The sequence below is a fragment of the Rana temporaria genome, chromosome 13 (assembly GCF_905171775.1).
Source record: "Rana temporaria chromosome 13, aRanTem1.1, whole genome shotgun sequence".
NCBI lineage: Eukaryota > Metazoa > Chordata > Amphibia > Anura > Ranidae > Rana > Rana temporaria.
The window spans coordinates 109829827-109974005 of record NC_053501.1 but is presented as its reverse complement, the minus strand read 5'-3'; the positions used below and the strand labels follow the sequence as shown (position 1 = coordinate 109974005).

General features: G+C 46.2%; 2 protein-coding genes across 2 annotated transcripts in view; both read left to right on the top strand.

The window, feature by feature from the left end:
- Positions 1 to 48022: 48022 nt before the first annotated feature.
- Positions 48023 to 102127, top strand: LOC120920119. Its single transcript, XM_040332031.1, has 12 exons — positions 48023 to 48118; positions 62423 to 62719; positions 63930 to 64187; positions 72187 to 72315; positions 80057 to 80097; positions 82724 to 82808; positions 89113 to 89424; positions 95625 to 95879; positions 97647 to 97743; positions 98041 to 98137; positions 99175 to 99258; positions 101903 to 102127. The coding sequence occupies exons 1-12, from the start codon at positions 48070 to 48072 to the stop codon at positions 101984 to 101986; spliced, it is 1788 nt and encodes a 595-aa protein (XP_040187965.1). The 5' UTR covers positions 48023 to 48069; the 3' UTR covers positions 101987 to 102127.
- A 36938-nt stretch (positions 102128 to 139065) lies between these two features.
- Positions 139066 to 144179, top strand: part of CA14 (carbonic anhydrase 14) — a 96002-nt gene continuing 90888 nt past the window's right edge. The window contains exon 1 of the mRNA XM_040333752.1: positions 139066 to 139248. Within this exon, the coding sequence (XP_040189686.1) occupies positions 139161 to 139248 (88 nt within the window). The 5' untranslated portion in view covers positions 139066 to 139160. The remainder of the gene's footprint in view (positions 139249 to 144179) is intronic.

The following is a 144179-nucleotide window of genomic DNA, read 5'->3' as shown; positions in this document are numbered from 1 at the left end:
CGCTTGACCATACCTTGTCTATAGGCCTAGTCTAGAAAATGTAGTCTTTTCAATATTTGGCTCCATTGACTTCAGCAGGTTTCGGATTCAGTGCCCAAGCCTTTCATTAAGTTTGCAGACTTGTCCGTAATCCAAAACCCAATGGGCATTCCTAGTCACCAAGACAAATAGAGAGGATGAATCCTCCAAACAGGGGCCCAGGCAGCCAAACAAACCTGCCAGAGGGTTGAGCTCTCCATCCAAAGCATGGATTTTCTCCTTCCTTGTAACGTCCTCAATGAGCTCCGGAAACCTCTCTTTTCTCCCCCCTTTGCTTTCATGTGTTTGGAACGAGTAGTGCACATTAGTTTTAGTGAAGTGCACTGCTCTATGCACTCTACAAATCCCATAGTCCACAGTCCATCTCAGGAAAGAGCAAGATAGTGTGGTTAGGTGCCTACAAACACTGGGACCAAGACATGGTGGCTACATTCCTATACAATGGGATCAAGACAGGGTGGCTACATTCCTATATACAATGGGACCAAGACAGGGTGGCTATTTTCCTATACAATGGGATCAAGACAGGGTGGCTATTTTCCTACATACAGTAGGAACAAGACAAAGTGGCTATGTGCCAACATACAGTGGGACCAAGACAGGGTGGCTACCTTCCTACATACAGGGGGCTTATGACAAGGTGGCTACGTTCCTACATACAGTGAATCAAAGACAGGGTGGCTACATTCTATATAGAGTGGGACCAAGACAGGGTGGCTATGTTCTTACGTAGTCCAGTTCAGGAAAGAGCAAGCTAGTGTGGTTAGGTGCCTACATACAGTGGGACTAAGACATGGTGGCTACCTTCCTACATACAGTGGGACTAAGACATGGTGGCTACCTTCCTACATACAGTGGGAACAAGACAGGGTGGCTACCTTCCTACATACAGTGGGAACAAGACATGGTGGCTACCTTCCTACATACAGTGGGACTAAGACATGGTGGCTACCTTCCTACATACAGTGGGAACAAGACAGGGTGGCTACCTTCCTACATACAGTGGGACCAAGACAGGGTGGCTACCTTCCTACATACAGTGGGAACAAGACAGGCTGGCTACGTTCCTACACACAGTGGGACCGAAACAGCGTGACTACGTTCCTACATATAGTGGGACTAAGACAGGGTGACTACGTTCCTGCACACAGTGGGACCAAGAAAGGCTGGCTACATTCCTATATACAATGGGACAAAGACAGGGTGGCTACATTCATGCATACAGTGAATCAAAGACAGGGTGGCTACATTCCTAGACAGAGTAGGACCAAGACAGGGTGACTACGTTCCTGCATAGTCCATTTCAGGAAAAAGCAAGATAGTGTGGTTAGGTGTCTACATACAGTGGGACTAAGACATGGTGGCTACGTTCCTACATACAGTGGGACCAAGAGAGGGTGGCTACATTCCTACATACAGTGAATCAAGGATAGGGTGGCTACATTCCTATATAGAGTGGGACCAAGACAGGGTGGCTATGTTCCTGCATAGTCCATTTCAGGAAAAAGCAAGATAGTGTGGTTAGGTGCCTACATACAGTGGGACTAAGACAGGGTGACTACGTTCCTACAAAAAGTGGGACTGAAACAGGGTGGCTACATTCCTACATACAGTGGGACTAAGATATGGTGGCTATGTTCCTACAAACAGTGGGATCGAAACAGGGTGGCTACGCTCCTACATACAGTGGGACCAAGACAGGGTGGCTACGTTCCCAAAAAAAATTGTGACCACAGAGCATGAACGTTGCCACACTAACAGGGGGTCAGTTAACAACACCAAAAAAAAGGAATTTGGAGATTTGGAGGAGACTGAGAGCAATAGAAGGAATTTTTTCGAGTTAAGATTCAAACTGGAATATCATTTTTTAAACCACATTAAGCCCTGGAGGTGCTGCACAAGATATGAGTTGTCACAATGGACATCAATCCCAATGGTTCCCCCGGACCAATAGAAGAGTCAATACTTTGGCCCAGATTCTCAAAGGCGTTACGACGGCGCAACACCATTTGCGCCGTCGTAACTTCTCATCTGGCCCCGGGTATCTATGTGACTGATTCTTAGAATCAGTTACGCATAGATACCCATTAGATCTGACAGGCGTAAGGCTCTTACGCTGTCAGATCTAAAATTAAATTTTGTTTCCCGCTGCTAGGTGTCGCGGACGTCGTTTTCCCTGTCGCTTATGTAAATTAGCAAATTACGGCGATTCCCGAACGTACGCGCGTTCGACGCAGAGAATTTACGTTGTTTCTGTAGCCTTTCCGATGCGTAAAGTTGCCCCTGCTATTAGGAGGGGCAACCAATGTTAAGTATGGCCGTCGTTTCCGCGTCGAAATTCTAAAAAATTACGTTGTTTGCGTAAGACGTCCGTGAATGGCGCTGGACGCCATTTACGTTAACGTCTAAGCAAATGACGTCGGTGCGACGTCATTTAGCGCAATGCACGTCGGGTAATTTACCCGACGGAGCATGCGCAGTATGCTTGGCGCGGGAGCGCGCCTAATTTAAATGGTGCCCCCCCCATTTGAATTGGGCGGGCTTGCGCCGAGCGATTTAACGATACACCGCCGCAAGTAAGTGTTCTGAGAATCAGGCTGTAAACCTGTAAACCTGCGGCGGTGTAACGTAAATCACATACGTTACGCTGCTCAGGAGCAAAGTAAATGTATGAGAATCTGGGCCTTTGTGAGCAGCTCACAGCATGGTCAGCGTTGTTCAAAACGGTGAAACCGGCAATGGCACCAACCAGCAAAGAAAATTAAAAAATTACAAAAACTGCAACATGCTTTCATTAGTCAATCTCAGATGAATATAAAACACCAGATATAAAAATAAGAACTGATTGACATCTTAATCAGCTTCCACAATTCTTACTTATTACCGGTTGTCGTTGTTGTGAGATATCACACACCATCAGGGGTCAAGTCCTGGGGAAAAAAAAGTGTGGGAACTCCCACCCAAGATCCACTCCCCCACCAAAAAAAAAAAAATATGATACGCTCATATGCATAATTACTAAACCGCATGGTTTTTTTTTTCGATCCACTGTATCTCAGTAATCCTTTATGTTACTGGCCGCTTCCTGTATATGGATTCATCGGGTTTTGTGCAGGTATTCCGTCACTTCCTTGAAAAAGAAGCAAGTTCTTTCTAAATCCCGCGATAACTCGCGGCAGACCTCCGCAATGTCTCCTGGGAACAATGACGAAAGCTCCCAGAAAACATTGCGGCATCGAGGAAGTGACGGAATACCCGCACACTACCCGATGAATCCATATACAGGAAGCGGCCAGTAAGTGAGCGAGTGAGAAACTTGTATAGCGCAACAAATGCGAACTTAATCGCCTCAAGGCGCTGGCATCCAGAGTTGTACCGGTCTTTCAGAAGAGATGGGTCTTCAGTTTTTTCCTAAAAACCTGATGGTTTTCTTCCAAGCGGATGGTCGTGGGTAGAGCATTCCAGAGCCGAGGTCTTTGGACCGAGAATCTACGTTCTCCCTTAGATTTGTAGCGAGATTTGGGGATTTGAAGAAGGTTTTGGTTGGTTGACCGGAGCACGCGCTTGGTGACGTAGGGTTTTATTTTCTCGCTTAAAGCGGGGGTTCACCCTAAAAAAAAAAATAATAATTCTACCATGTCATCCAGCATACTAGCGCGAGCTACAGTATGCCTTTATTTTATTTTTTTGCGCCGTACTCACAGTTTAATCCCGTAGTGAAGTTTCCGACTCCCCGCGAGGAGTAGGCGTTCCTATGCAGAGGGGAACATGATTGACGGCCGGCTATGGCGCGTCACGCTTCCCGAAAAATAGCCGAAATAGGACTTGGCTCTTCACGGCGCCTGCGCAGTCAGCTCATAGTCTGTGCGCAGGCGCCGTATAGCGCCGTGAGGAGCCGAGTCCTACTCCGGCTATTTTCGGGAAGCGTGACGCGCCATAGCCGGCCGTCAATCATGTTCCCCTCTGCATAGGAACGCCCATTTCCCGCGGGGAGTCTGAAACTTAACTACGGGATTAAACTGTGAGTACGGCGCAAAAAAATAAATAAAGGCATACTGTAGCTCACGCTAGTATGCTGGATTTTATGGTAGAAACTTGTTATTTAGGGTGAACCACCGCAGTATTGAGGAGCTTTACCCTGTGTACATTTGTGGGTGAGGCAGAGAGTCTTGAATGTCGCCCCGTCCTTTACGGGCAGCCAGTGGAGGGACCTCAAGTCCGGGGAGAAACATAAAGGATTACTAAGGTTCGCCTGGCCCTGACAGTGACTCGAGCTGGGCATCGGCGCTTAGTGAAGGATTGGCTCGCCTGCTCACGGCTGTTCTAGTCCTGCAAAGGGAACTGCGTTCCTGCTGTGAAAAAAGTGCAGGAACTCCGTTCCCACGCGTTCCCACATGAGCACACCATCATAGAAGATCACACAATACAAGGATGGGGCAAAAGACGTAACTTACCTTTGCACACGCATAGGAACATCAGGCCACCCAACAGAAGGACAGCCATGATCTTTCACCTCGGTGATGTTTCCTGAATGACACCAAAACATTCTAATGTGAAGATGTGACACAGATATTTACTTTAGCGCACATCTGTCTCACCTCCTCCTTCCTGAACCTTCCTGACCACTGACATTCAGAAGAGTACGGCTTGTTCTCAAAATTAGGTTAAAGCTATATAAAAACCTCAAAAACCAAAATGTTTTATATATTGTAGCATAACAATACTTAAATGAGGTTGTTGAATTTGTTCACTATTCTTATGCCGCGTACACGCGACCGTTGTTTCCTCAGTTTAGGCTGATACGTATTCTTCAACCTGTTTTTGGTAAAAAAAAATTGCAATAAGCGTTTATCGATTGGTTTGCGCAAAATTTATAGCGTTTACAAAATAGGGGATAGTTTTATTGCATTTTTTTTTACTACTAATGGCGGCGACCTGAGATTTTTATCGTGACTGCGACTTTATGGCGGACACATCAGAGACTTTTGACACAATTTTGGGACCATTGTCATTTTTACAGCGAACAGTGCTATAAAAATGCACTGATTGCTGTAAAAATAACACTGTCAGTGAAGGGGTTAACCACTAGGTGGCGCTGAAGGGGTTAAGTGTGTCCTAGGGAGTGATTCTAACTGTTAGGGGGAGGAGCTACCAGTGACATGTCACTGATCACTGTTCCCAATCACAGGGAACAGTAGATCAGTGACATGTCACTAGGCAGAACAGTAGAATGCCTTGTTTATAAAGGCATCCCCCCTGTTCTGCCTTTCCTGACTGCAATCGCGGGCCACCCGGGAACATCGAGTTTCCGGGACTCGCAAGCGCACTCACGAGGCACGCGGCAAATTTAAAGGGACGTACAGGTACGCCCATTTGTCAGCCCGTGCCATTGTGTCGATGTATGTGCGTGTGCGGCGGTCAGCAAGTGGTTAAACTCCCTTCCGCAAAAAAGTTTTCTCCCTATTGTGAGGTCACCAGTACGGGATTTGTACATTGAAATCCTCTCCCCTCTCAGGCGTCTCTTCTCCTGAGAGAATAAGTTCAGTGCTCGCAACCTTTCCTCATAACTAATATCTTCCGGACCCTTTTTTAGCTTTGTTGCCCTTCTCCGGACTCGCTCCATTTCCAGTACATCCTTCCCGAGGACTGGTGCCCAGAACTGGACGGCATACTCCAGTTGCGGCCGGACCAGAGTCTTGTAGAGCGGGAGAATTGTCGTTTTATCTCTGGAGTTGATCCCCTTTTTAATTCTGCTTGCTTTGTCAGCAGCAGCTTGGCATTGCTGAGCCCATAATCTACTAGGACCCCAGGTCCTTTTCCATCCTAGATCCCCCCAGAGGTTCTCCCCCCCCCCCCAGTCTATAGATTGCATTTATATTTTTGCCACCCAAATGCATTATTTAGCATTTTTCTACAATGAACCTCATTTGCCATGTAGTTGCCCCCACCCCATTAATTTGTTCAGATCTTTTTGCATGGTTTCCACATCTTACGGAGAAGTTCTTGCCCTGCTTAGCTTAGTTTCGCCCGCAAATACAGAGATTTGCGCTACTTACTCCATCCTCCAGGTCGTTTATGAATAAATTAAATAGGATTGGTCCCAGCACAGAACCCTGGGGACCCCACTTCCCACCCCTGACCATTCTGAGTATTCCCCATTTATCACCACCCAGTGTTGCCAACCTACCAGACTGAAATTTACTGGCACGACACCCGAAATTTACTGGCGCAGGTGCAAATAGCAATGTGATTTAAGGTAGATATTAAGGTAAAAAAACATATTTTTGTTATTTTCGATATAATAAGGGCAAATTATTTAGTCACATCACCCCCTGGCTCCATCCCCCTCTGCCACCAACACCCCTTGTCTCCACCCCCCTCTGCCACCAACACCCCCTGCCTTCACCCCCCTCTGTGGTGCCACAATCTCCCCCTGCCTCCAATCTCCCTCTGCCTCCAATCTCCTCCTGCCTAAAATCTCCCCCAGGCCCCCTGCCTCCAATCACCCCCTGCTTCCATCGTCCCCTGCCTCCATCCCCCTCTGCGGTGCCACCAACAACCCCTGTCTCCATCCCCACCCTCTGCGATGCCACCACCCCCCTCTGCGGTGCCACCAACACCCCCTGCCTCCAATCACCCCCTGCCACTAACACCCCCTGCCTCCAATCACCCCCTGCCTCCATCGTCCCCTGCCTCCATCCCCCTCTGCGGTGCCACCAACAACCCCAGTCTCCATTCCCACCCTCTGCGATGCCACCATCCCCCTCTGCGGTACCACCAACACCCCCTGCCTCCAATCACCCCCTGCCTCCAATCTCCCCCAGGCCCCTGCCTCCAATCACCCCCTGCCTCCATCGTCCCTTGCCTCCATCCCCCTCTGCGGTGCCACCAACAACCCCTGTCTCCATCCCACACCCTCCAGGTTGCCACCATCCCCCTGTGCGGTGCCACCATCACCCCCTGCCACTAACACCCCCTGCCTCCATCCCCCTCTGCGGTATCACCAACAACCCCTGTCTCACTCCCCCACCCTCTGCGGTGCCACCATCCCCCTCTGCGGTGCCACTAACATCCCCCGCCTCCAATCTCCCCTTGCCCCCTGCCTCCATCCCCCTCTGTGGTGCCACCACGGCCACCATCACCCCCTGCCTCCAATCACCCCCTGCCTCCAATCTCCATGCGCAGTTTCAAGACAAACCGATCTCGGCTATTTTTACTGCCACATTTCCGCAACCACAGACATTTACGAACGGGGGAAAAAGTGCCCGTTTTTACGAACTGTACATAAAAATACGGACGGTTGGCAACACTGTAACCACCCTCTGAACTTGCCCTTGTAGCCAGTTTTTAATCCATGTACTCACCCTATGGTCCATATCAACGAACCTTACTTTGTACAGTAAACATTTATGGGGAACTGTCAAATGCTTTTGCAAAATCCAGATACACCACGTCTACGGGCCTTCCTTTATCCAGATACACCACGTCTACGGGCCTTTCTTTATCCAGATACACCACGTCTACGGGCCTTTCTTTATCCAGATACACCACGTCTACGGGCCTTTCTTTATCCAGATACACCACGTCTACGGGCCTTTCTTTATCCAGATACACCACGTCTACGGGCCTTTCTTTATCCAGATACACCACGTCTACGGGCCTTTCTTTATCTAGATGGCAGCTCACCTCCTCATAAAAGGTTAATAGATTGGTTTGGCAAGAACGGTTCTTCATGAATCCATGTCGATTACTGCTAATCATACCGTTCTCATGACTAAAATCTTGTATATAGTCCCTTATCATCCCCTCCAAGAGCTTGCATACTATTGATGTTAGGCTGACTGGTCTGTAATTCCCAGGGATGTATTTTGGGCCCTTTTTAAATATTGGTGCTGCATTTGTTGTCACCTTCAAGCCAGTAACATGCTCCGTGTCCTAGGGTGGCTCCACTCTGGATGGAGGAGCAATGGATCAACCAATGGACAGCAGCATTGTCTAGGGAGAGCGGCTGAAAAGGACTCAGAAAACATATGAAAAATTGAATATTAAAAATTCTCAGTCAATTTCAGAAGCCGGTATGTATTGCCAAAGGCCAAAGGCAACGCAGGACAGTTGCTGAAGGGGATCAAGATCTTTTGACTATATCAATGATGGGACGCTATTCCTGTCACTGATACCAATGATGGGGCACTATTTCTCCCACTGATACCAATGATGGGACACTATTCCTCCCACTGATACCAATGATGGGACACTATTCCTCCCACTGACACCAATGATGGGACACTATTCCTCCCACTGATACCAATGATGGGGCACTATTCCTCCCACTGATACCAATGATGGGGCACTATTCCTCCCACAGACACCAATGATGGGGCACTATTCCTCCCACTAATACCAATGATGGGACACTATTCCTCCCACTGACACCAATGATAGAACACTACTCCTCCCACTGATACCACTGATATTCCTTCCACGACTCGACTACGCAAATTCCCTCTACTTAGGACTACCAAAATACCAGATTTCACATCTACAAGTCGTCCAGAACACGGCAGCCAGACTGGTAACAGGTAAAAAGCCGTGGTAACCAATCTCCCCGGTCTTGAGGTCCCTCCACTGGCTGCCCCGTACAGGATCGGGTGACATTCAAGACACTCTGCCTCACCCACAAATGTATACACGGGAACGCTCCCCAATACTTAACCGAGAAAATAAAACCCTACGTCACCAAGCGCGTTCTCCGGTCAACCAACCAAAACCTTCTCCAAATCCCCAAATTCCGCTACAGATCGAAGGGAGAAAGTAGATTTTTGGTCCAAGGACCACGGCTCTGGAATGCTCTACCCACCACCATCCGCTTGGAGGAAACCCATCAGGCCTTTAGGAAAAAACAAAAGACCCACCTCTTCTGAATGACCGGCACGACTCTGGAGAAAAAGCGCCTTGAGGCGATTAAGTTCGCATTTGTTGCGCTATACAAGTTACTCACTCACACTCACACTCACTCTGTAGCAGATTGGTGATCTTGTATCTTCCTATACACAGTGGCCTGGATTCAAGAAGCAATTGCGCCTGTGTATCCATAAGTTACACAGCGCCATTGCTTACTTGCCCCGGCGTAACGAATGCTCCTGATTCAGGAACCTCGTTACGCCGACTGCAGCCTAAGATATACGCGGCATAAGGCTCTTATGCCCGCATATCTTAGGCTGCATTCTTGCGATGGCCGCTAGGTGGCGTTCCCGTTGTGCTCAGCGTATAGTATGCAAATTGCATACTAACGCCGATTCGCAATGTTGCGCGAGCCCTGCGTACGCAATTTACGTTGTTTCCGTACGGCGGTTTTCGCGTAAGGCAGCCAATGTTACGTATACCCGTCGTTCCCGCGTCGCGAAATTTGAAATTTACATAGTTTGCGTAAGTGAATCGTGAATGCCGCTGGACGCCATTCACGTTCACTTTGAAGCAAATGACGTCCTTGCGACGTCATTTGCCGCAATGCACGTCGGGAAAGTTTCCCGACGGAGCATGCGCTCTACGCTCGACGCGGGAACGCGCCTAATTTAAATGATTCCCGCCCCCTACGGGATCATTTAAATTGCGCGCGCTTACGCCGGGCATTTTGCCGGCGCGCCCACGCAATTTACGGAGCTATTCCTCTGTGAATCAAGGGCAGCGCAGTAAATTTGCGGGGGCGCAGGGCAAAAACGTTTTTGCCCTGCGCCTCCATAAAAAATGCGCAAATCTACTTTAAACCGGGCAGTATAATTTTTCAGCACTTTTCTAGCGTCCAATCATCTCAGAGCTTTTTCTCATCAGCCGCTCCTCATTGGCCGCAGTCAGTGCTAGTGGAACGTCGTTGACCTCTGGTGATTGGTCATATCATTGTAGTACAGAGCTCTTACCAGGCTTTACCATTGTTTTTTTTCTTTTTAAAGGTATCGTGACTGAATTTCCTGACACTATTCCCCTCCCTGTACAGACTGCCTCTCTCCATATACAGACTGTCCTCCTCAAATTAAAGACTTTCTAAGGCTTCCTTTACACTGCTGCTGTCAGTTCTGACCGCCCTCTGAAAAGCGATCTGGGGTGGATTACTTTTCAGAGGGCGGTATAGCAGCAGTCGGCCGATGTTCAGGAGGTAATTCTGCCACCCATTTTTTTCTAGTTCATTCTGATTTTATTATTTTATGACATTACATTATAAGATATGGTACCGACATTGGTGTAGATTCAGGAAAGAATTACGCCGGCGTATCCATAGATACACCGCGTAATTCAAAAGCTGCGCCGGCGTATCTATCTTCTGTATTCAGAAAGCTAGATACGCCGACTGTAGCCTAAGATACCACTGGCATAAGTCTCTTACGCCGTCGTATCTTAGGGTGCATTCTGACGCTGGACGCTAGGTGGCGTTCCCGTAGTTGTCAGCGTAGAGTATGCAAATTGCATACTTACGCCGATTCACAAACGTACGTGCGCCCGGCGGTCGTTTTTTTACGTCGTTTGCGTACGTCGGTTTCGCCGTAAGGCTGCTCCTGCTATTAGGAGGCGCAGCCAATGGTAAAGTATGGACGTCGTTCCCGCGTCGCGATTTTCAAATTTTACGTCGTTTGCGTAAGTCTTTCGTGAATGGCGCTGGACGCCATTTACGTTCACGTCGAAGCCAATGACGTCCTTGCGACGTCATTTACCGCAATGCCCGTCGGGAAAATTTAGGGACGGCGCATGCGCAGTACGTTCGCCTAATTTAAATGATCCACGCCCCCTACGGGATCATTTGAATTACGCGCGCTTACGCCGGCCCCTTTTACGCTACGCCACGCCGCAAATTACGGAGCAAGTGCTTCGTGAATACAGCGTCGCTCCTGTCATTTACGGCGGCGTAGCGTAAAGACGAGACGCTGCGCCGCCGTATCAGTGCGCGCCCCTACCTGAATCTGGGCCATGGATGTGTTCATATAAGTAATACAATTATTTCATCTAATCAAATTCGGATATCATTTTGGTTTCCATATATTATTCAAAGAGACTATGCAAAACAAGACAAAACAAAACAAGACAAGACGTGGTAAAACAAATCGAGACAAAAAGAAAAAACAAGAAGAGGGGGGGATATTGTGGGGGGGGCAATCGTAAATTCAATGGTACAGATAGAGGTTGATACAGAAGGAGAGGGAAATGGGTTGGGATTGAAAAGGTTAACAAAATCCCACCCCGCAATGTTACGTCCTTTCCGGAGGAGGGAGTTCTGCTGAGCCCTCCAAAATGAAGGTTTAAGAGAAGACCCCCCAACAGAAACATGTAAGTCAACCAACAAACACAGGAAGGCCAGATCCTCCTTATATAGAGATCTATATAGAGCCCAAATCTACATGATAGAGGAGGAATGAAGGAGACAAAGGGGGCAGGAGGCGGAGGGGAGGGGACCGCATGACATCTTTCTAGTATATACATTCCAACCAGATCCATGGAGGGAGGGGATTCCACACATTCCATATACTAAAGAGAGTATATATAGATACACATTGTCTGTACAGACTGCCCCCCTCATTGTACAGACTGCCCCCCTCCCTGTACAGACTGCCCCCTCCCTGTACAGACTGCCCCCTCATTGTCTGTACAGGCTGCCCCCCTCATTGTCTGTACAGACTGCCCCCTCCCTGTATAGACTGTCCCCGTCCTGTACAGACTGTCCCCCTCCCTGTACAGACTGTCCCCCTCCCTGTACAGACTGCCCCCCTTCCTGTACAGACTGCCCCCCTTCCTGTACAGACTGCCCCCCTCCCTGTACAAACTGTCCCCTCCCTGTACAGACTGTCCCCTCCCTGTACAGACTGTCCCCCGTCCTGTACAGACTGCCCCCCTCCCTGTACAGACTGCCCCCCTCCCTGTACAGACTGTCCCCCGTCCTGTACAGACTGCCCCCCTCCCTGTACAGACTGTCCCCCCCTCCCTGTACAGAGTGTCCCCCCCTCCCTGTACAGAGTGTCCCCCCCTCCCTGTACAGAGTGTCCCCCCTCCCTGTACAGACTGTCCCCCTCCATATACAGACTGCCCCCCTCCCTGTACAGACTGCCCCCTCCATTTACAGACTGCCCCCCTCCCTGTACAGACTGCCCCCCTCCCTGTACAGACTGCCCCCCTCATTGTCTGTACAGGCTGCCCCCCTCATTGTCTGTACAGACTGCCCCCCTCATTGTCTGTACAGACTGCCCTCCTCCCTGTACAGACTTCCCCCCTCCCTGTACAGACTGCCCCCCTCCCTGTACAGACTGCCCCCTCCCTGTACAGACTGTCCCCGTCCTGTACAGACTGTCCCCCTCCCTGTACAGACTGTCCCCCTCCCTGTACAGACTGCCCCCCTCCCTGTACAGACTGCCCCCCTCCCTGTATAGACTGCCCCCCTCATTGTCTGTACAGACTGCCCCCCTCCCTGTACAGACTGCCCCCCTCCCTGTACAGACTGCCCCCCTCCCTGTACAGACTGCCCCGCTCCCTGTACAGACTGCCCCCCTCATTGTCTGTACAGACTGCCCCCCTCCCTGTACAGACTGCCCCCCTCCCTGTACAGACTGCCCCCCTCCCTGTACAGACTGCCCCCCTCCCTGTACAGACTGCCCCCTCCATATACAGACTGCCCCCCTCCCTGTACAGACTGCCCCCCTCCCTGTACAGACTGCCCCCCTCCCTGTACAGACTGCCCCCCTCCCTGTACAGACTGCCCCCCTCATTGTACAGACTGCCCCCTCCCTGTTCAGACTGCACCCTCCCTGTACAGACTGTCCCCCTCCCTGTACAGACTGCCCCCTCCCTGTACAGACTGCCCCCTCCCTGTACATACTGCCCCCCATCCTGCACAGACTGCCCCTCGTCCTGTACAGACTGCCCCCCTCCAAGTATACATTGCCCCCTCCCTGTATACATTGCCCCATCCCTGTGCAAACTGCCACCTCCCAGTACCCCTCCCTTTGCAAACTGCCCCTCCCTATACAAACAGTCTCCCTCCCTGTACAAAAACTGTTCCCCTCCCTGTGCAAACTGCCCCCTCCCTGTGCAGACAATTTCCCTCCCTGTGCAAACTGCCCCCTCCCTGTGCAGACAATTTCCCTTCCTGTGCAAACTGCCCCTCCCAATACAGTTTCCCTAAGCTAAAATGGAATCTCCTCACCACTACTAAGAGATCCAGATAGAACCTTATACAATTAAAAGTCAGGGGTGCGATCCATAAATGTATATAATGCATTTCGGGGGTCCAAGAGTTTGGACCCCCCCCCCCCGAAAAGCATTGGATACTTTTTTGGATTGTACGCCTGACTTTTAATAGCATAAAGTTGTATCTGTACCTCATAGCGGTGGTGTGGCGCTTCAATTTAAATTCTCAAAACATGAGTTAAAAGCAGTCCAGCCTGTGGACCCGAAAGGCAGTCAAGCCAAGGCTGTACCATGTTTCCCCGAAAATAAGGCCGGGTCTTATATTAATTTTGGCAACCTAAAACACACTAGGGCTTATTTTCGGGGGGTGTCTTATTTAACTATGGTATGTACAATGATCCTAAAGTGGGTACCTTTCTTGCAGCTTCCTTGACTTTCCTGGCTGTCGCATGGTCTGCCTGGGCTCTTCTCTGCTCCAGGATCCCCGCTGCCGTCGGCGTTGGACGGAAGGAGAGCAGAGGAGGGGGAGCCGTTGTCATGCTGGCGTCGGCCTGCTCCGTGCACTGGGCAGGTGGCCGCGGGCGTCGGGTGGGAGGAGAGCAGAGGAGGGGGGAGCCGGCGTACTTCTTGCATCAGCCTGCTCCGTGCCTGGAGCACTGAGGAGGGGGCCGCGGGTGTCGGGCGGAAGGAGAGCAGAGGAGGGGGGAGCCGGTGTCATGCTGGCGTCGGCCTGCTCTGTGCACTGGGGAGGGGGCCGCGGGAGGAGAGCAGAGGAGGGGGGAGCCAGTGTCATGCTGGCGTCGGCCTGCTCCGTGCACTGAGGAGGGGGCCGCGGGCATCGGGCGGAAGGACAGCAGAGGAGGGGGGAGCCGGTGTCATGCTGGCGTCGGCCTGCTCCGTGCACTGGGGAGAGGGCTACGGGCGTCGGGCGGGAGGATAGCAGAGGAGGGGGTAGCCGGTGTCATGCTGGCGTCGGCCTGCTCCGTGCACTGGGGAGGGGGCTGCAGGCGTCGGGCGGGAGGAGAGCAGAGGAGGGGGGAGCCGGCATCCTTCTGGCATCAGCCTGCTCCATGCACTGGGGAGGGGGGCGCGGGCGTCGGGCAGGAGGAGAGCAGAGGAGGGGGGAGCCGGTGTCCTGCTGGCATCTGCCCGCTCTGTACGCTGAGGTAGGGGCATCGGGCGGGAGGAGAGCGGAGGAGGGGGGAGCCAGTGTCCCGCTGGGGTCTGCCCGCTCCATGTGCTGAGGAGGGAGGGGCTGCGGGCATCGGGCGGGAGGAGAAAGGAGAGGGGGAGCCGCTGCAATCATTCTGCAAAATGGATTTAAAAAAATGTTAAACTAATTTTACTAGGGCTTATTTTCGGGGTAGGGCATATGTTGCAGCCCTCCCCAAGAATCATGCTAGGTCTTATTATCAGGGTAGGTCTTATTTTCGGGAAAACACGGTAGTAGTTGAGATGCATGCAGGAACCCAGTGGCAGATGCAAGTCCAGTAGTTGTAGTGCTGCTGCTGTGGTCGCCCCAAGTCCAGCTGACTGCGAGCGTCCTTCTGGGGAATATTACTCTCCAGCATCTATCATACGGTAGGGAGTCCTTTGACTTATCTTACATCTTTTGTTTTTCTTCTTTTTTTTTCCATGGAAGTTGAAAATATATTTGGAAAAACATGAACGACTTTTGCTGCCGCCTGATGGCCCTTGTTCAGCTCAGTAAGTATTTTCAGAGGTCATCACTATAATATCTTTGTATCATGAGTTTGCCGTTTCGTCTTTGTGTTAGTGGCTGTATCACGGGCCATGTTAAGCTGAACATACCAGAAATTTTCAACCCGGGGGTTCCATGGAACTCTAGCGTTCCTCCACACCTCTAGAATTTGGGTTGGGTGAAACGCGTTGGAGCGTGGCTTAGGAGGAGTTACAGGCTGAGGCCGTTCACATCTCTCTTCACAAGATGAGCTGGCGGTATGCCACATCTTTTTGTTTCTATATGTTCCTTCAGAGGTTGCTAGGGGGCCCCTTGAGTTCTGCCTGATTGACCTCCTATCTAAATTTCGTTTTCCATGACCACCAATTCTTCTTCCTGACCACCAATGTAAAAGGCATTCTTCCCACGGACCCTCTGAGGAATCCATTTTATCAAGGGCTCCCTGAGACCTTCCAGGGGCTCCTCTGGGGTATACAAGTCGAGAAAGGCTGCACTATACAATGTGATTGTAGAATCCCCTTTACTATGTAGTGCAATGGTCTCTAAACTGCAGCCCTAGGGCCGGATCCTTTTATTGCCTTTATCCGGTCCCTGAGGCATTATTCCTGCCACTGATGCCAACAATTGGGCATAATTCCTGCCACTGACACCAACACTTGGGCATAATTCCTGCCACGGACACCAACAATTGGGCAGAATTCCTGCCACCGACACCAACAATTGGGCAGAATTCCTGCCACTGACACCAACACTTGGGCATAATTCCTGCCACTGACACCAACAATTGGGCATAATTCCTACCACTGACACCAACAATTGGGCATAATTCCTGCCACTGACACCAACAATTGGGCATAATTCCTGCCACTGACACCAACAATTGGGCATAATTCCTGCCAATGACACCAACACTTGGGCATAATTCCTGCCACTGACACCAACAACGGGGCACTATTACTTCCAGTGACACCAACAATAGGGCACAATTCCTTCCAGTGACACCAATGTTGGGGCACTAGTCTAAGGTGACCAGATTTTTAAAATGAAATCCGGGGACATCTTTTTTTTTTTTACTAGTAATGGCGGCAATCAGCGACTCTCTGCCCGTTGCCACCAGCCTCACAGCCTGTCAAGTCTTACTCTCCGGGCCCTGCGGCTACTACTGCAGGTCTGTCCCGGGCACCTTCATTCAAGGACAATACAGTGTCCCGGAATGAAACTGACACAGCCACCCCCCAAGCCAAACTAATGCCCCCAAAAAAGTACTTGTCCTGGCCCGGGAATGCCTGGAGCACAATCCCGCCCCCTGCTTGGGATTGGAGAAATCATAAATCCCGCCTCTTGTGTCTAATCAGCACAAGCTGATTTTTGGGAAGGGGGGTGTCCCTGACTGGTAGTTTGGAAATGTGGTCACCCTAGTGGGGAGCGGAGGAAGATCACTCCCCCAGGGAAGGCAAGGAGATAAACAGGCAGGCGAATGGCCAAGACAGAAGAACATGTGAGCAGATCCGAATGGGCATGCACTCGAAACGGAAGAAATATTCCCTCCGCTCCGACCAGCATATGATCATCAGAAAGGGGCACAGATAATGGAAAAAAAATACACCCCCCTAAGCTAGTAGGAGCGGGGGTGTGTAATTCTTTTTTTTTTTATTCTGCACTATCTTTAAAATTACTCCAGCCCCTGTTCAAATCCAATCCCGGGACAAAACGGGGACAGACTTGATTTGGGGACGGTGTCCTCAATCCGGGGACTGTCCCCAGAAACCTGCAGATGTCTGGTCACCCTACACTAGTCATCCCACTGATACCAACTATATCTCCCCTATTACCAAAGATCAGGCCTTGTTTATGCCCACTGGGCACAGTCCGGCCCCCCTTAAGTCTGAAGGACAGTAAACTGGCCCTTTCTTCAGAAAGTTTGGAGACCCCTGATGTAGTGCAAGGGTCTGCCAGAATAGAAACAAATTGAATAGATTATTGAGGTTTGTCTTCATATTACATAGTTTTGGTAAATTGGATGTGTTGCTGAGTAGTTCTTTTACAGACTGGCTGGTGATACTTGTAGTTCCACGGATGTGAATCTACTCCTTCACAGGCCTCACTTAAACAGGCGCTTGGGGTCTATTTTTTCCTATTGTGCCTCAAAGTCAGTACTGTAATCATCTCCTTACTACAATTAAAGAGGAACGTACATGTGGTAATACTTCTTCAAACAAAGCATCAATTAGTTCATCTTGCTCTTTTCCTTTTATGTCTTCTCCTTACTTTGGATTACAAATTACACTGCAGTATAGACAACAGGCTAGCTGAAGATATCCGGAATTGAAAGGACATTTATCATTTCCTCTTCTTTATATACCACTGCTTTGCATCCCATTGCTAATTCATTGAACTACAACCTATTGTAGTAAGGAGATGGTTACAGTACTGACTATGAGGCACCATAGGGAAGAATAGGCCTATTGTTTTTCTTTTCTGACGTTTCCAAGGCTCTCTGGCACGGTTCCACTGTACACTGTTGGGTTTATTTACTAAAGCTATAGAGTGCAAATTCAGGCTCACTTCTGCATAGAAACGAATCAACTTTCAGGTTTTATTGCCAAAGATTAACCACTTCGTTACTGAGCCTGTTTTTCAGATTCAGTGTTTACGAGACTAAAACAGTTTTTTTTGCTAGAATATTACTTAAAACCCCCAAACATTATATATATATTTTTTTCTAACACCCTAGAGAATAAAATGGCAGTCATTGCAATACTTTTTGTCACACCGTATTTGCGCAGCGGTCTTACAAGCGCACTTTTTTTTTAAAAAAAAAACACTTTTTTGAATTAAAAAATAAGACAACAATAAATTTTTCCCAATTTTTTTATATATTGTGAAAGATAATGTTACGCCGAGTAAAATGATACCCAACATGTCATGCTTAAAAATTGCGCCCGCTCGTGGCATGGCGTCAAACTTTCACCCTTAAAAATCTCGATAGGCGACGTTTAAAAAATTCTACAGGTTGCATTTTTTGAGCTACAGAGTAGGCCTAGGGCTATAATTATTGCTCTCGCTCTAACGATCGCGGCGATACCTCACTTGTGTGATTTGAACACCGTTTTCATATGCGGGCGCTACTCGCGTAAGCGTTCGCTTCTGCGCGCGAGCTCGTCGTTTTTTTGTTTTCTTATTTATTTTTATTTATTTTATTACTTTTTACACTGAAAAAAAAAAATTATTTGATCACTTTTATTCCTATTATAAGGAGTGTAAACATCCCTTGTAATAGAAAAAAGCATGACAGGTCCTCTTAAATATGAGATCTGGGGTCAAAAAGACCTCAGATCTCATATTTACACAAAAATGCAAGAAAAAAAAAAAAATTTGAAAATGTCATTTTTTCAAATGACAAAAAAAAAAAAAATTTAAGACGCTGGGCGGGACTGACGTTTTGACGTCACTTCCGCCCAGCAGAGCTATGGGGACGGGCAAAGGAGATTTTTCCTTCACTCGTAACCCCGCTCAGCTCCCGAACGGTCGCGATCTCCTCCGCCGCTACCGACGGCTCCGGTAAGCGGCGGAGGGCGCGGGACAGCGGCGGGAGGCCCTCTCCCACCACCGATAACGGCGCTCTCGCGGCGAATTCGCCACGGAGACCGCCGTTATCGTGTACAGGACCGTCGGCACTAAAGATGGATACCTCAGTTGTGGCAGCAGCTGCTGCCGTTACTGAGATATCCATCTTTAAACACAGGACGTATTTTGACTATGGGCTGGAAACCAAGTGGTTAATTGAACAAGCTGAGGTTGGAAGCTGATCGGCTACCATGCACAGCTGCACCAGATTCTGAGTGCTCCAGTTTTAGCAAATCTACCCCTATACGTTTCGTCTAAATGTGCAATAAACAGCTGTAGATACAGTAAATAGGTCTTGTATTTTTTTTAAACTTTAAACTGTATTTTTTGAACTGTTTGTTAGGTATACTCTTTGATGTATCCTATGCTGGGATCACTAATGTCACTGCTACAGAAGGAAGTAATGCGACTCTACAATTGGATGAAAAGGGACAGAAACGGGACATAACATGGGTCACAGCTGGTGGAAATCATTTTGCTACAACTAAACCGAACGAAGCTGTCGTAATACGAGATAACCGATATACAGGAAGACTTCAGGCATTAAAAGATGGCTCCTTGCTCATTATTAAACCAACGATGAAAGACCAAGGCATGTATCGAGCAAATATACGCCTAGTGGATGGAAGCACCGGTGGTCAGAATTTTAATCTCTCTGTTACTGGTGAGTTATTACAGGGCAAAGTCTTAGAAGGGGACGAGTATAACATCTCCATAACAGCTACAATATATGTATATATATATATATATATATATATATATATATATATATATATATATATATATATATATATATATATATATATATATATACATACTGGAGAGTTCAAAATCTGGTTCAGCTCCAATCACCTTCCAGGTTTTATTGCCAAGGCTTAACTGAACAAGCTTAAGTTAGAAGCTGATTGGCTACCATGCACAGCTGAACCAGATTCCGAGTGGTCCAGTTTTTGTAAACCTCACGGTGAGGTTCATGAAAACTTTACCACTCGGAATCTGGTTCGGCTGTGCATGGTAGCCAATCAGCTAGTGGACCAGTTTTCGTGAACCTCACGGTGAGGTTCAACCCTTCCCTGTTCGAAAAACAGAATGAGTGAGGGTTGAACAAGCTGAAGTTTAAAAGCTGATTGGCTACCATGCACAGCTAAACCAGATTCCAAGTGGTCCAGTTTTCATGAACCTCACCCATTCTGTTTTTCGAACAAGGAAGGGTTGAACAAGCTGAAGTTAGAAGCTGATTGGCTACCATGCACAGCTAAACCAGATTCTGAGTGGTCCAGTTTTCATGAACCTCACCCATTCTGTTTTTCGAACAAGGAAGGGTTGAACAAGCTGAAGTTAGAAGCTGATTGGCTACCATGCACAGCTGAACCAGATTCCAAGTGGTCCAGTTTTCATGAACCTCACCCATTCTGTTTTTCAAACAGGGAAGGGTTGAACAAGCTGATTGGCTACCATGCACAGCTAAACCAGATTCCAAGTGGTCCAGTTTTCGTGAACTTCGCCCATTCTGTTTTTCGAACAGGGAAGGGTTAGAACCTCAATCGGTTATTACTCACTGTTGTAGTGCCAGTTGGAAAGAATTATCCAACACTTCATTTGCTAGAGACACAACACTTAGAAGGATATACATCTTAGAAGGGTACAAGTATCACATCTCTATAACAGCTACCAAATGTATATATTGGGGATTATTTACCAAAACTGGAGAGTTCAAAATTCAGCTCTGCATAGAAACCAATTACCTTCCAGATTTTATTGCCAAAGCTTAACTGAACAAGCTTAAGTTAGAAGTTGATTGGCTACCATGCACAGCTGAACCAGATTCCGAGTGGTCCAGTTTTTGTAAACCTCACGGTGAGGTTCATGAAAACTGGACCACTCGGAATCTGGTTCGGCTGTGCATGGTAGACAATCAGCTTCTGCCTTCAGCTTGTTCAACCCTTCCCTGTTCGAAAAACAGAATGGGTGAGGTCTTCAAACACCCCATACTCACTCATCCATGTCTTTATGGACCTTGCTTTGTGTACTGGTCCAAATCATTTGGTGGAGGGGGGATTATGGTGTGGGGTTGTTTTTCAGGGGTTTGGCTTGGCTCCTTAGTTCCAGTGAAGGGAAGTCTTAAGGTGTCAGCATACCAAGACATTTAGGACACTTTCATGCTCCCAACTTTATGGGAACAGTTTGGGAATTCCCCCTTCCTGTTTCAACATAACTGTGCACAGATGCACAAAGCAAGGTCCATAAAGACATGGATGAGCGAGTTTAGGGTGGAAGAACTTGACTGGCCTCAACCTGATAGAACACTTTTGGGACAATTAGAGTGGAGGCTGTGAGCCACGCCTTCAGTGCCTGACCTCACAAATGTGCTTCTGGAAGAATGGTCAAACATTACAATAGACACCCTCCTAAACCTTGTGGACAGCCTTCCCAGAAGAGTTGAAGCTGTTATAGCTGCAAAGGGTGGGCCAACCTAATATTGAACCCTACAGACTAAGACTGGGATGCCAATAAAGTTCATGTGCATGTAAAGGTAGGCGACCCAATACTTTTGGTAATATAGTGTATATTTGAAACCTTGATAGGATGGATCCTTTTAAAGTCCTCATATACAAGGTTTTTTCAAAAGGTTTACACTCTTTTTTTTAACGTAGTTATGTATATAAAAGTGCAGAAACTATTTGAAGACCTCTCGTATGTAATTATATCATATACAAAATTTGCATGACTTAAACATTGAGAATCTGTAGCTATAGATATAAATTGTTATCCTTGCAGAACCTAATCCATCTAATGGAGCATCTTCAAGACACAGTTCCCGATACGTCTTACCATGGATGTTCTTTGGATGGCTAGTGACGGAAGCCGCCACACTTACCATGCTACGGTAACCAAATCGATGTACGTATCATCATACTATAGTTATCGCTTTGGAGAAATTTCAAGTGTCTTGTTGGCTAAATGTAGAGCTAGTATGTCGAACTGGAACTATGTTCCTACCAGAAATAAAACAGGGATTTACCCCTAGCTGATAAACCGGAATCCAACCCTACGAAATGCAGTTACGGCAAAGTAAACTTTGGACACTATGGGTTTCCAGATTTTTGCTTCTTGGATTATTTACCGAGTAAGAGTACTTGCCTTTTTCCCCATAAAAATGGATTGTGGTGTGCAGAGCTTATTTTCCGCAGGAACGCAGTTCTGGAACCTCCAGCACTGAATGTATGTAATGGCCTGGGGTATGCTGGAGGTTCTATTGTTGGCCGCTTACCAGATTTGTTGGATCTCAGATTATAGAGAGCATATAGGCACACAAGAGGGATCACTTGGCCGGTATATCCACGGATTCCTCCAATGGCGGGATCTCTCCTCCTACTGCTGTTCTCCACTGCTACGGTATTCCTTGTGGATTTTTTAACAGGACAGATTTCACTCCCAAGGCGGTTTATGAAGAATAAAGAAGAGGCAGTACTCGATTTAAGGCTTTATTCAAAAAACTATTGATACTGACATCCAGCAGACAATATTTCAAACAGAGCCATGGCTCGAGCCAGCCAGCTGGTGCGTGGTGACGTTAAGGACTGTAGCTCCACCTGACGCGTTTCCCCGTAGAAGGCAACGACTGGGAAAGGAGGCTATGTCTTAAGGACTGTAGCTGCACCCGACACGTTTCCACCGTAGAAGGCATCGACTGATCTATTGTTACTGGGGGTTATTTTGTAGCAAGGGGTCTATTGCATCTGTTACTGGCAGTGTCAGGAGAAGGTCGTGTGGAGCCCAGGATGAACATGCCAAACTGCGACCCCCCCCCCCCAAGATGTATAAGCAGTACTGTATGTGTCAGCAAACCTCCCTCTCTCCACAAAAAACTGAGCACTAATCTGCATGCTTACCCCCTAACCATAAATCCACTCTCCACAGGGTACAAATGCCCCCTCCAAAAAAACAAACCACCCCTCCTAGCATAAATCCTCTACGACTAAAATTTCCCCTCCTAGTACACATCTTTCCCCCCCCCCCCACTTCAAATCTCCCCTCCTAGAACAAATCTTCTTCCCCCTCCCAATACAAATGCCCTTAAAGCACCATTCTTAGCACCTCCCCCCAGATTTCCCCTCCTAGAGCAATACATACACCTTGCCGCCCCCCAAATTCCCCCTTCCAACAGATATACCCTCCAATGTCCTTGTGGATACCCCCCCACCTCACATGATACCACAGTGCCCAGGGCGGCCTCCTCTCCTGTCCATCCCTTTTCCAAGCCCTGGTTGTTGAGGGGGATTATATTGTTGTTCAGGGGATGTATTGTTGCTTGGGGGGTATTTTGTTGCTGGGGGTCTGTCAGAAACCATGAATTAGACCGAGACAGAAGTACAGTTAAATCACACTTGTTTCATGCAATGCATGAATCCATCTATGGTGATTAGAGCGGTGACAGAAGAGGGGGGGGGCGGCGCTCCTGCGCCCTTTATGGATGCACCGCCACTGGCCTGATGACTAAAGCAGAACAATAGGAGAGATTTCCAACAAACTCTACTGTAGGCCTTGGTGCAAAACTGACTGAACAAGCTGCCACCAGGGGGCACTACAAATTATTTGTGTCTACTTTGTATTTTAAATGTTTCCTCTGTTTCTGCTTTTACTTATATATTACATTTTATTATCTGTAGGTCACATTGAAGATTCTAAGCATGCGGGGACAGTGGAAATTTGGACCCTTTGGAACCTTTGACAAGCCACTTGTTATGCTCTTGCCTCTATTGCCAAGTCATATAGGACACAAATGTATCTGTTCTACTGATATGCCTAACTTGACCCTGTCTTGGGAGAAATATGTGGCTGCCATTCCTATTTTCGAAAAATGCTAGTTCTCTGGCTGTTATACTGACCCACTGGCTCAAGTATTTTTAGAGCCATTGGCCTTGGACAAGTAGGAAGCTTGTATAATTGTCATTCCCCATCCAACACCCATTAGCTAACTGTAAAACCATCATTTATTTTTCTCCAGCCAGTTGACTAAACATATTATCTGAGCTGGCCAATGAGGTGATGCAATGGAAATCTTTCTCAGCGCGTTTCTCAGGTGTAACCTTTGCTTCTTCAGGGGCACAAATGAGAACCTTTTCATTGCGGTAAGCTCGGCCAGATTGTAGACACCCGTGGTTAGCTGCAGACTCGTTGTCTCTTGCCGGAAAGCTGTAGGGGTATTAAATCGGCCCACTAAACTTCCAGTTCATATACCATTCGATGTAGGTAATGCTTTATGCTGAAGGTTCTACCAAGAATCAGCAGCTGTATGGTCAGATCTGTGTGGCTAAACAGGAAACATAAGAAATGTGAAGATACAAGTGAAACCATAACCTAACTAGCAACCTAATTAAGTAACAGGAAGCCTAACTAACAAACTATGTACAACAGGGCTAAAAAATTCAAGTCCTGAGCTACTAGCCAGGCATCAAGGGTTAGTCGCAACCAGTTGCCCCACCCAACCCCTACCCTGTCCCACCCCTAATTCTGCCCCTCATCACCACCTCATAAATTATCTCATGAAATGACACTTAAAGACACCTAAAAAAAAAAAATACACCAAAATTCTTTAAAAAAACATTTTTTTTACTCACCAGAAAGGGCGGTTGCTATGAGGAATTTGCTAATCTGCCTCTTCCCCCACCTCGGCAGGTCTTCTTCCTCGTCCTCCTCGCGGTGTCTTCTGGGGAATGTGTGTATCCCAGAAAGCAGCGGCCCATTCACAAAGCGGCGCGAGCCTCGTGCATACACAGTAGGAAACGGGCAGTGAAGGCGCAAGGCTTCACTACCTGTTTCCCTTACTGAGGATGGCAGCGCCGGGACCCTCCACGGACCCTCCACGATCGAGGGATCGACCTTTTGGGGGGGTTGGGGGCGACATCGCGGGCACCTAGGACAGGTAAGTACCCTTATTAAAAGTCAGCAGCTACAGTGTTTGTAGCTGCTGACTTTAAAAACAGCCGCATCAGTGCCCATCAATGCAGGCTCACCAGTGCCCATCAATGCAGGCTCATCTATGCCCATCAATTCAGCGTGACCTGTGCCCATCAATGCAGCGTGACCTGTGCCCAACATTGCAGCCTCACTGTGCCCAACATTGCAGGCTTACTGTGTCAACATTGCAGCCTTACTGTGTCAACATTGCAGCCTCACTGTGCCCAACATTGCAGCCTCACTGTGCCCCCATTGCAGTTTCACTGTGCCCCCATTGCAGCCTCACTGCGCCCCCATTGCAGCCTCACCTTGCCCCTTGCAGCCTCACCATGCCCCTTGCAGCCTCACCATGCCCCTTGCAGTCTCACAGTGCCCCTTGCAGCCTCACCGTGCCCCTTGCAGCCTCACCGTGTCCCTTGCAGCCTGACTGTGCCCCCATTGCAGCCTCACTGTGCTCAGATAGAGATACGACGGTGTATCTCCTGATACGCCGTTGTATCTCCTGATACGCCGTCGTATCTCTAAGTTCCGTCGGTCGTATCTATGCGCCTGATTCATAGAATCAGGTTCCGCATAGATCTCCCTAAGATCCGACAGGTGTAAGTGACTTACACCGTCGGATCTTAGGCTGCAATCTCACGCTGGCCGCTAGGTGGCGCTTCCGTTTGTATACGCGAGGAATATGCAAATGAGGAGTTACGCCGATTCAGAAACGAACGACCGCCCGGCGCTTTTTTTTTACGTCGTTTGCGTTCGGCTTTTTCCGGCGTATAGTTACCCCTGCTATATGCGGCGTATCCTATGTTAAGTATGGCCGTCGTTCCCGGGTCGAATTTTGAATTTTTTACGTTGTTTGCATAAGTCGTTCGCGAATACGGATGGACGTAATTTACGTTCGCGTCGAAACCAATGGCGTCCTAGCGAAGTCATTTAGAGCAATGCAAGCTGGGAAATTTAGCGGACGGCGCATGCGCAGTTCGTTCGGCGCGGGGACGCGCCTGATTTAAATTGTACACGCCCCCTAGCTGCGAAATTTGAATTCCGCCGGGGGATTTTACGATACGCCGCCGCAACTTTACAGGCAAGTGCTTTCTGAATAAAGCACTTGCCTCAAAAACTTGCGGCGGCGGATCGTAAATCAGATAGGTTACGCGGATCTAAAGATCCGCTAACCTATCTGAATGTAGCTCATTGGGCCAGATCCACAGTCGCCGAGCGCAACTTAACTTTTCAGAGTTAAGTTACACTGCCGCAAATCTCCCAAGTTAGGTGCCGATCCACAAAGCACTTACCTGGAAATTTGCGGCGCTGTAACTTAAATCCGTCCGGCGCAAGGCGTTCCTATTCAAATGGGCGAGTCCCATTTAAATTAGGCGCGCTCCCGCGCCGGACGTACTGCGCATGCTCCGTCGGGTAACTTACCCGACGTGCATTGCGCTAACTGACGTCGCTCCGACGTCATTTGCTTAGACGTTAACGTAAATGGCGTCCAGCGCCATTCACGGACGTCTTACGCAAATGACGTAGAATTTAAAATTCGACGCGGGAACGACGGCCATACTTAACATGGCTTAAGAGAACTAGGGCTTAGCCCTAGTTTTACGCGGCGGAACTCGACGTAAACGACGTAGATTTCTAGCGACGGGCCCGTCGGAGCGTTCGTGGATCGCCGTAACTGGTCATTTGCATATTCTACGCCGGCCGCAATGGCCTCGCCACCTAGCGGCCGGCCTAGAATTGCATCCTTAAGATCCGACAGTGTAATTCAATTACACATGCCGGATCTTCGTCCTAACTATGGAAAACTGATTCTGTGGATCAGTTCCATAGTTAGGACCAGGGATACGACGGAGTAACAGCAGTTACTCCGCCGTATCTCTTTTGAGGATCTGGCCCATTGTTTTTAAGCAATGGGAACAGAATGAAAGCCCAACAACTAGCATTTTTAGAAGCAAAGCTCAGCAATGGAAGCCAACATCTTTCTTGCCGAAAGAATGTGCCATTTTTAGCCTCAAGGTAGTGAGGTAAATCCAATGGGCCAAATTCTCAAAAACGCTGCCTAACTTAACTTTCAGCAGTTAAGTTACACAGGCGTTAAATTTCTACCTAAGTGCCCGATCCACAAAGCACTTACCTAGAAATTACACGCCGTGTAACCTAAGTGCCTCCGTCGCGAGGCGGTCGTCTGCTCGAGGGGGCGATTCCTATTCAAATGAGGCGCGCTCCCGCGCCGGACGTACTGCGCATGCGTGTGACGTCATTTTTCCCGACGGGCAGCGCGCAAACGTAATTTACGCCGGGCTTTGTGGATTGCGACGGGACAATAAAGTTGCGACGGGTTGAAAAAAAAATACGCGCCGGGAAAAAAAAATCAAAATTCAAAAAAAAACGCGGCGATCGAAAAAAAGGTCTGGTTTTACATGGTGTACTAACTTTACACATTGTAAAACCAGCCCTAATTTTGCGCAAGCAAATCGTAACTTACGCAGAAAACACAAAGCTTAAAAGCTTTGTGGATCTGCTTAAGTACTCATTTGCATACGCTAGGCGGCATTTCGACTCGAAATGCCCCCAGCGGCGGATGCGGTACTGCATCTTAAGATCTGACAGTGTAAGTGTCTTACACATGTCAGATCTTCTGCCTAACTTTGGAAAAATCCTTTTGAGGATCGTTTCCAAAGTTAGGCACAGAGATACGCAGGCTGAACAGCAGTTCCGCCTGCGTATCTCCTTTGAAGATTTGGCCCAATGTCTCCACCTCCAGACATCAGCCACGAATTCTCAGAAAAACAAGAGCAGACGCTCCACATACCGTTAAACCCAATAGTACCTTTTATCTAAATATAGACATCACTTACAAACATCAACAGGTTAATAGTGCTTTAAAATCTCTGGCTGGTATATAAACAGAATCAAGGGTCACTTACCATTGCGTAATGACGTCCGCATGTTGCTCCGCCCCTATGCGTTTCGTCACATATGACTTTTTCCTTGACATTACCTGCCAATTGAGTTAGATTCAGTTTAGATCAGCCAGGGTGGAGAATTATTGACGTATTGCATCATTAAATTTGTTCGGGTTATGAGAATGCCAAGGTAGAAACAGAGATACAATGGATAGCTTGCAATCCTATCTTCCAACCATTGAATTCCACTCCCCCATGTGTGTCATATCGATCGACTGTGTTATCAATTGATCACTCTTATCAATTGTAAAGTAAATCAATTGTTTATCAAAGCATGTACGGCCGCCATAACTAGGATCGTAGAGAGCAATTTCTACATACGTGTGCAGTGTTAGTTGTCAATGTCTTCTGTGTATTTTTTAAATGTACCTTACACAATATGCCTTTCATATTTATGTTTTAAGTATTATTCTATGTTTGTCTATTTAAATCTACCTATGGTATTTATGTACTGTATGTATGCACAGTATCTCACAAAAGTAAGTACATCCCTCACATTTGTTTAAGTATTTTATTCTATCTTTTCATGTGACAACACTGAAGAAATGACACTTTGCTACAATGTTGTGTAGTGAGTGTACAGCTTGTATAGCAGTGTAAAATTTGCTGTCCCCTCAAAATAACCCAACACACAGTCATTCGTGTCTAAACGACTGGCACCAAAAGTGAGTACACCCCTAAGTGAAAATGTCCAAATTGGGCCCAAAGTGTCAATATTTTGTGTGGCCGCCATTACTTTCCAGCACTGCCTTAACCCTCTTGGGCATGGAGGTCACCAGAGCTTCACAGGTTGCCACTGGAGTCCTCTTCCCCCCCCTCCTCCATGACGACATCACGGAGCTGGTGGATGTTGGAGACCTTGCGCTCCTCCACCTTCCATTTGAGGATGACCCACAGATGCTCAATAGGGTTTTGGTCTGGAGACATGCTTGGCCAGTCCAACACCTTTACCCTCAGCTTCTTTAGCAAGGCAGTGATCGTCTTGGAGGTGTGTTCGGGGTCATTATCATGTAGGAATACTGCCCTGCGGCCCAGTCTCTGAAGGGAGGGGCTCATGCTCTGCTTCAGTAGGTCACAGTACATGTTGGCATTCATGGTCCCCTCAATGATCTGTAGCTCCCCAGTGCCGGCAGCACTCATGCAGCCCCAGACCATGACACTCCCACCACCATGCTTCACTGTAGGCAAGACTTGTCTTTGTCCTCCTCACCTGGTTGCCGCCACACACGCCTGTCACCATCTGACACCAAATACCTTTATCTCGGTCTCATCAGACCACAGGACATGGTTCCAGTAATCCATGTCCTTAGTTTGCTTGTCTTCAGCAAACAGTTTACGGGCTTTTTTGTGCATCATCTTTAGAAGAGGCTTCCTTCTGGGACAACAGCCATGCAGACCAATTTGATGCAGTGTGCGGCGTATGGTCTGAGCACTGACAGGCTGACCCCCCCACCAGGCCTGGACTGGGACAAAAATTTGGCCCTGGACTTCATCCAGACTGGCCCACTTTGACAGGTCTCTCCCATGGCGGCCGGACAACTCCTGCACCACCCCCCCCCCAGCCACCAAAGCCCCCCTCCTCCTTTACTAGCCACTAGCCGTTTTACTTTATTAGAGTAGAAGGGCTGGTACTGGTACTCTTATAGGCAGTACCAGTGGGGAAGCTAGACATTATTTCACCTGGGGCAAAGAATCAGTTCGGTCCCCCCCCCCTTATGGGACAAGATTAGGCAGAAGTGAGAAACCCCCAGGCCATAGCTGTTGAGTCAGCTGTCTGTCGTCCCCCCTGCTCCTCTGGTCCTCCCCCTGCTTCTTTGTTCCCCCCAGGTGAGCGCTGTGGGCAGGGAGAGACAGAGGAGCGGAGGGTGGCAGCGGTCCACTGTCACTGAAGCCGGCCCACTGAGCCATCGGCCCACCGGGAAACTCCCTGTAGTCCCAATGGCCAGTCCATCTCTGATGGACCCAATGGGAGATGTCCACATCTTCTAGCAGTGACTTCACCATCCAAAGGACTCTCCAACTCCGCAGTTCAGAAGGCAGAAGACTTTGGACCCAACCCTTCACTTGACCACAGAATTGGGTAAGTGTTTGGCCCATTTTCGTTTTTATTACAAGGGCAATTAGCTCATCTTTTCTTGTGGTAGGATCAGCCACGCCAAATTATCACAGCTCTGCCTAAAGTTGCGAATGCCAAGCCCTAAGGAAAGACAAATATGGCTAGAGATATAGATAGAGAGATCAAGATAAATAGACATAGGGCCATACCACCACCAGTCATGGTGGCCACCTCAGGCAGCATTCATTGAGGAACAGTGGGGGGCGCCACTGAAGCTGAAGTTGTAAAAAAAACAGAATCAACAGCATGGCCCATAGATAGATAGACATTGTATTATTTGTTAATTTATTATCTGCTCAGGTTATACACCCTGCTGCTTATTAACCATTGCACTGCTTTTAAATATTTTTTTTATTATTATTGTTATTTATGTACAATATTTGTATTAGTATATTAGTGTTTTGAAGTGAATTATCAATAAAGAATGCCCTCCTGGTACAGGATTTGCAGAGACTTTTCTTCATGGTGTTCTATTTTTTCTAAAGAATCAGAGCAGATGCTGTTTACTTTCAGACCGTCTGTCTCTGATTGAAGCCCCTGATGATGAACCCATATGGAGATACGAGGGAGAGAGGGGGAGGAATCACTGCTCTGTCTCATTCACTAGTGTCGGTAAACTCAGCTTGAGCTACAGAGCTCTGTTAGGCCTTGTATACCAGGGCTCGACAAATCCCGGGCAACAGGTCGCCATGGCGACTAGAAATAGGGTCCTGGCGACTTGGCTTGGAAGGGGGGCAAAAAAAAACCATTTTTTTTGTGAGCTGGTGCCATCTGGTGGTGAGCCGTTGGTATTACAAGTTAAGCATTACAAGTTAAACAGCAATTCTAATGTAATTTTTCACTATTTTCACTGCCATCTTCTTCCCTCTAATTAGAACCCCCAAACATTATATATATTTTTTATCCTAACACCCTGGAGAATAAAATGGCGATCATTGCAATACTTTCTGTCATGCTGTATTTGCGCAGCGGTCTTACAAGCGCACTTTTTTGGGGAAAAATTACACTTTTTTAAATTAAAAAATAAGACAACAGTAAAGTTATCCCCATTTTTTTTAATATTATGAAAGATAATGTTACGCCGAATAAATTCATACCCAACATGTCACGCTTCAAAATTGCGTCCGCTCGTGGAATGCCGACAAATCTTCATAGGCAACGTTTAAAAAAATCTACAGGTTGCATGTTTTGAGTTACAGAGGAGGTCTAGGGCTAGAATTATTGCTCTCGCTCTACCAATCGCGGCGATACCTCACATGTGTGGTTTTAACACCGTTTACATATGCGGGCGCTGCTCGCGTATGTGTTCGCTTCTGCGCACAAGCTCGTCGGGACGGGGCGCGTTTTCTGGCTCCTAACTTTTTTAGCTGGCTCCTAGATTCCAAACAAATTTGTCAACCCCTGTTGTATACTCTTGTGGTGCTCTCTAAAGAGCGACCCGCGTCCTGATCACTCCTAAGAGAGCATTTGACTGATGGGGAATGAGGTGATGTATCACTTTGGGGAGTTGCAGCGCTGCCCCACTGCCATGAATGCGTCCCATTTGGCAGTCGGTAGTGTCCGCCAAACGCGACAGGGGGGATACAGTATTTATCGGCGTATAGAACGCACTTTGTTCCCCTTAAAATCAGGGGGAAATCGTGAGTGCATGTTATAGGCCGAACGGCTGCCTCGGAGGGGAAGGAGGGAACGAGCGCCGCCGAAATAGACAGAGCCGAGTATACTGTTTTACTCGGCTCCGCTCGACTCCGCTTGCAGTCACGCCCAGTCCCGCCTCCTAGCATTTACGTGCTGCCATTGGACCGGTGTAACGTCCATTATAGGAGCCGGGCCAAGGGGCGTGACTGCAAGAGGGGCTGAGAGGAGCCGAGTACACGGGACATCCGGCTCTGTCAATCTCGGCGGTGCTCGTTCCCTCCTCAGGAGGCAGATGGACACTGATCATTCTGCAATGGTGGGCAAGGCTACAGATGGGCACTGATAAGGCCGCATTGATGGGCATTTAAAATGTTAGTGTTTTTTTTCCTTAAACTTTCCTTCTAAAAGTTTTTTTCCTTAAACTTCCCTCCTAAACTTGGGGTGCGTGTTATACGCCTGTGCGTGTTATTCGCCAATAAATACGGTAATTTCTTCCACGGCGGGGCAAAACGCGGCCACGTAATGTGTACACTACTGGCCACCGCCTTTCCAGCTAAAGGGAGAGCAGTTGAGGAGTGCTGAATCCGCAGCTCAACCGCATGGTTTTACTGCTCCCAACCGCTAGAGTAAAAGGGGCAGATTCACGTAGAGCCGCGTAAAATTGTGCGGGCGTAACGTATCTGATTTACGTTACGCCTCCGCAACTTACACGGGCAAGTGCTGTATTCTCAAAGCACTTGCTCCGTAAGTTGCGGCGGCGTAGCGTAAATCGTCCGGCGTCAGCCCGCCTAATTCAAATTTGGATCAGGGGGGGCGTGTTTTATGCAAAACTACTGTGACCCGACGTGATTGACGTTTTTTCGGAGCGGCGCATGCGCCGTTCCGTGGAATTTCCCAGTGTGCATTGCTCCAAATGACGTCGCAAGGACGTCATTGGTTTCGACGTGAACGTAAATGACGTCCATCCCCATTCACGGACGACTTTTTCAAATTTTGTACAGAGCTCCCCCCCGTCGCGTAAGCCGCGTCACGATTGGTGAAAGGAGCCGAACGGCGATGCGCATGCGCAGTATAGCGCCGACTCGCCGTTCGGCTCCTTTCGCCAACCGTGACGCGGCTTACGCGACGGGGGGGAGCTCGTTTTTGGTCAAAACGTCAATCACAGACATGTTAGGAACGCCCACTCCTGCGGGACTCGCAACCCGGATGCCACGGGTGAATATGCTGTACAAAGGTATGTACAGCATAAAAAAAAAAATAATAGCCTTAATCGTATTGTAATGTGGGGGGGCCAGTGTAATAAAAAAAAGTAGTTTTTAGGGTGAACCACCCCTTTAACATTGGCTGCGCCTCATATAGCAGGGGCAACTTTACGCCGGGAAAAGCCTAAAGTAAACGTCGTAATTTTACTGCGTCGGCCGCGCGTACGTTCAAGAATTCGCGTATCTAGCTAATTTGCATACTCGACGCGTAATTCGACGGAAGCGCCACCTAGCGGTAAAAAAAAAATGCAGTTTAGATCCGACGGCGTAAGAGACTTACGCCGGTCGGATCTAATGGATATCTATGCGTAACTGATTCTAAGAATCAGTCGCATAGATACGACGGGTCAGATTAGGACTTACGACGACATACATGGCGCAGCGCCGTCGTAAGTCCTTTGAGAATATGGGCCAAAGAGTCCTCAAAAACAAGCTTACCTCAGCAAAGCAAATATGGATGGACAGGAAAATATGTGAAAATAAACCAACAGCACCACCTTGTGGCCTCTAATAAAAATGCAAAATGTATGTATTATTTTATATTTTCCAAACCTTAAAAATAATTTAAAAAAAAAATATAGGGGAAGCGACTTTGCATTTCCTATAAGTGAGACTGGTATATGGTAAGCAGATTATACAATTGCTATCATTGCAAGTGATATTTTAGTTATGGGCAAAGGCCAGTGGGCTTGATCCCTGGTAAAGTCACTCCACTGAATCTAGTGATGTGACCTACACAATATAATTCATAGGGCCTGCGTTCCTTTTTCTTCCTGTAGTCTCCCTCCTCCGGGAACATTTCAAGTATTGTAAAAGCGCATTTTCCAAAATCTCAACAGTGCATGAGAGGTACAACCCCTGGTGATAACAACTCAACACAGCAAAGTAATTCTAATAGATGTGTATTTTTTTTTTTTTTTTAAATGCATAGCAATTTGTCCAGCAAAAGTGCCGATGGGGCAACAGAAAAAAAATGTTATTGTTTTTTTTTCTATTGATTTAAAACAGAAAATACTACAATTGGCAACTAGGTAATACTTAGCACCATCTAGTGGCTAACGCGTGGTATTTTCTGTTTTAAAATAATAAAAAGCCTAATAGCTTTATTACATTTGTTTGTTTATTTTTTGGATCTTTTTATGTTTGTTTAGCGAAGAATAAAAACACCCTGTGGTGATTAAATAGCACCAAAAGAAAGCTATACTTGTGTGAAAAAAAATGATAAAAATGTAATTTGGGTACAGTGCTGACCACGCAATTGTCATTCAAATTGTGACAGCGCTAAAAGATGAAAATTGGCCTGGGCAGGAAGGGGGATATAGGTGCCCTGTAGGCAAATGGTTAAGATTTCATGTAAAAGGTCAAATGTGACATTAATAAAGAAAGTGGACTAGATTCACCAAACACTTACGCTGGCGTATCTACAGATACGCAGCGTAAGTGAACAAATGCGCCGTCGTATCTATGCGCCCTATTCTCATAACTAGATACGCCTGAATTTGGCCTCCATCCGACCGACGTAAGTCTCCTACGCCGTCGGATCTTGGGTGCATATTTACACTGGCCGCAAGGGGTGCTTCCATTGATTTACGCGCCGAATATGTAAATGTCCTAGATACACCAAATTTACGAACGAACTTGCGCCCATCGCTGTAATCTACGCCGTTTACGTAAGTCCGTCGTAAAGTTATCCCTGCTATAGGTGGCGCTACCCATGCAAAGGTATGGACTTCGGAACAGCCGTCGAATTTTACGTCGTTTACGTAAGTCGTACGGGAATGGGGCTGGGCGTAGGCTACGTTCACGTCGAAAGCATTGAGCCGACGTAGCTTAGGGAGTATATGCAACGTGATTGTGAGAATGCGCGCGCATGCGCCGTTCGTACGGCGCTTCATTTACATGGGGTCACGATTCATTTCAATACAACACGCCCACTACCAGCCTACTTTGAATTAGGCGGGCTTACGCCGACCATATTACGCTACGCCGCGGCAACGTATGGGGCGAGTGCTTTGTGAATACTGCTCTGGGCTCTGTGTGCACCGTCGGCGTAGCGTATTTTCGATACGCTACGCCGGCAAAACTATGAGCCGAGCTACCTGAATCTAGCTCAATATGTACAAAACCACAGGCAATTTTTTTAAAAGGGGAATTAAACCCTCCTATCTTCCTATCTTTGGAGGACGGTCCTACCATAGCTTTCTAGTATAAGCTTTAATTTGGGAAACAGGTACATGAGAGTCAGCAGGAAGAAACCACAGAGCCCAGCAGGGGGAAAGCTATTCGGCGCACCAATACCAGTGCCTCCTGAACCCAAAAGCAACAGTTTTAATTTCTCAGGCCTTTTTCACTTTTTTTCACCTTTTTATGTGTTTTTTGGGGGCCCATAGACCCCCCCCCCTTCCCCAGGGAGTAAGTTTCAGCTCCAGCCAATCCCACAGGGAGGTGTGCCCGGATGGTGGCTGGGAGAGTGTATAAATAGTCTGGAACCTGGGAGAGCAGTGTTCTTCCCTAGGAGGAGACGTTCCCAGCCAGAGAAGTGGCACAAATACCTGGGCTTGATTGCTTATCATATGAAAAGCTAGATATGACCAAAATTGGTGAATAAATGAAGCAGCCATTGCTAAAAACCATGTGTGATGTGAGTTTGGTCGGACAAAGGTCCGATCGTGTGTACGGGGCTTTATAGGATTTTACAAGCATTTTAACTCAGTTCCCACTGGGGATTCCTGTCAGGCAGGGAGAGAGGGGGAGAGAAGACAGCACATTACATGGTAAGACCTACCCTGAAAATAAGCCCTACTGTGTCTTTTGTTGCCAAAATGAATATAAGACCCGGCTAATTTTCGGTGAAACACGGTACTAGGTGAAAGTTATGCAAATTTGGAATGAAAATGTTTGTGAGTTAAGCTCTGCACCATTTTGGTTTAGATGTTTGGTATAAGATAAAAGCTTGCAGTTGTTCGAAATAGATAATGGAAGAGATGGGATAATTAATAGACATCAGTAATGATAATATGGTTCCATATATCAAAACATGGATAGGATAGACATTCTTTAAATTAACCGATACACAAAAACAAATCATGAGCTCCAATAGAATTCCGCTCACTCCTAAGTGGGGCACAGACCTAGTCATCCTTTGCCTATCCCATTGTGGTTTAGACTCATGAAATAAACATAAGAAAAATATAAATCGCGCTACCTCAACCACCCTTCTTGCCAGACACAAACGTATGCAAGTGGGTGATCTATAGTGATGTAAGTGAAAGGCTGGCTGCTAAGTCAGAAGCGACCTATAATGGCCACTAGGGTGCAGCATGCAGCCACTTTAAAATCCCTCAACAGTCATGGTGATGGTGATTTGCAAAAAAAATAAACAAAGACCAAAAAAAAAACTTGGATCAAAAGACATCAACTAAATATGGATTTTGGCTCTGAATGAGTTAATACACAGTCCAAAATGTTGACATCAGAAAGTCCATTCGATAGCAGGTAGTATGTCAAACACCTGTGCATCTGTGCCACATTACAGATTAGTTATGAACGTGCCCAAAAGAAAAAAGTGACATCTCCTCCACCAGACTTATAGATTGGCCTCTTACCGAATTCCCACAATCCCTTATGACAGGGGATCAGAAACAGCATATAATAGGTCCCAATCTCGCAGTTTCAGATGTGCAGTCCTGATGGATCTCGTTCTCCAAGAAATTCCAGCAATATCAATGGCCACCATGTAAGAAACAGTGACAGCTCCACATAGTGCATTAAATGTGTAGAAATGTATTTAAAAGGTTAAAATTGCACTTACAGTTATGCAGTTTAAAATTTGCATTGAATCTAATGTGCCGGCCGGTACACAAAACTCTCAGGGACCCGTCCACTGGGGGAACGTGAGGAGCTTCTTGGGTGACGACAGCGTGCCGCTCGCCCTACGTCCGTTTCGTAAAAAACGTACTTCTTCCAGGGGTTCATGCCTGTCCCCCAAGACCCGCAAACGCGTCTCTTACTTAGACCTCCTACTCTGATAACCTCCTCTTCTTTCTTGAGCCGTGGCTCACTGACTTTCCATCTGATGGTGCCTGCATAGTTCCAGGTCAAACACCACTTAGCAGAGCCAGTTGCTTGTATGCAAGGGTGTAATTCTGGCCACCCCTGTAGGGAGGGATGACTTTCTTCCCACTTACCATCACCAATGTAAGGAGCATTGTTCCAATGACCCCCAATGGACTAATCTTACTAGGAGTTCCCTGAGACCTGAAGCTTTCCTTCAAGGATTCTTATTGGAGTCTGTATAGTTCCAGGTCCCACACCACTTGCCAGTCACCGGCTAGAATGCAAGGGTGTCATTCTGGCCACTTCTGTAAGGAGGGGGGGGTTCTTCCTACTTACCAGCCACCACCAATATCCAATATAAGGAGCATTTTCCCTAATGACCCCCCAATGGATTAATCTTACAAAGGGGTTCCCTGAGATCTGAAACTTTCTTTCAAGTGTTCTGATGGTGTCTGTATAGTTCCAGGTCCAACACCACTTAGTAGAGCCATCAGCTTATATGCAAGGGTGTAATTCTGGTCACCCCGTGTAGGGGTGGCTGGCTTTCTTCCCACTTAACATCACCAATATAAGGACCATTTTCCCTAATGACCCCCCAATGGACTAATCTTACTAGGGGTTCCCTGAGACCTGAAACTTTTTTTCAAGTGTTCTGATGGTGTCTGAATAGATCCAGGTCCCACACCTCTTGGCAGAGTCACCAGCTTGAATGCAAGGGTATCATTCTGGCCACCCCTGTAGGGGTGGTGGCTTTCTTCCTACTTACCACCACCAATGTAAGGGCCATTTTCCCAATAAACCCCCAATGGATTAATCTTACTAGGGGTTCCCCGAAACCTGAAACTTTATTTCAAGTGTTCTGATGGTGGCTGTATAGTTCCAAGTCCAACACCCCTTAGCAGAGCGATCAACTTATATGCAAGGGTGTAATTCTGGCCACCCCTGTAGGGGTGCATTACGCCATCGTAGCGCACACACCGTACGGCACGCCAACGTAGCGCGGAGAGGCAAGCATTGCATTCATCAAGCCAGTGCTCCCAACATTGCGCCAGCGTGGCGTGGGTTTCGAAGGCGCATGCCAGGGTAGGTGGAAGTAGGCGTGACCCCATGCAAATGATGCGCCGAGCGCCAGACAGGTACGTATCACGAACTGCGCATGTGCCGTGACGTGGACGCATGCACAGCACCCCCCTGCGCCTGCTCACAACCATGCCGGCACAACTGCCTAAGCTACGCCGGATCACCGCATACGCCGTGAACATAACAAACGCCCAGCCAGACACACGTCCAACACACAATACGCCGGCTTGTGTTCCCTGGTGCAGACCCGTGCCTGTCTGTTGCCGGGTTGCACCTCATTTATGGGGAATAACTTTACGCCGGACGTACAACTTACGCGCATTTCGCGTAGCATGCCCCGGGCACACGCACGTTCGTGAATCGGCGTATTTCCCTTATTTGCATGTTTGAATGGCTAATCAATGGGAGCGGCACCATGCGCCCAGCCCATATGTGCGCCCATCCTACGCCGGCGTGTGTAAGCTACGGCGGCGGGGTGTAGCCTGTTTTTAGGCGCATGTTGGTTCGTGGGTCTGCCGCACACATACATTGGCACGTACGTCAGCGTAACGTGTTATACGTCGGTGTAAGTGCTTTGTGAATCTGGGCCATTGTGTTTTGTATTGCTATGCTTTTCCAAACCCATAGAGATTATTGGAAACTAAAAAGCTTGCCGTTGTTTCCATATAAGGAACCACGACTCCCTTTCCAGGAATGGAAAACGTCATTTCTGAAGGCTCACAATCAGATGCTTTGTCGATTCTTTTTACACAATAGGAGGAAGTCCCCTATACTCTGGAATCTTCTACAATCTAAAATAATAGCATAGACAATATATAATGACTGGACACCATGAAACATCAATACCTAAACTGTTATACAAGTGTGAAGCTTTCTGTTCTGTTTGAAGATGCAAATCTGGGGGTGACTAATCACCCCCAGGGGATCTTTGTACTAAGAAGTATAATCCCTTTGTGATAAGAAATACCCAAAAAGCAAGAAAATTGAGTTTTAAGCGGTGGCAGTGCGTCCATAGAGGGCGCAGGAGCGCCGCCCCCTCTCTCCTGGCACCGCTCTATCACCATAGATAGATTACTGCATTGCATGAATCTATCTATTGTCGCCGCTGCCGCCCCCTATTCAGGTGTCCGGCCCCTTGTCGGGCGCCGGGCATCTGAATTACAGCGGTGGGGGTGTTTTTGGAAGTGCCTGATTAGAGCCAGAGGCTCCAATAGGCTTCCAAATTGGTAAACAGCGGGCGCAATGCTGGGCGTTCGCTGTTTACACAGTGTTGTGATAGAGAAGCGAATAAATTGCACTGACCCGCCTCTCAGGCAATCAGGTGCACCGGGTTTGGTGACCCTGTCATCTGATTAGCTGAATTGACAGGCGCTGTGATTGGATGCCTAGCAGGCGTCCAATCATAGCAAAGGACAGGAAGAGGACAGGAGAAAAAATCAAGGACTCGGAGCGTAGAGGACAGCGCCAAGAGATGGGTAAGTGGCGGGCTGGGGGGGCACACTGGCGGCAATTGATGGGGAACACTGGCGGCAATTGATGGGGAACACTGGCGGCAATTGATGGGGCACACTAGCTGCAATTTATGGGCACACTGGCAGCAATTGATGAGGCACACTGGCGCCAATTGATGGGGCACACTGGCGGCAATGGATGGGGCACACTGGCGGCAATTGATGGGGCACTCTGGCGGCAATTGATGGGGCACTCTGGCGGCAATTGATGGGCACACTGGCAGCATTTGATGGGGCACAATGGCGGCATTTGATGGGGCACACTGGCGGCAATCGATAGGGCACACTGGCAGCAATTGATGGGGCACACTGGCAGCAATTGATGGGGCACACTGGCAGCAATTGATGGGGCACACTGGCAGCAATTGATGGGGCACACCGGTGGCAATTGATAGGCCCACTGGCGGCAATTGATGGGGCACACTGGCAGCAATTGATGGGGCACACTGGCAGCAATTGATGGGGCACACTGGCGCCAATCGGTGGGGCACACTGGCGCCAATCGGTGGGGCACACTGGTGGCCATTGATGGGGCACACTGGCGGCAATTGATGGGGCACACTAGCGGCATTTGATGGGGCACACTGGCGGCATTTGATGGGGCACACTGGTGGCAATTGATGGGGGCACACTGGTGGCAATTTATGGGCACACTGGTGGCAATTGATGGGGTACACTGGCGGCAATTGATGGGGCACACTGGCGGCATTTGATGGGGCACACTGGCGGCATTTGATGGGGCACACTGGCGGCATTTGATGGGGCACACTGGCGGCATTTGATGGGGGCACACTTGTGGCAATTTATGGGCACACTGGTGGCAATTGATGGGGTACACTGGCGGCAATTGATGGGGCACACTGGCGGCATTTGATGGGGCACACTGGCGGCATTTGATGGGGCACACTGGCGGCATTTGATGGGGCACACTGATGGCAATTGATGGGCACACTGGTGGCATTTGATGGGGCACACTGGCAGCATTTGATGGGGCACACTGGCAGCAATTGATGGGGCACACTGGTGGCAATTGATGGGGCACACTGGTGGCAATTGATGGGGCACACTGGTGGCAATTGATGGAGCACACTGGCAGCAATTGATGGGGCACACTGGCAGCAATTGATGGGGCACACTGTCGCCAATCGATGGGGCATACTGGCGGCATTTGATGGGCACGCTGGCGGCATTTGATTAGGCACAGTGGCAGCATTCGATGGGGCACACTGGCAGCAATTGATGGGGCACACTGGCAGCAATTGATGGGGCACACTGGCAGCATTTGATGGGGCACAATGGCGGCATTTGATGGGGCACACTGGCGGCAATCGATAGGGCACACTGGCAGCAATTGATGGGGCACACTGGCAGCAATTGATGGGGCACACTGGCAGCAATTGATGGGGCACACTGGCAGCAATTGATGGGGCACACCGGTGGCAATTGATAGGCCCACTGGCGGCAATTGATGGGGCACACTGGCAGCAATTGATGGGGCACACTGGCAGCAATTGATGGGGCACACTGGCGCCAATCGGTGGGGCACACTGGCGCCAATCGGTGGGGCACACTGGCGCCAATCGGTGGGGCACACTGGTGGCCATTGATGGGGCACACTGGCGGCAATTGATGGGGCACACTAGCGGCATTTGATGGGGCACACTGGCGGCATTTGATGGGGCACACTGGTGGCAATTGATGGGGGCACACTGGTGGCAATTTATGGGCACACTGGTGGCAATTGATGGGGTACACTGGCGGCAATTGATGGGGCACACTGGCGGCATTTGATGGGGCACACTGGCGGCATTTGATGGGGCACACTGGCGGCATTTGATGGGGCACACTGGCGGCATTTGATGGGGGCACACTGGTGGCAATTTATGGGCACACTGGTGGCAATTGATGGGGTACACTGGCGGCAATTGATGGGGCACACTGGCGGCATTTGATGGGGCACACTGGCGGCATTTGATGGGGCACACTGGCGGCATTTGATGGGGCACACTGGCGGCATTTGATGGGGCACACTGATGGCAATTGATGGGCACACTGGTGGCATTTGATGGGGCACACTGGCAGCATTTGATGGGGCACACTGGCAGCAATTGATGGGGCACACTGGTGGCAATTGATGGGGCACACTGGTGGCAATTGATGGGGCACACTGGTGGCAATTGATGGAGCACACTGGCAGCAATTGATGGGGCACACTGGCAGCAATTGATGGGGCACACTGGCGCCAATCGATGGGGCATACTGGCGGCATTTAATGGGCACACTGGCGGCATTTGATTAGGCACAGTGGCAGCATTCGATGGGGCACACTGGCAGCAATTGATGGGGCACACTGGCAGCAATTGATGGGGCACACTGGTGGCAATTGATGGGGCACACTGGTGGCAATTGATGGGGCACACTGGCAGCAATTGATGGGGCACACTGGCGCCAATCGATGGGGCATACTGGCGGCATTTGATGGGCACACTGGTGGCAATTGATGGGCACACTGGCGGCATTTGATGGGGCACACTGGCGGCAATTGATGGGGTTTTTTGTTTGCCCCCCCCCCCCCCCCCCCCCTAGATGGACTAGCAGATTTAAACACACTAAAAAATTGAAGCCAATCTCCAGCTAATACTCTCGGCTGGAGAGCTTGTGCTTCTGAAAAAAACAACAGACTTGCTGGCCGGATCACCCCAATGAAAATAGAAGAAAGGAAACCTAAATGAGAAAACGAAAGCAGCCTTCACATCTAAGAATTGTTAAGCTGCAATATAATGAATGTTTGCTTTTTGGCTTTATTACCGTTCTAATGCTTCACTTATTTCAGTTTGGAGTGGAGCTGTCAGAAGAAAGCTTCAATGAGGCGGCTCAAAGCTCGCAAAGTGTATTGAGGAAGATTATTGCGCACGCGGCTTTCCCATGAAATATGAAACATCTGTGCATGAGAGTCTTAGTCATTCCCCCCCCCCCCCCGGGCTCAGCCTCAGATACGGGTTTTGCACTCAATGATGCATTAAATATACACTATATTACCAAAAGTATTGGGACGCCTGCCTTTACACGCACATGAACCTTAATGGCCTCCCAGTCTTAGTCCGTAGGGTTCAATATTGAGTCGGCCCCGCCCTTTGCAGCTATAACGGCTTCAACTCTTCTGGGAAGGCCGTCCACAAGGTTTAGGAGTGTGTCTATGGGAATGTTTGACCATTCTTCCAGAAGCGCATTTGTGAGGTCAGGCACTGATGTTGGATGAGAAGGCCTGGCTCGCAGTCTCCGCTCTAATTCTAATCGGGTTGAGATCAGGGCCGTCTTTAATATGGTTTGTGCCCTGGGCAAACATTTTTTTTTGGGCCCCCCTGCAGCTTATTTTGGGCCTGGCTGGTTCACATGTATTAGCTAGATTCAGGTAGAGTTAGGTCGGCGTATCAGTAGATACGCCGACCTAACTCGGAATCTGCGTCGTCCTAAGTTTAAGTGTATTCTCAAACAGAGATACACTTAAACCTATCTAAGATACGACGGCTTGCGCCGTCCCATCTTAGGGTGCAATATTTCGGATGGCCGCTAGGTGGCACTTCCATTGCGGTCGGCGTAGAATATGTAAATCACTAGATACGCCTATTCACGAACGTACGCCCGGCCGACGCAGTACAGATACGCCATTTACGTAACGCTTCAAATAGTTGGAATAGTAATGTTAAAGTATGGCCGCCGTTCCAGCCGCAATGCACACTGGGAAATGTAGGCGCATGCGCAGTTCCAAAAAAACGTCAATCACGTCGGGTCAAGCCTAATTATCATAAAACACGCCCCCCCTCAGCCGAATCTGAATTAGGCGCGCTTGCGCCCGCTGCATTTATGCTACGCCGCCGTAAGTTAGGAGGCAAGTACTTTGTGAATCATGTACTTGCCTCGCTAACTTAGGGCGGCGTAGTGTAAAAACGCTAAGCTACGCCGCCGCAAAGTTAGGACACCCTACGTGGATCTAGCTATATGTGTTTTGGCGGCCCTCATTTGTGCAGGTACAGCAGCCCATTGATTTGAATGGGCTACCATGCCTTCATTTCCTGCAGAAAAAAGGTGCATTCAGCATTTTAAAAATACAGTTGTCTTGAAATCCATTCTGCTTTTGCACCATGCTACTTACCTGCAGTTCTTGCACACACAAACGCACTGTGTTTTTAAAAGCGTGACCTAAACGTCTAAAAATGCAGCAAGTTTGACAGTGCGGGAACTGCAGATAAGTCACAGCAGACAGCAGAATGGACAGACAGTGCTGTATTTCAGTGCTTGATGGGCATAGGCGTGCCGTGTGCGCAGCCTATTACATGAGGCATGCGCTTTTCTTTGCAGGAAACGCAGGCATGGCGGCCCATTCAAATGAACGGGCTGCTGTGCCTGCGCAAATGTGGGCCGCCAAAACACATACATGTGAACCAGCCAGGCCCAAAATAAGCCCATCAAGCAGTTAAATACAGACAGTAATGCCATGTGCTCTGAGGCCTTACTCAGCCTGGACTGCAGGTCTGGTCTGTGATTTAAAGAGTTCCTCTATTTTACACATGGCATGGCAGAATGGACAGACAATGCTGTGACCCCCATGCCATGCCATGTGTAAAATAGAGGAACTTTTTAAAACACTGACCAGACCTGCAGTGAATCATCAAATATTATAAAGACTTTGGGCAAACTCTACAGAAAACTTCTATTTACAATATAGATTAGCAAACAGTGACATACTTTGAGGAGCAGGACATGAAGAAGTCAGTCTCGGGAAGAGCAAACTGGGGATGTTATAAAATCACATTCTAATTCACTTTTATATACAAGCAGCACCCAGTGGCAGGAAGGGAGAAGTGCACGTCTAAAGGGAAGCCAGGGGTGCTGTACATTTTAAAACACTGGGAAGGGAAGCAGTACTGGCACTGGCTGTGTGCCGCTGATGATTTTCAGCCTGGTTTGTGGGCAGCACAGGGGCTTAACGGGCGACTCTGCTTTGGGCCCCCAACAGTGACAGGGCACTGGGCAGCTGCCCCTGTTTGCCCTATGGTAAAGACGGCCCTGGTTGAGGTCAGGACTCTGTACAGACCAGTCAAGTTCCTCCACCCCAAGCTCGCTCATCCATGTCTTTATGGACCTTGCTTTGTGCACTGGTGAGCAGTCATGTAGGAACAGGAAGAGACCGTCCTCAAACTGTACCCACAAAGTTGGGAGCATGAAATTGGCACTGAGAAGGTCTGGTTCGCAGTCTCCACTCCAGTTTATCCCAAAGGTGTTCTATTGGGTTGAGGTCAGGACTCTGTACAGACCAGTCAAGTTCTCGCTCATCCGTGTCTTTATGGACCTTGCTTTGTGTACTGGTCCAAATCATTTGGTGGAGGGGGGATTATGGTGTGGGGTTGGTTTTCAGGCATTGTGCTTGGCCCCTTAGTTCCAGTGAAGGAAACCCTTTAGGCGCCACCATACCAAGATATTTTGGACTTTTTTTATGCCCCCAACTTTGTGGGGACAGTTCGGGGACGGCCCCTTCCTTTTCCAACATGACTGCCCACCACAAAGCAAGGTCCATAAAGACATGGATGAGCGAGTTTAAGGTGGAGGAACTTGACTGGCCTGCACAGAGTCCTGACCTCAACCAGATTAGAATTAGAGCAGAGACTGTGAGCCAGACCTTCTCGGCCAACATCAGTGCCTGACCTCACAAATGCTCTTCTGGAAGAACGGTCAAACATTCCCATAGACACTCCTAATCCTTGTGGACGGCCTTCCCAGAAGAGTTGAAGCTGGTATAGCTGCAAAGGGCGGGGCCAACTCAATATTGAATCCTACGGACTAAGACTGGGAGGCCATTAAAGTTTATGTGCGTGTAAAGGCAGGTGTCCCAATACTTTTGGTAATATAGGCCCAGATTCTCAACCGAGATACGACGGCGTATCTCTGCATTGAGCCGTCGTATCTATGCGTCTGATTCTTAGAATCAGTTACGCATAGATATCCATTAGATCCGACAGGCGTAAGTCTCTTACGCCGTCGGATCTTAAGTGCATTTTTTTTTTTTGGCCCGCTAGGTGGCGCTTCCCGTCGAAATCCGCGTTGAGTATGCAAATTAGCTAGATACGCAAATTCCCAAACATACGTGCGGCCGACGCAGTAAAGTTACAACGTTTACGTTAGGCTTTTCCCGGCGTATAGTTACCCCTGCTATATGAGGCGCAGCCAATGTTAAGTATGGCCGTCGTTCCCGCGTCGAAATTTGAAAATTTTACGTCGTTTTCGTAAGTCGTCCGTGAATAGGGCTGGACGTAATTTACGTTCACGTCGAAACCAATACGTCCTTGCGGCGTACTTTGGAGCAATGCACACTGGGATATGTACACGGACGGCGCTTCCTAGCCGGAACTGTCTTAATGAGAGGGCACACCTGGGCACTGCCCAGGGGCCCTAGCTGCGTGGGGGGCCCCTGCACTTTCCCTAAAACAGCTGGTCCTTGAGCCCACACTGCCCTGTAATTGGGGGCCCCATGATGGCACTGAGAGTGAAAGATACACAGGGGAGGCAGTCTGCCTCCTACCTACTTGATGTCTGTCATCATTGTAGGGGCCCCAGAGCATTACTTTGCCCAGGGGCCCATGATGTTATTAAGGCAGCCGTGTTCCTAGCCCCCTAGTTGTTAACCCCTTCACTGCCAGTGTAATTTTTACAGTAATCAGTGCATTTTTATAGCACTGATCGCTGTATCAATGACAATGGTCCCAAAATAGCACCAAAAATATGTAGAAGAATACGTTTTCGACCTAAACTGAGGAAGAAATTTGTTTTCTTATAGATTTTTTGGTGATATTTATTATTATTTATTATAAATATATATATTTTTTTATTATTTTTTTTTAATTGTCACTCTATTTTTGTTTATAGCGCAAAAAATAAAAACCACAGAGGTGATCAAATACCACCAAAAGAAAGCTCCATTTGTGGGAAAAAAAGGATGCCAATTTTGTTTGGGAGCCACGTCACACGACCACGCAATTGTCAGTTAACCACTTAAGCCCCGGAACATTATGCAGGTAAAGGACCAGGCCACTTTTTGCGTTTCGGCACTGTGTCGCTTTAACTGACCATTGCGTGGTCGTGCGACATGGCTCCCAAACAAAATTGGCGTGTTTTTTTCCCACAAATAGAGATTTCTTTTAGTGGTATTTGATCACCTCTGCGGTTTTTATTTTTTGCGCTATAAACAAAAATAGAGCGACAATTTTGAAAAAAAATGCAATATTTTTTTACTTTTTGCTATAATAAATATCCCCCAAAAATATATAAAAAAAATGTTTTCCTCAGTTTAGGCGATACGTATTCTTCTACCTATTTTTGGTAAATAGAAAAAATCGCAATAAGCGTTTATTGATTGGTTTGCGCAAAAGTTATAGCATTTATAAAATAGGGGATAGATTTATGGCATTTTTATTAATATATTTTTTTTTACTAGTAATGGCGCCGATCAGCGACATTATGGCGGACACATCGCACACTTTTGACAAATTTTTGGGACCATTGTTATTTTCACAGCGAAAAGCGCTATAAAAATGCACTGATTACTGTGAAAATGACACTGGCAGTGAAGGGGTTAACCACTAGGGGGTGCTGAAGGGGTTAAGTGTGCCCTAAGGTAGTGATTCTTACTGTAGGGGGGCGTGGCTGTAGGTGTGACGTCACTGATCCTCGTTCCCTATATACAGGGTTAGGGCCTAGGGTTAGGGTTAGGGATAGGGTTAGGGGTAGGACCTAGGGATAGGGATAGGGTTAGGGGTAGGGTTAGGGGTAGGGCCTAGGGTTAGGGTTAGGGGTAGGGTTAGGGGTAGGGCCTAGGGTTAGGGTTAGGGGTAGGGCCTAGGGTTAGGGATAGGGTCTAGGGTTAGGGTTAGAGCCTAGGGTTAGGGCCTAGGGTTAGGGGTAGGACCTAGGGATAGGGTTAGGGGTAGGAGTAGGGGTTAGGGATAGGGTTAGGGTTAGGGGTAGGGCCTAGGGTTAGGGTTAGAGCCTAGAGTTAGGGCCTAGGGTTAGAGTTAGGGTTAGAGGTAGGGTTAGGGGTAGGGCCTAGGGTTAGGGATAGGGTTAGGGGTAGGGTTAGGGGTAGGGCCTAGGGTTAGGGTTAGAGCCTAGGGTTAGGGCCTAGGGTTAGGGGTAGGGTTAGAGCCTAGGATTAGGGTTAGGGATATGGTTAGGGTTAGGGGTAGGGGTAGGGCCTAGGGTTAGATCCTAGGGTTAGGGATAGGGTTAGGGCCTAGGGTTAGGGTTAGGGTTTCCCATTGAAGAACGGGGAAGGTGTGTTTACACACACCTCTCCCCGTTCTTCAGCTCCTGTGACCCGAACGCGGGACACCGGCGGCAATCGGGTCCACGGGTCCCGCGGTCACGGAGCTTTGGACCGGGTCGCGAGCGTGCGCCGGCAGCCGGGCTCTTAAAGGGCAACGTACCTGTACGTGCCGGTGCCCAGCCGTGCCATTCTGCCAACGTATATCGGCGTTAGGCGGCCCTTAAGTGGTTAAAGCGACGCAGTGCCGAATCGCAAAAAGTGCTCTGGTCTTTGGCCAGCCAAATGGTCCGGGGCTGAAGTGTTAACCACTGTTTTGTTTTTTTTACTTTTTACTATATGAAAAAAAAAAGATCGAACTTCTCGTACTTTCCGTTATAAAACCTATCAAATAAAAATGCCAGGACAGTGAGAATACCCCATAATGGTCCCTTTTCGGGATGTAGACCCCCCCCCCCCCCCAAGGTGATCTAATTTCCACCAGACTTTTTTGTGAAAAAAAAGAAGCATGTTGAGGGGGTTAAAGGAAACTTTCTGTAGGTGTTACTATGTAATGTTAAGAGGAAGTCAAGTCACAGATGACTGAATTTGGAACTGCGAAGTTCAGTCAGAGTACAGAGAGCCCCGAGGAGAATGTTACGTCTCTACGGCTTCATTCTATTTTATTATTCCCTCCAAGCAGGTAAGTTCATCCATCGTAAATTACTCTGAAACTTGATTGTTAACCTTTTTACCGCCTACTGTAACTCTGTCACTGTTGGCGAGCCGTCCACTGCAGACTCTTCGTTGGATTTACTGCTTGAGGCAGGGCCGTCTTTAAGGCAGGGCAAAAGGGGCAGCTGCCCTGGCCCCCCCCGTCATTGTTGTGGGGCCCAAAGCAGCTGCCTCATACTTGACAACTATCCCAGTTTAAATTCCCTTGTCCCTTGAAGTTTTAGTCCTGTGATGTGTCCTGATATCTCAGTGTGAAGTGCTGCTACTAATGCTGCCCTATTGTCGTGTGCAGATGACTCACCTGCAGACCCTGGGCCATATTCTCAGTGAAGTTACGATGGAGTAAGTCAGGATACTCCATCGTAACTCCCTTTTTTGGCCAGTGTATCTATGCTCCTGATTCTCAGAATCATTTTTGCATAGATACACTTAAGATCCGCCATCTGTAAGTCACTTACACTGGCGGATCTTAAATGCAATGACGCCGGCCGCCGCTAGATGGCATTTACGTGAAGGAGTCATTTGCATATGCAAATGATCCTTCTACGCCGATTCCCGAACGAGTTCGCGTCGCGTAACCGTCGCTAACGTCGTTTGCGTAAGCGGAAACTTACCCCTGCTATATGAGGGGTAAGTTTCCGCAAGTCTCGCGTAGGCCATGTTACGGATGGCGTCGGGTCCCCGTCGTGTTTTTTCGTCGGATACGTCGTTTACGTAAGTCGTTCTTGAATACGACTTTACGTCAATGACGCACACGTCGGCATCATTGACGTTTTCCGCCGAGAACTGGAGCATGCGCACTGGGCTTTTTGCAGCCCGGCGCATGCCCAGTTCTTTTGTATCGGGGGCGCGCTTCATTTGAATAGAAGCCGCCCCCTTGGAGATCCGCCAGGCTACGCCGGGACACTTACACTCCGCTGTCCCAACTTATGGAGCAAGTGGTTGGGGAATACAACACCTGCTCCAGTAAGTTGGGACAGCGGAGTGTAAGTGCCCTAAGCGAAGCAGGCGGATATTCTTTGAGAATATGGCCCCCTGTGTTTACATGTAAATAACCGTCATTCATATGTAAATAGCTGAGGCCGGCGGCATTCATATGTAAATAAAGGCGGCATTTATATGTATTTCATGCCCCTCTGCAGTGAAGAGATGATGTGCTGAAACCTCTAGCAACCAATCAGTGAGCAGTATTACTGTACAATAATCTCTAGCAACCAATCAACAAGAAGAAATCTTATGTATTTCATGCCCCTCTGCAGTGAAGAAATCATGCGCTGTAACCTCTAGCAACCAATCAGTGAGCAGTATTACTGTACAGTAATCTCTAGCAACCAATCAACAAGAAGAAATCATGCACTGAAACCTCTAGCAACCAATCAGTGAGCAGTATTACTGTACAGTAATCTCTAGCAACCAATCAACAAGAAGAAATCATGCGCTGAAACCTCTAGCAACCAATCAGTGAGCAGAATTACTGTACAGTAATCTCTAGCAACCAACCAACAAGAAGAAATCATGCGCTGTAACCTCTAGAAACCAATCAGTGAGCAGTATTACTGTACAGTAATCTCTAGCAACCAATCAACAAGAATAAATCACGTGCTGTAACCTCTAGCAACCAATCAGTGAGCAGTATTACTGTACAGTAATCTCTAGCAACCAATCAACAAGAAGAAATCATGTGCTGTAATCTCTAGCAACTAATCAGTGAGCCGCAATGTGTGCTGTAACCTCTAGCAACCAGTCAGTAAGTGGTAATGTGTGCTGTAACCTCTAGCAATCAATCGCAATCACTGCCTGATCTGATAAAATCATTTTACTGCAAGTCTAGCTGATATTTATTTAGATTTTTTTTGCCCAGGGTCCAATCAACATTAAAGACGGCCCTGGCTTGAGGACCAATTGATTATTCAGGATCCTCTGGGTGGACTCACTGGAAACTCAGTTTTTTGTCATTCTGGGTTTTTTTTTTTAAGAACATGTGATGAAGATCTTGTAAAAGGCCAAGAGTCGAGTAAGAGCGAAATTGATAGAAAGACAATGCAGAAGATGTCACATTGCATTGCTCGAAAATTATTATTCGGGGCATTCTTCCCACTGATCACCAATGTAAGGGGCATTCTTCCCACTGATCACCAATGTAAGGGACATTCTTCCCACTGATCACCAATGTAAGGGACATTCTTCTCACTGATCACCAATGTAAGGAACATTCTTCCCACTGATCACCAATGTAAGGAACATTCTTCTCACTGATCACCAATGTAAGGAACATTCTTCTCACTGATCACCAATGTAAGGAACATTCTTCCCACTGATCACCAATGTAAGGAACATTCTTCTCACTGATCACCAATGTAAGGAACATTCTTCCCACTGATCACCAATGTAAGGGACATTCTTCCCACTGATCACCAATGTAAGGGACATTCTTCTCACTGATCACCAATGTAAGGGACATTCTTCTCACTGATCACCAATGTAAGGGACATTCTTCTCACTGATCACCAATGTAAGGGACATTCTTCTCACTGATCACCAATGTAAGGAACATTCTTCCCACTGATCACCAATGTAAGGGACATTCTTCCCACTGATCACCAATGTAAGGAACATTCTTCCCACTGATCACCAATGTAAGGAACATTCTTCTCACTGATCACCAATGTAAGAGACATTCTTCCCACTGATCACCAATGTAAGGGACATTCTTCTCACTGATCACCAATGTAAGGAACATTCTTCCCACTGATCACCAATGTAAGGGACATTCTTCTCACTGATCACCAATGTAAGGGACATTCTTCTCACTGATCACCAATGTAAGGGACATTCTTCCCACTGATCACCAATGTAAGGGACATTCTTCTCACTGATCACCAATGTAAGGAACATTCTTCTCACTGATCACCAATGTAAGGGACATTCTTCTCACTGATCACCAATGTAAGGGACATTCTTCTCACTGATCACCAATGTAAGGAACATTCTTCTCACTGATCACCAATGTAAGGAACATTCTTCCCACTGATCACCAATGTAAGGAACATTCTTCCCACTGATCACCAATGTAAGGGACATTCTTCTCACTGATCACCAATGTAAGGGACATTCTTCCCACTGATCACCAATGTAAGGAACATTCTTCCCACTGATCACCAATGTAAGGAACATTCTTCTCACTGATCACCAATGTAAGGGACATTCTTCCCACTGATCACCAATGTAAGGAACATTCTTCCCACTGATCACCAATGTAAGGGACATTCTTCCCACTGATCACCAATGTAAGGGACATTCTTCCCTCTGATCACCAATGTAAGGGACATTCTTCCCACTGATCACCAATGTAAGGAACATTCTTCTCACTGATCACCAATGTAAGAGACATTCTTCTCACTGATCACCAATGTAAGGGACATTCTTCCCACTGATCACCAATGTAAGGGACATTCTTCCCTCTGATCACCAATGTAAGGGACATTCTTCCCACTGATCACCAATGTAAGGAACATTCTTCTCACTGATCACCAATGTAAGAGACATTCTTCTCACTGATCACCAATGTAAGGGACATTCTTCCCACTGATCACCAATGTAAGGGACATTCTTCCCACTGATCACCAATGTAAGGGACATTCTTCCCTCTGATCACCAATGTAAGGGACATTCTTCCCACTGATCACCAATGTAAGGAACATTCTTCTCACTGATCACCAATGTAAGAGACATTCTTCTCACTGATCACCAATGTAAGGGACATTCTTCCCACTGATCACCAATGTAAGGGACATTCTTCCCTCTGATCACCAATGTAAGGGACATTCTTCCCACTGATCACCAATGTAAGGAACATTCTTCTCACTGATCACCAATGTAAGGGACATTCTTCCCACTGATCACCAATGTAAGGGACATTCTTCCCTCTGATCACCAATGTAAGGGACATTCTTCCCTCTGATCACCAATGTAAGGGACATTCTTCCCACTGATCACCAATGTAAGGAACATTCTTCTCACTGATCACCAATGTAAGGAACATTCTTCCCACTGATCACCAATGTAAGGAACATTCTTCTCACTGATCACCAATGTAAGAGACATTCTTCTCACTGATCACCAATGTAAGGGACATTCTTCCCACTGATCACCAATGTAAGGAACATTCTTCCCACTGATCACCAATGTAAGGGACATTCTTCCCTCTGATCACCAATGTAAGGGACATTCTTCCCACTGATCACCAATGTAAGGAACATTCTTCCCACTGATCACCAATGTAAGGGACATTCTTCCCACTGATCACCAATGTAAGGGACATTCTTCTCACTGATCACCAATGTAAGGAACATTCTTCCCACTGATCACCAATGTAAGGGACATTCTTCTCACTGATCACCAATGTAAGGAACATTCTTCTCACTGATCACCAATGTAAGGGACATTCTTCTCACTGATCACCAATGTAAGGGACATTCTTCTCACTGATCACCAATGTAAGGAACATTCTTCTCACTGATCACCAATGTAAGGAACATTCTTCCCACTGATCACCAATGTAAGGAACATTCTTCCCACTGATCACCAATGTAAGGGACATTCTTCTCACTGATCACCAATGTAAGGGACATTCTTCCCACTGATCACCAATGTAAGGAACATTCTTCCCACTGATCACCAATGTAAGGAACATTCTTCTCACTGATCACCAATGTAAGGGACATTCTTCCCACTGATCACCAATGTAAGGAACATTCTTCCCACTGATCACCAATGTAAGGGACATTCTTCCCACTGATCACCAATGTAAGGGACATTCTTCCCTCTGATCACCAATGTAAGGGACATTCTTCCCACTGATCACCAATGTAAGGAACATTCTTCTCACTGATCACCAATGTAAGAGACATTCTTCTCACTGATCACCAATGTAAGGGACATTCTTCCCACTGATCACCAATGTAAGGGACATTCTTCCCTCTGATCACCAATGTAAGGGACATTCTTCCCACTGATCACCAATGTAAGGGACATTCTTCCCACTGATCACCAATGTAAGGGACATTCTTCCCTCTGATCACCAATGTAAGGGACATTCTTCCCACTGATCACCAATGTAAGGAACATTCTTCTCACTGATCACCAATGTAAGAGACATTCTTCTCACTGATCACCAATGTAAGGGACATTCTTCCCACTGATCACCAATGTAAGGGACATTCTTCCCTCTGATCACCAATGTAAGGGACATTCTTCCCACTGATCACCAATGTAAGGAACATTCTTCTCACTGATCACCAATGTAAGGGACATTCTTCCCACTGATCACCAATGTAAGGGACATTCTTCCCTCTGATCACCAATGTAAGGGACATTCTTCCCTCTGATCACCAATGTAAGGGACATTCTTCCCACTGATCACCAATGTAAGGAACATTCTTCTCACTGATCACCAATGTAAGGGACATTCTTCCCACTGATCACCAATGTAAGGAACATTCTTCTCACTGATCACCAATGTAAGAGACATTCTTCTCACTGATCACCAATGTAAGGGACATTCTTCCCACTGATCACCAATGTAAGGAACATTCTTCCCACTGATCACCAATGTAAGGGACATTCTTCCCTCTGATCACCAATGTAAGGGACATTCTTCCCACTGATCACCAATGTAAGGAACATTCTTCCCACTGATCACCAATGTAAGGGACATTCTTCCCACTGATCACCAATGTAAGGGACATTCTTCTCACTGATCACCAATGTAAGGAACATTCTTCCCACTGATCACCAATGTAAGGGACATTCTTCTCACTGATCACCAATGTAAGGGACATTCTTCTCACTGATCACCAATGTAAGGGACATTCTTCCCACTGATCACCAATGTAAGGGACATTCTTCTCACTGATCACCAATGTAAGGAACATTCTTCTCACTGATCACCAATGTAAGGGACATTCTTCTCACTGATCACCAATGTAAGAGACATTCTTCTCACTGATCACCAATGTAAGGGACATTCTTCCCACTGATCACCAATGTAAGGATCATTCTTCTCACTGATCACCAATGTAAGGAACATTCTTCCCACTGATCACCAATGTAAGGGACATTCTTCCCACTGATCACCAATGTAAGGAACATTCTTCCCACTGATCACCAATGTAAGGGACATTCTTCTCACTGATCACCAATGTAAGGGACATTCTTCTCACTGATCACCAATGTAAGGAACATTCTTCTCACTGATCACCAATGTAAGGAACATTCTTCTCACTGATCACCAATGTAAGGGACATTCTTCCCACTGATCACCAATGTAAGGAACATTCTTCTCACTGATCACCAATGTAAGGAACATTCTTCCCACTGATCACCAATGTAAGGAACATTCTTCTCACTGATCACCAATGTAAGAGACATTCTTCTCACTGATCACCAATGTAAGGGACATTCTTCCCACTGATCACCAATGTAAGGAACATTCTTCCCACTGATCACCAATGTAAGGGACATTCTTCTCACTGATCACCAATGTAAGGGACATTCTTCCCACTGATCACCAATGTAAGGGACATTCTTCCCTCTGATCACCAATGTAAGGGACATTCTTCCCACTGATCACCAATGTAAGGAACATTCTTCTCACTGATCACCAATGTAAGGGACATTCTTCCCACTGATCACCAATGTAAGGGACATTCTTCCCTCTGATCACCAATGTAAGGGACATTCTTCCCTCTGATCACCAATGTAAGGGACATTCTTCCCACTGATCACCAATGTAAGGAACATTCTTCTCACTGATCACCAATGTAAGGAACATTCTTCCCACTGATCACCAATGTAAGGAACATTCTTCTCACTGATCACCAATGTAAGAGACATTCTTCTCACTGATCACCAATGTAAGGGACATTCTTCCCACTGATCACCAATGTAAGGAACATTCTTCCCACTGATCACCAATGTAAGGGACATTCTTCCCTCTGATCACCAATGTAAGGGACATTCTTCCCACTGATCACCAATGTAAGGAACATTCTTCCCACTGATCACCAATGTAAGGGACATTCTTCCCACTGATCACCAATGTAAGGGACATTCTTCTCACTGATCACCAATGTAAGGAACATTCTTCCCACTGATCACCAATGTAAGGGACATTCTTCTCACTGATCACCAATGTAAGGGACATTCTTCTCACTGATCACCAATGTAAGGGACATTCTTCCCACTGATCACCAATGTAAGGGACATTCTTCTCACTGATCACCAATGTAAGGAACATTCTTCTCACTGATCACCAATGTAAGGGACATTCTTCTCACTGATCACCAATGTAAGAGACATTCTTCTCACTGATCACCAATGTAAGGGACATTCTTCCCACTGATCACCAATGTAAGGATCATTCTTCTCACTGATCACCAATGTTAGGAACATTCTTCCCACTGATCACCAATGTAAGGGACATTCTTCCCACTGATCACCAATGTAAGGAACATTCTTCCCACTGATCACCAATGTAAGGGACATTCTTCTCACTGATCACCAATGTAAGGGACATTCTTCTCACTGATCACCAATGTAAGGAACATTCTTCTCACTGATCACCAATGTAAGGAACATTCTTCTCACTGATCACCAATGTAAGGGACATTCTTCTCACTGATCACCAATGTAAGGGACATTCTTCTCATTGATCACCAATGTAAGGGACATTCTTCTCACTGATCACCAATGTAAGGGACATTCTTCTCACTGATCACCAATGTAAGGGACATTCTTCTCGCTGATCACCAATGTAAGGAACATTCTTCTCACTGATCACCAATGTAAGGGACATTCTTCTCACTGATCACCAATGTAAGGAACATTCTTCCCACTGATCACCAATGTAAGGGACATTCTTCTCACTGATCACCAATGTAAGGGACATTCTTCTCACTGATCACCAATGTAAGGGACATTCTTCTCACTGATCACCAATGTAAGGAACATTCTTCTCACTGATCATGATCACCAATGTAAGGGACATTCTTCCCACTGATCACCAATGTAAGGAGCATTCTTCTCACTGATCACCAATGTAAGGGACATTCTTCTCACTGATCACCAATGTAAGGGACATTCTTCTCACTGATCACCAATGTAAGGAACATTCTTCCCACTGACCACCAATGTAAGGGATGTTCTTCTCACTGATCACCAATGTAAGGGACATTCTTCTCACTGATCACCAATGTAAGGGACATTCTTCTCACTGATCACCAATGTAAGGGACATTCTTCTCACTGATCACCAATGTAAGGAACATTCTTCCCACTGATCACCAATGTAAGGGACATTCTTCTCACTGATCACCAATGTAAGGGACATTCTTCTCACTGATCACCAATGTAAGGAACATTCTTCTCACTGATCACCAATGTAAGGGACATTCTTCTCACTGATCACCCATGTAAGGAACATTCTTCTCACTGATCACCAATGTAAGGGACATTCTTCTCACTGATCACCAATGTAAGGGACATTCTTCTCACTGATCACCAATGTAAGGAACATTCTTCTCACTAATCACCAATGTAAGGAACATTCTTCCCATTGATCACCAATGTAAGGAACATTCTTCTTACTGATCACCAATGTAAGGAACATTCTTCTCACTAATCACCAATGTAAGGGACATTCTTCTCACTGATCACCAATGTAAGGAACATTCTTCCCACTGATCACCAATGTAAGGGACATTCTTCTCACTGATCACCAATGTAAGGGACATTCTTCTCACTGATCACCAATGTAAGGGACATTCTTCTCACTGATCACCAATGTAAGAGACATTCTTCTCACTGATCACCAATGTAAGGGACATTCTTCTCACTGATCACCAATGTAAGAGACATTCTTCTCACTGATCACCAATGTAAGAGACATTCTTCTCACTGATCACCAATGTAAGGAACATTCTTCCCATTGATCACCAATGTAAGGGACATTCTTCTCACTGATCACCAATGTAAGGGGCATTCTTCTCACTGATCACCAATGTAAGGGACATTCTTCTCACTGATCACCAATGTAAGGGACATTCTTCTCACTGATCACCAATGTAAGGGACATTCTTCTCACTGATCACCAATGTAAGGGACATTCTTCTCACTGATCATCAATGTAAGGGGCATTTTTCCGATTCACCCCCCAATGAATTTTATTAATTATGACATTTCTGTTTCTGAAAAAAAAAAATTGCCAAAATGTTTTGATTTTATTTCTGAATACTTAGAGGAAATTCAAGTACCTGATTTTGAAGGTACCTATTCCTGTTTTGTGGGGATGGTAAATCTAAAATTGAAAAGGATCTTCCGTAACTCTAAAAAACACCAAAACTCCCTTAGATTGACTTCAATATTATTTTAAAAATCACAAGATTTTGCCAAAATGTTCTGATCTTTTTTCAGACACTTTCGGGAAAATTAACACCTAATATTACCTCTCAACAACCCTCAGAGACCATTTAAATCTCACTGCACCCAATAAAAACCACCAACCCCTCCTTAAATTGCTCCTCACTATTGACTTCAGCGCATTTTCCAAAACAAAGAAAAAAAATTGCCAAAATGTTTAGATTTTATTTCTGAATACTTAGGAGAAATTAAAGTACAATAGTACAATACCTGATTTTGAACGTACCTATTCCTGTTTTGTGGGGATGGTGGATCTAAAATGTAAAAGGATCTTCTGTAACTCTAAAAAAACACCAAAACTCCCTTAAATTTTGCCTCAACATATTTTTAAAAAATCACAAGATTTTGGCAAAATTTTCAGATTTGTTTTTGGACAATTTAGGAAAAATTAACGTACCTAATTTTGCAAGTATTTATTCCTGCCTTGTGGGGATGGTGGATCTATAATTTCAATTAGTTAAAAAAAGGTCTTCCACAACCCTCGGTAGCCAATGCCATTGCATCCAATAAAAACAACCAAAACAATACTTGATTTTGAAGGTACCTATTCCTGTTTTATGGATCTAAAATTTAAAAGGATCTTCCGTAACTTTAAAAAAACACCAAAACTCCCCTTAAATTGACTTCAATATATTTTAAAAAATCACAAAATTTTACCAAAATTTTCATTTTTTTGCAGACAATTTAGGGAAGATTAACGTACCTAATTTTGCAAGTATTTATTCCTGCCTTGTGGGGATCTAGAATTTCAATTAGTTGAAAGGCCTCTTAACAACCCTCAGAGACCATTTAAAACTCACTGCACCCAATAAAAACCACCAACCTCTTCTTAAATTGCTCCTCACTATTGACTTCAGTGCATTTTCAAAAAAAAAATAAAAAATTTGCCCAAATTTTTTGATTTTATTTCTGAATATTTAGGGGAAATTAAAGTACAATACCTGATTTTGAAGGTACTTATTCCTGTTTTGTGGGGATGGTGGATCTAAAATTTAAAAGTAACTTCCGCAACTCTAAAAAAACACCAAAACTCCCTTAAATTTACCTCAATATATTTTTTTAAAAATCACAAGATTTTGCCAAAATTATCAGATTTTTTCCCCAGAAAATGTAGGAAAAATGAACGTACCTAATTTTGCAAGTATTTATTCCTGCCTTGTGGGGATGGTGGATCTAAAATGTAAAAGGATCTTCTGTAACTCTAAAAAAACACCAAAACTCCCTTAAATTTTGCCTCAACATATTTTTAAAAAATCACAAGATTTTGGCAAAATTTTCAGATTTGTTTTTGGACAATTTAGGAAAAATTAACGTACCTAATTTTGCAAGTATTTATTCCTGCCTTGTGGGGATGGTGGATCTATAATTTCAATTAGTTAAAAAAAGGTCTTCCACAACCCTCGGTAGCCAATGCCATTGCATCCAATAAAAACAACCAAAACAATACTTGATTTTGAAGGTACCTATTCCTGTTTTATGGATCTAAAATTTAAAAGGATCTTCCGTAACTTTAAAAAAACACCAAAACTCCCCTTAAATTGACTTCAATATATTTTAAAAAATCACAAAATTTTACCAAAATTTTCATTTTTTTGCAGACAATTTAGGGAAGATTAACGTACCTAATTTTGCAAGTATTTATTCCTGCCTTGTGGGGATCTAGAATTTCAATTAGTTGAAAGGCCTCTTAACAACCCTCAGAGACCATTTAAAACTCACTGCACCCAATAAAAACCACCAACCTCTTCTTAAATTGCTCCTCACTATTGACTTCAGTGCATTTTCAAAAAAAAAATAAAAAATTTGCCCAAATTTTTTGATTTTATTTCTGAATATTTAGGGGAAATTAAAGTACAATACCTGATTTTGAAGGTACTTATTCCTGTTTTGTGGGGATGGTGGATCTAAAATTTAAAAGTAACTTCCGCAACTCTAAAAAAACACCAAAACTCCCTTAAATTTACCTCAATATATTTTTTTAAAAATCACAAGATTTTGCCAAAATTATCAGATTTTTTCCCCAGAAAATGTAGGAAAAATGAACGTACCTAATTTTGCAAGTATTTATTCCTGCCTTGTGGGGATGGTGGATCTTTAATTTCAATTAGTTGAAAAGGTCTTCCACAACCCCCGGTAGCCATTGCAGCCATTAAAAACAACCAAAACAATACCTGATTTTGAAGGTACCTATTCCTGTTTTGTGGGGATGGTGGATCTAAAATTTAAAAGGATCTTTCGTAACTCTAAAAAACACCAAAACTCCCTTAAATTGACTTCGATATATTTTTTAAAAATCACAAGATTTTGCCAAAATTTTCAGATTTTTTTTTTAGACAATTTAGGGAAAATTAACGTACCAAATTTTGAAAGTATTTATTCCTGCCTTGTAGGGATGGTGGATCTTTAATTTCAATTAGTTGAAAGGGTCTTCCACAACCATCAGGATCCATTAAAAACAACCAAAACCACCATCACTTCCCAACTGATTTAGTGCGTTTCCCCTCCACTTTTTAAAAGTGGAGGGGAAAGGCCGCGGCTTCGGTCTAGCTCCGGAGCGGTCGGGCATCTTGGTACACCCAGCTTTTATGATGGACGTCCCGGAGATCCAATCCCGGGACGTGTGACGTCCATCATAGGCGCCGCAGACTCCAGAAGGCGGCAATTACAAGCCTCCTCCACAGCATGCACTGTAAATATCCCGGCTCGGGCGGCTGGCTCTCCTCTCCTCCCCTCCTTTCTGGCTGGCTGGCTGCCGTGACACATGATGGGTGTATGTCAGGTAGGTCCATGTTACATGTATGTCAGGTAGGTGAAGTCATTGTATATGTCAGGTAGGTCCATGTATGTCAGGTAGGTGAGGTCAGTGTATGTCAGGTAGGTCTATGTATGTCAGGTAGGTCCATGTATGTCAGGTAGGTGAGGTCAGTGTATGTCAGGTAGGTGAAGTCAGTGTATGTCAGGTAGGTCTATGTATGTCAGGTAGGTCCATGTATGTCAGGTAGGTCCATGTATGTCAGGTAGGTGAGGTCAGTGTATGTCGGGTAGGTGAAGTCATTGTGTATGTCAGGTAGGTCCATGTATGTCAGATAGCCCATCCCATCCTATCCCACCCCACCATACCCCATCCCATCCTACCCCACCCCCATCCCATCCTACCCCATCCCATCCCACTCCACCCCCACCCCATGCCATCCTATACCACCCTATCTCATCCCCATCCCATCCTACGGCACCCCCCACCCCATCCACCCCCATCCCATCCCATCCCATCCTACCCCACTCCACTCCACCCCATCTCATCCCACCCCATCCCATCCTACCCCATCCCAGGGAGGATGGGAGGATGGAAGGAGAGTGGAGGGTGCAGAGGTCAGATATTGCACATGGTCCATAGCATACTCCTGTAGCCCGCATTTCGTACGCAGCAAACTCCTGAACCCTGCGCTCCATAAAACCAGTAATAAACAAATGCAGAGACAATTATTTATGATAATAGTGGACACATAGTCTTACAGATACAACCGGCCCTTTGAGAGCAACCATACTGCTAATGCGGCCCCCGATGAATTTGAGTTTGCCACCCCTGATGTAGGGGAAATTAAAGTACCTAATTTTGCAGGTACCTATTCCTGCCTTGTGGGGATGGTGGATCTATAACTTCAACTAGTTGAAAGGCTTCTCCACAACTCTCAGGCCATTTAAAACTCACTGAACCCGTTAAAAAACAAACAAGACCAGCAAAACCACCTTAATTTTTGCTTCCCCACTGACTGACATTATCCCCCAAAAAATTAAAAATGTTGCCAACATTTTTAGATTTTTTTTCTGAATTCTTAGGGGAAATTAAAGTACAATAGCTAATTTTGAATGCACCTTATTCCTGTTTTGTGGGGATGGTGGATCTAAAATTTAGGAGGATCTTCCGTAACTCCCTTCAATTGACTTCAATATTATTTAAAAAATCACAAGATTTTGCCAAAAATTTCTGATTTGTTTTTCAGACATTGTAAGGAAATGTATCTCAGAGGCCATTTGAAACTCACTGCACCCAATGAAAACCAACAACTCCCCCCCCCTGAAATTGCTCCTCACTATTGACTTCCGTGCAAGTCGCAAAATTTTGCCCAAATTTCATATTTCTCACCGAAAAATTTAGGGAAATCGAAACTGTGATTTTTTTAGCAGGTACCTAGTCATGCCTTGCATGAAAGGTGGAGCTATAATTTAAATGACTTGAGTGGACCCTCAGAAGCTTTTTGAAACTCATTGCACCAATTGTAAAACCACTAAAACCGCAGAATTGTCCCCATTGACTTCAATTCATTTTTTGAAGTAGAAACATTTTGCCCAAATTTTCATATTTCTCCCCCAAAAATTTTAGGGAAATTAAAAGGGTGATTTTTTTTAGCAGGTACCTAGTCATGCCATGCAGGAAAACTGGAGCTATTCATTGAAATAAGGAATAATCTTGGGCTTTGTCACATCAGAGAAAGGGTGGTATAGAAGTGCAATAATTAGTAGCAGGGCCACTGATTCGGGGGGACCAACAGCCCTCCTGTAGGGGGCCCGGGCACACAGAAGGGCCCAGACAGCAGGAGGATCATTTAGTGGGGGGTTGTGCTAGGAGGGGGGATTTTTGTTTGGAAATGTTTGCACGGGGGCCCCATGAGGTAGGCTGTACGAGGGCCCGTGATTTCTAACAGCGACCCTGATTGGTAGTTTTCCACCAACGTACCAGTCTACTGCAGCCAATTAAATAAGAGATTTGCTGTTTTTCTTTTTTTTTTTGCTGACAGTGCGATTTGCCAGAGCTTTTCGACATCCCGTGGAAGTGATCTCCGCCGAGGGGAGGGACGTCATTCTACCCATCAATGAGACAGGAGTGAGTGAAATCTATTGGATCTTTGATAAAACTCACATTGGCACAACGAGGGCCGAAGGGCGGATCGAAGTAAAGAATAACAAGTTCAGGGGGCGACTGCATTGCGTGGATGGGGTGTCCCTGAAAATTTCCAATGTCACCAGGAAAGACCAAGGAACCTACACGGCCAATGTCCTAGAAGTACACCCGCAATTTCACCTCAAAGTCTATCGTAAGTGAAAATGGGTTTTTGTGTTTTTGAAGGACTTTTTATTTTTATTAAAAAAAAATTGCATACTCGTAAATGTTTGGTGCTAACTTTATGCGCACAGTAGTTGTTGAGACCTGGGAACTCAGCACAGGGATGGTGGGAACCCCTCATAATGGGCATAGCAGGTGTATAGACCTGGGAACTCAGCACAGGGATGGTGGAAACCCTCATAATGGGCACAGCAGGTGTACAGACCCGGGAACTCAGCACAGGGATGGTGGGAACACCTCATAATGGGCACAACAGGTGTACAGACCTGGGAACTCAGCACAGGGATGGTGGGAACCCCTCATAAAGGGCACATCAGGTGTACAGACCCGGGAACTCAGCACAGGGATAGTGGGAACCCTTTAGGATAAGCATAAGGGGTGTGCAGACCTGGGAACTTAGTGCAGGGATGGTGGGAACCCCTCATTATGGACCCAGCAGGTACACAGACCCAGGAACTTGGCTCAGGCATAATGGGAGCCCCTCATAATAGGCACAGGAGGTGTCCAGACTAGGGGAACTCAGAAGGTGTGTAGACCTGGGAACTCAGTGCAGACATGGTGGGAACCCATCATAATGGGCACAGCAGGTGTACAGACCTGAGAACTCAGCACAGGGATGGTGGGAACCCCTCATAATGGGCACAGGAGGTGTACAGACCCAGGAACTCAGCACAGGGATGGTGGGAACCCCTCATAATGGGCACAGGAGGTGTGTTGACCCAGGAACTCAACGCTGGGATGCTAGGAATAGGCCCAGGAACTCACCACAGTGATAATGGAAGCCTTTCATAATGGGCACAGCAGGTGTCCAGATCAGGGGAACTCAGCACAGGGATGTTGGAAACCCCTCATAATGGGCACAGCGGGTGGGCAGACCTGGGAACTCAGCCCAGGGATGGTGGGAACCCTTTAGGATCAGCACAAGAGGTGTGCAGACCTGGGAACTTAGTGCAGGAATGGTGGGAACCCCTCATTATGGACCCAGCAGGTGTAGAGACCCGGGAACTCAGCACAGGGATGGTGGGAACCCCTCATAATGGGCACAGCGGGTGTACAGACCCGGGAACTCAGTACAGGAATGGTGAGAACCCCTCATAATGGGCCTTCTTTCCTGTTAAGCCTTTGATGATCCCCAATATTGTCCTTCGTTTAACATTCACATGTACCTTCATCTATTGCAGCCGTCTTGTTGGATAATGACATAAATATTCATGCCAACTTGACCAACAACGAGACCTGCAGCCTGGCCCTGACCTGCCTAACCAATGCTTCAAACGTCACCATTTTCTGGCGTTACCCAAACACCAGTGACTTATATATAAGTGATCGAACGGTTCACATATCCAACGTTTACCCGAACATCACCTGCAAATGTACCGCCAAAAACCCCGTCAGCAACGTCTCCAGAACTGTCACCCCCGGGCAGTACTGTCACCAAGGTAATTATCTCATCTTTTAAATTAAAGAAACAAACAGGATTTTATAAAGCTACCACTGCAATGTAGTATATTGAAAAATCAGTGAATGAAACATTTACCAGAAAGGGCTTATTCAGACCCTAACCACCCTCTAAGAAGTAATCTGCGGTAACCGGTATTTACTCTGGGGTTCATTTACAAAAACATTTGCAGAACGAATGTCACAAGCATTCGCCCAGCCGTAATGAATTATCCTTGTATTTTGTGTAATATGATTATTTCTTATGATCGTTAGCTCCATCTAGTGGCTATAATGTGATATTTTCTAACAGAAATCTCAATCAGCTTGCAACTGCATTATGGCCACTAGATGGAGCCGACGATCATAAAAAAAAAAATATTATACAAAAATAAGAGGATAGTACTTTAAAGATGGGTGAACGATTTTGACATTCGTCCAGTCATATTTTTTTTTATAAATAGACCCTCAAACAATCTAATAGCTGTGTGTTTTGCCATCAGATTTTTGGTTGCTTGTGAAGTCGAAACCGGGCTTGTATCGAGCAAAAGCGCCTTTTGATGCACAAAATGTAATTCTATTAATAACAGTGAAACCTCGGATTGCGAGTAACGCGGTTAACGAGCGTTTCGCAATACGAGCAATTATTTTTTTGAAAATCCTGACTGAGTGTTGTCTCGCAAAATGAGCAGGATTCAAGCCACATCGGGGTGCAGTACCGCATTTGGCCTGAGGTGCAGGGGCGCCATAGCTGAGCAGAGCAAATTGGAAAGAGGTTTTCTGAGTTCAGTCGAGCTGTCCCCAAGCCTTTACGAGCATTTCCGAAGGCTCTCCGGCGCCCCCCCCCCACCTCCGGCCACATGCGGTATTGCATGCCATAGAAGTCAATGCAGAACAAATTATTTTCGTTTCCATTGACTTCTATGGGGAAACTCGCTTTGATATGCGAGTGCTTTGGATTACGAGCATTCTCCTGGAACAGATTATGCTCGTAATCCGAGGTTCCATTGTACCAGTAAGTTTTAATTACCAGTATATACAGTGGAACCTCAGATTATGAGCATAATCCGTTCCAGGAGAATGCTCGTAATCCAAAGCACTCGCATATCAAAGCGAGTTTCCCCATTGAAGTCAATGGAAACAAAAATAATTTGTTCTGTATTGACTTCTATGGCATGCAATACCGCATGTGGCCGGAGGTGGGGGGGGGCGCCGGAGAGCCTCGGAAATGCTCGTAAAGGCTTGGGGACAGCTCGACTGAACTCAGAAAACCTCTTTCCAATTTGCTCTGCTCAGCTATGGCGCCCCTGCACCTCAGGCCAAATGCGGTACTGCACCCCGATGTGGCTTGAATCCTGCTCATTTTGCGAGACAACACTCAGTCAGGATTTTCCAAATATTAATTGCTCGTATTGCGAAACGCTCGTTAACTGCGTTACTCGCAATCCGAGGTTGCACGTACGTTCGTGAATCGGCGTATCTTGCTCATTTGCATATTTGACGCTGCAAACAACGGAAGCGCCACCTAGCGGCCAGCGTAAATATACACCCTAAGATACAACGGCGTAGGAGACCTACGCCGTTCGTATCTTAGCCTAATTTAAGCTTATCTGGTTTCCAGAATACGCTTAATTTTACGACGGCGTAACTCTCTGTGAATCTAGCTTTAAGACTGGGATGCCATTAAAGTTCATGAGTGTGTAAAGGCAGGCGTCCCAATACTTTTGGTAATATAGTGTATGTATATATATATATATATATATATATATATATATATATATATATATACATACATACATACATTTACACACACAGTATACATATTTTCCTTTAAAATTAATATAAAAACAGTTACCTTTCTCTATTTGTTCTTATAAACACCTTTCACACCTACTATATCTACAGTTGGCTAAGGAAGTAAATATAAAATTTGGTGAACCACAGACCTCTTGCAAGTGGGCGACCTCCTTTCTGCAGTGCAAGAGAAGTAAGGCCATTTGTTCTGCAAGATTAAACTGTGCTGATTTGTACTGCTGCAAAGACCACTGTGAAGAATTAGCCCCGTATTACTTATGCCAGGAAGTGAAGTAATATTATTCCCCATTGCAAATCCTCCAAGAATGGAGAGACTTTTCCAGGATAAAGTCAAATGATTGTTGCGTAGCAGACCAGGGCCGATCCTAGGCAGGGTGCGCGGGGTGCTCCGCACCCAGGCGCCGCAGAGGCACCGAAGCTCCAAAGTGCGCCCCTCCCTCCTCCTCATCTGTGTCCAGAGGCGGAGCGCATGTAGCAGGTGCTGTGGTTCCCCAACCTGCTTGCTCTCTCCGCTGGCAACTGACAAGAGCGCATTCCTCCCGATGTCCCCGGAATTCGGGCTGGGTACCGCAGCGGAGCCTAGTACCAGAACACGTTCCGGCACTAGGCTCCACTAATTATTCTGTCCGGTGCGCGTGGAGCAGTCTCCTGTGTGCCCTGCCCCCTCTGCGTGTGTCGGCTCTTCTCCCATAGAGGCTTCCCGTGCACACCCAGAAATGCTCTCCGAGTGCCACCCTCTTAGTAATGTCTGGGGGCTCTTTCTAACAGAAGCCCTCTCTGTGTGCATTAGAGAGACCCTGCTCCAGGTCCCCCATTAGTGTACTAATGTTCTTTATTGTTAAAAGATCATGGGAGGATCCCAGGGTAATGAAGACTTCATAAGGGAGCATCTCTGTGTTTGAGTCGTAGCCATAGAAACACGTGTAAAGGGGAGGAGTTAGTAAGATGACCACGCCCATGTGGGGGCACCAGAAATATTTCTGCACCCAGGCTTCTGTGACCCTAGGATGGGCCCTGTAGCAGACCCGTATTGTCCAAAGGTGTGAACATCTGACCACTACACCTATGTAAGTTTGTTGGACATCGCATTCCAAAACCATAACCATAAATATGGAATTTGCCTTTCTTTGGGGCTTTAAAATTCTCCACTTCTCTGGGAAGTCTTTCCACAAGATTTTGGAGTGTTCCATTGAATTTGTGGCCATTCAGCCAAAAGAACATTTATGAGATCGGGTACTGATACCATACTGATCAGACCATGTCTTTATGAGGGTGGCCACCATTTATGAGGTCTGGTACCGATGCTGGATGACAAGACCGGGCTCACAATTGCCTTTTTAAGTTAAAAAAAAATATAGACATGTCACGCCTACCCCAACACAGGCGCTCAGACACTATGGCTGACTTCTGTGTTCTTCACCTATAGCAGCCCCCTTTCCCAAAAGGCAAGCAGGCCTACCTGTAGTCAGATGCCTCCAGGTCTTATTCACAATGCTACAGCGTCTGGCCACAATGCCACGGCAGGGGCAAATTGAGCAGGACAAACATGTACTTGCGGTTGGCAGCCAGGCAGAGCGGTTCAATGACAGTCCAGGCACGGTTTAGAATAGTCAGGGTCCAATCCGTAGTCGAAAAGCGAAAATAGTTCAGAGAGTAGTCCATGTTCCAATTCGCAGTCATAAACAGGGAATCCAAACAGCAGAGCAGGGCAGACAAACGGGAAGCTTGAGCACGTATAACAAAACTGATCACAAGCATGAGACTGCAGGCTTGGCTGGCTTAAATCGGGTTTGGTCTCCACCCAGCGAGTGGCTACATCAATCACCTTGCAGGTGGACAGACAGACAGGGAGAATGCATAATAGCCAAAACCAGGATACTGGAATGAGACCAGGAGCTATCATGGAAGAGGACCACTTACACGCTTCTGACGTGACATTCATATAGAGTTGGCCTTCCCTTGTGGCTTCACTGGCCTCCACTATTCTTTAGAAGGCTTTCCTCAAGATTTTAGAGGGTGTCTGGGGGAATTTGTGCCCATTCAGTCAAAATAATATTTGTAATGTCTGGCTCTGGCTCTGGCTATTTGTAAGGATCTGGCTTTCGGTCGGTGTCCCAATTCATCCCAAAGGTGATCAGTAGGGTTAAGGTCAGAGCTCTATGTGGGACGCTTAAGTTCCTTCACACCAAACTGTTCAAACCATGTCTTTATGGACCTGGCCACCATTTATGAGGTCAGGTACTGATGTTGAATGAGATGATCTGGCTCACCATCAATGTTCCAACTCACGCCGAAGATGTTCAGTGGGGTTGAGGCCTGGGTTCTGCAGAGGCCAGTTGAGTTCCACCAAAGCAAACTGGTTCAACCATGTCTTTATGGACCTGGCCACCATTTATCAGGTCAGGTACTGATGTTGAATGAGATGATCTGGCTCACCATCAATGTTCCAACTCACGCCGAAGGTGTTCAGTGAGGTTGAGGCCTGGGTTCTGCAGAGGCCAGTTGAGTTCCACCAAAGCAAACTAGTCCAACCATGTCTTTATGGAGCTGGCCACCATTTGTGAGGTCAATGTTGGTTAGGAAGGACTGGGTTGCGGTTGGTGTCCCAATTCATCTCAAAGGTGTTCAGTAAGGTTGAAGTCTAGGCTCTGTGCAGGTGACTCAGCTTCCTCCACACCAAACCATGGCCTGGATTCAGAGAGCAATTGCGCCTGCGTAACCATAGTTACGCAGCGCAATTGCTTACTTGTGCCGGCGTAACGAATGCTCCTGATTCAGGAACCTCGTTACGCCGACTGCAGCCTAAGATATGCGTGGCATAAGGCTCTTATGCCCGCATATCTTAGGCTTCATTCTTGCGATGGCGGCTAGGTGGCGTTCCCGTTGTGCTCAGCGTATAGTATGCAAATTGCATACTAACGCCGATTCACAACGTTACGCGAGCCCTGCGTACGCAGTTTACGTCGTTTGCGTACGGCGGTTTTCGCGTAAGGCTGCCCCTGCTATTAGCAGGGGCAGCCAATGTTACGTATACCCGTCGTTCCCGCGTGGCAAAATTTGAACTTTACGTCGTTTGCGTAAGTGAATCGTGAATGGCGCTGGACGCCATTCACGTTAACTTTGAAGCAAATGACGTCCTTGCAACGTCATTTACCGCAATGCACGTCGGGAAAGTTTCCCAACAGAGCATGCGCTCTACGATTGGCGCGGGAACGCGCCTAATTTAAATGATTCCCGCCCCCTACGGGATCATTTAAATTGCGCGCGCTTACGCCGGGCATTTTGCCGGAGCGCCCACGCAATTTACGGAGCTACTGCTCCGTGAATCGCGGGTAGCGCAGAAAATTTGCGGGGGCGCAGGGCAAAAACTTTGCCCTGCGCCTCCATAAAAAATGCGCAAATGTACCTGAATCTACCCCCATGTCTTTATGGAGCTGCCTTTATACACAGGGGCACAGTCAGGTGGGAACATGAAAAAAAGGATCTTCACAATTGTCACATTGACTGAACCCTTCACTGGAATGCAGTAATTTGTAGGGGTGTCCACCAACTTTTGACCTTATAGTCCCGGCCAGCGCATCCTCTATAGCGCCGTCCCTCTGGCGCCACGGAGTGATTCCTCTCTCTCCGGGTGGGCCACATCAGCGTTATGATTGTCCTCAAAAGGGCCGGTTGTATCTGTAAGATTAGATGTCCAGCGCATCCCCTCCCCTTACATTAGATGTCAAGAGCCACCCCACCATCAGAAGTTGAGTCCCCCCACTCTCCCTTACATCACAGTGCACCCCACTTTCCTTATGCTGCCGCTGGGAAGAAGCTGGATGCATTGCTTGAATTAAGAAAGAAGGGGTCTGGAGGAGGACCAGAAGAGGCCTGGAGGGCCACATAAAATGGCCTGGAGGGCCGGATTCGGCCCGCGGGCCTTGTGTTTGGCACCTGTGCATTATGGCGTTGGCGGCGTGGGTGGCACTGTCTGCAGCACAATATGGCATTGGCGCCATGGTTGGCACTGTCTGCAGGTAGCACATGCGTTATGGCCATAGGCGTGCGCACAGGGTGTGCCGGATGTGCCCAGGCACTCCCTAATCACCCCATGCGCATTAGTGTTATCGCTCGGTGTAGCAGCAGGAGCATGGGAAAGGTCTCCCTCTCCCGGCTCTACCATAAAAGAAGTGTTTATGCTCTTCTCTTTCCCTGCGCCGGCAGGGAGATCAATGTGCCGGGGTCATATACATATATATGTAGACACATACACATGCATGTGTGTGTTTGAGCTTAAGGGTGCACACCCTAGTTAGGGTGACCACATCTCCAAACTGCCATTCAGGGACACCCCCCCCTTCCCAAAAATCAGCTTGTGCTGTAACGAATCACAGCACAGGGATTGGACACAAGAGGCGGGATTTACGATTTCTCCAATCACAAGCAGGGGGCGGGGATTGTGCTTCTTTAGGCATTCCAGGCCAGGACAAGTACTGTCAGTGAGTAAAGCGGTGATGTGGCGCCCTTTTTTGGGGGCATCAGATTGGCCCGGGGGGGGGGGGGGTGGCTGTGTCAGTTTTATTCCGGGACACTGTATTGTCCGGAAATGAAGGTGCCCGCGACAGACCTGCAAAATGCGGGCAATCCGGGACACGTGGTCACCCTAACCCTAATGCAATAGGCTGCGCACACCTATGGTTATGGCCCACCCATGCCGCCAATGCCGTAATGTGCTGCAGACAGTGCCACACATAACGTTAATGTCATAACGCATGTGCTGGCTGCAGATACAGTGCCACCCACGCCGCCAATGGCATAATGGGTGGCACTGTCTGCAGCACAATATGGCACTGGCCATATTGACTTTGTTTCAAGGCAGGGTCTGGGGAGGGGCCAGGGTTGGGCTGAAGGAGGGACCAAGGAGGGACCAGGGGTGGGACCAGGGGTGGAGCTGAATGGTGCCCCCGACAGGTAGGCTGATTTCTATCAGCAGTGCTTTGCAAAAGAGACATCTAACATGGACACTCAAGGACTGACTCTCAGCTGACAATCAGGCCGTTACCCATAGGCGTGCGCACAGGGTGTGCCAGGCGTGCCCAGGCACACCCTAATCACCTGTGCAGAACAGATCCCCCCTACTGACCTGGCTCTCCCTCTTTCCCCCCACAGCACTACCAGCTTCCCTCCTCTCCCACCGGTTGTTACTGTGGATGTTTTAGGATGAGTCGGGGAAGGGGCCAGTAAATATGCCATTTACCTGCCCCTTCCCTTTCTGAATGAACATCGTGAGTGATCGGTAGAGTGTGTTTGAGCTTTGGGGGGCACACCCTAATGCCAAAGGCTGTGCACACCTATGCCGTTGCCAAAGAGGAATAAAGGGCCAGATTCTCAAAGGGCTTACGACGGCGCAACGCCATTTGCGCCGTCGTAAGTCCTAATCTGGCCCGGCGTATCTATGCGACTGATTCTTAGAATCAGTTACGCATAGATATCCCTTAGATCCGACAGGCGTAAGGCTCTTACGCTGTCAGATCTTAGATGCAATTTTTTTTCCCGCCGCTAGGTGTCGCCGACGTCGTTTTCCCCCGTCGTCTATGCAAATTAGCTATTTACGCGAATTCCCGGACGTACGCGCGGTCGACGCAGTGAATTTACGATGTTTCCGTAGCTTTTGCGACGCGTAAAAGTTGCCCCTGCTATATGAGGGGCAACCAATGTTAAGTATGGCCGTCGTTCCCGCGTCGAAATTTTAAAATGTACGTCGTTTGCGTAAGTCGTCCGTGAATGGCGCTGGACGCCATTTACGTTAACGTCAAAACCAATGACGTCCTTGCGACGTCATTTAGCGCAATGCACGTCGGGAAATTTTAGGGACGGCGCATGCGCAGTACGATCGGCGCGGGAACGCGCCTAATTTAAATGGTGCCCGCCCCATTTGAATTAGGCGGGCTTGCGCCGAGCGCATTTACGTTACACCGCCGCAAGTTTACAGGTAAGAGCTTTGTGAATCAGGCACTTACGCTGTAAACTTGCGGTGGTGTAACGTAAATGGGTTACGTTACGCCGCCGCTGCGTAACATAATTCTTTGAGAATCTGGCCCGTAGTTCTTAAAATAAGAAATTTTGGTGAAATGAAATGTTTTAGGAAATGTTATTACTTTAATACGATCTCGAAGAGTTTTAATGCGGTCTTTCAACTCACAGAAGGAGACACCAGTCGTCTACAAATCGATGAATGTCCACCATGGGGGATTGTACTTCCCATCATTGCCTTCATGATTATTATTATCATTATATTTTTACTCTACAAGAAGCGGAAAAGCAAAAATATAGGTAAGTATTAAAAAAATTTGCAATAATTCTAAACTGGTATCCATACTGAAGCTCAAACTACGCAAACAGCTTTGCTAATTCAGTGGCTGCAACCCTCCCGTGACAAATCGCGCCATTCCCATCCCGTGATCTTTAACCGCGTAGCCCCGGGCCATTTGGCTGGCCAAAGACCGGGCCATTTTTTTTGCGATTCGGCACTGCGTCGCTTTAACTGACAATTGCGCGGTCGTGCGACGTGGCTCCCAAACAAAATCGGCGTCCTTTTTTCCCCACAAATAGAGCCTTCTTTTGGTGGTATTTGATCACCTCTGCGGTTTTTATTTTTTGCGCTATAAACAAAAATAAAGCGACAATTTTGAAAAAAAAAGCAATATTTTGTACTGTTTGCTATAATAAATATCCCCATTTTTTTAAAAAAAAAAAGCAGATTTGTTTCCTCAGTTTAGGCCGATATGTATTCTTCTACATATTTTGGTAAAAAAAAATAAAAAAATCGCAATAAGCGTATATTGATTGGTTTGCGCAAAAGTTATAAAGAGCCCGTGGCTGCAGTGGTGTTACTGGGGTTGGTGTCACCCCCCTCCACCATCTATAGTCGCCCCTCAGTACAGACCCCCCTCCACTGATATAGACCCCCCTCCATCAGTGCAGACTCCCCACTAAGTATGAACCCCTCCCTCAGTACAGACCTTTCTCAGTACAGACCCCCCCTCCATTAGTACAGACCCCCCAGGACAAGCCACCCCCCCTCCATTAGGACAGACCCCCCCCCCCACAAACCACCCCCTCCATTAGTACAGACCCCCCACCATCAGTACAGACCCCCCCACAACCCTCCCACCTTCATTAGTACAGACACCCCTAGTACAAACACCCACCTCCATTAGTACAGACCCCCACAAACCACCCCCCCCCCCTCCATTAGTACAGACCACCCCACCCCACCATCAGTACAGACCCCCCCCACAAACCTCCCACCTTCATTAGTACAGACACCCCTAGGACAAACACCCCCCTCCATTAGTACAGAACCCCCACAAACCACCCCCCCCCTCCATTAGTACAGAACACCCCCCACAAACCACCCCCCCCTCCATTAGTACAGAACCCCCACAAACCACCCCCCCTCCATTAGTACAGACCACCCCCCACAAACCCCCCCCCCCTCCATTAGTACAGACCACCCCCCATAAACCTCCCACCTTCATTAGTACAGACACCCCTAGGACAAACACCCCCCTCCATTAGTACAGAACCCCCACAAACCACCCCCCCCCCTCCATTAGTACAGAACACCCCCCACAAACCACCCCCCCCTCCATTAGTACAGAACCCCCACAAACCACCCCCCCCTCCATTAGTACAGACCACCCCCCACAAACCACCCCCCCCTCCATTAGTACAGACCACCCCCCATAAACCTCCCACCTTCATTAGTACAGACACCCCTAGGACAAACACCCCCCTCCATTAGTACAGAACCCCCACAAACCACCCCCCCCCTCCATTAGTACAGAACACCCCCCACAAACCACCCCCCCCCCCTCCATTAGTACAGAACACCCCCCACAAACCACCCCCCCCCTCCATTAGTACAGACCACCCCACCCCACCATCAGTACAGACCCCCCCCACAAACCTCCCACCTTCATTAGTACAGACACCCCTAGGACAAACACCCCCCTCCATTAGTACAGAACCCCCACAAACCACCCCCCCCCTCCATTAGTACAGAACACCCCCCACAAACCATCCCCCCCCTCCATTAGTACAGACCACCCCCCACAAACCACCCCCCTGACAGCCTAAGGAGAAAAAAAAGTTGATCACCGGCTTATGCGTAAGGGACATTGTTCCCGAAGAAGAAGGAGGCACATCCGCCTCATCAGTGCAGTCAGTATCCCCTGCCATTGCCACCTGCAAGTGCCCACCAGTGCCACCTATCAATGCCCACGAGTGCCACCTATCAATGCCCACCAGTGGTGCCAATCAGTGCCACCTAGCAGTGCTGCCTATCAGAGTAACTTACTAGTGCCGATCAGTGCCCATCACTGCCACCTATCAGTGCCCATCACTGCCACCTATCAGTTCCCATCACTGCTACCTATTAGTGCCACTTCTCAGTGCCCACCAGTGCCATCTATCAATGCCCTTCAGTGATACCCATCGGTGCCACCTCTCAGTGTCACCTCTCAGTGCCCACCAGTGCTGCCTATCAGTGCCCACCAGTGCAGCCCATCAGTGCCCATCAGTGCAGCTCATCAGTGCCCATCAGTGCAGCCTCATCAGCGTACATCAATGAAGGAGATCAACTACCACCAAAAGAAAGCTCTATTTGTGGGGAAAAAAATGATAAAAATTACGGGCCAGATTCAGGTAGGAGTGCGGCGGCGTAACGTATCATAGATACGTTACACCGCCGCAAGTTTTCATCGCAAGTGCCTGATTCACAAAGCACTTGCGATGAAAACTACGCCGGCGGCCTCCGGGCGTAAGCCCGCGTAATTTAAATGGGCGTGTGCCATTTAAATTAGGCGCGCTCCCGCGCCGGACCTACCGCGCATGCACCGCTTCGGAAATTCCCGCCGTGCTTTGCGCGCAGTGACGTAATTTTTTCGAACGGTGACGCGCATAGCGTAAATCCGTATTCCCGGACGGCTTACGCAAACGACGTGAATTTTTACATTTCGACGCGGGAACGACGGCCATACTTTAGACAGCACATACGTGTGCTGTGTAAAGTTAGGGCACCCAAAACGACGACTAACTTTGCGACGGGAAACTAGACTAGCGGCGACGTAGCGAACGCGAAAATCTGTCGTGGATCGCCGTAACTCCTAATCTGCATACCCGGCGCTGGTTTATGACGCGAACTCCCCCCAGCGGCGGCCGCGGTACTGCATCCTAAGATCCGACAGTGTAAAACAATTACACCTGATCTTAGGGATATCTATGCGTAACTGATTCTATGAACCAGCCGCATAGATACTCTGAGAGATACTCCGTCGTATCTCCGCTGTGAATCTGGCCCTGCATTTGGGTACAGCGTTGTATAACCGCGCAATTGTCATTCAAAGTGCATCAGCGCTGAAAGCTTAACATTGTCCTGGGCAGGAGGGGGGTTTAAGTGCCGGTAAGCAAGTGGTTAAGGGCCGCAGCAGACAGAAAGTAGGAGCTCCTGACAGTACCTGAAGGTGTTGTGGTAGTGGCTGACAAGGTGTGGATGGGAGTCTTTAGCACGTTGAGGTGTCACATCCTGACCACTGTGCGCTTCATCACCTCCGTCTCCTTCATCCGCCAACAAACATTTTCCAACCACCGCTGTAAATACAATCTCACCAGCCACTTCCTTGACACCCCCACTCAACCTTTATGCTGCACTGTAACAGTATTATACACTTTCACTTTTAGCTGATCTGCTTGATATCTTCGGGGTCTACTCTTCACCAAAACCTGAACCCCAAGGACTTGAGGTTGGCCTCTCCGCCTGAAGGGCTTGTTGCCTGGCTATCATGCTGAGTCTTGAGCAGCCAGTGCCCTTTACATACCTCAAACCATCAAAAAATGTCAAAACAATTCCAACGTTTAGGTTGTGTCCTGGACTTGGGGGCCGGAACACAGCTCATCGCTACTTCTCCTTTCACAGTACAGTCACGGGCTGAAATGGGTCAGAGATGACCTGGGCTCAAAGCAAGTGGGTTAATTAGTGCTGGCCATCAGACTGAGGACATCTAGTGGCAAAAAAAAGTGTTGCAATGAAATTCTCTTGCTTAACCACTTCCCGCCCGGCCAATAGCAGAATGACGGCCGGGGCGGTGGTTCAGTTATCCTGACTGGGCGTCATATGATGTCCAGCAGGATAACAGCCTTTGCGGGCCCGTGGGGGGATGCGCATCACGGCGATCTGTGGTGCGGCGTGTCAGTCTGACACACTGCTACACCGATCTCGGTAAAGATTGGAGGCTCTTTACCACGTGATCAGCCGTATCCAATCACGGCTGATCACGATCAGGGCTGTCTTAATCAGAGGGCACACCTGGGCACTGCCCAGCTGCATGGGGGGCCCCTACCCTTTCTTTAAAGCAGCTGGTCCTTGAGCCCGGGCTGCCCCTCTACATCCCATATATCCAGAGGCGGCTCTGGGCTTTGTGAGGCCTTAGGCAAAACTTGACATGGGGCCCCACTCTCGCCCATGATGGGAAAAATACTTCAAGAACAAGATTCTCTTCCGCACAACCCTGGCCGGATGGTTGAGGGGGTCTGCGGGTAGGGGGGCTTTTCGGAATCTGGAAGCCCCCTTTAACAAGGCAGCCCCCAGATCCTGCTTTTTAACAACTAAGGGGCGGGGTGGCATTACCTGGTGAACCCGCCCCCTTGTGACATAATTGACTGAGGGCATGCTGGGTCATTGACATCACAAGGGGCGGTGTCACTGATATTCACTGGTTGTTAAGGGCGCTGGCGGGCGACGGCCCCTCTTTTGAGTCAGGGCTCTTAACGCTGCCTTAGCACAGCAGCGTTAAGGTCCCCTGTCCCTCAAAACTCGGGTAATGCATTGGGTAAGTTAGGCAGCCATGAGGCCCCTGTGAGTGCGAGGCCTTAGGTGACTGCCTAATTTGCCTAATTAAAGAGCCGCCTCTGCAGATATCCCCCCAGAACTCTGACCCCTCTACACCATGGATATCCCCTACCCCCTACCTATGTGATTTCTGTTTACCTGCACTGTCTCCATTGTAGGGGCCCCAGAGCATTACTTTGCCCAGGGGCCCATGATGCTATTAAGATGGCCCTGATCACGATGTAACCAGGAAGAGCCGTTGATCAGGTTTTCCTCACTCGCGTCTGACAGATGCGAGTAGAGGAGAGCCGATCGGCTGCTTTCCTGACGCGGGGGTCTGTGCTGATTTTTTATAAGCGCAGCCCCCCCTCGGAAGACCACCAGGATGACGCCAGGACTGCCAGGAGTGGCCATCACACTGGACCACCAGGTATGCCACCCTAGACCACCAGGGATATGCCAATCAATGCCCTGGCAGCTGCCAACCTGTGCCCATCCACAATGCCTGCCAGTACCACCAGGGATGCCTATCAGTGCCATCTATCAGTGCCGCATATCAGTGCCCAGCAGTGCCGCCTATCAATGCCCATCTGTGGCCAGCAGTGCTGCCTATCAGTGCCACCCTAAGTACCCACCAGTGCAGCCTTTCAGTGCCCATCAGTGTTGCCTATCAGTGACCATCAGTGCCCACCAGTGCCACCCGTGAGTGCCGCATGACTATGTACGTCCTCTTTTTGAAGAGGGATATCTCGGTAACGGCAGCAGCTGCTACCACAACCGAGGCATCCATCTCTTCAGGCGGTGGTTCTGTAAACGATAATGGTGGTCTCTGCGGTGGATACGCCACAAGATCACCATAATCGGTAGCGGGAGAGGGGCCCCCCGCTCTCCCGCGCCCTCTGCCGCTTACCGGAGCTGTTGGTAGCGGCGGAGGCGATCGGGTCCTGTTCCTTGCTGGCTATGGAGGCGAGTGAGGGGAAGATGGCCCCCACCCGTCTCCATAGCATAGGAGGACGGAAGTGATGTCACAACATCACTTCCCCCCATACGGCTTAAAGGCACATTTTTTTGTTGTAATTTTTTCAAATGACAACATTTTTATTTTTTTCATTGCATTTTAGTCTAAATATGAGATGTGACATCTTTTTGACCCCCAGATCTCATATTTAAGAGGACCTGTCATGCTTTTTTCTATTACAAGGGATGTTTACATTTCTCGTAATAGGAATAAAAGCGACCCATTCATTTATTTATTTTTAAACGGTGTAAAAATTAATAAAATCAAGTAATCCCTACAGGAGCATACCAGGCCCTTGGGTCTGCTATGGATTTTAAGGGGAACCCCTGTACGCCAAAAAAATGGCGTGGGGTTCCCCCCAAAATCCATACCAAACCCGTATCCGAGCAGCAGCCCGACCGCTCAGGAAAGGGGGTGGGGACGAGCGAGTGCCCCCCCCTCCTCCTTAACCGTGCCAGGCCGCATGTCCTCAACATTGGGGGGTAGGTGCTTTGAGGCAGGGGGGGCGCCCTGTGGCCCCCCCCTGCCCCAAAGCACCTGTCCCCATGTTGATGAGGACAGGGCCTCTTCCCGACAACCCTGGCCGTTGGTTGTCAGGGTCTGGGGGAGGGGAGCTTATCGGAATCCAGGAGCCCCCTTTAATAAGGGGGCCCCCAGATACCGGCCCCCCACCCTAGGTGAATGAGTATGGGGTACATCGTACCCCTATTCATTCACCTGGCAGAATTTTTTTTTAAAAACACACTACACAGGGTTTTTAAAGTAATTTACTAGTCAGCTCCGGGGGCCCCCCTTCTCTTCTTTAGCTCTTTTACGAGGGTGGGCCCAGCTTCTTCGAGGTCTTCTGCCAGGGGGTCCCGGTCTTCACTGCCGTCTGGTTCTCTTCCGCCGGGGGGAGGGTGCTTTCTTTTTTAGCTCTTTTACAGCAGCCCCCTCCCGGGCTTCTTCAACGTCTTCTGCGGGGGGGGGGGGGGTCCCGGTCTTCACCGCCGGCTGGTTCTCTTCCGCCGGGGGGCGCTTTCTTCTTTAGCTCTTTTACAGCGGCCCCCTCCAGGTCTTCACCGCTGTAACAAAAAGTATTGCAATGACCGCCATTTTATTCTCTAGGGTGTTAGAAAAAAAAAAAAATATATAATGTTTGGGGGTTCTAAGTTATTTTCTAGCAAAAAAAAACAAACAGTTTTAAACTTGTAAACACCAAGGGCCAGATCCACAAAGAACTTACTGCGGCGTATCTATTGATACGGCGCGTAATTTCTAAGATGCGCCGTCGTATCTTTGTTTTGTATCCACAAAACAAGATACGCCTGAATGTGGGCTAGATCTGACTGACGTACGTCTTAGTATGCCGTCGGATCTTAGGTGCATATTTACGCTGGCCGCTAGGTGGCGCTTCCGTTGATTTCTGCGTAGAGTATGCAAATTAGCTAGATACGCCGATTCTCAAACGTACGTCCGCCCGGCACATTTTTTTACGTCGTTTACGTAAAGGCTTTTTTCGGCGTAACGTTACCCCTGCCTCTATGAGGTGTACGCAATGTTAGGTATGGACGTCGGGACAGCGTTGAATTTTCAGTCGTTTGCGTAAAACGTTCGCGAATAGGGCTTTGCGTAAATTACGTTCACGTCGAAAGCATTGACTATTTGCGACGTGATTTCGAGCATGCGCACTGGGATACCCCCACGGACGGCGCATGCGCCGTTAAAAAAAAATTCATTTACGTGGGGTAAGATGAATTAACATAAAACACGCCCAAATCTTAGTCATTTGAATTTCACGCCCTTACGCCGAAACATTTACACTACGCCGCCGTAACTTACGGCGCAAATTCTTTCTGGGTAAGGAACCTCCGCTTTAAGTTACGGCAGCGTACTGTATCTGAGATACGCTACGCCTGCCTAAAGATAGGCAGTTCTTTGTGGATCTGGCCCCAAATCTCAAAACGAGGCTCGGTCCTTAAGTGGTTAAAATTGGCTTGGGCAGGAAGGGGGTGTAAGTGTCTGGCATTGAAGTGGTGAAAGGTGAACATTGCCGCAAAAGCTGGCTTTTTTATTTTGCAGGCGTCCTGCTTTAAAACATCCAGTTTTGTTTATTGCTGTCCGTGTCCCCACTGGGGAGATACACCCTCCTATTTACGTCAATTTACCATGTGCTCAAATTACAGGTACAGAGAAGGACACGGAAGTCAGTACGATCTGTGATAAGGTAAATGTTATGTATATCACTAGACATGATACACATGAGGCCACATTTTTTTTTAAAGGATACCAAAAGTGGCTTACGCTGATACAGTTGCAAAGTGTCAATTTTGCTTGATCGGCTTCTAAAACATTTACACCCGACCAACCACACCTACATGAGATCGTTGGGCATCCAGTTTCGAAAACCATGGTTATTAATGTGGAGTTGACCTCCCTTTGTGGCTACAATGTGGTACACCCCCACTGATATGCCTAAAAGCTGTGGCCACCTGACCTACACACCTATATGACCTTATTGGACATTCCATTGCGAAAACATGGATAATAATATGGCGTTGGCATGTCTTTGTGGTTATAATGCAGTATTGCCCCATTAATATGCTCATAAGCTGTGGCCACCTGATCATCACACCTATATGAGATTGTTGGACATCCCGTCTTGAAACCACTGACCTGCACAGAGACCTGACCTCAACCCGATAGAACACCTTTGGGATAAATTAGACCAGAGACCTGCCTGACCTACGCACGCTGACCAGAGACCTGCCTGACCTACACACGCTGACCAGTGACCTGCCTGACCTACACACGCTGACCAGAGACCTGCCTGACCTACACACGCTGACCAGTGACCTGCCTGACCTACACAGGCTGACCAGAGACCTGCCTGACCTACACACACTGACCAGAGACCTGCCTGACCTACACACACTGACCAGAGACCTGCCTGACCTACACACGCTGACCAGTGACCTGCCTGACCTACACACGCTGACCAGTGACCTGCCTGACCTACACAGGCTGACCAGTGACCTGCCTGACCTACATACACTGACCAGAGACCTGCCTGACCTACACAAGCTGACCAGAGACCTGCCTGACCTACATACACTGACCAGAGACCTGCCTGACCTACACACACTGACCAGAGACCTGCCTGACCTACACACGCTGACCAGTGACCTGCCTGACCTACACACGCTGACCAGTGACCTGCCTGACCTACACAGGCTGACCAGTGACCTGCCTGACCTACATACACTGACCAGAGACCTGCCTGACCTACACAAGCTGACCAGAGACCTGCCTGACCTACATACACTGACCAGAGACCTGCCTGACCTACACACACTGACCAGAGACCTGCCTGACCTACACACGCTGACCAGTGACCTGCCTGACCTACACACGCTGACCAGTGACCTGCCTGACCTACACAGGCTGACCAGTGACCTGCCTGACCTACATACACTGACCAGAGACCTGCCTGACCTACACAAGCTGACCAGTGACCTGCCTGACCTACACACGCTGACCAGAGACCTGCCTGACCTACACACACTGACCAGAGACCTGCCTGACCTACACAAGCTGACCAGTGACCTGCCTGACCTACACAAGCTGAACAGTGACCTGCCTGACAAACACACACTGACCAGAGACCTGCCTGACCTACACACGCTGACCAGAGACCTGCCTGACCTACACACGCTGACCAGTGACCTGCCTGACAAACACACACTGACCAGAGACCTGCCTGACCTACACACGCTGACAAGTGACCTGCCTGACCTACACACACTGACCAGAGACCTGCCTGACCAACACACGCTGACCAGAGACCTGCCTGACCTACACATGCTGACCAGAGACCTGCCTGACCTACACAAGCTGACCAGTGACCCGCCTGACCTACACACGCTGACCAGAGACCCGCCTGACCTACACACGCTGACCAGAGACCTGCCTGACCTACACAAGCTGACCAGTGACCCGCCTGACCTACACACACTGACCAGAGACCCGCCTGACCTACTCACGCTGACCAGAGACCTGCCTGACCTACACACGCTGACCAGAGACCCGCCTGACCTACACACGCTGACCAGAGACCTGCCTGACCTACACAAGCTGACCAGAGACCCGCCTGACCTACACACGCTGACCAGAGACCCGCCTGACCTACACACGCTGACTAGTGACCTGCCTGACCTACACAAGCTGACCAGTGACCTGCCTGACCTAAACACACTGCGACCTACTGACAATGACATACATGCACACACTGTGTGTCTGACCTACCTCAGTCAGCCGTGGTGTGCAGGCACAGCAGTCAGTCAGTCAATCGTCAGCGTCGGAGAGGAGCCAAGCCGAGGAGGAGAGGAGAGCCACCCGCCCAAGTGGGGATGTAGCGTTCCCACCTTCTGGAGCCTGCAGGCTAAGATAGAGGTCACCGTCGTCAAGTCACACGTCGCCCAGTCCTCACATTGGCACTGCAGGCTCCAGAAGGCCAATTTCAGGCACACTCGGCCACAATGGCACTCGGCAACTTTCGGGCGCACTCGGCCACTTTCGACCACTATGGCACTCGGCCACTTTCGAACGCACACAGACACTTTCGGCCGTACTTGCGACAAGATTGGTCCCAGCTGGCCGGCGCTCGGGGCTAACAATAGAATTCAGCATTCCATAGACTCTGGGCTTTTCGGGGTCACATTAAATGCACGTGACCTGATAACACATAATATTACTAATGCTGGAGGTCCCCTGTATGTCATCCTGTACTCATTAGGTGCTCCTATTTGTCTGCAACTGTTTTAAAATCCCCTTTTCTTCTGATTCTCCGGCAGGTGCCCTTGGCTGAACCCAGTCTGAGACAAAAACAATTGGCCGTCTACACACAGCTGCAACATGTGATACAACTGCAAGGGAAATAAATAATTGATTTCGCAATGTTTTGTGTGATGAGTGTTTTTCTCCAGGCTTGACGGAATAAACATTTATTGTAGTTTTGCTTGTGTTTGATATAAAGCCCAAAAATGGGTTCTCCCCTCCTGCCCCTCCCTCTGGTCTTTTCCCGGGAGTGGGTGGTTCTTCGATGATGTAGAGACTTGATGGCGTCAGGGTCACTCTTTGCATCCTTGTATGTGTGTCCAGGGGTCCTTGGTGATGCCTACCCCCCAATCCCCCATTCCCAGCACAGGGGTCCATGATTCCCCACCACCACTCACAGTATGTCCTCGGTCTTCTTGATTGCATCATTCATCCTGGAAGACCGAGGACACCTAGTGGCAGATTTAGTGAATCACGGATCTAGAACAAGCGTGCAACCAGTAAATTGTTGAAGTATTTAATATGCTTGTACTTGGACTAGTTCAATGATTTACCAAGCATTGAGAACAACAGAAACCCCAAAATAAAATAAAGGGAGAGGTCAACTCAGTCAGCTCCTAAATGACAGTAATCCTACTTCTTCCTCAGGAGTGTACACTACATACAGACAAAGGAAAAAACAGAGACACAGGACTTGCACCCAGCTCCCCTGGCATGCCTCCAGAAATCCACTGTGTCACACTCACCAAACTTCTCCTTCCCTGAGTCCATGATGGAGAACTTTAACTGGACATGTGTTCCAATAGCTTCTCCGGCCCCTCTGTTCCAGAACACCTCCTCCATGACCGTGTAAGGATGAGGCTCCCTCCCAGCTCTCCCGGACCCCTCTGTTCCATGCTCTCAGGACACCTCCTCCATGACCGTGTAAGGATGAGGCTCCCTCCCAGCTCTCCCGGACCCCTCTGTTCCATGTTCTCAGGACACCTCCTCCATGACCGTGTAAGGATGAGGCTCCCTCCCAGCTCTCCCGGACCCCTCTGCTGGGCCCCATACCACCCCCCCCCCAGATGGGGATGGGGCCCCTACTGCTATCTAGCACTATATTCTCCACATCTGCCAGCCGACAACTCCTCCCCAGTGAGCTGTTACCTCAGCTTATATGGGAGGCCTGCCCCCTGCCAATTCCAGTTGGGGATTGGTCAGGGCTCCTCTCATGAGCTGCCTGTCACTCTAATCCTGTGCCCTGCCCCTCTTCCAGAACATTCTCCCTGGAAGCAGGGGAGGCGCCCCAGAACCAAAGCACAGGTGGTCACACCCACTGCTACACCAACCACTCCCTTCCCACAGATCAAAACAAACAGGCCTAGCCTGAAGCAAAGGCCTGCCTAAATTTACCTGCGCTGGCAGCTTTACTTCACAAAAATCCTACACTAGTGTAACGGAACGTCCCACACTCCGCTTGAGTGCTTTCGTCATATACCGCTTCCTATCAGCCTGGATATAGATATCAGATATTCCAGCTGCTCACAAGCACACGACGAGACGAGACTTGGTTGTCTGCTGAACATGGAGTGTTTAATAGAACCAAGAATACAACCTTATATACAGTTTAAAGAGGAGGTAACCAGAACATAAATTAACATGAGCTAATTAACTAATCATTTACCCAGACTAGGCGACTCATAGATATGACCTTTCAGGGTAGACGTCACATCTCTTCGATCACCTGCTATACAATACACATTATCATAAGTGTAAACACAGGACATCTTCACACAATAGCAGGGTCAATTAGCACAGAGAACAGACAGATGGCTGGAGGGGATGGCATTAGCATCTAACAGTATGTGTCCCAACATTATGAAAGAGTCACTCTTACAATTAACCCGTTGAGTTCAGAATCAACAACCAGTAAATAGTTCTTTACAGATATCCTGGAATATATTGTGGGTAATAATTACATAATAATCCCATCTCAGGTAGTCCAAGATATAATTTCTCAGTCATCCTATGCCCCTAGTGGACATAGGATGATTTTAGATATAAGAGGGTCCGGGGATGTCCCGGGTGAGTCTGTCACAACTAGCAACTACCCATATCTCCCAACCATCACGGATTGTGCGAGACCCTCCCATCAGGCTCCACCCCAATGTACCACCCCCACTACAACCCATGGCACCGCCCCAGGTCGGTGGCCATCTTGCTACACCCAACAATAGTGATACACCCAGTCAATCCACAGGAAGACTCCCTATGATGACTTCCTGCGACGGCCATATTGGTACACCCATCCCTCTATGCCCAGTACTAAACCACACCGGAGCATATTATAGGGAAGACGTTAATCCATTAATGGTATTAGAATATGGGGATAAGGCAGAGGCAAGTATTGGCAGTCGCTGCCACTCACCCGAGCTCCAAGAAGTACAAGAAGTGAACCCCCCAGGTGGGCCTCGACTACCCCGTTTTCCCGCATTCCCGCAATAGAGCCAATTTTCCTGCATAATGCTATTGACCTGCAATACGAGCTAGGTGATAAGCGTGGGGGGTTTGCTACCCAGACCCACCCCTCGGTCAAGGGAAGCGGAGAAGGAGGAAGAGCCGAGGTAAGCTGTTATTACACACACCCCCCCCCCCCCCCCGCTCATCAACTACATGTCGTTTGTATCGTCTGTACCCGCGATAGCACCTGCACAACAACTTCTTCAAATCAAAGCTCAACTTCGGTCAACGTGTGCCGCATTATGAAGTTCATAAGTTGGGAGGTATGACTACCTATGGTAAAGGGTGCTACAGGTGTAACTATCAGAGTATGTCCTCCCTCCTAGATTGTAAGCGCTAAGGAGTAGGGCCCCCCAATTCCTCCTGGATTGAATTGTATTGTAACTGTACTGTCTGCCCCCAAGTTCTAAAGAGCTGCGCAAACTGTTGGCGCTATATAAATCCTGTAAAATAATTATTAGGGTTGTCCCGATACCGATACTAGTATAGAGCACTTGTACTCGGGCAAATGCTCCCGATGCTTCACCCGATACTTGTACTGTCGGCGGTGATCAGTGCAGTGAAGTTACAAGCACCGATCACCGCTGATTTTAAAGCAGCTGAAAGCTGCCGTGTATCCCGTGTATGCCACCGTGTATCCCGTGTATGCCGCCGTGTATCCCGTGTATGCCGCCGTGTATCTCGTGTATGCCACTGTGTATCAAGTGTATGCCGCTGTGTATCAAGTGTATGCCGCCGTGTATCCCGTGTATGCCGCCGTGTAAGCCGCCGCGTATCCCGTGCATGCCGCCGTGTATCCCGTGCATCGCGCTGTGTATCCTGTGCATCCCGCCATGTATCTCTCCCCTTCCGTGCTCCTCCTCCACCCCCTGGAATTGTCAGGATGGAGAGCGGGGTAGGAGCCGGTAAATCCGGCTCCTTACTGCTCCGAATGGACAGAGTCAGTGATCACTGACTCTGTCCATTCACATAACTGAAACATTGTAACCTGTGTTTACCATTGTTTCAGTTTATGAAAGAAGAGAAGCCGCTGTCTTCACTCCATTCATTTTCAGCGCAGCTAATGCTGCTGAGAAAGGGACTGGGGAACATGTGTCCCTAGTCCCTTTCTCTGTCTCAAAGGGAAGATGTCAGAGGTCTGTTAAGACCCCTGATATCTCACCAAAGCCCCCCCAACAGGGCTGAAAAAATAAATAAAAAAATAAAGAATAAAAAAACAAAAGAATAAAAAAAATGTTTGTAGAAAATAAAAAAATTTAAGAAAAAACACACTGACACGGTCCACCACCCCCACCCCTTAAAAAAAAGAAAGCATTATAAATAAATAAAAATTTAAAAAAAATTAAAAACACATTGTTAAAGATAAAAAAAAAACATATTGACACATGTGCCGCTGTCACATGAGATTAAAAAAAACGTATCGGTATTCGGTATCGGCAAGTACTTGAAAAAAAGTATCGGTACTTGTACTCGGTCTAAACCCTAATGATTATAATAATAATAATAATAATAATGCTCACCTATGGAAATGGTAAGGTACAAGTACATGTAGCAATATGTTATATTGAACTTCTGCCACTAGGTGTCTCACTGCTTTGAGACAAACATTATACCGAATTTGCCGGCATATAAGACGACCCCCTAATTTTGCAGCTAAAATGTTGGTTTTGGGATATACTCGCCGTATAAGATGACCCCCTTCTTACTAGTCATGCCTTGCCTCACGGTGCAATTACATGCCTCACTGTGCCATTACATAGCCAGACTGTGCCACCATTACATGCCAGACTGTGCCACCATTACATGCCAGACTGTGCCACTACATGCCTCACTGTGCCATTACATGCCAGACTGTGCCACCATTACATGCCAGACTGTGCCACTACATGCCTCACTGTGCCATTACATGCCTCACTGTGCCATTACATGCCAGACTCACTGTGCCCCATTACATGCCTCACTGTGCCACTACATGCCTCACTGTGCCACTACATGCCAGACTCACTGTGCTCCATTACATGCCTCACTGTGTCACTGCATGTCTTGACGATCCCTTACCTTATCCTAAGACATGCAGTATCTGTCAGACCGCGGCCGTCCATTTTTTCAAAAGCCGTGCCTCCTTCTTCTGCTGTTCCGTGATAGGCAGAACACTCAGCTTCCCGGGAGACACTGTGTTCAGTGTTCGCCTATCACGGAGGCCCTCTCGTCCTCGGTCTCGGAGGCAGGGGGTGTTAGTGGCAGGGGGTGATTGGAGGCAGGGGGTGTTGGTGGCACCTCAGAGGGGATGGTGGGACCGCAGAGGGTGGAGGATGGAGACGGGTTGTTGGTGGCACCGCAGAGGGGGATGGAGGCAGGGGATGATGGAGGCAGGGGGTGATTGGAGGCAAGGGGCCTGGGGGAGATTGGAGGCAGGGGGAGATTGGAGGGAGATTAAAGGCAGGGGGAGGTTGTGGCACCGCAGAGGGGGTGAAGGCAGGGGGTGTTGGTGGCAGAGGGGGATGGAGGCAGGGGGTGTTGGTGGCAGAGGGGGGTGAAGGCAGGGGGTGTTGGTGGCAGAGGGGGGTCGAGGCAGGGGATGTTGGTGGCAGAGGGGGTGAAGGCATGGGGTGTTGGTGGCAGAGGGGGGTGAAGGCAGGGGGTGTTGGTGGCAGAGGGGGGTGGAGGCAGGGGGTGTTGGTGGCAGAGGGGGGTGAAGGCATGGGGTGTTGGTGGCAGAGGGGGGTGGAGGCAGGGGGTGTTGGTGGCAGAGGGGGGGAAGGCAGGGGGTGTTGGTGGCAGAGGGGGGTGGAGGCAGGGGGTGTTGGTGGCAGAGGGGGGTGAAGGCATGGGGTGTTGGTGACAGAGGGGGGTGAAGGCAGGGGGTGTTGGTGGCAGAGGGGGGTGGAGGCAGGGGGTGTTGGTGGCAGAGGGGGGTGAAGGCATGGGGTGTTGGTGGCAGAGGGGGTGGAGGCAGGGGGTGTTGGTGGCAGAGGGGGGTGAAGGCAGGGGGTGTTGGTGGCAGAGGGGGGTGAAGGCAGGGGGTGTTGGTGGCAGAGGGGGGTGAAGGCAGGGGGTGTTGGTGGCAGAGGGGGGTGGAGGCAGGGGGTGTTGGTGGCAGAGGGGGGTGAAGGCATGGGGTGTTGGTGGCAGAGGGGGGTGAAGGCAGGGGGTGTTGGTGGCAGAGGGGGGTGAAGGCAGGGGGTGTTGGTGGCAGAGGGGGGTGGAGGCAGGGGGTGTTGGTGGCAGAGGGGGGTGAAGGCATGGGGTGTTGGTGGCAGAGGGGGGTGAAGGCAGGGGGTGTTGGTGGCAGAGGGGGATGGAGGTAGGGGGTGATGTGACTAAATAATTTGCCCTTATTATATTGAAAATAACAAAAATTTGTACTTGTACTTGTTTGTAGCCTTTATACTGAAATTTGCACCTAAAAATGTAATTTAGTAACTTTTGTGAAATGCCAGTAAAAATTTGGCTGCGCCAGTAAATTTCGGGTGTCGTGCCAGTAAATTTAAATCTGGTAGGTTGACAACACTGCTCCGTTTGGAAATGGCTCACACCCTTTCGATGACCGAGCATGTTCCCATCTGGTGATTTCCATTATATTCAGTTGTTTTTCCAAGTTCCCCGTTCTAAAGAGTTAAAGGGAAGCACACAGCCCAGCTGCACAGTTATGAAGAAGTAGGTGCCGCAGACCATCGGAAATGTCTCCGTACTGCTGGCTGCTTCTACTGCCGTCTCTCTACAGATGTAAGTGTGAATTCCTTAAATTCTATCTATCTACTTTATCTATCTACACTATATTACCAAAACTCAATACTGAACCCTACAGACTAAGACTGGGGCACCATTAAAGTTCATGAGTGTGAAGGCAGGCGTCCCGATACTTTTGGTAATATAGGGTATATATTCTTCCACTCCTTCTCAGATGCGTTGGGTTCTGGTTCCTGTGGAGAAATGAAGCACGTGATCAGCCAGGAATCAGGAGACGTTCTTCTACAAGTGGACAAGCCCGGGGTGATCGAAATTTCTTGGGTCTTCTTGAACACCCTCATTGCCATGACCAGGCCCCATGAACCTGTGGAGGTGAAGTCCCGTCAGTTCAAAAACCGGCTCTACAATGGAACAAACGGATCGCTGAACATCACAAAGCTGACCAAGGAAAACCAAGGAGAGTTTGTGGCCAACCTACGATCGGGTGAAGAAGAGTGCAATCAGAACTTTCACCTCACCGTATACAGTAAGTCTCATGATTCCAACAATATACAGATTGCATTGCAGATACCCATGGGCGCTGGTGAGGCTGCATTTGATGGGCGCTGGTGAGGCTGCATTTGATGGGTACTGGTGAGGCTGCATTGATGGGCACTGGTGAGGCTGCATTTGATGGGTACTGGTGAGGCTGCATTGATGGGCACTGGTGAGGCTGCATTTGATGGGTGCTGGTGAGGCTGCCTTTGATGGGCGCTGGTGAGGATACATTTGACGGGCACTGGTGAGACTGCATTTGATGGGCGCTGGTGGGGGTGCATTAGATGGGCGCTGGTGAGGCTGCATTTGATGGGCGCTGGTGAGATTGCATTTGATGGGCGCTGGTGAGGGTGCATTGATGGGCACTGGTGAGGCTGCATTTGATGGGTGCTGGTGAGGCTGCCTTTGATGGGCGCTGGTGAGGATACATTTGACCAGTGGCGGCTGGTGAAGTTTTATGATGGGGGGGCGCAATACCCCGCCCTTCCACATTTGGTCCCTCCCACTTCTCATAAGCCACACCCCTTATAGAATCCACCACTCCGTCCCCTGTATTCCACTCAATGTCAGGAGTATACAGCTCAGCGTCACAGCACAGAGTATATAGCCCCAGCATCACAAATCATGGTATATAGCGTAGCCTTACAGATCGGTGCAAACAAACTAAAATATGACACTGTTAGTAATGAAGGACTCAAAATGGGCAGGAGATTACCAGAGACTGCGGACATACTGCACAAGATTACCAGAGACTGCGGACATACTGCACAGGATTACCAGAGACTGCGGACATACTGCACAGGATTACCAGAGACTGCGGACATACTGCACGAGATTACCAGAGACTGCGGACATACTGCACAAGATTACCAGAGACTGCGGACATACTGCACAAGATTACCAGAGACTGCGGACATACTGCACAAGATTACCAGAGACTGCGGACATACTGCACAAGATTACCAGAGACTGCGGACATACTGCACAGGATTACCAGAGACTGCGGACATACTGCACAGGATTACCAGAGACTGCGGACATACTGCACAAGATTACCAGAGACTGCGGACATACTGCACAGGATTACCAGAGACTGCGGACATACTGCACAAGATTACCAGAGACTGCGGACATACTGCACAGGATTACCAGAGACTGCGGACATACTGCACAGGATTACCAGAGACTGCGGACATACTGCACAAGATTACCAGAGACTGCGGACATACTGCACAAGATTACCAGAGACTGCGGACATACTGCAGGAGATTACCAGAGACTGCGGACATACTGCAGGAGATTACCAGAGACTGCGGACATACTGCAGGAGATTACCAGAGACTGCGGACATACTGCAAAAGATTACCAGAGACTGCGGACATACTACACAAGATTACCAGACTGCGGACATACTACACAAGATTACCAGAGACTGCGGACATACTGCAGGAGATTACCAGAGACTGCGGACATACTGCAGGAGATTACCAGAGACTGCGGACATACTACACAAGATTACCAGAGACTGCGGACATACTACACAAGATTACCAGAGACTGCGGACATACTGCACAAGATTACCAGAGACTGCAGGAATTACTTGTCCTGCGACTTGGGACTTAAATGTTGCATGACAAGTCGTACCCCATGATTTCCAATGAGAACCGTTCATATCTGTGCGACTTCAAAGTAGTCCCTGCTAGGGTTGTCCCGATACCACTTTTTTAGGACCGAGTACAAGTACCGATACTTTTTTTCAAGTAGTCGCCGATACCGAATACCGATACTTTTTTTAAATGTGTCCCCAAATGCAGCCATGTCCCCCCCATATGCAGCCATGTCCCCCACATATGCAGCCATGTCCCTCTAGCCATGTCCCTCACATATGCAGCCATGTCCCTCACATATGCAGCAATGTCCCTCACATATGCAGCAATGTCCCTCTAGCCATGTCCCTCACATATGCAGCAATGTCCCTCTAGCCATGTCCCTCACATATGCAGCAATGTCCCTCTAGCCATGTCCCTCGATGCGGCGGCACGATGCAGCAGGAGCGGCGGGGGGGGGAAAGGGGGGGGGAAGTATTCTATTTAGGTATCGGGGGTATTTGCGCGAGTACGAGTACTCCCGCAAATACTCGGTATCGGTCCCGATACCGATACTGGTATCGGTATCTGGACAACCCTAGTCCCTGCATTACTTTGGTCCCACTTTGATGCAACTTGAGGTCCGTAGACCTTGAGAATACACATGCATTGCTTTAAAGGAGTTCTCTGAGCTAAAACTTTTAACCCCCGCTGTGCCCGGGCTGTAAAACTATACAAAATAAACTTTCACTTACCTGCCTACGATCCCCCGTTGTTCCGATATCGCCGTCCCGTTCTCCGGTCCCGGGCACCTTCCGCTTCCTGGGGGTCGGTGACTCACAGTGCGCTCAGCCTATCAGCGGCCGCGACGGGACATTGCTGCGGCCGCTGATAGGCTGAGCGCACTGTGAGTCACCGACCCCCAGGAAGTGGAAGAGACCGGGACCGGAGAACGGGACGGCGATATCGGAACAACGGGGGATCGTAGGCAGGTAAGTGAAAGTTTATTTTGTATAGTTTTACAGCCCGGGCACAGCGGGGGTTAAAAGTTTTAGCTCAGAGAACTCCTTTAAGTCACATCAGAATTGCAGTAGAATTGTGCAACTTTCAGACTGCATTAGCCTGAAAGTCGCAAGATTCTGCCACAATTTTTTGGTGCGATTTTGCAGCGACTTGAAGCAATGCCTATGTATTCTGGAGGTCTATGGACCTCAAGTCACATCAAGGTGGGACAAAAGTAATGCAGAAACTACTTCAAAGTTGCACAGATATGAACAGTTCTCATTGGAAATCATTGGGTCCAACTTATCCTGCAACTTTCCAGTCCCAAGTCGCAGGACAATTTGCAAGCGGGGGGTGGGGTGGTGTTGACGGCCGATATTTTCCCTGCACATTAAGTATAAAAAAAGGGTTTTTTTTAATAACTGGGGGGGGGGTGGTCTGGTGGGGTAGTGTTACCGGCCGCTATTTGTGCTGTAATGAATTTTTACATAGAAAAGAAATGTTGTTAATAAATGGGTAAATTAATTATAAAAAAAAGATTTTTTTAATAACCGTTATTGAAAAAATCTTTTTTTTTATAATTCATTTACCCATTTATTAACAACATTTCTTTTCTATGTAAAAATTCATTACAGCACAAGTAACACTACAGCGGGCGGTAACACTACCCCACCAGACCAACCCCCCCCCCCCCAGTTATTAAAAAAAAAACTTTTTTATACTTAATGCTAAATTGAATCAAATATAAAAAATAAACTGTTAATAAGCTTAATATATTTAACTAATATTAAATCAAAAAAAACATTGATTGGGGGGGGGGGGGGTTGTTGCCTGGCATTATTTTCGCTGAATGTTAAATATTAAAAAATATTTAAAAGAAATATATAAAAAAAAAAGAAATTGGATTAAGCAGGGGGGGTGGAGTTTGGATGCCAGCCGCCGAATATTAGATGCAAAAAAAGACTTTGAATAAGCGGGGGGGGGGGGGGTTTGGGCCGCCGAATATTAGATGCAAAAAAAGACTTTGAATAAGCAGGGGGGGGGGGCCGCCGAATATTAAATAGAAAAAAAACTTTCAATAAGCGGGGGGGTTGTGCCGCCGAATATTAAACGAAAATTAGACGGGCGGGTGCACACAGACAGTGTATGCACCCGCCCGGCCAAAACAATACACTCCATCGCGCCGGAAGCGAGTGGCACGATGGAGAACGCCACAAAGGCATATTTTGTGCCAATGTAGCGCCTTTTTTTACTGACTGGGGGATGGGGGGCGGCGCCCGGGCGCCCCTATGGACGGGCCGCCACTGCATTTGACGGGCACTGGTGAGGCTGCATTTGATGGGCGCTGGTGAGGCTGCATTTGATGGGTACTGGTGAGGCTGCATTTGATGGGCGCTGGTGAGGCTGCATTTGATGGGTGCTGGTGAGGCTGCATTGATGGGCGCTTCATTAAAAAGGTAGGGTATACATGGGCAGGTCAAAGGGCGTGGAGTCAGGGGTGGAGCCAAGGGGGGCGTCAAAATTTGGTTTGGCCTAGGGTGTCAAAAATCTTTGCACCAACCCTGCAGATACCCCACTTTTTTTTGGGGGGGGGGGGGGGTCACATCCGCCAAAAAAATGTGGGACTACAAGTCCCAACATGAACCCCTGATATCTAAGGATGTGATCCCCCCCAAAGGTGTTGGACTACAAGTCGCAGCATGCATCCCTTAGATCTAAGGATGTGACTCCCCCCCCCCAAAAAACTGAAGGACTACAAGTCCCAGCATGAACACCTGAGATCTAAGGGTGTGACTCCCCACCCCCCCCAAACTGAAGGACTACAAGTCCCAGCATTAACACCTGAGATCTAAGGGTGTGATCCCATAGATTTCACGGGTTCTTGCTGGGACCTTTAGTTCTTCACTAGTTGGGGGAAGGGGGTTCACATATTTAGCTCTGAGGTGTTCATGCTGGGGCCTGTAGTTCTTCACGTTTGGGGGGGGGCGCATCCCCCGGAGTCTCCGCCCGTTTCAGAAACCCCCGTGGAAACAGAGGGATCGGCTGAGCTGCAACGACACACTAGGGTGACCACGTGTCCCGGATTGCCCGGGACGGTCCCGCATTTTGCAGGTCTGTCCCGGGCACCTTCTTTCCAGGACAATACAGTGTCCCAGAATGAAACTGACATAGCTAGCCCCCCCCCAGGCCAATCTGATGCCCCCCAAAAAAGGCTGCCACATCACCGCTTTACTCACTGACAGTACTTGTCCTGGCCGAGAATGCCTGGAGGAGCACAATCCCTGCCCCCTGCTTGTGATTGGAGAAATCATAAATCCCACCTCTTGTGTCCAATCACTGTGCTGTGATTCGTTACAGCACAAGCTGATTTTTGGGAAGGGAGGGTGTCCCTGAATGGTAGTTTGGAACTGTGGTCACCCTACGACACACACACACACTGGGGTGGAGGGCACCGTAGCCTGGCGGGCCGTAGATGAGAGCGGCAGACTGTGAGGTTTCGTACAGCGGGGCGGCGACTCTGCTACGGCCAATAGTGAAAACTAAAGAATAATTCTGGATTTCATATCTGGGACATCTCATTCTTCATTCTTTGGTGGATCTCATTCTTCATTCTTTGGTGGGTCTCATTCTTTGATGAATCTCATTCTTTGGTGGATCTCATTCTTTGGTTGATCTCATTCTTTGGTGGATCTCATTCTTTGGTGGATCTCATTCTTTGGTGGATCTCATTCTTTGGTGGAGCGCATTCTTTGGTGGAGCTCATTCTTTGGTGAAGCTCATTCTTTGGTGGATCTCATTCTTTGGTAGATTTCATTCTTTGGTGGATCTCATTCTTTGGTGGATCTCATTCTTTGGTGAAGCTCATTCTTTGGTGGATCTCATTCTTTGGTGGATCTCATTCTTTGGTGGATCTCATTCTTTGGTGGGTCTCATTCTTTAGTGGGTCTCATTCTTTGGTGGGTCTCATTCTTTGGTGGGTCTCTTTCTTTGGTGGATCTCTTTCTTTGGTGGATCTCATTTTTTGGTGGATCTCATTCTTTGGTGGAGCTCATTCTTTGGTGGATCTCATTCTTTGGTGGAGCTCATTCTTTGGTGGATCTCATTCTTTGGTGGAGCTCATTCTTTGGTGGATCTGTTTCTTTGGTGGATCTCATTCTTTGGTGGAGCTCATTCTTTGGTGGGTCTCTTTCTTTGGTGGATCTCATTCTTTGGTGGATCTCATTTTTTGATTGATCTCATTCTTTGGTGGATCTCATTCTTTGGTGGGTCTCTTTCTTTAGTGGATCTCATTCTTTGGTAGGTCTCATTCTTTGGTGAATCTCATTCTTTGGTGGAGCTCATTCTTTGGTGGGTCTCATTCTTTGGTGGATCTCATTCTTTGGTGGTTCTCATTCTTTGGTGGAGCTCATTCTTTGGTGGAGCTCATTCTTTGGTGGGTCTCATTCTTTGGTGGATCTCATTCTTTGGTGGATCTCATTCTTTGGTGGGTCTCTTTCTTTGGTGGATCTCATTCTTTGGTGGGTCTCTTTCTTTGGTGGAGCTCATTCTTTGGTGAATCTCATTCTTTGGTAGATCTTTTTAATTTCGTTTTTTTTTGCAGGTAAACTATCTGATGGCGACATCAACATTCATCACAACGTCACACGCAGCGGAACCTGCAATGTGACTTTAACATGCGCCATTGATAAAAAAGACGTGTCGATCTCTTGGAAGGATTCCATGACCAATACTGTGATAAGGACGTCAACGATACAGGTTGCCGACCCGTACACCAACTCCAGCTGGACCTGTACGGTCTCACATCCAGTTGCCAGCGTCTCCAGAACCGTCATACCGCTGGACTTCTGTCAGAATGGTGAGCTTAAAAGGATCTCCTGCAGGCTCTTGTAGCCACTTCATGTCTAGATGTTCTTGGCTGCAATTCATTGCTCTGGGCTTGGCTTCCTGATGGTGACAACGGTGGGGCATGCCTGCACAATGTGCGTCAGCAAGACCACTTGTAGTGGCTCATGTGGCAAGGGGACAACCCAAGGGCAGTACCAGGACAAGGTCAACTAGAACCCAGAGCGAGCATGCCAAATTCCACCCCCCCCAGATGTGTGAGCATTATGTGTCAGAAAAAATACCCCCCCATCGAGCACAAATTTACATGTTCACCCCCTAAGCACCCAGCTCAAATCCTCTCTCTCTCTCTCCATATGCCCTTAGCCAAAATCCCCCCTAAAAAATCTTCCCCTCCTAGCACAAATCTGCAATCCCCCATTCTAGCACATATGACCCCCACAAGCTTCCCCCCTAGCACAAATACTCCCAATCATTCCTACTAGCACAACACCAAATCCCCCACTTTAAGCACAAATTCCCCCCCACCAATTCCCTATTTTAACACGTATGACCCCCACAAATTTCCCCAATAGCACAAATACTCCCAACTGTCCCTACTAGCACAAATCCCTCCAACACACACTCCAAATCCCCCCTTCCATCACAAATGGCCTTCCCCCAATCCTAGCACAAATGACCCCCGCAAATTCCCCGCTAGCACAAATACACCTAATCATCCCAACTAGCACAAATCCCCACACACACACTCCAAAACCCCCTTCCAGACAAATTCCCCTCCCCAATCCCCCATCCTAGTACAAATGACCCTCACAAATTTTCCCCTAGCACAAATCCTCCCAATCGTCCCTACTAGCACAAATCCCCCCACACACTCCAAATCCCCCCCCCCCCCCTTCAGCGCAAATTCCCCTCCACCAATATACACAAGGCCTATAGGGTTTGGTATAGATTTTAGAAGGGGACGCCATACAAAAATCAAGAGAAAAGAATGAGACACCCCCCCTTTCCAAAATGCCATGCACAATCCTTATCTGAGAATACAGGCCAGGAAAGGGAGGTGGTTAGCATTCCAATCCTCTTCCTGAACCATGCATGGCCTCATACCCTCAATGGGGGCAACCCTTCTAGCATGTTAATGAGAGCAAAGGCCTCATCCCCCACAACCATGACACAGTGTTTGTGGGGGTTCGTGAGAATCTCTGGCAATAAAAGCAAAGGAGATAGGGACTGTGTTTGGTCCTTCAGGTCTGGTTTAAATTATAATGGGAACATTATGCAAAAAAAAAACTAGAAAGAAAAAGCAGGCATGAGGTTCCTCCTCAAATTCTATACAAGGCCCATAGGGTCTGGTATACATAGAGCAAACCTAATTATACAGTAGATTTTAGAAGGAAACGCCATGCAAAAATCAAGAGAAAATAATGAGTTCCCCCCCTCTGAAATGCCATACAAAACCCTTATCTGAAAATACAGGCCAACAAAGGGACAACCCTCTTCCTGGACTATGTAAGGCCACATACCCTCAACGTGGTGGGGTTCCTTTCCGAGGGGCAACCCTTCTAGCAAAGCATCTGCTCCCCATGTTGATGAGAGCAAAGGCCTCTTCCGCCACAATCATGGTGCCGTGTTTGTGAGGGTCCACGTACGGGGGGGAGCTTATTGGAATCTGTGACAAGCTCACAATGGCAGCCCAAGAATATCAAGAAACACAAAATATTTTTTCTAGTTATATCCTGTATTTTGCTAGAAATTAATAAAACGTTGTTTTTTATTACAGAAAGCAAATGGGTAATCGTACTCTTTGCTGTTTTCACTTGTCTCTCCCTACTTGCAATCATTACATTAATTTGCTGGAAGAAACACAATTACATTTGGTAAGCATTTATTATCTTTTTTTTATTTATTTTTTATTCTATAATTAAATTTTTATTACAATTACATTGCAAGAGAAGCATAAAAATAAAACAAATATTAAAAATAATTTAAATTTACTTGATAAAAAAAAAGATTGTATTTGATCTTTTTTTTATTAAGCGCTACTCAATAAAACATTTTTTTTAAATAATATATACAAAGAACCACCACACATTACCTTTAAATGCTACTCTAACTTGAATATTTAAGGTTACTAAATTTATTCATTCATTTTGTGTGCTTTTTTTTTATTTTAGTACGAGGATGAAATGGAAGAGGGAGAATAAATTAGCCTCTACAAGTGATGACCCCCAGCAAACTGAACATGTTTATTGGGATATTGATCATTCAAAGGCAAGTGGGTCTTCTACAAAGTATTTGTTAACAGCAGTGGTCTCCAAACTGTTGCCCGGGGGCCCGGATAAGGCCCTTTGCTTGCTTTCATCTGGCCCTCTGGGGCCATTATTCCCCCCCACTGTCAGCAACAGTGGGACATAGTTCCTTCCACTGACTCCAATGATGGGGCACTATTCCTCTCACTGACACCAATGATGGGACACTATTCCTCCCACTGACACCAATGATGGGACACTATTCCTCCCACTAACACAATGAAGGGGCACCATTCCTCCCACTGATACCAATAATGGGACACTATTCCTCCCACTGACACCAATGATGGGACACTATTCCCCCCACTGATACCAATGATGGGACACTATGATGGGACACTATTCCTCCCACTGACTCCAATGATGGGACACTATTCCTCCCACTGACACCAATGGTGGGACACTATTCCTCTCACTGATACCAATGATGGGACACTATTCCCCCCACTTATACCAATGATGGGACACTATTCCCCCCCAAAAGCAAAGAGGGGACACTGTTTACTTTCACTGACACCATGAGATTTTCTACTCCCATTGGCCACAGTCTGACCCCCTACATTTTGAAGAACAATAAACTGGCCCTTTGTTTAGAATGTTTGGGGACCCCTGGTCTAGATCAACCTTTCTCAACCTTTTCAACACATAGGGGCCCTTGAAATAACTTTCCTGTCTCAGGGAACCCCTGCTAAAAATACCTATATCTACAACTTAGTGTAAGAGTTAGTGGGAATAAATAATAATAATAATAATAATAATAAATAGGGCATAAATGAGCTCCTTCCTAGCTTTTGGCACTCAGTCTTCCCGGAGAGTGATCCAGTATTATAGGCTTGTGAGTGGCAAACATATTTGTTTAATGGTTGATTTCAGTGTTTGGTGGATGCATTGAAAGTCAAAGTTAGTAAGTAGGGAAGGGTTAAAACCTCTATCAAAACTGCATTGCTGTCTGTGTCCCTATGGGTCCATTTTCTGATTTATTTCAATGCATTTTTGCAGGCCTGCAGTAAAACAGAGGCTACCGCAAGGACAAGTAACCCAAAGATTGATCCTGTATATATGACATCGTTACGCCTATCTGGGGTTCGTATGAAATAAAACCGTACTATGCTCACCATTTCTCTTTTTTCACATATTTTTTAAATAGTAGAATTTTCATTGAGCTACACTCAACATTTGTGGACCCTGACCATCACACCTACTACATGACCAAATGTAATTGGACCAGGACTAGAGTTCAGAAGTTTCCAGTGATGGGTCCTATTAATACTAATACCCCAACCCTATTGAACACCTTTGGACCACCACTGAAGATCTTTAGACCTCAACCCTATTGAAGATCTTTGGATCTCAACGCTGCTGAAGACCTTTGGATCTCAACTCTACTGAAGACCTTTGGATCTCGATGCTACTGAAGACCTTTGGATCTCAATGCTACTGAAGACCATTGGATCTCAACGCTACTGAAGACCTTTGGATCTCAATGCTACTGAAGACCTTTGGACCTCAACCCTACTGAAGACCTTTAGAACTCAATGCTACTGAAGACCTTTGGATCTCAATGCTACTGAAGACCTTTGGACCTCAACCCTACTGAAGACCTTTAGATCTTAACTCTACTGAAGACCTTTGGATCTCAACGCTACTGAAGACCTTTGGATCTCGACGCTACTGATACTCTTTGGATCTCAACGCTACTGAAGACCTTTGGACCTCAACCCTACTGAAGACCTTTGGACCTCAACCCTACTGAAGACCTTTGGATCTCAACGCTGCTGAAGACCTTTGGATCTCAACGCTACTGAAGACCTTTGGATCTCAACGCTACTGATGACCTTTTGGATTTCAACCCTACTAAAGACCTGTGGACCTCAACCCTACTGAAGACCTTTGAGATGTATTGGAATGCCAATTGCAAGCCAGATCTTCTCACCCAACATCAGTACCTGACGTCACAAGTCTTCTTTTGACTGAATGCGCACAAATTCCTTCACACACTCCAAAATCTTGAGGAAAGCCTTCTCAGGAAAAGTGGAGGTTGTTGAAGGCAGGCCAACTCTATATGAATGTCTATGTTTTTTTTAATGGGATGTCCAAACTCATAAAGGTGTGATGGTCAGGTGACCACAACTTTTGGACACATCTACATAGTGATCCTTTGATATTATCCCGAGTGGGCAAAATATAGATCCTCTTTAAGCTTTAAGAGGGAGCCTGGAAATCCAACCCATCCAAGAGTACCCACTGGTACTCTTCAACCAGCTGCCCAAGTGCCCAATGACCCCTAAAGGGAAATATACACAGAAAAGGGATACAAAGACAGGACCTATCTACGAGTACTCACTGGTACTCTTCAACCAGCTGCCCAATGACCCCTAAAGGGGAATATATATATACGGAAAAGGAATAAAAAGACAGGGCCCATCTAAGAGTACCCTACAGTATTCTTCAACCAGCTGCCCAATGACCCCCTGAAGGGTAATATATATGCCTCCCTAGACCTAAATAAGCTGTTAACTTTTGCAAGGGAGAATTTTCAAGTTTCCTCGAGTTGGGCTTTAAGTTCACATTCTTCAACCAGCTGCCCAATGACCCCTAAAAGGGGAAAAATACATAGAAAAGGGATACAAAGATGGGGCCATCTAAGAGTACCCACTGGTACTCTTCAACCGCTGCCCAATGACCCCTAAAGGTGGAATATTTACAGAAAAGAGATACAAAGATGGGACCCATCTAAGAGTACCCACCGGTACTCTTTCACTAGCTACCCAAGTGCCCAATGACCCCAAAGGGGTAAAAAAACATAGAAAAGGGATACAAAGATGGGGCCATCTAAGAGTACCCACTGGTACTCTTCAACCAGCTACCCAATGACCCCTAAAGGGGTCATTGGGTAATATTTACAGAAAAGGGATACAAAGATGGGACCCATCTAAGAGTACCCACCGGTATTCTTTCACTAGCTGCCCAAGTGCCCAATGACCCCTAAAAATGGAAATAAACATAGAAAAGGGATACAAAGATGGGGCCATCTAAGAGTACCCACTGGTACTCTTAAACCAGCTGCCCAATGACCCCTAAAGGTGGAATATTTACAGAAAAGGGATACAAAGATGGGACCCATCTAAGAGTACCCACCGGTACTCTTTCACTAGCTGCAGAAGTGCCCAATGACCCCTAAAGGGAAATATACACAGAAAAGGGATACAAAGACAGGACCCATCTCAGAGTACCCACTGGTACTTTTCAACCAGCTGCCCAAGGACCCTTAAAGGGGAATATATATATATGGAAAAATAAAAAGACAGGGCCCACCCAAGAGTACCCACTGGTACTTTTTAAACAGCTTCCCAAGTACCCAACAAACCCCTAAAAGGGAAATATACACAGAAAAGGGATACAAAGACAGGACCCATCTACGAGTACCCACTGGTGCTCTTCAACCAGCTGCCCAATGACCCCTAAAGGAGTATATATATACTGTATATATATATATATATATACACGGAAAAGGGATAAAGAGACAGGGCCCATCTAAGAGTACCTGGATGTCCAACAAACTCATATTAAGCACTGGGTGGGAAGCCAAGTACAAAGTACAGGCCTACTCCATGCAGATAGTGTCCATGGTGGGATTTGAGCCCAGGACCACAGCACAGTGCTAACAATTGCATATTTACAGTAAATGTTCCATAATTCCTTCATCTCTGATTATTTTTTATTACAGAAATCAGCCTATAAAAGAGGCGATTTGCTTCAAGGCGATGATAGCGTTCAAATGTATTGTGACTGGAAGACCACCCAAGAATGAAGAGCTGCGCATTATTCTACGTCATGCTAAATGGAAAGTAACATGAAAGGTACATTCCGGTCACAGATGAAAATGCAGCTTTGAGATGCGCAGAAGGAGCACAACCCCATCTGTTTGCTACTTTCTTTATTTCTCCACTCCGTATTGTCTGTAATCTGGTGATCCTGGAAAGCGCCTGCTGCTGATGCTGGAATAGACTCTTGCCACCTAAATAGGGTTTGTGCTTACAGCATAAATCATGTGACACTCAAAGACAATGTACCAACATATCTGTACATAAGAGTTACATGTCTACTATATTGCCAAAAGTATTGGGACGCCTGCCTTTACATGCACATGAAACTTAACGGCATCCCAGTCTTAGTCTGTAGGGTTCAATATTGAGTTGGCCCCGCCCTTTGCAGCTATAACAGCTTCAACTCCTCTGGTAAGGCCGTCCACAAGGTTTAGGAGTGTGTCTATGGGGATGTTTGACCATTCTTCGAGAAGCACATTTGTGAGGTCAGTAGCACTGATGTTGGACAAGAAGATCTGTCCCACAGTCTCCCCTCTAATTCATCCCAAAGGTGCTCTATTGGGTTGAGTTTAGACCAGTCAAGTTCCTTCACCCCAAACTCACTCATCCATGTCTTTATGGACCTTGCTTTGTGCACTGGTCCAAATCATTTGGTAGAGAGGGCATAACGGTTGTTATTCAGGGGTTGGGCTTGGCCCCTTAGTTCCATGAAGGGAACTCTTAAGGCGTCAGCATACCAAGACATTTTGGACAATTTCATGCTCCCAACTTTGTGGGAACAGTTTGGGGGACGGTCCCTTCCTGTTCCAACATAACTGAGCACCAGTGTACAAAGCAAGGTCCATAAAGACATGGATGAGCGAGTTTGGGGTGGAGGAACTTGACTGGTCTGCACAGAGTCCTGACCTCAGCCCCAAATGAACACCTTTGGAATGAATTAGAGCGCTTCTGGAAGAATGATCAAACATTCCCATAGACACACTCCTAAACCTTGTGGACAGCTTTCAGGTTGCTGACCAGCCTAGTGATCAGTCACTGTACAGCCCACCTCTGTGTGGTTTTTTTTCCACTAGAGGAGAAAATAGTAAGCCAAGAAAAGTAAAAAAAAATGAAAAAATAGCTAGATCAGGGTTTGATCTAGGTCAGTGTCATAGGTCATGATCAGTGTATTTTTGGTAGGATTAAAAAAAAAAATTTTTTTAGTATATGTAAGTTAGTAAAAGTGTTTTTAGGTAGAATAAAAAAAAAAGAAGCAAAATGTACACTATTGTTCCTTGGGCCTACTACGGGTAACCCTGATCATCAGGAGCAGGATCATTTATCTGGGGTTGCTGTTTGGTGGTATGTCATGGTAATTGCAAGAAATATACAGCTACATTTTTAAAAAATGATATATATTTTTTTACTATGTTGTGCCAGATTTCCTTTGATTAAAAAAAAATTATCTTCTTTCTAAAAAAAAAAAAATCAATATCCATCCAAAACCAAAAAATTTAAATCCAAAAAAAAATGATATCCATTACCTTATACCACCAAATGAAAGTCCAATTCATCCACCTGATTCATGAGTTGAGTATCATAAAAGAAAAACAGAAAAAAAATGATATCCATCCAAAACAAAAAAATCGATATCCCAAAAAATGTAATAAAAAAATGATATCCATCCAAAAAAAAAAAAAAAATTGATATCCAAAAAAATAAATAAAAAATGATATCCATTATCTTATACCACAAAATGAAAGCCCAATTCGCCCACCTCATTCATGAGTTGAGTATCATAAAAGAAAAAAAAAGAAAAAAAATATAAACCAAAAACAAAAAAATTGATATCCAAAAAAAGAAAAAAAGAAAAAATGATATCCATCCAAAAAAATAAAAAATGTGATATGCAAAAAAAGAAATAAAAAATGATATCCATTACCTTATACCACCAAATTAAAGCCCAATTCGTCCACCTGATTCATGAGTTGAGTATCATAAAAAAAAAAAAAAAGATATCCATCCAAAAAAATATATATATTATATATATAAAAAAAAATTATATCCATTACCTTATACCACAAAATGAAAGCCAAATTCATCCACCTGGTTCATGAGTTGAGTATCATAAAAAAAATGATATCCATCCAAACAAATAAAAAAAAATTGATATCCAAAAAAAGAAATAAAAAAATATATCCATTACCTTATACCACAAAATGAAAGCCCAATTGATATAAAAAAATTAAATAAAAAATTATATGGTATCCATCCAAAAAAAAAAAAAAAAAAATATCCAAAAAATGTAATAAAAAATTATATCCATTACCTTATACCACCAAATGAAAGTCCAATTCATCCACCTGATTCATGAGTTGAGTATCATAAAAAATAAATAAAAAATATTTTCCATCCCAAAAAAAATTGATATAAATTTTTTTTTAAATAAAAAATGATATCCATTACCCTATACCACAAAATGAAAGCCCAATTCATCCACCTGATTCATGAGTTGAGTATCATAAAAAAAAAAAATACAAATGATATCCATCCAAAAAAAAAATAGATATAAAAAAAAAGTAATAAAAAATGATATCCATTACCTTATACTACCAAATGAAAGTCCAATTCGTCCATCTGATTCATGAGTTGAGTAGCATAAAAAATAAATAAAAAATATTTTCCATCCCAAAAAAAAATTAAAAAAATGAAATAAAAAATAAATAAAAAATGATATCCATCCAAAAATTTTGATTTTAAAAGAAAAATAAATACAAATGATATCCATTAAGGTAATGGATATCATTTTTATTCCTTTTTTTTGAAAATCACATTTTTTTTTTTTTGGATGGATTTCATTTTTTATTTATTTTTTACCACAAAATGAAAGCCCAATTCATCCACCTGGTTCATGAGTTGAGTATCATAAAAAAAAATGATATCCATCCAAACAAATAAAAAAAATTGATATCCAAAAAAAGAAATAAAAAAATATATCCATTACCTTATACCACAAAATGAAAGCCCAATTCGTCCATCTGATTCATGAGTTGAGTATCATAAAAAATATTTTCCATCCCAAAAAAAAAATAAAAAATTGATATAAAAAAAATTAAATAAAAAATGATATGGTATCCATCCAAAAAAAAAAAAATAGATATCCAAAAAATGTAATAAAAAATGATATCCATTACCTTATACTACCAAATGAAAGTCCAATTCATCCACCTGATTCATGATTTGAGTATCATAAAAAAATAAAAAATAAATATATCCATCCAAAAAATAAATATTGATATAAAAAAAAAATTAAATAAAAAATGATATCAATTACCTTATACCACCAAATTAAAGTCCAATTCATCCACCTGATTCATGAGTTGAGTATCATAATTTGAATAAAAAAATAGATTTTCTTCCTAAAAAAAAAAAAAAAAAAATAATAGATAGCCATCCAAAACAAAAAAATTGATATAAAAAAAAAAAAAAAATGATATCCATTACCTTATACCACCAAATAAAAGCCCAATTCATCCACCTGATTTGAGTGTCATAAAAAAAAAAAAAAAGATTGCTAACATTTTTTTTTTACTTTGCGCCTTCGAACAATGGTAGCTTTAATTCCTTCATCTCTTCTTGTAAATATATGACTTTTATTTGTGATTTGTATAGTTTATGACACTAAAATGATCCCCCTATTTCAAAATATAATGAAGTTATTTACAAATAAAAGTTGTTTTTTGTTTTTTCTTCATTAATTCCGTTTTTTTGTTTTGTTTTGTTTTTTTGTTTTTAACGACACTACAAAAAGAACGGACGAAATTCTACAAACTAAGGGCCAGATTCACAAATGAGATACGACGGCGTTTCTCCTGATACACCGTCGTATCTCTGTTCCTATCTATGCGGCTGATTCATAGAATCAGTTACGCATAGATATCCCTAAGATCCGACAGGTGTAATTGTTTTACACTGTCGGATCTTAGGATGCAGTACGGCGGCCGCCGCTGGGTGGAGTTCACGTCGTAAACCAGCGTCGGGTATGCAAATTAGCAGTTACGGCGGATCCCCGATGGATTTCCGCATTCGCTACGTCGCCGCTAGTCTAGTTTCCCGTCGCAAAGTTAGTAGTTTTTTTTGGTGCCTTAACTTTACACAGCAATCATATTGCTGTATAAAGTATGGCCGTCGTTCCCGCGTCGAAATTTAAAAAATAACGTTGTTTGCGTAAGCCGTCCGGGAATACGGAATTACGATACGCGTGTCGCCGTTCAAAAAAATGACGTCACTTCGCGCAAAGCAAGGCGGGAGTTCGGAAACGGAGCATGCGCGGTAGGTCCGGCGTGGGAGCGCGCCTAATTTAAATGGCACACGCCCATTTGAATTGGCCCGCCTTGCGCCGGAGGTTCCGCCGGCGTGGGTTTTCATCGCAAGTGCTTGGTGAATCAGGCACTTGCGATGAAAAATTGCGGCGGTGTAACGTATCTAGGATACGTTACGCCGCCGCGATTCTACGTGAATCTGGCCCTTTAGGCTCAGTAGATGTAAAAATAATTTGTGCTATTTCCCCTTTTTTATGTTTCTGTCTAAATCAAAGGTTGAGCTGAGTGTACAGAAGTGGAGGAATAATGGAGGAAGTTCAACTTGTGATTTGTTTCCGAGGAAAAAACAAAATAGCACGAGCGAGCGGCGTGGGTGTTAGTCATAAACATTCAGGGCCAGATTCATGTACAATTGTGGCGGCGTAACATATCGCATTTACGTTACACCGCCGCAAGTTTTACGGGCAAGTGCTTGATTCACAAAGCACTTGCCTGTAAACTTGCGGCGGCGTAGCGTAAATCCGTCCGGCGCAAGCCCGCCTAATTCAAATGGGGCGTGTATCATTTAAATTAGGCGCGTTCCCGCGCTGAACGTACTGCGCATGCTCCGTTTTGAAATTTCCCGCCGTGCTTTGCGCGAAATGACGTCGCACCGACGTAATTTTTGGAACGGTGACGTGCGTTACGTCCTTTCCTATTCACGGACGACTTACGCAAAAAAAAAAAATAATTTAAAATTCGACGCACGAACGACGGCCATACTTTAACATGGCTAGTCTAAATATAAGCCACAAAATAGCAGTTGTAACTTTACGCCGGGAAAAGCCGACTAGCGACGACGTAAGAGAATGCGACGACCGCACGTAACTTCGTGGATCGCCGTAAACAGCTAATTAGCATACCCGACGCGGAAAATGACGCGAACTCCACCCAGCGGGCGCCGAAGTATTACACCTACGATCCGAAGGCGTACAAAGCCGTACGCCTGTCGGATCGAAGCCAGAAGCCGTCTTATCTTGGTTTGAGGATTCAAACTAAAGATACGACGCGGCAAATTTGAAAGTATGCCGGTGTATCAGTAGATACTCGGCGTACTTCTTCTGTGAATCTGGCCCTCAGTTGGGGCATCGGCAAGGAGCATTAACCACTTGCTTACCGGGGGGCACTTAAACCCCCCTCCTGCCCAGACCACTTTTCAGCTTTCAGCGCTGACGCACTTTGAATGACAATTGCGCGATCATACAACGCTGTACACAAATTTTTATAAAAAAAATTTCCCACCAATATAGCTTTCTTTTGGTGGCATTTGATCACCTCTGCGGTTTTTATTTTTTGTTAAGAAAAAAATTAAAAGACTGATTATTTTTTTTTATATTTTGTTATAAAATTTTGCAAACAGGTAATTTTTCTTCTTCATTGATGTACACTGATGAGGCTGCACTGATGGCCACCGATGGGCTGCATTGATGGGCACCCATGGGCTGCATTGATGGGCACCCATGGGCTGCATTGATGGGCATCGATAAGGTGGCACTGGTGGGCACTGATAGGCGGCACTGGTGGGCACTGAGAGGTGACACTGAGAGGTGGCACTGATGGGTGGCGCTGAAGGGCATTGATAGGTGGCACTGGTAGGGGGCAGTGATGGGCACTGATAGGTGGCAATAATGGGCACTGATAGGTTACACTACTAGGTGACACTGATGAGACACTGATTGGCACCACTGGTGGGCATTGATAGGTGGCACTTGTGGGCATTGATAGGTGGCACTCATGGGCATTGATGGGTGGCACTGTGGGCACTGGCAGGTGGCAATGGCACTGGCACAGGTGGCACTGGCAGGTGGGCACAGATGAGGCAGAATTGCTTCTTCCCCTTTGGGACCGATGTCCCTTGTACACAAGCCGGTGATCTGCTTTTTTTTCTCCTCACACTAAGTGATGGGCACTGGCAGATGGCAATGGCAGGTGGCACTGGTGATCGGCTTTTTTTTTCTCCTCGCGCTGTCAACGTGAGGAGAAAAAAAAAACAATTACTGATCCTTTGTTTACATCATGTGATCAGCTGTCATTGGCTGACAGCTGATCACATGGTAAGGGGCCGGGACCGCGTCTCAGTGACCCGGTGATCACAGCGCTGCAGGGGTCGCGCATTGCGTGTGCGAAGGTCAATTGATATAAATATATATATATATGCTCTCTCTCCTCGTACAGGGTGACTGGTCTTGTCCCCGCCCCCTCCTGTAGTTTTCTATGGTAGGTGGAGCCTGCTGGGCCCCTCCCACAGCTCTGCTCTCTCCTTGTACAGGGTGACTGGTCTTGTCCCCGCCCCCTCCTGTAGTTTTCTATGGTAGGTGGAGCCTGCTGGGCCCCTCCCACAGCTCTGCTCTCTCCTTGTACAGGGTGACTGGTCTTGTCCCCGCCCCCTCCTGTAGTTTTCTATGGTAGGTGGAGCCTGCTGGGCCCCTCCCACAGCTCTGCTCTCTCCTTGTGCAGGGTGACTGGTCTTGTCCCCGCCCCCTCCTGTAGTTTTCTATGGTAGGCGGAGCCTGATGGGCCCCTCCCACAGCTCTGCTCTCTCCTTGTGCAGGGTGACTGGTCTTGTCCCCGCCCCCTCCTGTAGTTTTCTATGGTAGGTGGAGCCTGATGGGGCCCCTCCCACAGCTCTGCTCTCTCCTTGTGCAGGGTGACTGGTCTTGTCCCCGCCCCCTCCTGTAGTTTTCTATGGTAGGTGGAGACTTATGTGCTGTGATATGAAGAGGAGGATTGAGGACACTCACGTAAAGGGGGGGGGGGATTGATGTAAAGGAGGGGGCTATGATACGATGAGGGGGGATTGAGGACACTTGATTAAAGGAGGGGGGCTGTGATGTGGGGGGGGGGGGGGTTAAGGACACTAACGTAAGGAGGGAGTTTGACAAAAAGGAAGGGGCTGTGATGTGAAGGGGGATTGAGGACACTGAGGTACAGGGGGGGGGGGGTTCATGTAAAGGATGGGGTGGTTGAGATTTAATGGAGAGGTTGTGAACACTCATTTAAACGGGGGGCTGTGATGTGAAGGGGGGCTGTGATGTGAAGGGGGGCTGTGATGTACAGGGGGGCTGTGATGTAAAGGGGGGCTGTGATGTACAGGGGGGCTGTGATGTGAAGGGAGGCTGTGATATGAAGAGGAGGATTGAGGACACTCACGTAAAGGGGGGGGTTGATGTAAAGGAGGGGGCTATGATATGACAGGGGGTGATTGAGGACACTTGATTAAAGGAGGGGGGCTGTGATGTGGGAGGGGGGTTAAGGACACTAACGTAAGGAGGGAGTTTGACGAAATGGAGGGGGCTGCTGTGATGTGAAGGGGGATTGAGGACACTGAGGTACAGGGGGGGGGGTTCATATAAAGGATGGGGGGGTTGAGATTTAAAAGAGAGGCTGTGAACACTCATTTAAACGGGGGGCTGTGATGTGAAGGGGGGCTGTGATGTACAGGGGGGCTGTGATGTGAAGGGGGGCTGTGATGTGAAGGGGGGCTGTGATGTACAGGGGGGCTGTGATGTGAAGGGGGGCTGTTATGTACAGGGGGGCTGTGATGTGAAGGGGGGCTGTGATGTACAGGGGGGCTGTGATGTGAAGGGGGGCTGTTATGTACAGGGGGGCTGTGATGTGAAGGGGGGCTGTGATGTACAGGGGGGCTGTGATGTGAAGGGGGGCTGTGATGTACAAGGGGGCTGTGATGTACAGGGGGGCTGTGATGTGAAGGGGGGCTGTGATGTACAGGGGGGCTGTGATGTGAAGGGGGGCTGTGATGTACAGGGGGGCAGTGATGTACAGGGGGGCTGTGATGTACAGGGGGGCTGTGATGTGAAGGGGGGCTGTGATGTACAGGGGGGCTGTGATGTACAGGGGGGCTGTGATGTTAAGGGGGGCTGTGATGTACAGGGGGGCTGTGATGTGAAGGGGGGCTGTGATGTACAGGGGGGCTGTGATATGAAGAGGAGGATTGAGGACACTGAGGTAAAGGGGGGAAAGTTGATGTAAAGGGGGGGGGGGGCTGTGATGTGAAGGCGGGACTAAGGACACTGATGTAAACGGGGGGGGGTGGTTAGAGAAAGGGGGGCTGTGATGTGGGAGGGGCTAAGACTGATGTAAAGGCGGGTTTAAAGTAAACGAGGGGGGCTGTGATGTGGGGGGGGACTAAGGACACTAATGTAAAGGTTTCCTCCATACCTGAAGCGCAACTGACCTCTGACCTCTGATGTGGAGGTGTAAGCGATTGACGTTAGATTGTCAGCTCCTTTGAACAACAGACTGATCCAACTTTTTCAGTGGAGTGTTTTTGCAGAATTTTGTGACCAAACAGAAAGTTATAAAGTAAAATAAAAGTACCAAAAACGACCATGAATTTCACTACCTTATTCCGGCAATAAAAGTAGGCGTGGCCATCACACGGATCCGATCTTCTCGCCACCGCGAGACGACAACCCGGGTCGCCAGCGGCGGTTTCATATCATTAAAGTGCGGGGGAGGGGGGTTTCTGAAGAGGAATAAAACCACATCTGGATTTCTCCTTTTTTACAAGGTTGTTTATAAAATGTTTTGCGAATGTTTATTTCCCGTAAGCGCAGTGGTTGTCCGATCAGCGGCCCCTGGGCCAGGAGCAGCACTATAAATTGTAAGAAGCATTTTTTCCATTCTTTTTGCCAAATTCTGCCTGATCGCCAGCACCCTCTAGTGGTCGTTTATCTTTTTTTAAATTCCCTGTGTTGGAAAAAAAAAACACATTATGGCCACTAGATGGAGCTGACGACCATAGGAAATCACTGTAAAAAAAATACAGCATTATGGCCACTAGATGGAGCTGGCGATCATAGAAAATCACTGTAAAAGAATAAATACAGCATTATGGGCACTAGATGGAGCTGACGATCATAGGAAATCACTGTAAAAATACAGCATTATGGCCATTAGATGGAGCTAACGATCATAGAAAATCACTGTAAAAAAAATACGGCATTATGGCCACTAGATGGAGCTGACGATCATAAGAAAATAACTGTAAAAAAAATAATACAGCATTATGGCCACTAGATGGAGCTAACGATCATAGGAAATCACTGTAAAAAAATACAGCATTATGGCCACTAGATGGAGCTAACGATCACAGGAAATCATTGTAAAAAGAAACTAATTATGGCCACTAGATGGAGCTGACGATCATAGGAAATTACTGTAAAAAATTAATACCTCATTATGGCCACTAGATGGAGCTGTTGATCATAGGAAATCACTGTAAAAAAAATACAGCATTATGGCCACTAGATGGAGCTAACGATCATAGGAAATCACTGTAAAAAAATACAGCATTATGGCCACTAGATGGAGCTGACGATCATAGGAAATCACTGTTAAAAAATGTAATACAGCATTATGGCCACTAGATGGAGCAGACAGTGATAGGAAATCACTCTGTTAAGAAAATGACTGCCAGACCTGCAATAAAAGACTAAGGGGTCCATTTATAATCAGATATGTTGAACGAATGTAACAAGCATTCACCCATTTATGATGAAATTCTGGCCGTATTTACTTTAATATAGCGATTTCCCATCACTGTCAGCTCCATCTAGTGGCCATCTGTTTCTCTAATACCTCAGAAAGAAAAAAATACAGCATTATGGCCACTAGATGGAGCTGACGATCATAGGAAATCACTGTAAAAAAATACTGCATTATGGCCAATAGATGGAGCTAACGATCATAGGAAATCACTGTAAAAAAATACAGCATTGTGGCCACTAGATGGAGCTCACAATCATAGGAAATCCCTGTAAAAAAATATTGCATTATGGCCACTAGATCATAGGAAATCACTGTTAAAAAAATAAATACAGGATTTTGGCCACTTGATGGAGCTGACGATTATATGAAATCGCTGTAAAAAAACAAATTATGGCCACTTGATGGAGCTGACGATCATAGGAAATCACTGTAAAAAAAATATACAACATTATGGCCACTAGATGGAGCTGACGATCATAGGAAATCACTGTAAAAAATAAATACAGCATTATGTCCACTAGATGGAGCTCACAATCATAGGAAATCACTGTAAAAAAATAAATACAGCATTGTGGCCACTAGATGGAGCTGACGATCATAGGAAATCACTGTAAAAAATAAATACTGCATTATGGCCACTAGATGGAGCTGACGATCATAGGAAATCACTGAAAAAAAACACATTATGGCCACTAGATGGAGCTGACAATCATAGGAAATCACTGTAAAAAAATACCTCATTATGGCCACTAGATGGAGCTAACGATCATAGGAAATCACTGTAAAAAAGAAATACAGCATTATGACCACTAGATGGAGCTGACGATCAAAGGAAATCACTGTAAAAAAAAAAACACATTATGGCCACTAGATGGAGCTGACGATCATAGGAAATCACTGTAAAAAAAAAAAATACAGCATTATGGCCACTAGATGGAGCAGACAGTGATAGGAAATTACTGCCAGACCTGCAATAAAAGACTAAGGGGTCCATTTATAATCAGATATGTTGAACGAATGTAACAAGCATTCACCCATTCATGATGAAATTCTGTCCGTATTTACTTTAATATATCGATTTCCCATCACTGTCAGCTCCATCTAGTGGCCATCTGTTTCTCTAATACCTCAGAAAGAAAAAAAATACAGCATTATGGCCACTAGATGGAGCTGACGATCATAGAAAATCACTGTAAAAAAATAAATACAGCATTGTGACCACTAGATGGAGCTGTCGATCATAGGAAATCACTGTAAAAAAATAAATACAGCATTGTGACCACTAGATGGAGCTGTCGATCATAGGAAATCACTGTAAAAATACAGCATTATGGCCACTAGATGGAGCTGACGATCATAGGAAATCACTGTAAAAAAATACAGCATTATGGCCACTAGATGGAGCTGACGATCATAGGAAATCACTGTAAAAAAATACTGCATTATGGCCAATAGATGGAGCTAACGATCATAGGAAATCACTGTAAAAAAATACAGCATTGTGGCCACTAGATGGAGCTCACAATCATAGGAAATCCCTGTAAAAAAATATTGCATTATGGCCACTAGATCATAGGAAATCACTGTTAAAAAAATAAATACAGGATTTTGGCCACTTGATGGAGCTGACGATCATAGGAAATCACTGTAAAAAAAATATACAACATTATGGCCACTAGATGGAGCTGACGATCATAGGAAATCACTGTAAAAAATAAATACAGCATTATGTCCACTAGATGGAGCTCACAATCATAGGAAATCACTGTAAAAAAATAAATACAGCATTGTGGCCACTAGATGGAGCTGACGATCATAGGAAATCACTGTAAAAAATAAATACTGCATTATGGCCACTAGATGGAGCTGACGATCATAGGAAATCACTGAAAAAAAACACATTATGGCCACTAGATGGAGCTGACAATCATAGGAAATCACTGTAAAAAAATACCTCATTATGGCCACTAGATGGAGCTAACGATCATAGGAAATCACTGTAAAAAAGAAATACAGCATTATGACCACTAGATGGAGCTGACGATCAAAGGAAATCACTGTAAAAAAAAAAACACATTATGGCCACTAGATGGAGCTGACGATCATAGGAAATCACTGTAAAAAAAAAAAATACAGCATTATGGCCACTAGATGGAGCAGACAGTGATAGGAAATTACTGCCAGACCTGCAATAAAAGACTAAGGGGTCCATTTATAATCAGATATGTTGAACGAATGTAACAAGCATTCACCCATTCATGATGAAATTCTGTCCGTATTTACTTTAATATATCGATTTCCCATCACTGTCAGCTCCATCTAGTGGCCATCTGTTTCTCTAATACCTCAGAAAGAAAAAAAATACAGCATTATGGCCACTAGATGGAGCTGACGATCATAGAAAATCACTGTAAAAAAATAAATACAGCATTGTGACCACTAGATGGAGCTGTCGATCATAGGAAATCACTGTAAAAATACAGCATTATGGCCACTAGATGGAGCTGTCGATCATAGGAAATCACTGTAAAAAAATAAATACAGCATTGTGGCCACTAGATGGAGCTGTCGATCATAGGAAATCACTGTAAAAAAATAAATACAGCATTGTGACCACTAGATGGAGCTGTCGATCATAGGAAATCACTGTAAAAATACAGCATTATGGCCACTAGATGGAACTGTCGATCATAGGAAATCACTGTAAAAAAACACATTATGGCCACTAGATGGAGCTGACGATCATAGAAAATCATTGTAAAAAAATAAATACAGCATTATGGCCACTAGATGGAGCTGACAGTGATACGGTAGGAAATCACTCTGTTAAGAAAATTACTGCCAGACCTGCAATAAAAGACTAAGGGGTCCATTTATAATCAGATATGTTGAACGAATGTAACAAGCATTCACCCATTTATGATGAAATTCTGGCCGTATTTACTTTAATATAGCGATTTCCCATCACTGTCAGCTCCATCTAGTGGCCATCTGTTTCTCTAATACCTCAGAAAGAAAAAAATACAGCATTATGGCCACTAGATGGAGCTGACGATCATAGAAAATCACTGTAAAAAAACACATTATGGCCACTAGATGGAGCTGACGATCATAGGAAATCCCTGTAAAAAAATAAATACAGGATTTTGGCCACTAGATGGAGCTGACTATTATATGAAATCACTGTAAAAAATAAATACAGCATTATGGCCACTAGATGGAGCTGATAATTGTAGGAAAACACTGTTTAACCACTTGCCGACCTCCTCATGTACATTTACGTCAGCAGAATGGCACGGACAGGCACATGTACGTACCGGTACGTCCTCTGCTAGACGTGGGTCGGGAGTCCGATCTGGACCCCCCCCCCCGGTACATGCGGCGGTCGGTAGCTCTGGGAGCGATCCGGGATGAGGGCGCGGCTATTCGTTTATAGCCCCCCCGTCGCGATCGGTCCCCGGAGCTGAAGAACGGGGAGAGCCGTATGTAAACACACCTTCCCCGTGCTTCACTGTGGCGGCGCATCGATCGAGTGATCCTTTTTATAAGGGAGACTCTATCGATGACGTCAGACCTACAGCCACACCCCCCTACAGTTGTAAACACACACTAGGTGAACCCTAACTCCTACAGCCCCCCCTAGTGGTTAACTCCCAAACTGCAACTGTCATTTTCACAATAAAGAATGCAATTTAAATGCATTTTTTGCTGTGAAAATGACAATGGTCCCAAAAATGTGTCAAAATTGTCCGAAGTGTCCGCCATAATGTCGCAGTCACGAAAAAAATCGCTGATCGCCGCCATTAGTAGTAAAAAAAATTAAAAAAATAAAAATGCAATAAAACTATCCCCTATTTTGTAAACGCTATAAATTTTGCGCGAACCAACCGATAAACGATTATTGCGAAGAATACGTATCGGCCTAAACTGAGGGAAACATTTTTTTTATATGTTTTTGGGGGATATTTATTATAGCAAAAAGTAAAAAATATTGCATTTTTTCAAAATTGTCGCGCTATTTTTGTTTATAGCGCAAAAAATAAAAACCGCAGAGGTGATCAAATACCACCAAAAGAAAGCTCTATTTGTGGGGAAAAAAGGACGCCAATTTTGTTTGGGAGCCACGTCGCACGACCGCGCAATTGTCTGTTAAAGTGACGCAGTCCCGAACTGTAAAAACCCCTTGGGTCTTTAGGCAGCATATTGGTCCGGGGCTTAAGTGGTTAAGGGAAAATACAGCCAGAATCTTGTCAAGGACGGGCAAAGGCTTGTTACATTTGTGCAGCAAATTTGTTTAATTAATAGACCTGCTAGGGGAGGGGCCTCCAAAGGGGGAGGGGCGGTGGCTATCCAGCCTACGGAGCGGATGTCTGGTTGAAAGTTGCAAGATGTGTGGACAGAGCAGGAGTAGAATCACCAGCGCCCCCCCCCCCCCCCCAAAAAAAATAAAAACACAAGCCACCACTGCACATTATGCAAAAAATTTGGGGTAAATATTGTTTGTTTTTGATTTTTTTATTCCTTAATTGTTTAAAAAAATGCATTTAAAATACCACTGCAGAAATTTAAAATATTGCAGTGATCACCATTTTATTCTTTAGGGTCTCTACTAATATATATATATATATATATATATATATATATATATATATATATATATATATATATATAATGTTTGGGGGTTATAAGTAATTTTCTAGCAAAAATACAGATTTTAAAATTTTTAAATAAAAAGTGCCAGAAAAGGCGCGGTCTTCGAATGGTTAAGCTGTATGCAAAGGACTTTCTCTAATTAGTTTGGTCGGAGACACCTGATTATTGATCTGTAGGAATCGGTTTGTATTGACCATTTGGAAGGAGGAGACGCAGCAGATCAGGTTTGAAAACAATGCTCCAAGAAAACTCGGCGTTTACACCATCGGTTTGTGGGCGTGAACGGCGCTGAAGGGGTAGGATTTGCGTTCCTGTGTATGTCACTGTATGTGCCCATTGTGATATTTCTCTTGTGCATATACAAATTAGCATTTTTTTTTTTTTTTTGCTGGAAAACCCCCCAAACACCATCTGTTTTTTTTATTTTTATTTTATTTTTATTTATGTTTTTAAGCAAAGGTCCTGGAGAATAAAATGCCTGTTGTTGCATATTTTTGCATCTCACGATATTTGCGCAGTGCTTTATCAAATGTATTTTTTTGGGAAAAATGACTTTAATGATAGAGATCTATCTCTCTATCTCTCTATATATCTCTATATCTCTATATCTCTATATCTCTATATATATATATCTCATTTAAGAAATTTTTCCCAAAAATATATATATTTAAATTAAAAAAAAAAAAAAAATTATAACAGTTTTTTATTCATCGTAAGTTGGCACTGTGATCCAAAAAAAAATTATTTAATGATTCTTAATGAACGGAAACGCAATATAATCTTTGGTAAAATATATAATAGACTATGTTATGCTGAGAAAATGGATGCCTTTATATAATGTCACGCTTTAAAATTCCGTACGCCCGCAGAATGGCGACAAATTCATGGTACCTAAAAAAAAAAAAAAAAATCCATAGGCGACGATTTAAAAACCTCTTTAAAGTTACACTGTATGTTCTGGTGTTAGAATTCTTGCTCCGACGTTCGAGATGATACCTCGCGTGTGTGGTGTGATCGGCGTTTATATGTGGGGGCGGCAGCGGTAAAAAAATAAATAAATTCATTTTTATGTTACTATTTCTTTTATTTAAGTTTTTTTGGACACTGTACCTTTTATTTATTCTTTAATGTGTTTTTTTTTTTATTATTATTGTACTTTACCCACCTGACCTCTGGAAGATTTAGCCCCCCACCCCCAATTTTTTTGCTTCTCGGCACTGCAATATTGTATTTGACAATTTTTTTTTTTTTTAATGTGCATGTGTGGGTATTTTTTTATTATGTGTGTGTGTGTGTTTTTTGTGTATTTATTATTATTATTATTATTATTATTATTATTATTATTATTATTCTTTTTAATGTGTGTGTGTGTGTGTGTTTTTATTTTTTATTATTATTATTCTTTTTAATGTGTGTGTGTGTGTTTGTTTTTTTTGTTGTTGTTGTTATTATTATTCATTATAATATATGTGTGTTTGTGTGTTTTTTTTTTTTTTTATTATTATTATTCTTCTTAATGTGTGTGTGTGTGTGTGTGTGTTTGTTTTTTTGTTATTATTCATTTTAATGTGTGTGTGTGTGTTTGTTTTTTTTTGTTATTATTATTATTATTATTATTATTATTCATTTTAGTGTGTGTGTGTGTGTGTGTGTGTGTGTGTGTGTGTGTGTGTGTGTTTTTTTAATTTATTCTTTTTAGTGTGTGTCTCTTTTATGTGTGTTTTGTGTGTGGTGTGTTTTTTTTTTTTTTTTATTATTAAACTTTACCTACTTGACATCTGGAAGATTTATCCCCCCCCCCCCCCCCCCATGACCAGGCCATTTGTTTGCCTCTCTGCACTGTATTATTTTATTTCACAATTGTGTGGTCATTCAACGTTGTACCCAAATACTTTTTTTATATAAAAAAAAAATATCCCACAAATGGAGCTTTCTTATGGTGATATTTGATCACCACTCCATTTTTTTTTTATATATAAGACAATTTAAAAACAAAAAATAAATAAAAAAAATTTATTTTCCGCTATAACACATATCCAATAACAAAATGTAACAAGCCAAGTTTCTTCATAAATTTTGGCCAATGTGTTTTCTGCTACAAATTTCTGGTGAAAAAAAAAAGATAAAATAACCCCAAAAAAGCATATATTGACTGGTTTGTGTAAAAGTTATAGCCCCCTACAAACTATGGTAGGTTTACAGTATCTCACATTTTTGTAAATCTTTTCATGTGACAACACTGAAGAAATGACACTTTGCTACAATGTTGTGTAGTGAGTGTACAGCTTGTATAACAGTGTACATTTGCTGTCCCCTTAAAATAACTCAACACACAGCCATTAATGTCTAAACCGCTGGCAACAAAAGTGAGTACACCCCCTAAGTGAAAATGTCCAAATTGGGCCCAAAGTGTCCATATTTTGTGTGGCCGCCATTATTTTCCAGCACTGCCTTAACCCTCTTGGGCATGGAGGTCACCAGAGATTCACAGGTTGTCACTGGAGTCTCTTCCCCCTCCTCCATGATGACATCACAGAGCTGGTGGATGTTGGAGACCTTGCGCTCCTCCACCTTCCGTTTGAGGAGCCCCACAGATGCTCAATAGGGTTTAGGTCTGGAGACTGATTGGCCAGTCCATCACCTTTACCCTCAGCTTCTTTAGCAATGCAGTGGTGGTCTTGGAGGTGTGTTTGGGGTCGTTAGCATGTTGGAATACTACCCTGCGGCCCAGTCTCTGAAGGGAGGGGATCATGCTCTGCTTCAGTATGTCACAGTACATGTTGGCATTCATGGTTCCCTCAATGATCTGTAGCCCCCCAGTGCTGGCAGCACTCATGCAGCCCCAGACCATGACACCCCCACCACCATGCTTGACTGTAGACAACACACACTTGTCTTTGTCCTCCTCACCTGGTTGCCACCGCACACGCCTGACACCATCTGACACCAAATACCTTTATCTTGGTCTCATCAGACCACAGGAAATGGTTCCAGTGATCCGTGTCCTTAGACTGCTTGTCTTCAGCAAACGGTTTGCGGCTCTTTCTTGTGCCTCATCTTTAGAAGAGGCTTCCTTCTGGGACGACAGATATGCATGCCAATTTGATGCAGTGTGTGGCATATGGTCTAAGCACCAACAGGCTGACCCCTCCCCCACCCCTTCAACCTCTGCAGCAATGCTGGCAGCACTCATACGTCTATTTCCCAAAGACAACCTCTGGATATGACGCTGAGCACGTGACCTCAACTTCTTTGGTGGACCATGGCGAGGCGGGGGGAGGGGAACCCGTCCTGTTATACCGCTGGATGGTCTTGGCCACCGTGCTGCAGATCAGTTTCAGGGTCTTGGCAATCTTCTTATAGCCTAGAGGCCATCTTTATGTAGAGCAACAATTCTTTTTTTCAGATCTTTGCCTTAAGGGTGTCTGCTGATGCTGAGACTTAGTTGCTTGCTGCAGAGAAAAGAGAGAAGGAACACCAGTGGTCGGGCGCCCTAGGCGGCTGCCTAGTTTGCCTAGTGGTAGCTCCGGCCCTGTCATCACCACCAGAGGCGGCTCTAGGCTTTGTGAGGCCTTAGGCAAAACTTTACATGGGGCCCCACTCTCGCCCATGATGGGGAAAAATAATTTTAAGGACAAGAGCCTCTTCCCCACAACCCTGGCCAGTGGTTGTGGGGGTCTGCGGGCAGGAGGCTTATCGGAATCTGGAAGCCCCCCCCCCCCACCCAGATCCTGCTCTTTAATAACTAAGGGGCGGGGGCCACCCGGTGATTTCACCTGGTGAACTCACCCCCTTGTGACTTCATTGATTGAGGGCATGCTGGGTCATTGACGTCACAAAAGGGGGGTGTCACCGATATTCACTGGTTGTTAGGGACGATGGCAGCCCCGCTCCTGAGTCGGGGCTCTTAACGCTGCCTGAGCACAGCAGCGTTAACGTCCCCTGTCCCTCAAAACTGGGATAATGCATTGGGTAAGTTAGGCGGCCGCGAGGCCCCTGTGAGTGCGAGGCCTTGGGGGACCGCCTAATTAAAGAACCGCCTCTGTTCACCACTTCCCCTCCTGGAGTAAATTCGTTCATTTTTCACACATTAAAATAAAATAAATAGGACCAAAGTCTACATTAATTGTACCATACATTGTCTAATGAAATAAAATGTTTGAACAAGGAAAATAAAAGAAATAGAAAAAAATATATATAAAATAAAAAAGCTCTGCCTTTTTAGTTCTACTTTAGTCTCCCCCCAGCAGTGATGTCTCTTTGTGTGTCTGACACCCACCACACACATGTCCAACCTGCCAAGGAAATTGGCTTGTCAATGTGAATATAACAACTATGGGCCAGATCCACAAAGCAGTTACGCTGGCGTATCTATTGATACGCCGCGTAACTTCTAGGATCCTCCGGCGTATCTTTGTTTTGTATCCACAAAACAAGATACGCCTGAAGCTGGGCTAGATCCGACTGGCGTACGTCTTAGTACGCCGTCGGATCTAAGATGCATATTTACGCTGGCCACTAGGTGGCGCTTCCGGCGATTTCCGCGTTGAGTATGCAAATGAGCTAGATATGGCGATCCACGAACGTACGTCCGGCCGGCGCATTTTTTTACGTCGTTTCCGTGAGGCTTTTTTCGGCGTAAAGCTACCCCTGCTATATGAGGCGTACTCAATGTTAAGTATGGACGTCGTTCCCGCGTCGAATTTTCCGTCGTTTGCGTAAAACGTTCGCGAATAGGGCTTTGCGTAGAATGACGTTCACGTCGAAAGCATTGGCTTGTTGCGGGTTAATTTGAAGCATGCGCACTGGGATACCCACACAGACGGCGCATGCCCCGTTCAGAAAAAACGTCATTTACGTTGGGTCAAGTAAAATTAACATAAAACACGCCCACATCTTTAACATTTGAATTCCGCGCCCTTACGCTGGCAGATTTACGCTACGCCGCCGTAACTTTAGAGGCAAGTGCTTTGTGAATACAGCACTTGCCTCTCAAAGTTGCGGCGGCATAGCGTTACTGCGATACGCTACGCCGGACTAAAATTACGATCCGCTACGTGGATCTGGCTATATATAATATATATATATATATATATATATATATATATATATATATATATATAATGAACCTGGAATTTGTAGAATAACCTGAATATCCAAATATGGTCACTAGATGGAGCCATTGCACAAGTCACAGCGAAATGCGTCCTTGCCAGCGTTCTCCACCTTTTTTTTTTTTTTATATAGCGTAGTGCTGGTGAGTCTATAGAAGAGAGTTTTCGCGAACGCACCCAAAAGCCTGAGTTCTAGAAACGTGCGAAAAACATGCCTGGAATACTTTGTTAATGGCACCCCAATCGGATGCACGGTTTTATTTTTTTTTACGTTAAAACACTCAAAGCCCCAAAATGAACAAAAGGTACTGTGTTGCGCATTTTATTGTACATACAGAAGCCCATTTAAATGATTGAGGTGCCTTATGCGTGTATTGTATTTAAAAAAAAAAAAAAAAAAAACGCGCAATGGAACGTAACAAATTAATAATATATAATAACTTAATATTAAGTTATTTAATATTATTATTTTGTTACATTCCTTTCATTTATATGCGCCATTTGTTATTTTAAATAATTCATAAATTCAGGTAAATTTATATTCGTTACGTTCACTAACAGCCAAATTTAAAAAGGAAATTCCAATACCTATTTTAATAATTTAGTTATTTCAGAGTAAAAAATAAATAAATATATATAATATATATATATATATATATATATATATATATATATATATATATATATATATATATATAATTATACATTTTATTATTTATTTAAAAAGAAGAGATAGATAATAAAATGTTTATAAATTGTATTTATTTTAAAAAAAGGATTATAGATATTATATATATTGGCCCAGATTTTGAAAGGGCTTACGATGGCGCAACGCAATGTACGCCGTCGTAAGTCCTAATCTGGGCCGTCGTATCTATGCGACTGATTCGAAACCAATGACGTCCTTGCGACGTCATTTAGCGCAATGCATGTCGGGAAATTTTAGGGACGGCGCATGCGCATTACGTTCGGCACGGGGACGCGCCTAATTTAAATGCTCCACGCCCCCTACTAGGCTCATTTGAATTAGGCGGGCTTGCGCCGGGGGATTTACGCTACGCCGCTGCATCTTTACAGGCAAGTTCTTTGTGAATAAAGCACTTGGCTGTAAAACTTTTTTTTTTAAATAAATATTACAATTTTATATATATAAAATTGTATTTATTTAAAAAGAATATATATATATATATATTTTTTTTTTTTTTATTATTATTATTATTATTATTATCTCTTCTTTTTTTAAATAAAATTTTATTTTTTAAATAAATAATACAATTTTATATTTTTAAATAAAATATATATATAACATTTTTTTTTTTTTTTTTAAAAGAAGAGATAATAAAATGAGGATAGATAGATAGAGATTATATATATATATGTTATTATTTATTTAAAAAAAGTATGATTATATATTATATATTTTTTTATATTATTACTTTTTTTTTAAATAAATAATAAAATATATATCAATCCAATCGGAATCAGACTGCCGAAAAATGTGTCCGTTTTCGATTTTCGGGTCATTTCTAATAAGTAAAAACAAATATATACATATATATGTGTGATGGAACTCTTGGGTGTTCTGAAGAGGAGCGCTTGGGCTTTAAAAAAAAAAAAAATGCATAAACGTGCGTTGACGCTGGGCATGTTAATGCGTATTCACACGTTAATTCATTTTAATGGGCAGAATAAATGAATATTCTGCCCAGCAGAATGCATTAATGTTGGACGCGCATGCAAAAAAACACAGCCCTTTACCGCGTTTTTTTTTTTTCTTTCTGTAAGGAGAAAAGACTTCTGAACCCCAATTCTCCCAGATACTCGGTGATGGGAGAATGAACTGTCTCAGTCTGTAATCCAAAACTGTATCAGCCAATGAGGTGTCAGCACATAGATAGGAGACAACAATACCGGTGTGATGACCCCCCCCCCCCCCCCCCCCATGTGTGATCAGCATACATACAATTGGATCTCTAATTAGGATGAGAATTAGGAATTGTTTGTCTTTGTAAATGATTTGGATAAGGAGGGAAATTGGTGGATAATCAGGGAATTGTTCCGGAAGCTTTATGGATACAGAAACTACAAAGTCAATTTACTGATCTTATCTGTATTTGTATCAAATGAAGCTAAACTTTTTTTTTTTTTTGCAAAACAAACAAATAAAAAGTTGGTGTCCATTTGATGCCCAAATATTTTAGTGCGGTGTTTTCCCAATTATAAGGGCAGTTTATTGACGTTGGTTGACTAAAAATAAATGCATTTCTGTTATAAAATTTTGCAAATAAATAATCTTTCTTTGTAAATTTAGGCCAAAATGTATTCCGCTATATTTCTTTGGTGAAAATAACCCAAATCGTTGAATATTATTTAGTCTGTAGGAAAGTTTTATAGCGTCCGCAAATTATGTCTTGAAAATATAAAAATCGGAAAGTTCATCAATCCTGATGTACCGGCCTAAAAACACCAGGGCCCAGATTCACATAGGAGGGCGTATCTTTGTTCCGGCGTAGCGTATCCTATTTACGCTACGCCTCCGCAACTTAGACAGGCAAGTACAGTATTCACAAAGCACTTGCTCCGTAAGTTGCCGCGGCGTAGCGTAAATGGGCCGGCGTAAGCCTGCGTAATTCAAATTTGGAAGAGGTGGGCGTGTTGCATTTAAATGAGCCGTGACCCCACGTAAATGACGCGCCTAACGAACGGCGCATGCTCAGTATCGCGTCGAATTTACGCCCTAAGATACGCCAGGCCCAATGCCTGTGACGTGAACGTAACCTACGCACAGCCCCATTAACGTACGACTTGCGTAAATGACGTAAAAAGATACGCTTGCCGACGTCCATACTTTGCATTACCTGCGCCTCATATAGCAGGGGTAACTTTACGCCAGATGTAAGCCTTACGTAAACGGCGTAGCGGGCGCAAGTACATTTGTGAATCGGCGTATCTACCCAATTTACATTTTCAACATGTAAATCTACGGAAGCGCCCCTTGCGGCCAGCGTAAATATGCACCCAAGATACGACGGCGTAGGAGACTTACGCCGCTCGTATCTTGGCCAAATCTATGCGTAACTGATTCTAAGAATCGGGCGCATAGATATGACGGCTCTCATTCGGACTTACGACGGCGTACGTGGAGGTACGCAGTCCTTTGAGAATCTGGCCCCAGGACAGTACGACTATCCCCTATTTGGGAGGTAGATGGTCCAAGGTGTTTAGGAAGAGGCATGGCGAGTTTAATAATTTTTTGGAAAAATTAAATTTCCTGCGCCTGCAGAATGCAAAATCCGGTGCAGCTGTGCACGAAACCAATTTTCTTTTTTCCTTTTTTCTTCCTTTTCCTTTTCTCTTCTTCTTCTTTTTCCTTTTTTCTTCTTCTTTTTCCTTTTTTCTTCTTCTTCTTCTTTTTCCTTTTTTCTTCTTCTTCTTTTTCCTTTTTTTTTCTTTTATTTTTCTTCCTCAAACTGAAGCTGATTGGCTGCCATGCAGAGCGGCACCAGATTCTGCACTCTCCAGTTTTGAGTAAATCAACCCCCTATGATTTCTTATAACTGATTTTTACAGTTATAAGTAACCATCTTCTACTGAATGAAAACGACTCATTCAGTGTTTACTATTGTGATTGGCCACAGCTAATCACATGGTACAGATGGGCTGTGATTGTCCCTGTCTGTACCATGTGATGACTGTGACCAATCGCAGAGCTCATCACAACAGTACGCAATGAAAGGCGTGAATCAAAGCCTTTCATTATGTACAACTGTCATGTGATTGGCCGCAGGGATCACCTGGTACCGACCGTGGGCCGCTACCGCGATCCGTCATCATCCGGTGGACACGGCGGGTGACAGATCGCACCGCAGCGAGGCACAATCCTGGATTGCTGCACAGGTCTGGATGAAATACACAAAGAGCACAGGACGAACATATTTAGATGATATTGGCTTACCCCTAAGTTCAGCTGAAGAATGGAGAGCTCCCCCTAGAGGCTAATTTAGGATCTTTATATATTTTTTTTAAACATTGCAAAATATGGAAGTGATGTCATCACTGGGTCTCTGGTGGGTCGGGGAACAACACGCATGATGACTGTATTAGACAACGTTTGCCTGTCCTGGAGTTCAGCTTTAAGAAAGTCACTGAAGCATGGAGAGCTCCCTCTAGAGGCCAATGTAAGATCTTTAAAAAAAAAAAAAACATAAAAAATATGGAAATTATGTCATCACTGGGTCTCTGTGTCAGGGAAGAATACACATGACAAATGTATACAGACAAGGTTTTCTTGTCCCAGGGTTGAGCTTTAACAGAGTCCCTGAAGCAGGGAGAGCTCCTCCTAGAGGCTAATATGGGATCTTTATATTTTCTGAGATATTGGAAAAATATGGAAGTGATGTCATCACTGGGTCTCTGTGGGTCACGGAAGAACACACATGGTGAATGTATGTAGATAACGTTGGCCTATCCTGGAGTTCGGCTTTAAGAGAGTCACGGAATCATGGAAAGCTCCCCCTAGAAGCCCAATTTGGGATTTTCATAATTTTTTCCATGAAAAATATGGAAATTATGTCATCACTGGGTCTCTGTGGGTCAGGGAGGAATACACATGATGAATGTATATAGTCAATGTCTGTCTATCCTGGAGTTCGGCTTTAAAGCAGTTGAGTGGCCGGAGCCGCCATGACATCACACCCGCGCGCGAGTGTTCTTCCGGGCAAGGTCTGGCAGCATCCGGACCTTCAGCTGGGCATTGACGGCGCATGCGCCGCTGACGTCAGTGGCTGCATGCAAAGTAACTGTACAGGTTTAGGAGATATTTATTTTACCTACAGGTATTCCCTATTATAGGCTTACCTGTAGGTAAAAAAAAAAGGGGGTTTACAACCGCTTTAAGAGAGTCACTGAAGAACAGAGAGCTCCCCCTAGAGGCCAATGTATGATCTTTATATTTTTGAGATATTGAAAAATATGGAAATGATGTCATCACTGGGTCTCTGTGGGTCCGGGAAGAACACACATGATGAGTATATACAGACAAGGGGCCAGATTCAGATACAAGATACGACGGCGTATCTCTGAGTGCAGGAGGTCGTATCTATGCGCCTGTCTCATAGAATCAATTACTCATAGATTCCCCTAAGATCAGACAGGTGTAAGTGTCTTACACCGTCGTATCTTAGGCTGCATTTTCAGGCTGGCCGCTAGGTGGCGCTTCCGTATGTTTACGCAAGGAATATGCTAATTAGGTAGATACGGCGATTCAGAAACGTACGTCCCGCCGGCGCATTTTTTTACGTCGTTTACGTTCGGCTTTTTTCGGCGTATAGTTACCCCTGCTATATGAGGCGTAGCTAATGTTAAGTATGGCCGTCGTTCCCGCGGCGAGTTTTGAAATTTTTACGTTGTTTGCGTAAGTCGTTTGCGAATACGGCTTTATGTCATTTACGTTCACGTCGAATCCAATATGTCCTTGCAGCGTAATTTGGAGAAATGCACACTGGGATATTTTACGGACGGCGCATGCGCCGTTCAAAAAATACATCAAAAACGCAGGGTCAAGTACAATTTAAATCAAACACGCCCCCAACATCCCCATTTGAATTAGGCGGGCTTACGCCGCCACACATACGTTACGCCGCCGTAACTAACGGCGCAAGTTGTTTCTGAATACAGAACTTGCGCCCTAAGTTACGGTGGCGTACCGTATCTGAGATACGTTATGCCGCCCGGAAAGATACACCAATGTATCTGAATCCGGCCCAAGGTTAACTTGTCCCAGAGTTTGAGCTTTAAGAGAGTCACTGAAGAATGGAGAGCTCCCCCTAGAGGCTAAAGTGTGATCTTTATATATTTTTTTGAGATATTGAAAAATATGGAAATGATGTCATCACTGGGTCTCTGTGGGTCAGGGAAGAACACACATGATATACAGACATTTGCTTGTCCTGGAGTTCAGCTTTAGGAGAGTCGCTAAAGCATTAAGTGCTCCCTCTAGAGGCCAATGTAAGATCTTTAAATTCTTTCATGAAAAATATGGAAGGGATGGTCCTCACTGGGTCTCTGTGGGTCAGAGATGAATGTATTTAAAAGATATTTGCTGATCCACAAATTCAGCTTTAAATATTGGCTGCGCTTCGTCCAACCAATCAGATTGTTACTTTTAAGTTTCCAGTGCCGCATGATAGAACTAAAAGGAAAGATTTAATTGGCTGGGCCACAAGAATATTTTTTTTTTTTTTTTCCCTCGACATTCAGCCCGGTATTATTCCTCGGAGCACCAATTTCGTGCAGTCCATGGACGGTGTCGGGTGACATTAGCTGTCACACGGCAGTCTAATTTTAGGGTCTGACCTCCATGAAATTTTGCTCTTTTGAAGACATAACAAGACAAATCGCCACATAAGCGGAACCTCGGAGGGGTGAAATATATACCGTCTGCCTATGTATAGAGAGGCTGGGTATATATCTTCATCTCTGTGACAGGAGCCAACGACATACCCTGCACTGTACAAGATGACCCGTCGCAATACGCCGCAACATCCCAACCAGACACGTGCAATTTTGATTTGTTCTGAATTCGTTTTTTAATGAATTTAGACAATTTTGGTTAATTCGGAGATATCCAAATTAACAAAAACAAGTTTTTAACAAATTTTTCTGAATATTTGAAAATTCGGAAATTTTGAGAATTCGGAAATCCGAAAACCTTAAACATCCCATTGATTTCAATGCAAAATTGTGTCCTATTGACCTCCTTTTCTCTTTTAAAAAATGATTATAAAAGCAGGTCTCTGAGCCGCGGTTCTGCCACCTGCCTAAACAAAGCAATGTAGTCGACTGCCTTGGGCACCATGTTGCGGGTAAAAGCAGGCGTCTGAGCTGCGGTTTTGCCTCCCATTGCAGTACCAGCTGAACATGTGAATAAGCCCCTCCCCCCGTGTTCATTGATGACGTCCTCTATTATGCGATTCGATGGATCATTGCGTATTCCTATCTGTGATTTAGAGATGACTTTTTCTCCGTCTGTTTTAATTATTTATGTTAGGGATTTGGTTGTACATCTTTATGTTTCAATTAAGAGTCTGGAGCTATTAATGTGCGTTCTCTGCGTACGGACGGAACGCCGCTATCAATCCTAAAGTAGTTTGTAAATTATATATAAAGGATGGATTTATCGCTTCAAAGTCCTGTTTTATATCAGCAGACTCGTTGTTATGATAAACAACCATGGCGCTAGGAGCGTGCTCGGTGTGCGCTCCCAGCATGCTGACAGAGCTGTCGCCAAGCGCTCTCCTCTGAGAGCCAATCGCAGCGGTCACGTGATATAGAAGCCGCGGCACCATCCAGGCATTACATCCCCCTTTGCCTTTACTGGTTCCTCCCTTCCCCTGACATTAAAATAAAAACTTTGATTTTATTCCATACTTTATTTTAGTCCTCGTGACATCAGTGGCCATTTTAGACCCGGTGACATCACTAGTCATTTACGACCCGATGACCTCATCGCTGGTAATTTAAGACCCGGTCGGTGACATCATCAGTGGGCATTTCAGACCCGGTGACATTATCAGTGGGCATTTCAGACCCGGTGACATCAGTGGGCATTTTAGACCCAGTGACGACATCAGTGGGCATTTTAGACCCAGTGACATCAGTGGGCATTTTAGACCCAGTGACGACATCAGTGGGCATTTTAGACCCAGTGACGACATCAGTGGGCATTTTAGACCCAGTGACGACATCAGTGGGCATTTTAGACCCAGTGACGACATCAGTGGGCATTTTAGACCCAGTGACGACATCAGTGGGCATTTTAGACCCAGTGACGACATCAGTGGGCATTTTAGACCCAGTGACGACATCAGTGGGCATTTTAGACCCAGTGACGACATCAGTGGGCATTTTAGACCCAGTGACGACATCAGTGGGCATTTTAGACCCAGTGACGACATCAGTGGGCATTTTAGACCCAGTGACGACATCAGTGGGCATTTTAGACCCAGTGACGACATCAGTGGGCATTTTAGACCCAGTGACGACATCAGTGGGCATTTTAGACCCAGTGACGACATCAGTGGGCATTTTAGACCCGGTGACGACATCAGTGGGCATTTTAGACCCGGTGACGACATCAGTGGGCATTTTAGACCCGGTGACGACATCAGTGGGCATTTTAGACCCGGTCACATCATCGGTGGGCATTTTAGACCCGGTCACATCATCGGTGGGCATTTTAGACCCGGTCACATCATCAGTGGGCATTTTAGACCCGGTCACATCATCAGTGGGCATTTTAGACCCGGTCACATCATCAGTGGGCATTTTAGACCCGGTCACATCATCAGTGGGCATTTTAGACCCGGTCACATCATCAGTGGGCATTTTAGACCCGGTCACATCATCAGTGGGCATTTTAGACCCGGTGACGACATCAGTGGGCATTTTAGACCCGGTGACATCATCAGTGGGCATTTTAGACCCGGTGACATCGCTAATCAATTACGACCCGGTGACCTCATCAGTGGTCACTTACAACCTGTGGACATCATCGCAGGTCATTTACAACCCAGTGACATCATCAGTGGGCATTTTAGACCCGGTGACCTCATCGCTGGTAATTTAAGACCCGGTCGGTGACATCATCTCTGATCATTTTAGACCCGGTGACATCATCGGTGGGCATTTACGACCCGGTGACATCATCAGTGGGCATTTACGACCCGGTGACATAACCAGTGGGCATTTACGACCCGGTGACATCATCAGTGGGCATTTACGACCCGGTGACATAACCAGTGGGCATTTACGACCCGGTGACATCATCAGTGGGCATTTACGACCCGGTGACATCATCAGTGGGCATTTACGACCCAGTGACATCATCAGTGGGCATTTACGACCCGGTGACCCCATCGCTGATCATTTTAGACCTGGTGACATCATCCCTGCTCATTTAGTACCCGGTGAGCTCATCAGTGGTCACTTACAACCTGGTGACCTCATCGCAGGTCATTTACAACCCAGTGACATCATCAGTGGGCATTTTAGACCCAGTCGGTGACATCATCGCTGTGCTTCTCTGTGCAGTGCAGGCAGATTATTGCTGGTGGAGGGGGGCTGACGGGATGCTTCCTGAAAACATTACAGCACTCCTCAAGAGCCCTCATTCCTGATGTAAGCAGTAGGAGGAGTTAGGCAAATACCAAAAGGTCAGTCTGGAGAGGTAGGTGTTCCATTTGCACACCACATGTGGTGCTGAGCCTCCAACGATTGAAAGAAGTGAAGTCCAATGAATGAAAGGGGCGGGGCCAGGGACAGTCTGGCTGGGGATGAAAGGTGGATGGTCCTTCAGCCAGGAAATGAGGCGGGGCTCTATCGGACTTGCTGCAGCTTCTGATGCACGTTCGTGAGAAGCTCACAGTGTGCGGTAAAAATCAGAGTAAGCCATTTCAGTCCTGGAGAGGAGCCGCTACAATTTTGCAAGACTGAAGGGGAGGCGGAGGGGTGGGGTGGTGTATGTGTCACTATGGAGGTTACAGGATGGAAGTCAGAAGTGATAACCTCAATCTCACCCTGGGTGGGATGGGAACTAAAAACAACATGACAGAGGATGTCGGCCCCACACTGCGGGACTGTACTGATAACGCCCATCATTCAGCCTGGAGCTATACATTTAAAGAGCAAGTAAACCCACCCCCTCCATTACACATTTGCATTATTTTTTTTCTCACTTCCCCAATTCTCACTTATGTGACAATGACATCTGGCATGCTCCACTGAGTCCCTCCGCGTGAGGGTTATAGGGCTGAAAGAAGGGCAGCTGGCCTACAACTTCCTGTGATGCCACCACGTTAGGGTGCCCACGTGTCCCGGATTGCCCCGCAATTGACATGTCTGTCCCTGGTCCCGGGCACCTTCATTCCAGGACAATACAATGTCCCGGCATGAAATAGAGGACACAGCCACCGCCTACTAACTAATAACTACATTTTGGGAACTGGTTGCTAAGACCAGCGCTGCCTGGCATCCCTGCAACCAGTGACAATTTACTCCTAGAGGACAGAAGCAAGGCCTACACCTAGTGCAGCACTGCTGTCCCCACCCACCTCGGCACCTCCTCCTTCTCTGGCACCCAGCGGCAAGCAGCAGGGACTGGTGTGATCTTCACTTTCCAGATAATGGCCCAGATTCAGGTAGATTCGCGCAATATTTTTCTCTGCGCCCACGCAAATATTGCGTTTTGCCCGCGATTCACGGAGCAGTTGCTCCGTAAATTGCGCGGGCGATATGCTAAACAGCCGGGCGTAAGGCTGCCTAATGTAAATGATCCCGCCGGGGGCGGGAATCATTTAAATTAGGCGCGCTCCCGCGCCGAGCGAACAGCGCATGCTCCGTCGGGAAACTTTCCCGACGTGCATTGCGGCAAATGACGTCGCAAGGACGTCATTTGCTTCTAAGTGAACGTGAATGGCGTCCAGCGCCATTCACGGTTCACTTACGTAAACGAGGTGAAATTTAAATTTCACGAGCGGGAAGCGCAGCTATACTTTAGCATTGGTTGCCCCTGCTATTAGCAGGAGCAGCCTTATGCTAAAGTCGCCGTACGGAAACTCCGTACCTTGCGTGCGCAGGGCCCGCGCAACTTTTGTGAATCGGTGGTAGTATGCAATTTGCATACTATACGCCGATCACAATGGCCGCGCCCCCTAGCGGCCAACGCAAGAATGCAGCCTGGGATGTGAAGGCATAAGGAGGCTTATGTCTGTCACATCCTAGGCTGCAGTCGGTGTAACAAGGTTCCTGAATCAGGAGCACTCGTTACACCGGAGCAAGTAAGCCCTTGCGCCGCGCAACCTATGGTTGCGCGGGCGCAAGTGCTTCTTGAATCTGGCCCAGTGACTCCACTCCTTTCCTTCTACGCAGGTGGCTCATGCTCATGCAGAGGGAGTGACTGCAGCGCTGCATCTGGTGGCAGGCTATGGGTGGCAAGTGGCCCATTCACCTGACAAATTCCCCATCAACCCCGGGACTACATTACCCCCCTTTTTTGGGGGGAAGGTGAGAGAGGGGGTGTGTCCCTGAATGGAAGTTTGGAAATGTGGTCACCCTACACCACGTTGTTGTCGGCGCACTCCACTGAGTTCCTCTGTCTGGGGTTGAGGTCTTCTCTTCTGTTTATAAGCCTTGAGGAAGAATGGCTGGGGCAAAACTTACTGTGATGTCACCACGTTGGTTCCAGCACACTCCACTGAGCCCAACTGTGTGGGGTTGGGGGGTCTTCTGTTATAGGACTGGAGGGAAGAGCAGCTGGACAACAACTTGCTGTGACGTCACCACGTTGTTGACAGCGCACTCCGCTGAGTTCCTCTGTCTGGGGTAGAGGCCTTCTATTATAGGGCTGGAGGGAAGAGAAGCTGGAGTACAACTTGCTGTGACATCACTGGCATTCTACTCTGCTGATTGGCCCTGCAGGGAGACCTTCTGTTATGGGGCTGGAGGAAAGGTGACTTACTGTGATGTCACCATGTTGTTGCCAGCGCACTCCGCTGTGCCCCTCTTCACAGAGGTAGCAGCCCTCTGTCATGGGGCTGGAGAAAGGGCAGCTGGGGTACAACTTACTGTGACGTTACCACGTTGCTCCCAGCGCACTCTGCCGAGTCCCTCTAACTTGGGTTGGGGTCTTCTGTTATAAGGCTGGAGTACAACCTACTGTGTACCTCCATGCTGAGCCCCTCTGCATGGAGGTAGAGGTCTTTTATTATAGGGCTGGAGGGAAAAGCAGCTGGAATACAACCTACTGTGACATCACAGTGCCACTGGTATTATGCTCTGCTGATTGGCTCTGCAGGGAGTCCCTGTCTTGGGTTGGGGTCTTCTTTTATAAGGCCAGGGTACAACCTTATGTGATGTCACCACGTTGTTGCCAGCGCACTCTGTTGAGTCCTCCTTCACAGAGGTAGGGGTCTTCTGTTATAAGTCTGGAGGGAAGAGCAGCTGGGGAACAAATTACTGTGACATCACAATGCCGCTGCCGGGCAATTAAATCAATGACTGACAAAAAAAAAAAAAAAAAAATTGCGATTTATGTCACACTGTATTTGCGCAAAGCTTTGTTTCTTTTAAACACATTTTTTGGGGAAAAAATACACAGAATTTTAATGCAAAAAAAACACAATGTATAACTTAATTTTTTTGGTAACATAAAAAATGATGTTACGCCAACACTTGTAATAGAACTAAGGATGACAGGTCCTCTTTATGGAGAGAACTGGGGTCAAAAAGACCCTTCACCCTTTTAAAAGCAAAAGATTAAAAAAAAGTGATCTTTTTGCTTTAAAAAAAAAAATATAAGTTTACTTCCGCCTTTGACCGGAAGTGACGTCATGATGTCCTAGGTCATAGAGACAATCGGAAACGATCTGGTCTCTGGTAACCTCTATGGCCAGCGGCACAAACTTTTGGACCTTTTCTCGGTCATGCTGATAAAAGCGGTAAGTCCGAGAAACGCCAGCGAGCTCCAGGAGTGGGGGGAGGATAACCCCAAATCTCTTCACCTTTTGAAAAGCGAAAGATAAAAAAAGAATGTGATCTTGCTTTAAAAAAATAAATAAAGTTTACTTCCGTTCTAGACAGGAAGTAATGTCATGACTCCTCACCGATCCTCCAAAGTCATAGAGGTGATCAGAGATGATCTGGTCCCTGGTAACCTCTATGGCCAGCCGTCTAAACTAGCAAGGGCCAGGATGGGGGGGGGGCTCATCCTGCTGCTTCTGAAAGCAATCCAGCTGCTAATTAGCTGCTCAAACCATTTTCATGAGAAAGGCTGAAAAAAAAACTGCAAGCCGCAGTGGCTTTCTCATGAAAATGGTCTGAGCGGCTAATTAGCCGCTGGATCAGATCGTCTCTAAACTGATACGTTGCGGCTTGCAAGTGGTTTATCGGGGTTATGGCTGAAGCAATTGGCAACGTATATATTTACGTATTGTGGTCAGCAAGTGGCTAGTGGCAAGCAGCGTGTCAGGCATTGTTCGCAACAGCCAAAAAAAAGGCATTTAAGGAGCGTTTTTAACGCACCTTTTAATGCACATCAAACGCTTGTCAAACAAACAACTGTCATTAAACGCCATGGGGGCGTTTTGTTAAGCGTCAGTATTTTGAGTGCCAACAAAGTCTGAGGCATTTGTAGGAGTTTAGAGGCAGAACAAATACTGCTTGCACGTTCAGGGGAGGAGCTGTGAGCATAAAAACGCTGAAAAACACCTAATTGCGAACTAACGCTAGGGGTTTTCCTGAGTTTATGCATCCTAATGGGCAATAGAATGTGTTGGTGTCAGATGCAGGGGCACAAATTTATGTGTCGGAGCGCACCTAAATGCATAAACGCACAGGCAAAACTTGGCTTTTTAACTGCGTTTTTGCAGGCCGCTAAACTTCTGTTTGCATAAAATTAAATAACTTTTATATAATTAAACTGATTTTTTTTTTTTATATATATAATTAAGCTACATTTTTTTTTTTACATATAATTGAACAGAATTTTTTTTAATCTCACTAAACAGTTTTTTATATATATATATGTGTGTATGTGTATCTCTATCTATCTATCTATATATCTATCTATATCTCTATCTATCTATCTATATCTCTATCTATCTATATCTCTATCTATATCTCTATCTATATATCTATCTATATCTCTATCTATCTATCTATATCTCTATCTATCTATCTATATCTCTATCTATCTATATCTCTATCTAATGGCCAATAGAATGTGTTGGTGTCAGATGCAGGGGCGCAATTATTGTGTGGGAGCGCACCTAAGTGCATAAACGCACATGCAAAACTTTTTACTGCGTTTTGGAAGCTGCTAAACTGTTTGTTTGCATGAAATTAAATAACTTTTATTTAAATAGATTATTTTATTTTTATAAAATTAATAAAAAAATATATATATATATAATTAAATTGTGTGTGTGTGTGTGGAGATATCTAATAAAAAAAATTAAACTGAAACTCCTGTTATAATCTCCCAATCATTGGATGATCTCAGCCTTTGTATTGGAGGATTTGTATTGTTGAAGAGTCAATTGTCCCATCCAAGAACTGGGGGGAGGAGCTTTGAGCGTAAAAAGGCTTAAAAACAATACAACTAATTGAAAATCAACGTGCACTAATGCTAGGTGCTTCCCTGCTTTTTTTATGCATCCTATTGGCCAATAAAATGTTTGTCACATCCCTGCATCTGGCACCAACATGTGGAAGGGGACGCACCTACATGCATAAACGCACATGCAAAACAAGGCTTTTTACTGCGTATTGGCGGCTGCTAAACTTTTCTGTTTGTTTGCATGAAATTAAATAACTTTTATATGGTTAAACTGAATTATTGCGTTTTTTTTTTTTTTTTTTTTTTTTTCATATATATTTAAACAGATTATATATATATATATATATATATATATATATATATATATATATATATATATATATATATTGGCCCAGATTCACGTAGGGAGCGCGTATTTGTGAGCGGGTGTAACGTATCCTATTTACGCTACGCCTTCGCAACTTTGACAGGCAAGTGCAGTATTCACAAAGCAAAGTTGCGGTGGCGTAGCGTAAATAGGCCGGCGTAAGCCCGCCTAATTCAAATATGGAACATGTGGGCGTGTTTTATGTTAATTTCTTGTGACCCCACGTAAATGACGCTTTTTACGAACGGCGCATGCGCCGTCCGTGAAAGTATCCCAGTGCGCATGCTCCAAATTAACCCGCAAAAAGCCAATGCTTTCGACGTGAACGTAAATGAAGCACGGCCCTATTCGCGAACGACTTGCGCAAATGACGTAATCGACGGAAAATTTGACGCTGGCCCGACGTCCATACTTAACATTGGCTGCGCCTCATAGGGGTAACTTTACGCCGGAAAAAACCTAACGTAAACGGCGTATCTGTACTGCGACGGCTGGGCGTACGTTCGTGAATAGGCGTATCTAGCTGATTTACATATTCTAGGCGTAAATCAGCGTACACGCCCCTAGCGGCCAGCGTAAATATGCAGTTAAGATACGACGGCGTAGGAGACTTACGCTGGTAGTATCTTAGAGAAATTCTGGCGTATCTGATTCTTTGAATCAGGCGCCAAGATACGACGCCTCAGACTCAGAGATACGATGGCGTATCTCCAGATACGCTGGCGTATCTCTGAGTCTGAGGCGTCGTATCTCCTACGTGAATATGGGCCACTATATATAAAGGAAAAGAAAATAATAATAGTGCTTCCTTAAAAGTATCGATGGTGGGCAGCCAACACAACAAAAGGATAATTGTAACAAACTGAATAAATAAAAGTGCAGCGCCAATAACAGGAACTCTTTTATAACCAGAGTTCTAAAATATTGAAGTGTAACAAAAAACAAATTCAAACGTATCATGGTGAATAAGATATTATATATATATATATATATATATATATATATATATATATATATATATATATATATATATATATATATATATATATATATATATATATATATATATATATATATATATATATATATATATATATATATATATATATATATATATATATATATATATATATATATATATATATATATATATATATATATATGTGTGTGTGTGTATGTGTATGTCCGTGAAGGTGAAAAAGATCCAAAACGGGGGGGTTTAATTCTTGTAGAATCAACATGGAAATTTTACTTTCATGGAAAGGTGATCCCTCCAAAGCCAAATAATAGGATACCCTTACCGGATAGGGTGGACCCAAACTACACCATACGGTGGTGGGTCATACTTGCATAGGGGGCCGATTTGCCCAATCTGGTCATTGCTGTGGTAATGCTCCTCGTTCCCCCTGGATTGGGGGTCTCCTCCGCAGGATGTTGTATAGATCAACTTTCAGGTGACTCCTTCCGCTCCAATTCAGGGTATAGAAAATGGGTGAAGCAAAACCAGCTAATAATAGAGCTGTGGGCTCCAAACATGGGGGAAAACAGAAAAAAAAACAAGGAAAACGACTCCTCATAGCGTAAAAAAGGGTAAAAATATTGGGCCAGATTCAGAGAAGAGATACGACGGCGTATCTCCTGATGCGCCGTCGTATCTCTGAGATACGATTGTCGTATCTATGCGACTGATTCACAAAGGTCGGCCGCTTCTAGGCTGGCCGCTAGGTGGCGAGGCCATTGCGGTCGGTGTAGAATATGCAAATGACTAGTTACGGCGATTCACGAACGTCCGCGATGCCCGTCGATCTAAATTTACGTTGTTTCCGTAGCGATACGCGTCGTAAAGTTAAGGCTGCCTCCTAGGTGGTCTAAGCAATGTTAAGTATGGCCGTCGTTCCCGCGTTGAAATTTTAAAATTTCACGTCGTTCGCGTAAGTCGTCCGTGAATGGCGCTGGATGCCATTTACGTTAACGTCAAACCAATGACGTCCTTGCGACGTCATTTAGCGCAATGCACGTCGGGTAATTTGACGGACGGAGCATGTGCAGTACGCTCGGCGCGGGAACGCGCCCAATTTAAATGGTGCCAGCCCCATTTGAATTAGGCGGGCTTGCGCCGAGCGGATTTATGCTACGCCGTCGCAAGTTTACAGGTAAGTGCTTTGTGAATCAGGCACTTACGCTGTAAACTTGCGGCGGTGTAACGTAAATGGGATACGTTACGCCGCCGCAGCGTAACGCATTTGTATGTGAATTTGGCCCGTAATTCTTAGAATCCACAAAAAGGGCAGACATTTAAACCCAAAAAATGTCAAAATTAAAATTAAAAGTAATCGCCACAACAACCATATTAAAAAAAAAAATATGTAAAGGTCATCAATACACAGTTTGCGCAGTATGGAAGTGGTGTGGACCAGGGTAATAAAATATCATTTTTTTTTTTTTTAAACATAATTTTTTTCTTTTAATATAATGAAACTGATTTTTTTTTAAAATATATTTAGACAGATTTTTTTTTTTTATTATAATTAACTATTTTTTAATATAACTTTATTTTTTATTTTTTTTTATTTTACATATTGAACTAAATTTTATTTTTAATTTTTTTTTACATATAATTAATCTGATTATTTCAGTATAATTATTTTTTAAATTTTAGCGATTTTATAAAAAAAAATTTATATATATATATATATATATATATATATATATATATATATATATATATATATATATATATATTTTTATATATATATTTTTATATAAATTACACTGAAACTGTTACAATCTCCCAATATTTGATGATCTCCGGATTTGTATTGTTGAAGAGACAATTGTCCCATCCAAGCACTGGGGGGGGGGGGGGGGGCCCGGGGCCCGTCTGATTGGCCCCTGAGCAGACTCAGCCCTCTCTCTACCACCTTCAAAAGATCAGAGTGGCTGGAGGTTGTCAGTACAAGTTCCTGCGAGGAGGGGGCAGCTGCTGGACCAAAAATATTCCCCCCCCCCTCTCCTGTGCACAGCCAGCCGAGACAGAACAAGCAAGGCTCATCCTCCGCTATGTCCATCCCCAGCACCTGCCGGATGGATGGGATGCTCCTGGGCTCTTTTGCCCTCATCCTGGTGATCTGTCACTCTCTGGTGGGAGGTAAGTCAATATTCCGGCTCTTCTATCCCATCCACTTCTTCTTCTCGTCCTTCATGTGTCCCATTCTCCTTCAGCTGTCGTTATCATGGAGTCCGCCTGTGATAACACACCGAGGGCTTATTCCTCTTCCAGCAGTGTGACCGGGGTGGGGGAATTAGATTGCAAGCTCCTTTGAGCAGAAGGGATGGATGGGAATGGTGGGATGCTGCCTGTATAGTGCCGTGTGATATATTGGATTAATAGAGGAAGGCAGTTGGTTATTTAAAACTGTGTTTATTAACTGAGGGTGCCGCTGCACCCAGGGGTGCCATATGGATCCACCTGGGCAGCCGCGAACACGAGACCCAGTTTGCCTCAGATCAGAGATGGATGAGAGGACTCTGATGAGGGGGGGACTCTGTGATGGAGGGCTCTCATATATTGGGGGGGACCCTGATGTGATGACGGGCTCTCATATATTGGGGGGGACCCTGATGTGATGGAGGGCTCTCATATATTGGGGGGGACCCTGATGTGATGGAGGGCTATCATATATTGGGGGGGACCCTGATGTGATGGAGGGCTCTCATATATTGGGGGGGACCCTGATGTGATGACGGGCTCTCATATATTGGGGGGACACTGATGTGATGACGGGCTCTCATATATTGGGGGGGACCCTGATGTGATGACGGGCTCATATATTGGGGGGGACCCTGATGTGATGACGGGCTCTCATATATTGGGGGGAGCCTGATGTGATGACGGGCACTCATATATTGGGGGGAGCCTGATGTGATGGAGGGCTGTCATATATTGGGGGGACCCTGATGTGATGGAGGGCTCTCATATATTGGGGGACCCTGATGTGATGGAGGGCTCTCATGTATTGGGGGGACCCTGATGTGATGGAGGACACTGATGTGATGGAAGGCTCTCATAATTTGGGGGGACCCTGATGTGATGGAGGGCTCTCATATATTGGGGGGGACCCTGATGTGATGGAGGGCTCTTATATATTGGGGGGACCCTGATGTGATGGAGGCCCCTCACATATTGGGGGGACCCTGATGTGATGGAGGGCTCTCATATACTGGGGGGACCCTGATGTGAAGGAGGGCTCTTATATATTGGGGGGGGACCCTGATGTGAAGGAGGGCTCTCATATACTGGGGGGACCCTGATGTGAAGGAGGGCTCTTATATATTGGGGGGACCCTGATGTGAGGAAGGCCTCTCATATATTGGAGGGACCCTGATGTGATGGAGGGCTCTCATATACTGGGGGGACCCTGATGTGAAGGAGGGCTCTTATATATTGGGGGGGGTCCCTGATGTGAAGGAGGGCTCTCATATACTGGGGGGACCCTGATGTGAAGGAGGGCTCTTATATATTGGGGGGACCCTGATGTGAGGAAGGCCTCTCATATATTGGAGGGACCCTGATGTGATGGAGGGCTCTCATATATTGGGGGGACCCTGATGTTATGTAGGGCTCTCATATATTGGGGGGACCCTGATGTGATGAAGGGCTCTCATATATTGGGGGGACCCTGATGTGAAGGAGGGCTCTCATATATTGGGGGGACCCTGATGTGATGGAGGGCTCTCATATATTGGGGGGGACCCTGATGTGATGGGCTCTCATGTATTGGGGGGACCCTGATGTGATGGAGGGCTCTCATGTATTGGGGGGACCCTGATGTGATGGAGGCCTCTCATATATTGGGGGGGACCCTGATGTGACGGAGGGCTCTCGTATATTGGGGGGGACCCTGATGTGACAGAGGGCTCTCGTATATTGGGGGGGACCCTGATGTGACGGAGGGCTCTCGTATATTGGGGGGACCCTGATGTGATGGAGGGCTCTCATATATTGGGGGGGACCCTGATGTGACGGAGGGCTCTCGTATATTGGGGGGGACCCTGATGTGACAGAGGGCTCTCGTATATTGGGGGGGACCCTGATGTGACGGAGGGCTCTCGTATATTGGGGGGACCCTGATGTGATGGAGGGCTCTCATATATTGGGGGGACCCTGATGTGATGGAGGGCTCTCATATATTGGGGGGGACCCTGATGTGATGGAGGGCTCTCATATATTAAGGGGAACCTGATGTGATGAAGGGCTCTCATATATTGGGGGGACCCTGATGTGATGGAGGGCTCTCATATATTGGGGGGACCCTGATGTGATGATGGGCTCTCATATATTGGGGGGACCCTGATGTGACGGAGGGCTCTCATATATTGGGGGGACCCTGATGTGACGGAGGGCTCTCATATATTGGGGGGACCCTGATGTGATGGAGGGCTCTCGTATATTGGGGGGGACCCTGATGTGATGGAGGGCTCTCATATATTGGGGGGGACCCTGATGTGATGGAGGGCTCTCATATATTGGGGGGACCCTGATGTGATGGCGGGTTCTCATATATTGGGGGGACCCTGATGTGATGACGGGCTCTCATATATTGGGGGGGGGACCCTGATGTGATGGAGGGCTCTCATATATTGGGGGGGACCCTGATGTGATGGAGGGCTCTCATATATTGGGGGGACCCTGATGTGATGGAGGGCTCTCATATATTGGGGGGGACCCTGATGTGATGGAGGGCTCTCATATATTGGGGGGGACCCTGATGTGATGACGGCTCTCATATATTGGGGGGGACCCTGATGTGATGGAGGGCTCTCATATATTGGGGGGACCCTGATGTGACGGGGGACCTTTGATGTATAGGTGGGACTTTATTTTAATGGGGGGACCTCTGATGTGATTGAGGAGGACTTTTGACATGTAGGAGAGATTCTGATGTGTTGGGGGGACTCCGAGATGAAAGGGGAGGACCTCTGATGTGAAGAGGGGGACTCTGACATGATGGAGGACCTCTGATGCGAAGGGAGGACTCTGATGTTAAGGGGATCTCTGATGCAAAGGGTGACTTTTGGCATGAAGGGGGGACTCTGATGTAAAGGGGGGACTCAAATCCATATATATGATGTGAAGGGGGTCCTCTGACGTGAAGGGGGGAGTTCTGACGTGATGGAGGGGACTCTGATGCAAAGGGGGGACTTTGATGTGAGAGGGGCACTCTGACATAAAGGGGGGCTTCTGATGTGAAGGGGAGAACCTCTGATGTTAAGGGGATCTGATGAAAATGGGGACTTCTGACGTGAAGGGGGACTCTGCTGCGAAAGGGGGACCTCTGATGTGATGGATGACCTCCGACGTGAAATCTGAGCTGGGGACTCTGATGTGATTTGGGGGGGGGGGACTCTGATGTGATGGATGACCTCTGACGTGAAAGGGGAGTTCTGATGTGATTGGGGGGGGGGGGTATTCTGACGTGAAAGGGGAGTTCTGATGTGATTGGGGGGGGGGGTATTCTGACGTGAAAGGAGAGTTCTGATGTGATTGGGGGGGGGGTATTCTGACGTGAAAGGGGAGTTCTGATGTGATTGGGGGGGTATTCTGACGTGAAAGGGGAGTTCTGATGTGATTGGGGGGGGGGTATTCTGACGTGAAAGGAGAGTTCTGATATGATTGGGGGGGTATTCTGACGTGAAAGGGGAGTTCTGATGTGATTGGGGGGAGGGGGGGTATTCTGACGTGAAAGGGGAGTTCTGATGTGATTGGGGGGGTATTCTGACGTGAAAGGGGAGTTCTGATGTGATTGGGGGGGGGTATTCTGACGTGAAAGGGGAGTTCTGATGTGATTGGGGGGGGGGGGGGGTATTCTGACGTGAAAGGGGAGTTCTGATGTGATTGGGGGGGGGGTATTCTGACGTGAAAGGGGAGTTCTGATGTGATTGGGGGGGGGGGGTATTCTGACGTGAAAGGGGAATTCTGATGTGATTTGGGGGGGTATTCTGACGTGAAGGGGGGACCTCCGATGTGAAGTTAATCTCACCAGGGTGGTGGTGTATCTCATCTCAGGCTCCCCATTGAGAAGTAACATTTACCTCCAGATTAGCATACTTTTGAAGGGTTCCTCCGCTGGAAACAAAGTGGGGGGGGTCTGGATTAGCCAACCAGTGTCTTCTATTTAAGCTCTAGCTGCATTTATAGAAGGACCTATGGATGGACGGGGACTGTAGGGCACAGACGGTAGGCTGTCAGAGGTCACTGATCAGGCTCATGGGGGGGGTGATTGGTCGCCCCCTCAATAGGCTGAACCCCACCCCATTGTAGGGCATTACCTTGAGCGGCTTGTATTTGGCTGCTGCCCGCTAAACTAGAAAGGGGTTTTCATTTTTGCAAATTTTTGCAAATGTACAACCCTTGCAACCCTGGGGGCGGGAAAACCTCAGCTCAGCTCTACCACCTGATTTTACTGCCCCCAATTGCCTGTGTTAATGAGCCCTAAAGCATCTCTATAGTGAAAATGTTATGTTTGGTTAGGAAAAGTCCAACTAGTTCCACCAATAGATATTCCCCCCAACCAAATGTTTTTGGGCTATTTTTTTTTTTTAGGCCGTTTTCTCTTCAGGTCAAATGTTCTTGGGTTAGTTTCTCCTAGGATCGAATGTTCTTTTTATATTGGAGAATGTTGCATTCACCCTACAAAATACAACGTAAATATGAGAAATATGACATATTAATATATATATATATATATACTAGCTGAATACCCGGCGTTGCCCGGTCTTCCTATCTTAACCTTTTGGGGAGGAAAATCATAGTAATATAAATATACCCATCTTTTATATAAGGGTGTAGGTAAGGGTTAATGTAACTGTCATATATTTTTATTTGGCATATAAGTAATATGTGTAGCAGGTATTATTGAAATATCTCCAGGCGTACAGAAGTTATGTGAAAAACCCCGACCATGGCAAATGGGGGTGGGTAAGGGTTAAACCACCTATCCTATGTTTGTTGCTGACATATAAGTAACATGTGTGCCAAGTTTCATGTTAATATCTTTAGCCGTTTGGACGTGATGCTGG

Bases quoted from the DNA above. Each gene is read 5' to 3' on its own strand.
- LOC120920119 (XM_040332031.1), top strand. From the start codon at position 48,070: ATGTTACGTCTCTACGGCTTCATTCTATTTTATTATTCCCTCCAAGCA. The intron at 82,809-89,112 runs AAATAATTGATT...ACTCCTTCTCAG, and splicing joins GATACAACTGCAAGGGAAAT to ATGCGTTGGGTTCTGGTTCC. The intron at 99,259-101,902 runs GTTCGTATGAAA...TTTTTATTACAG, and splicing joins CATCGTTACGCCTATCTGGG to AAATCAGCCTATAAAAGAGG.